Source organism: Balearica regulorum, chromosome 14 (genome assembly GCF_011004875.1).
Source record: "Balearica regulorum gibbericeps isolate bBalReg1 chromosome 14, bBalReg1.pri, whole genome shotgun sequence".
Taxonomy (NCBI): domain Eukaryota; kingdom Metazoa; phylum Chordata; class Aves; order Gruiformes; family Gruidae; genus Balearica; species Balearica regulorum.
Window position 1 is genome coordinate 21,476,605 of NC_046197.1, and position 104,473 is coordinate 21,581,077.

The window sequence follows — 104,473 nt, forward strand, 5'->3', positions numbered from 1 at the left end:
GGTGGAGCAGTAGATAAATCATTACACATTCCCTGTGGCATGGACTTGTTATCCTGCCCGCCAGAGATGCTTTTATTTCAGCCACTTTGTTGTTTTATTTTTGTGCAATAACTGCTGGATCCCCATCCTCATTGTAGGGGTGTGCAGCTCATCACCCAGGGACAGGAGTCGGGGTCCGGACAGCGAGCTGGCCTGTCTGCAGAGCCCTGGTGAGTGTTCTTACCTCTGGGCTGGGGGGTGAGGACGAGTGTCCCCTGGTCCAGCTCTGCAGTGAATCCAGCCTCTTTCTTCTTCTGCAGCCTGCGTGTTTGTTTTTCAGACAATTTGATTTGGTGCATTTGACTAAAATTCAGAGAGTTTTAGGGGAACCCAAGCTGTGTTTCAGCTTGTTGGTTCTTCTCCAAGTAATAAATGAATAGGGCTAAAATTGGATAATTACTCTGACTTCTGGCTGCCCTGGGACAAGGACTGCTGTCCCTAGGAGCCGCAGGAGTCTGAGCTTGCTCCAGGCAGTCAAGAATCAGAGAGGAAAAGCCAGTGCCCAAAGAATATGGACAAAGGAATGGGAAATGCGGTGTCTGCCTTTTTACGAGATCCTTTCAGATAGGAATGTGTCCGGACAGAGGAGGTGGCGTGCCCACTGGGACTCGGCCTTACAAAGAGCAGAGTAACCGGGGCTGTGCTCAGACGGGACCCTGCTTTACTCCAGGGTGTGAGCCGTCCCCCGAAAGGTAAGGAGGTTGGTGGTGATGAGAGTTAGGGAATTATTAGCTGGGCTGGAGGCAGAGTGCTCAGCACCCTGCAGGACTGACCCCTTCCTGAACAGGGTAACTGCTTGCTCTGAGACAGGGTACACCTGGGTAGGTGGGGGGGGGAGTTTCAGAGCCTGACCCAAAAGCAATAAAAATCGATGGTGTCACATGAGTTAGAAAGAAGGAATAAAGCCCAGCCTGACCGGCATCAGAGGGAGCAGCCCGGCAGCACACCTCGAAAAGGCAGAAGGGTTTCCGTTGCGGCAGGACGGTCGGGGAGGGGGGGGGGGGGGGCCGTCCGTCCTTCCTTCCTTCCTTCCTTCCCCCGCCCGTGGGGAATGTCACGGGCAGCGCAGCCCAAGCGCTGCCCCAGGAGCGGCCGGACCCGCCGTGCGCCGCGGCTGCTTCTGCAGTCGGGAGCCGCTGCCAGCTGGACCGGCGCTTCCCGCGGCCGCAGGGCAGAGCCGCCACCCGGGGGGGGGGCACCTTCCTCCGCGGGGCGTCCCCCGTGGGTGTGGCAGCGTCCCCACGCGTGTGCCTTCGCCCGCGCTGCCGCAGGCTCCTCCCGCGGCCGCCGAGGGGGGAACTCGCGTCTGAGGGGCGGCTGCCCTGGCCGGGACCCCGCGGGGCGGTCGGCGGCTGCTCGGCTGCTCCGGGCCCTCCGGCTCCTCTCCTCCTCCTCCTCCTCCTCCAGCTCCTCTCCTCCCGCCGCAGGTTGCTGCTGCCTGGGCCAGGCGGCTGCTCGGTCCCGCCCGCGGCCCCCTCCCCGCCTCTCCCCTCCCCGAGGTAGGTGCCTTCCTGGGGTGTGCTCTCCAGACCGGGCTCTGCCTCGGCCCCGTGGTGATCCGCTTCCCCCGCGGCTTGGGCGGGGGTTCGCTGGTGCTGGCGGCAGGGCGGGGTGCGCGGGGTTTGCAGCGGGAGCGCGTAGAAGGGTACGCGCTGCCGGGCTGGGAGGTCGCATGGCCACGCTGCCCGAGGAAGGCGAGAGCGGAAGGTGACACCGATGTACCTGCTCGTCCTTTCTGAACTTCCTTGCGGCTGCAGAGGAGTTCAGAATAATCTTTAGTTTCTCTGGGACAAAAGTGACAGGATCATGCCGTGTATTGCTGCGTTACTGCCCAGTTGCGGTCGTTCAGCACAGCAGCAGCAGCACCCCGCCCTTAAGCAGCACTTGGGCAATCGAGAGGTGGTAGGAGAAATTATTTGTGAACCCCTCCGAGTCAGTGGTCCTCTTCGAGGAAGCTCAGTAATCATCCGTCAGTGATAATTCTAACAAGGCAACGAGCTGCTTGCCTTTCACATAAACATCTAAGCCTTTCCTTAGTCCTGCTGAGTTCTTTTCCTCATTAGAGAGCACAGCCCGCTTGCGGTGCGAGCGTAAAGCCCTGGCAGCGGCACTCAAGTGGTTATTTTTGCTCTGCTTTGCTTTGGTTTTACATTTATGTGTTGAGGATAAAATAAGCTTGGTGACACGAAGGTGTGCTGCCTGGCTCTGGAGGTGGGAGCCGGGGCATTCCCACGCGGCTGCTCTCACGCCTGTAACAGTTCCGCCGTGGCCGCCAGACTGGGCGATGAGCCCCCGGGACCACTGATGAGTGGAGCCGCTGCCACGCTGCTCATGGAACGAGTGGTCTGACCCAGCACGGAGTTAACGTGAAAGAATTGGTGGTCTTGGACCAAAAGTAATGAATTTAATTGTTTTGTGACTTTGCAATGTGAAACAGGAAAATATGTATCATTACTGTGCCCTGGGTACACTTTATAAAGATACAAATCCTAGTAATTATTACTCAGAGTAGCTTAACTTCAAGGAATACCTGTGCTCCTTCCTCATAGCTTTTATGTAGTGACGTATTGTCAAAAATAAATTAAGCTACAGATTCCCATACAAGCAGCTGACCTTAGTTGACACCAATAACATCACTGTGATGTAGAAACATCAGTATGCGAACCTGATGTATGGCTGTTGCATCTGAAGATGTGTTTTTCCTCTGAAGAGTATGTTTGGGGGCTTGAGAAGAGGTGCTGGTGTGGCTTTGCTTCAGACTGAATGCTCGATCTGTTCCCTTCAGAGGCACCAGTAGGGATTGTAAATTGCTGCTTCCTTTGTTTTATTGTTGGATCTTGCTTCAGTTCTCTGAGAAATCAAGATTTTAGGGTTTTTAATAGTTTGCACTGCGGTTTTTTTGCCTTTCGAGAAATGCAAACTCCCCTGCTCTTTGCTGGGAACAGTGAGACCTACGTGAACAACAGCAGCAGCACGGGCGGGTTGCAGGTGAGATTGTAAAATGCCTTGGAGAGAGTGTGTGCTGGCTCTGATCTGTTCTGGATGCCTCCGGGGAGTGCTGGGAGACACTCTGGGGAGTGCTGGGGGACCTCAACGCCCGCTGACGCGGGGAGGATGAATACCATTGCAGTCAGCCATCATCGCTGGCAGCTGCTGCAGCTTGACCCACAGTTGGATTCCCAGGATTGTCATATTGGGGATGAGTTTTCCATCACTGCAGCCCAGTTCAGGAAGACACCCAAATATCGGGGTTGCTTTTAAACTTCAGGCAAGCTTTGGCACTTGCTTTAAGGTAATCGTCCTGACTCAGGGTGTGAGGTTAGAGCTGAGTTCCTGCCGAGTGGTGGAGGTGAAGTTACCTGGAGAGAAGGAGCTGAGTGTGCTGGTGTGGGGAACCCACCGCATCCCGTGGCAGTCCCAGTTCCCAAGACTGTCCCAGTAATTCTTTCTTCTCCAACTTTTTTTTATAATTTCTCCTTTCTGTGCTTCAATAATACGGTTTTGTTACTTTACATTAAAAAAGTGAAGCTATTCAGTAACTGTGTTTCCAGAGCATAGATCTGCGAAAAATGAGTAAGGCTGCATCGCGTCCTTAAACGTTCAATGAAAATGTGAATGCCCTGGAGAGCAGTCCAGGCTGGACAAAATCCAGATTGTGCTGCACTGTTACTCCTTCATTTTATTCTTTTAGGGTTTTGGACTTCCAACAAGAACTAAATTTGTATTTTACAGGGATGCCAGTATCAAAATAAGCATATAAAGGTGCCTTGCATGTAAATGCTTTAAAAATAAAACTGCTACTGTACCCATATAAGATCACTCGAGCTATCTTGAGTGTCACTAAACTATACAGAATCATATACACACACATGTTTGGAGGAGAATTGGAAAATTCTGTGTTGTCTGTTAATGAACTGACATGTCATTCTGCAGTGTAAGAGGAAAACCAGCAACGGCAGCCAGCACTGAACTGCAAATCAGAAGATTTTTCTTTTTTGTTCATAGTTCATATCCAAAAATTTGTTTGAAGAAACTGAATGATAACCACAACTTGATTTTACAATGAAATCTTTCCATTTAAAAAAAAAAGGATGATTTTCATCCCAAATGAAAGACTTCCGTAACAGCTTGAATCAAAAGGCTGACACTTTGAATTTATTCTTATATAGCTTTTACACTTTCATGTGACCGTAGTAGTCAAAAGTGCCTTTCCGGTTTTATCTAGCCAAGTCACTGTATCCATTGATTTTGGATATTGACCTCACTACAATTAGTTGTGCTTTATCATCTCTAAATCAGTCATAACATCATTGAAACTGCAAAATACAGTATGTTGGATGATACAGCAAACATGAGCCAGATCCTCACATCTTTTGATCTGTTTCTGCACTTCCCTTAGTGGGCAGCAGCCCTGGTCGAGGTTACAAGGCTATGACGTTACTGGGTTTCTCTAGTAAACTCCATTATAACGTGCTTCTTCCCAGACACTCAGTTTTGTCTCCAGAGCAGTGAACGTCCAGCTGCAAAATGCTTCTTAATTCTGAATGATGATGAATTTTTGCCTCCTGCCTTCTCCAGGATGCACCAGCAGAACATTGCCCAGGTCTGCCGGGAGTGACACAGTCCTGGAGGCACCGGCTTCGAGGGTGGAAACGTAACTGAGAGAAGCAGAGAGATCTGAGCCTGGGCTGAACGCACCATGGGAGCAAACACCTCCAGCAAGTCACCATCCCTGGATGAAAATGAAGATGGTAAGAACTGTTCCTAGTTGTTGTCTGGGAGTGCAGAGTCCACCAGAGCAGGGACCGTGACGCCAAGAGCCGTGGCCAGCTCCCGTGCTGGGGTTGCAAGTGCCCGGACGTCTTGGTTAAGCACAGGCACGTCGAGGTCTGCAGCAGCAGCAGCAGCGAGCCCTCGGTCTCCTGCAGAGCTGTGGTGTGCAGGTGTTCCTCTCACCTCCCCTCCCTGCGGCTGGGCATGGGGAGAACAACTGCTGGCAGAGGTTGGGTTTAGAGATGGCTCCGGGACACTGCCAGGTGCTTTGAAGGCAGGGAAGAAATGGTGCTGTTCTGGCTGCAGGGGAGGGTTGTTCTGGAGATCACAGCACAGGGAGGACTGATAGGAAGTGTGGTGGGAAGACAGCTTGAGTGATGCGTGTTCCCATCCCTGCTTTGGGCTCGGTGGGAGGGCAACTGAGAGAGTCCTGGTCAGCAGCAGCAGAGAAGGTTCCTGGTGACTGCCCAGCTGGGCAGCTCTGCCCGTGGTCACTGGGAGAGCAGCACAGGGGCTTGACCGGCTGGAAAAGGCTGAGAGCGGTACTGGAGGCCAGTGTCACTGTGCTGCCAAGATTACAGAGAGTCATTAAAAGATTGGTCCATAAATATATTTCCTGTTGCATGAGTCTGCTTGCTGACTGCCATATGGGCTTTCACTGGGATGTAATCATAAAATGCATATGTAGATAAATACAAATGCATAGAAATAAAAGTAAAATATACTAGAACCTAGATAACTCATAAACTGCTGTCCCAAAGATAAGAACCCCAATCAGGGAGGACATAATTCTGATTACTGGGGGCGTAAGGGGAAAAGGAGGGGACATTGGCCAAAACCTGGTCTTTCTCACCCAGCTCCTTGAGGAAAGAGGTCTCGAGGAGGAATGCGATTTCATTCTGGAAATGCAGCGATTATATCCCGAGTAGCCACAGGCTGTGGCTATCCCACCCTTTGGTCTCCGTGCACGGCTGCTGATGCACAGGACTGCTTGGGGAAGGGAAAAGTCATTCTGTGTGGCAGCGTGTCCCCCTCGCTGTCCTGAGCCACCCTGCTGTGATCTGGCCCAGACCTGCGCACCTCTGCATCCCGCAGAGAAGATTTTGCACTGTGGGGTCTGCATTCGATGCTGTCGCCCTCCAGGCTCAGAGAGAGCTGGTTCCATCCTCCCGCTCTGGCACTGCTGTGCCACGATGCCAGTGTTTGGCTAAATCGGCTGTTGTTCCCAAATTATTCATGCAACTGCTTGTGATTTTTTTTTTCTTTGTTTTTCAAATTTTTCCCCGGTTACTTTAATGCAAAAGAAATCCACGCTGTGAAATTTTCCTGGAGATCTTGTTCCTGTTGCATCTAAATGCTCAGTATCGGCATTTCTCATAAATGACTACTTGTGCTAGCAGAGGACGACTAATACTTTTCCCTGATCACCTTCCTTGGGGTGATACGTCCTGGCTGTGAGATTGACTGTAACAAATTGAATTTTTCTTGGGGTGGCTGGTCTCTCTGCTGAGTCTTTCTCTGGGTTCGACATGCTTCGTGCGGTACCAGCTCCTGTGACTGAGAAATAAATAATACCCCGAGCAATGCAGTGACCTGTGCAGGCTGACTGTCCTTGGGGCGGTAAATCTTCTTGGACAGGTGATTTCTTATGAGAGCCAGTCCTGTGCTAGGAAAGGGCTTGGTTTCAGCAAACAAAACCTGGCAGCGTGTGAAGCCCCTGTTAGCTCTGCGGCAAAGGGCACTGGGCTTTCCCAGTGTGAAGTGCTATGCCCCATGCTCGGTGCATTTGTGAGTCGTGCTGCAAGTCAAGGGGAAGGGCTGGTCCTGACCATCTTGAGCGGTTCAGTGTTGGTCTGTTGAGCCTCAGTGGGCTCAGGGGTCACCCCTGCACCCAGACACAGTGTCCAGACCGGTGCAATTGTGCTTTCATGGCCCTGCCCAAACTTAAAAACTGGTAGCACATTTTTTTCTCTAACTAGTCATATTTTAATATACTGGGAAGAGAGAAATTCAGCTGAAATGGGGATGTCCCCTATTAACTTTTCCATTATCTTGGCAAATTTGTGACCAGAGACTGTTTCACCTCGGATGTCACAATCTTGTCCTTATTCTAATTTCAATTAAAATTGAAATGGGTACAGCAGGAAGCAGCACAATGGCTCTTCTGCTCCGTGACACCGGCAGGTCGCTTCACTGGGCTGCGGCCGAGGAGAGCGCTCCCACCCTTGGCTGTGCCACAGAGCGGCTTTTCCTTTGGGGTCTGTGTAAATACCAGCAGCAGCAGCGTGGCCGGTTAAGGCACCCATTTCCTCACAGCCCAAATTGCACCTCTGGCAGTTGAGTGGTGCAGCTGCCGGTCGGGCAGTTGTCTGCCAGATGCCACTCGCTGGGAGCGTTGCTGGGACCCACTGCCGGGGGAGGAAACATCCCGGTCTAACGAGCTTTTTGCCATTGCACCCAAGAATTGGGTCTGCTTCTCAGAGAACCGTGCTGTAATGTTCAGTGATTTCTTTTCTCTCATTACCTCTCAATTTGCTTAAAAAAGACATCTTGAAGAATACTCAGACAGTTGCAATAAGGTGAAGCCTTTTGCAAAACAGGGTTGTTAGGGAGCTGACTCGAGGCTGAAAAGATCTGGATTTATATTGTGCCGTAGTTTTCTGAATAGCCATTGGCAAATTACTTCACCTCCCTGTGCCTCCGTCCTTCAGCAGTGGGCTCCTTCCCTTCTCCCACGGGTCGGCCGTTCGCTCCGTGGAGTGTGGGACATCTTCTGCCGCGCAGAGACAAGCTACTCGGAGCAGGGCGGCAGGGCTCCCGTCTCGCTCGGGCCCCTGTCGTCCTTTGACATGCACGCATAGTCATAACGCCTCTTGCATATTTTTCCAAATTGCTGTTGCTATAATTTGACTGTTTTCTGTGGCACAAAGATTTCTTTCTTTTTTTAAGATGGAGTTCTCAAAGGGGCTTTGTTTGCCTTCGGCTGAAGTGGGATGGCAGTGTTATTTTTCTCTCAGCATTTCCTCTGAGTAGGTGCGGTTGTGGATACTAAGCTAGTGAGATGAAAAGAAAATGTAATAATCAGACAGAAGGTTCAGTGCTGCAAGGTGATCTCAACTCCCTGAGTACTCAGGATGAGACCGTGCTAAAAGCCAGATTTTGTTTGTGCTGCTTCTGGGCAAAAGGGTGTGGAAAGCGTCCCGGAGGATGGCAGCCAGATACTCTCCCCGGCTGGCCAAATTTGGTGGAAGATGAAGCAGAAATAGACGTCCAGCGAGGACAACGGCTGGGTGAAATGGATGTACGTCATTCTGTGGCCCTTTGCCAGTGTCCCCTCTCGCCCACCGTCAGCTGTTCTGTCTTTACGTTGCCCCGGGACTGAGCAGAGCGTTAGACGTGTCTTTGTGCCTCTGCCTGGATCTGCGCTGGGTTCAGCTCCCCGATACAGGGGAACTTGCGTTATCATTCCTGATCTAGTGCTAGCACTTGTTTTCCTGAGGCTGCAGAGCAGAGAAGGGAGGGAGGGAATATAATGAAAACAGGGGAAATTACAGTGACGAAGGGAAGACGAGTCATATCAGACCGTGTGGTGGTGTGCTAGCTGTGCTGGGGTGGGCGACAGGGCTGGGAGGACCTGAGCCCCCCGAATCGTTGACTTCCCCGTCACAGATGGAGCCCGGGGGCTTTGGTGGGGTTGCCTTGTCTGTGATAAGGATGGGTTTTGTGGCTGGTTAGGTTCTGTGGTTTTTTTGTTGTTCCTTGAACCTGGGTTTAGAAACAACCCCTGCTTTCAAAATGGTATTTCATGCTTATGCTTCAGTTGCGTCTTTATAGCAATTGTATTATCTTCCTTGGCATCTCTTAAACGTAATTTGTCTGAGTTGGCATATCACATGAATTTTCTCCCTGAAGGGCAAATGCTTTGGCTTTTTCATTGTTTTAGGTGCCATCAGGCAGTGAAATGAGGCTTGTCAAATCTGTAGAGGTGGATTCAGGATGAAGAGCATGTGCTTGGTTCCTGATTTGGACACCACAAATTTCAGTACTCTTTGGAAGTGAGGCTCTGGACTGGCTTACTGTGAAAATCTGGGATGATAGGAAAGCTAAAACAGCGAGAGGTTAAAATGTGATTGTACCTAGTTTGAGAGTCTTAAGTAAAAAGTACACAATTTAGCTTTCTTACAGCCAGCTCAGTTACAGACCCGTGTTTAAAATGCTAATGAAAGCATCAATATAAAAAGACGAGGAGGTAGAGGGTGTTAACATGTTCATGAAAGCATTCCTATTAAAAGGCAATAGAGGGTGTTAACATGCAAAATCTGCCTGCCAGTTTTAACTCCTTGGGATTTGCAGCTGTTCCAGATGTTAATGTCTGGCTGGAGCCCTGCGTTTCGTGGTCTGCCCCCCCCTCGCAGAGCCCCGTGCGGGGTCTCAACGCCCGGGAGCTGAGACTCCCCACTCCCCGCCGTCGTGGGCCGTGTTGTACAGCGTGTCACTCCTGCAGCTCCCCTCTCCGTAGTGGGCACAGAGCACTTCTTTCCCCTCTCATTTTTCCCTGCGGGTGATAAGCATCTTCGCTCTCCCTTTTCACTCTGCAGGTATCCACTACCCTTCTCTCAGATGGTCTCACTGGTAAACAGATCTAGTTCAACTCAATTGCTATCAACTTGTATTTAGCTCTGATATTTGCAGCTGTTATTCCAGGTTTGAAAAAGGACTTCTGTGCCTAAAACCCAGTCTTTTTTCCAAGTGCTATAGCTGGAAACCATAAACTTTGCTTTGGTTAGATTGTGGCATCCTGCTTGAAAAGGTAATGGCAATGAAAAGGACAATTTTTTAATTTAGTGTGCCTGTTTTAAAAAATTATTCTGAGAATGGGTTAGTCCGTGGGTATTACACTCCTGGCCAGGAACGCAGTGGCTGTTTTCAGCCTGTTTTTTGGAGGAAGTTTGGGCAGGCTCAGCGGGCCGTATGGCTGAGGCAGTTTGACCTTCATGCATCATGTTTATGTTGAATGAAACCCTGTCTGCCTGGTTGATTTATTTGGAAAATACATGCAATTTGTTAAAAAGAAAAAAATCCACTAGCAAAGTGTGAGTACACTTCCCTATAGGTGTGTGGTGGCAAGGATCTAGTAAGTGTCTGTTGTGCTGTCCTTGTCTTAGCTTACAGGCAGGATGTGCACCGAGGAAAATGGGTTTATTTCTGATCGGCATCACGCGCAAGTCTGTAACGAGGAGGATTCGTCTGTTGCTGTGGCAGAGTGATTAACAACAGCTTCCTTGCTGGAAATCTCACCTGATAAAAAGCTTTGGGGACAAATGCTTCTTGGTTTCTGTGCCACCCAGTTCTGTTAATGAAGAAAGCAGCAGATGACAATTACGTTGAGACCTGCACTTTTCCAGACAACCTGTGGTTTCAGAAAGCACAGAGTGGGAAAGCTTTGCAGCTTGAACCCAAGTTGCTCACACCGCAGTGTTTCTGTGAAAACAAGACCTGGAGCTGACAGCACCTGTTGCTCCCCCAATGACCGGACACTTGGTGTGTGGGTCCAGCACTGGCTTTAGCGCCTGGCACAGCCAGAGCCCGAGTACGTCTGAGCTCCGTTGCAGTGAGAGCTGTCTGGGAAGATCTGAGCAGGCTACAGGGAATGGAGGGTGCCGCAGGGTGTGCAAGGCAGAGGTGGACGCAGTGTTGGCCGGTTCCATGGCCCTCGCGGGGGGACGTCACTCCCCACGCTGTCTGCCCGCAGCCCTGGCTCCAGCCGCGGTGTCCGGCCACTTCTGCTGGCAGGGAAACGAGGGGCACAAGGCAAATGAACTCTGTGATTTCAAGCCCATCGCATTGGTGGTATCTCTCCGTTCCAGGGGTCACACTAATTAAAGCTGATGAGTTATTATAAGTCTCTCAGAGGCCTTTTTCTGATGCCTTGAACGAGCCTTTCCATGCGGTTTGGTTCAGCCGCAGGGGCCGGTTAAGGAGCAGATCCCCGCACGTCACCTCTCCTTAGCTGACGGCTGCTGGGCTCGGCGCTGCTGCACCACTGTCTTGGGGAAGCGTGAGAACATTCAACTCGATAATCATTGCTATGGTACCTCATCCAGCAATCGGCAGCAGGGTTTAAACCCGGTACAGTTAATCTGTGTTTGCTGTATGGTAATTTGATTTGCTGCTTCTCTGATCTATTTATTGCCTGAGGTGAAACAGAGGCAGCTTCGTCCTGGCTGGTCAGAAACACTTGCTACGTAGGGTCCTTCAGATTAGCCTTTACAAAATGTTCTCCCTCGCTGTGCAGATGTCCCAGCCAGAGGCCAGAAGGGGAATTGAAATGCACGTTCACGTTCCTCCCCACTTCAATGCACGGTCTGCAAAGCTGTTGCTCTTCTGTCTCCCTCTGAGCAGAAATAGCCATTCTGGATGCTGAGGGGCAACGAAGCTTGTGCTCAGGGTTGCTGTGGTCACCTTGCACAGTTATCGAACAGTTGTCTAGAATACCACAACGATACGAAGATCCAGCTGCTCGTTTACATCTTCACGTGGTATAAACATTTGGACTAAACTTCTTTGCATTAGATTTCAGCAGGAATAAGATGAGACTTTCCTGTTCAACAGGCAGGGCAGAGTGAAAACATTCGCTTGGTGGTTCCTTGCCTGATCTGCCATTGACAAAGGCTGACCCAGGGAACTTGCCTTTGCAGCTGAGCTGGAAAGAAAAAGAGTCTGTTAAACACCAAGTTTTAAACAGCACCCAAATTTCCAAATGCAACAGAAAGTTGCTAGGGTATCCCTCGTTTTTCTCAGCTCGTATCTTAAGGAAAACAAAAAGAAGTAGAAATAACGTGCTACCATCAAATGGTTGCTCAGCCATTTAATGTTTGAATGTTTGCTCTTTCTTTCAGTCACCTTCGACCATTTTGAAATTTTGCGAGCTATTGGGAAGGGCAGCTTTGGAAAAGTAAGTATTTTGTGAATTAATCACCATTTGGGCAGCTGGAAATGTAACTGAGAAATGGGTGAATTGGAGGCTTACATGAGAGTAAAGAAATAAACCCCTGCATTGTCACTGAGCTTTGACCTGAGCTTGAACTCCTGGCAGTTGAGAAGGAATCACAGCCTGATTCCTCATCCGTTCCGTAGCCACAAATTATATTACAGGAGGTTAAAATGAGATACTGATAAATCAAATGAGCTGAATTTCATTATGTTTCTGGATAAGCATTTTCTAAGATTCCCCGGCGAAGCGATGCTGAACATCATGATGCATCTTAATAATGAACTACAGTCAACATGAAAGGCCTGGCAATTTTTTTTTTTTAAGGGGATATTTCTCTGTGAAACACAGTGTTTGTTATTAAGCATCAGGTCACAGTCATAGGTTCGTTTTATGCTGTTATGGAATTCCATGACAGAATTCCAGAAGGTCATTTGCCTCTTCACATAAAGGCACTCTCATGCCAGAAACGGGGGTGTCTTAGGTGCAGAGTGTGACAAAGATCTCTAGACAAAGAGATTTATTTGGTGGCAAAACAAAAAAGGTTGACTGAAACTTTGCAAATTCATCCCAAACTCACAAACTGTTGTGGAAACAAACCTGAAAAAACAGTCCGTTTTGTTTTGCAGTTTTACAAACTCTGACTGAAGCAATTTTCCTTTCTAGATTTGATGAAATATAACTGTACGAAGGGTTAAAATTCAAACCCCAATGCCCCTCAAACAAAGTCCAAGCTTCATGCTGAGCTGAATGAAACTTTTCAAGAAGAGGGAGACCAAGTGCTGCTCCCCTGTGTCTAACCCCTAATTCTGTGGTGGAAACAATTCTTCCAAACAGTAACTGGTGCGGGAGGGACGGACACAACCAAAATTAATGCTATTAAATAAAACGTTGACTCGTGCGAGATTCCCTATCTCCTATCTTTGTGGTGATAAATTCCTTCCCCTCACCTCCCCCCTGCAAAATTTATTTCTTTGGCTGGAAACTGGGTGAGGGATTTACTGGCGACGTCCAGCATTGCGGCGTCAGTGCGTGGAGCTGTGACTTGGCAATGTGGACTGTGCTAAAGCCACTGGAGAATGCTCGTGTGACTCTGTTTTACCTGCCTAAATTTGCTGACAAATCATCTCTGATTTATCCCTTGCTTTGCTCACTTAGGTCTGTGTTGTGCAAAAGAACGACACCAAGAAGATGTATGCCATGAAATACATGAATAAACAAAAGTGCGTGGAGCGTAATGAAGTGAGAAATGTTTTCAAGGAGCTGCAGATTATGCAGGGCCTGGAGCACCCCTTCTTAGTTAATTTATGGTAAGATATTGCTCCTTTGCTTACCGGCTAAGTCAGCATTGTCAGTTAGAGACATCTTTGAGACCAGACCGGTCCGCTTTCCTGCTGCAAGCCAGTGTCAGGAGCGGCTGGTGCGTTGCCATCCGCAGCATGACGGGCATCATGCCGCCCGCCGAGCCGGGCATGTGTGTCTCGCCGGCGCTGGGAGGGCTGTGCGAGGCACGGTCTGCAGGGTGAGTGGTGGGGATTGCCTGCGGGTGCTCTGGGGAACGCGTGTGCGAGGACCGGTCCAAGGCTCTTCGTTGGAGGTGGGGCTCCTTGTCCGTTCCATGGACCGGGGCTCTGGTTTCAGGGGAATCTTGTTTAATTAAGCAAGAAGTTAGTCCCCTTGACCCTCCAGACAAGCACAAGCTTCATGTGGAGTAATATTCTGGTTCATGGTGCTGCTCATCACATCCAGAAGCCGGTGTATTGGTAAGAAAAAAATCCATGAGCAAAAAAGCTCGTAGTTGATTGTTAGACTGTCTCAAAGGGACACTTGGTAAATAATTGCATCAAATGAGGTCACTTAAAGAGGAACGGCAGATAGCAGCTGCATCCCCTGTTGTGTTGAGCAAATGAGTTTATTAACAGGCTGCTGCCAGGAGAACCAGAGCCCGGTCCCGAGTGCCCCCAGTGCATAATGTACTGGCTGTGAGTCTGGGCAGGGCTGTGCCTGCCGGTTTAGGGCTCCTCTCTACACTGCTCCTGTGGTCAGTTCCCTTGGGTGCTTGGTGAAGACGAAATGTCCCTCTTGAAAGAGTTGAGTGTGAACCCCAAGGAGAACAGACAGCGTTTATCCAGAGCTCCAAGCTGGATTTCCACTGCTGTATTGAGTTACTGATTGCTCGGCCAGCTGGGACTCCGCAGCAAGTGAAGGGATCTTCTGAGATCCCTTGGAGGGATCTTGCGCTGGCTGGGGCAGCGGAGGCTTGACGGACGGTTGTCAGAGCACCAGCACAGGTGTGACACGGGTGATTCCCGGAGCTGCATCCCTCCATGGCCGAAGCGGCAGCTGTTTCAGTCACTGCCTGTGGCCAGCCTCTCCGGACGGTGTGCAGTGGGTGGCAGCGGTACCATCTTCCTCCTCACATGTCCTAAGTGGAAGCGTTTCATTAACTTGTAGCGGCTAACTGCTGAGCAAACGAACCTGCTGCACACTGAACGCTGCCCGGCAATTCAGGAAGCAAGCAGCGAACAAGTGTCGGTATGAGGTCCTCCCCGAAATAACAGTGCCTGGTCCACACCTCCTGGGCCCTTTCTGGTCTGTGCGGTCGGTCACTGCCACTCGCACCCCGTGATAAACCCTCCTGAGAGCTCTGCCCGCCTGCCAGACTCCTTCCATCTCCCTTCGCAACTGTTAGGGGGAGGAAGCTAGCAGTAATGGGTTTGGATGTGGCTTTGGTTTAGAAGTGGCTGATAGTAACAAATTTGACATAAAAACATTGAGTTCCTGTTCTTCTAGTGGGCCTGCTGGTAGCTGCTCGTACAAGCTGCACTGACGTGGTTATAGATCTGAAGCTAAATTATTGTCATCTCAATTGTTTTGAGAATATAGGTGGTAGGAGTTCAGTAGTAGCGAGAAATGGAGCACAGAAAGGTCATGAAATTATTATTTACCAAGTGAAAAAGTTCCAAGAAAGTATGAGTATTCCCAGAGGTACCATATGTCCCTTTTTAACCTGTCTTTTTTTTAATGTTGTCATCCCTGAACCGTGCTTATGCCATTTTAGGTACTCGTTCCAGGATGAAGAAGATATGTTTATGGTTGTAGACCTGCTGCTTGGAGGGGACCTGCGTTACCATCTCCAACAAAATGTGCGGTTCCAAGAAGGCACCGTGAAACTCTTCATCTGTGAGCTGGTGCTGGCCCTCGACTATCTGCAGAGCAGGCACATCATCCACAGGTCAGCTGGGGACCGCGGAGGTGGACTGATGCTCGTAGACCGCAGTTGGGGCAGACGTGTTCCTCTTTGACGTGAAAGGACAAATAGAAGCTTAAGAGCTAAACAAAATATTCTCCCACATACGTTTGGTCTTAGGTAAAACACTAGGCTTCTCAGAGAAAAGCATTTCACATACAACAGGGAGCATGTTATTTCTCCCTCCAGGATAGCTATGATACAACATATTTGATTTGTTTGCTGACCCTGCAAAAAGCTGTCTCTCATAGGTTTAATTAGCTGTAGGTCGTTAATATCCATCCCGGTCCAGGGAGGGTAGACGTCGACAATCAGAGTTCCCCTGCTGTCACACCCGAAGGTGTCTCCCATTTGTGCCCCTCTCTGTACCGCATGGAAAGACAAGGAGTGGGACCAAACGCACTTTTTTCTGTGTGAGGTTAAATCGCTTCCTAGAAGCGGTGAGAGTTTCTTTTTGGCCACCAAGATTTTTCATGGCCAGAGAAAAAATATTTGAGCTCTTCTCATTTGAAGGTCATTTGAAGACCTGCAAAATAACAGAGGAGGTAGAGCTTTTCCCTGGCTGGAGCTGGCTCTGGACGGACAGATGTGCCGTTGTTTTCTGCTGGCGTGCTGGGCAACGCAAACCTTGGGGGTCCAAGGGTTTCACTTCGTAGCTGCTAACAGGGGGTATGAACAGGGAGGGACTAGCAGAGGGTTGATACAGGCAGGGAGAAGATTATCTCACTTACAGATACCACTCCAAAGGAGCATTCCTGTGGGGTATAAAAATAAAGCATGGTACGAAATGTAAAATCAAAATGATCCTGGTTGTTAGTAAGGGAAGGAACATGCTGTTCAAGGGCTGGTGAAGATTAATGCTTGTTCACGTCTGTGGGGTTTGGCTGCCGGTTCTGAGATGTGAAAGCAGAAAGGCGGACGCTTGGCGTGCCCATAGCACGTCCTCCGCAGTTGTGGAGAGCCCCAGAGAGGTTTTGCTCTGCTTCGGTCGGAGCCAGACCTCCTTGGGGACAGTTCCCACGTTCTCAGGGGTCTCATCTTTTATGCTACTTGTTTTGTTTTATACCTGCATAGATTTCTACCCTGATGCACCTGATCTTGGCAGGCAGGCCATCCCAGCTGCCCCGTTCCGATCCAGCGGGCGCTGCTGTGGTGCGGGACACGAAGCCGGCGTGCGGTGATGGGGGCATTGCACTGGCCGCCTCCGCCCGGCACCTGCTCACCCGCACCAAATAATGGATGAGCATGAATTAAACATCATGAAATGCAGACTCGGCTGCCTCTGTCCTGGGCAGAGGGGTAAATCCTCACGCTGTTGGCTTGGCCTGAACAAACGGAGTGGGGCACAGGTGTAAGGGAAGAAATCCTTCTCTATTAGTAAAGTATTACAATTAGTAGCCATGTTATAGGACTAAGGGGCTAGAGGTTTTTCATGATTCGGTGCTGTAAGAACAAGTCAGCACGAGAAGGAGACTGTTCCTCATATCGATGAAAGACGTGATAGCCACGGGTGCGCGGGGTGCCCGGGGGCTGCGGTCCCTGTTCCGAGCCGTGTCCCTGCGGCTGCATAGCCGTCGGCATCGCCGAGGGGTGCGCTGGCATCCTGCTATGGCTGCGGTGTAAGGGCAGGCACGGAAGGACAGCCAAAGGGCAAAACTCCAGGGATTTCCCAGAGGGTTATTTGTAAATATAGGCGGGAGAAGCTAAAGTTTCGGCTGCGATGTGTGTTTCAAGCAGCTATGTGTATTTAAGGTGAATCGAGTACAACAAAAGGTGTATGGCAGCCTGTAAAATTTGCAAGTTGCTTAATTAACACTGTAATGCAAGTTGTTTAATTAGCACTAACCCAGTGGGACAGTATTAGATTGATAAAGTGACTCAGCTGAGTCAATTGCACTGCAACAACTGAGATTGGGAACGTCAGGAGACAGGCAAGCGATTGCTTATTTTCCCTGAACTGAGCTGGGCAGAGATGGCAAACACAGGCTGAGGGCTGGGATGATTTCCCACCCACTGTAGAAGAGCGGGAAATATTTGTTACTTTTTTCAGGCTAGGAAATGGTATAACCAGTTCCTAAAAAAATAAATATACAATTAATCAACAAACAAAATTAACCCTGTTCATTGTTTGCATCCTGGGAATGATCTGACTGTGCTGGTGTAATTCCATAGGCTGCATACCAGACTGAGTGAGATCAGAAAAGACCCCAGTGGAAATATTAAAAATAATATTTGGAAAAAAAAAAAAAAAGGATGAAAACTGGATGAGAAAAGAACCCCTGTCTTTATGGTTCCTTTCAAAACTTTGTAAATATTTTTGTATCAAGGGATTCAAAGAATCCATTTTTTTTCCAAGCTCTTTTTGCTGAAACATTTCCTTAAGTTTTTGCTTAAATTAGTGTTTTCTCAAAAATACCAAGTGTGGCATCACCATTTTTCACTATTAAATACCTTGGTGCTTCTGACCACCTGGACTGTTTGGCTCTAACCTGTGGCACAGTTTTTTGCTGAGCTTACAGGGAAAAAACCCACCCGCTTACCTGAAGCTGCCCCATTCTGTCTCGATAAGACGCCTGTCCCTGCTGTCACCTGCGTGATGGGGGATGGCACAAGGCAGGTCACTGCTGCTTATAACCCACTGGACGTAGTTTGGGTGAAAAGATGCCAGAGAACTGTAAGCTATTACATGATAATTAGATATATTGTCTTTTTGTGATTCCAGGTGGCTAGGTGAATTCAAACTTTATCTTAGTGATTGCATTTTTAAAGATAAAACCCTAAACCTGCTCGTTTCTCCACTTTGAGCCCCCGGGCCGGGTGGGAAGCATCGGGACGGTGCAGGGTTATTCCCGTGGGCCAGTCTCCTGGGGCACTAAGTGGCCAGGTGCCCGGCTCGGGCCGGTGTAATGAGCTCATTAAAACCAGGTAATGTCTTGTAAAGTCACTCGGGTGGATACAGCAGGCGTATCAGGTGTACGTCTTCTCCCTTCAACAGAAAGCGTTTCCCTACAGCATTGCTGTGGGTTTTATTTTGTTGTGGGTTTTTTTCCAGGAACAAAACCTGTGGGAAACCCATTTGTTTCTAGAACAAAGATGTTAAAATAATTTTCTTTTTACTGAGTAAATGGGGAACAGCTCTCAATATAGTACTGAAACAGATTAAGAAGTAAAAGGAGGAAAATAATAAAAAGAAGCTGTAATGTTGCAGATTAACTACCTCAGTGCTGCTAGTTCAAACTGCAGCAGCCTTCACAGCCATAGCCCCGTACCACCACTTCTGCTTTTGTCGTTTGATTAGTCATTCTCTTACACCTAAATCAAACCCTGCAGGAACATCAGAGCTGAAGAGCCCCAGCAGACACCTTCTCGGGCATGACGTCTCTGGACGCCTGTCCCTCCAGAGCCTGGGCTTCCCCAGAGCGTCTGCAGCCGTGTTTCCCGTCACTTTTCTAGGCTAATGGCTGTCTCCCCTTCTCTGCCTCTTTTCATAGAGACATCAAGCCTGACAACATTTTACTGGATGAGCGTGGTAAGTGCCAGTTGCTTTGTGGTGGTGTGTACGCATAAAAGCAGAGTCAGAAACAGGACATCCAAGTCGAAGTGTAGGTGCTTGCTCTCTTTGTGTTTTTGTCCTCATTTTGTGTTTTTTCTCCTCGTTTTGTGTTGCTTTATGTCCCTCAGTTCAGTTAGGAATGGGACCATCCCTTCCTGCTTTGGTTGCTGTCCTTTGCTTTTTGAGCGGCAGCGTCTTATACCTTCAGGGCGCTGGGCACCCTGTGATGCTGCGGTATTTCAGGGGGTGCCTTAGTGTTTGGTCAGCACCCCCCCAGCTGACTGACCCGACAGTGGCCCTAACAGACCTTACTTTAAGACCTTTTCGGCTCAAAACGTAATCATTTGCATGGAAATGCTCAGGTAATTGGAGGCTGTGTGTAATGTATGCTATTATGGTTGAACAGACAATCTTCATTCAGGTATTTTCTTTTTGCTTGAGCGTTAGACGTTGGGAGGCAGCTCTGAAGAGGAGTTGGGGCCGGGTATATTATAGATGTTGCTATCATATTTTCTTTAGTGTTTTTCTCAGGCAAAACTCTAGCTATATTCTTGCATTGCTCTCTAGACACATTTTTGTCTTGGCAAAAGCTTTCACAGTGAAGAGTTGTCTGATATTTATTAGGTTTTAACTCATTAGAAAAACACTTTGTCATTTTATATTTTTTTGAAAACTCATGTAACTGGCTTGTTGTGAGAAATCTTCATTAGCAACTGCAGCAAGGTGCTCGAAGAGAAGGAGTCAGTGCAGGGACAAGGCGTATCTGAATTCATCGTCTCTTCAGAGGCTGTAATAGAGATGCTGAAGCTCCCAAGGAATTGCCGTGGCTCGTGTGTGTGACTCGGGTTGCCTGGCAGCACCCGAGCCCAGGCTCTTCCCGTTTTGTGTATGACCTCTAATTTCAAAGTGCTAGCTAATTACTTATTTAGGAGCTGTCAGCAAAGCTGCTTCTGCCTCCAAGTGCAGTAGCGTCTCTCCTGCCTCACTTGGTGCTTGTCCTGCTGTCGCTCCGTGCACAGACGGACGCAGGGACCTGTCCTCCCTCCCGCCGGCGTCTGCCGATGCGACGTGACCCAGCTCGGCCATCCAGGGCCGGGCTCCCAGCCGGCGCTGTGCGGTGCGGGATGGGTTTGGTCAGTCCTCACCAGCGGACACAGTGACCTGAGACCACCTTCCAGGAACTGCCCTACCCCTGCGCCTCGTAGGACTGGGGTGACAGAGCCCCCCAGGAGGGAGCTGGGAGCTCTAGAGCCACGGAAATGTAGGTCAGCATTCCCCCACAGAGGGAAAAAACGGAGGGGAAAAAGCTCAGCTTGTCTCTGCAGTTGCTCAGCAGGATGTAACCTGCAAACTTCTATAATGATACTGCAATTTGGGTTGATTTTTGAGCCTATTCTCTGCTCGCTGTGATGTTTTAACTATCTGTTGCAGAGGTTGCAGAGTTATTTTCTGTGGGTGTACCCTTCACTTCAGTGTCCTTCCAACTACTACTTGTAGTATTTCTTTTCTTCACCCATGGCAGCAAAGCTGTGTCCTCTCATGCATACAGAAAGCTTGGTGCGCACACAGTTCAATTTTTTCCTGTCCCCAGAGAACTGTTACTGTAGCATGTTTATCTCTATTTAGCCGAGGAGGTTGTGCTTGTTTGTCAGTATCTCTTTCCCCGTGGAATGGAGCCTCAGCTCCCCATTCCCTCTCCCCTCCCTTCACCAGACTTTCACAGCTGTGATCACAAAATATATCCTATTTGCTAACATCAATTTTTTATAATCTTCTTGATTGAGACCAGTCCCCTGAGAGTAAGAAGCACCTGAAGACCTTCAGCAATCAGACTCCAGTCCTTCCTTTTAGACTCTTCTTGCCCCTGACTCTGCCCTGTGGCCCATCTTCCTTTCCAGCTGTGACTCCTCCACCCGTTGGTTTACATGCCGAAAGGCGCCCGTGTCGGTTACAAACCCCAGCACCCTTTTTGCTCGTGTTAATCGCTGACGAGGCTGCAGGAGCTGTCATGCACATCATCTGATTTTTGTGCGGGAGGCTGGTTCAGGTTTTCGATGGTACAGATGCCTCTCGTGATGCCACATGTTGAAATGTGGTGCCATGAACTTCACGCGCACCTCATGCGTTTGCCTCTGTCACCCTGGTTGGTGACATTCTGTATTACCATATCAATTTAATTTCTTAGCTGAAAGCGAGCCATAAATAAAGTGGAATATCTGGCAAATATCTTTCTGTGCAATAAATAAAGCAGTTGTTTGACATCAGAGATTTGGGTCAGGTCCCACAATGAAAAAATCCTCAGCAGCTGACCACCTTCAGCAGTCATTCCAAGCACAAAGTATTTCCTCCTTTAATGATAAGTCTATCATTTTGGCTCGATGACAGCACAGCTCACCTGGGAATAAAAGAATATAACAGATGGCAGTTTCCAGGAATTGTGACTAATTCATCAGGAATTTTTCACCAGGTCATTTGTCTAATAAAATTGAAGAAAAGCTCAGTTTGTATCTCCAGTAAAACTGAGAGGTTTTTTTGCAAAAGCCCTGTAACGGCTTTGCTCAGTATTTTTTCTTGTACCACTGCTGAAAGGTTCTCGAGGGCGGTGCTAAAGTGGGTGCGTTCATGCCGATTCAGGCACTGCACACGTAGCCCATTTGCTCTCTAATCTCGGATAAGAACATTATGACACAGTCTGTCTGAGAGCCTCCATACTCCACAGCTCCTAATGTCTCTAGTTTCATATTCTTTAAAATGCTATCTTGAATCTGCAGAAGCCTTTTTTTTTTTTTTTTTTTTGCACAAAAGATGCTCTAGAAAGGTGAAGGAATTGTGCAGTAACAGAGGTGCTGAATATAATAAGAAAATTCTTTGCCTTAATGCAGAACCAGAGGCTTGATCTGCAAGTGCCAATTTGAGGCAGAGAGGCAGGTTTTTGGGAAGGACGTGGTGCTCAGCGCACAGCTCTGCCTGTGCTGTTTCGAAAATGGCTGCAGTCAGAGATGCTGAGCAATCCAGAACACACAAGCCCTAAAGCCTGACCCCAAAGCCCAGCAGCAACACCCAGCGCCTTCCTCTCAGTTACCAGTAGCTGCCATGCCTGGTCGCCCCGTCCACCCCGTTCTGTAACACCGGCGCCGCTGTTCAGCCTCGTCGTACCGTCCGGAGCCTTCTTCCTCAGCCTCACTGGCTCGATCTGGTAATTTCCCAAGTGGGCTAGTTTATAGAACGTGTGCTTTATTTGAAGTGAATAATTTAAAAGATGCATCCAGAGAAAGGCACGTTTGTGCTTGGAATATCAAATTCTTAATAAGTCTTTATGATTCATATTTACAAAAACAGCTGCCCACAAAGTGGAATGAGAGCTAGAGATGAAAGAAAAAGCAATGCAAGGACGTAGAGGACGTATCCAGACAAGACAGTTGTACACCCTTCTTTTCTCTCAAGTACTCCCCAGTGATTCGATGCCCGTTCTTCACTGGGCAGACTGAAGGAGAGAGGGCCCAGCTGATTTCGTACAGCAGCGTAAGCAGTAAGGAGAGACACATGCTTTTGACAGACCAGTTGGGTACCGTGCAGGGGGCAAGCTCTGACACCTCGCTCACGTACCCCCAGCAGCGCCCACGGCTCACCAGAGCAACCTCAAGTTTTCCTTTCTTCCTGCAAACTCCAGCCTGACAAGCACCGCAGATTTGACAGGGAAACCTGCGTCCCGGTGGGGAGCCGGGGGGTGCAGGCTGGTCCCACTGCCCGGGGCTGTTAGCCGGACGCTGTCCCGCTGAGCTCTGCCTGCCCTGGCTGAGGTGCTCTGATGGTGGAACGTGAAATCGCTGAAAAGCTGGATGATAACTTCCTGCGGAGGGGCCGAAGGATTTATTCGTCCTCACCAGACGCTGAGATGTAGGTGGAAGTTAAGTGGTTGCGGCGTGATCCCAGGGCCTCCTGGATAAGCGTCATGCCTGCCCGGTCCGTGTGCCTGGCCGCGGTGTCGGGAGGCATACGGACCAGGGCTCGGTGCCAGGCAGGAGCCAGTGGTCCTTGTCCCTGAGAACTCACGGCCCAAGCGCTGAACGTGCCCGGGTTTGCATCAAGCGTGGCAGACCTGCTTCCCCCGGTTCTGACGGATGTCTGATCCGCTCCTAGCCGGTCCCTAGAGCAGCCGCACGCGTATGCCCAGCCATCCTCCCCAGCTGCAGGACACACAGTTTGGATGCCTGTGCTCCAGGGTGCATGTTGCATGTTGGCCACAGCTAATACGGGGTGCGGGCAAGAGGCTCCTGTGCTTCACACACTGCACGCGTCATTGAAGAGACACAGGCAGGAACATGGATGTGATACACTGTTTTTCGGATAAATCACAAATTCTACTTTTATTCCCCAGCTTTTCCCAGCTAGATCAGCTATTTGCAGCAGGCAAACTTGTATCACTGTTCTCATAACAGATATATAGACTATAGGCACAATTGTAAAGATTTACTTAAATGTTTCATAGCATCCAGACGAGACAACAGGAGTTCATTATCAAAGTATCAACTTTTAGACATAAAAAGGTGATTTTATTCTACTTTAACTCCTGAACTAAAGCAGCAGTGAATTTCTAGCTGTTGAAGCTAGTTACTGAGGGAAGTATTGTCATAGCATCTCCATCGGTAGAAAGCCACTTTGATTTGATCTCTGCGCTTAGAGAAAACAACAGCAATTCAGCCACCCTCTGTTATTGCAGAGGAGGGTGATGAGTCTGCAAAACACAACATACAAAACTTTTGATAATGAGCCCAGCTCTGTCAGGGATGAGCAAGTTCAGTGCCTGAGGAGAAGATGCGTGAGGTCAGGAAGAAAAGACTGCCTGCGTTTTATATGAAGAGTTAGGCTGAACTAACCCGCGAGTTTCAAAGAAATCCATTTCAGCGAAGCCAGCCTTGTATGGATCACCTGTACTGCTGTACATGACTGGTCTGCTCACTAATAGGAGTTCAGTGTATAAGGAATAATAAATTAAGTGCTTGCAAAAAAACCAGTGCAAGTAAAAGAGCAGGCAAGAGCATTTCCTTTCTCATCCCTGCAAATCACAGCTCTTATTTCCATTTGCAGGCAGCAGTTGTGCATATTGTAGCAGTGATAGCAGAAACCATTCCTGCCCCCCAAGGGGGTTTTCACAATGCTTTAATTTCTTGCGCAAGGCTCTTTTGCTTGCTGCCAAAGGTATTTTGTTCTATTCTAGAGACATCCTCTAAAGAGGAAAATGGAGAGAACGCTTAGTACCTGGGAACACCAAAGGGCAAGTAGCTAGAAAGCAAAAAGGATTTTTTTTTTCTATGAGAAAAGTTCGCTTCTCTTCCCCCCCCAAATTTAGGAAAACTCAAAACAATCATTATTAAATGACTTCTTGGAGAGCTCCATGTTTTTGTTCCCCAAAGGGTAAATAAGGGGATGTTTAATGTAACAAGATCTATGCAGCCTGCAAGCTGAAAATATTTTCTCAGTTCTCCCACCAGAATATTTTTTTTTTCCTAGAAACTCCTTTCCATAGAGTATTTAAGTTTCTGATTCAAAGTTGCTTCTCATGTGAAATTAAGGCAAATCAAGTTACACGTTAACCTCTGTCTTTCAGGACACGTGCACATCACCGATTTCAATATTGCCACAATGCTGACTAAAGAAATACAAGTCACCACCATTGCTGGCACAAAGCCGTATATGGGTAAGAACCAATGACAATTGTGTGTTCTGGAATTACTGTTTTATGGGCTTGATTTGACGGCTGTGGTGGGATACAGATGAAGTCCTTTCTGATGAGAGTTTGAGCTCTTTTCTTCCTGGTATGTAACCAAATTGAAATGAGGAACAACCTCCAGAGGTGCTGCAGGGGAGCGCGACGGGAGTCCCTCCCCGGTAACACCCTGATGCAGCTGGAAATGTGCGTCCCGTCTGTTGATTTCACACAAGAGACCAAAGCAAGTGTACCGCAAACACAGATTTTAGTGCCATTATGCCATACTGTACAGCATGTTTTTTATTATAAAGTAAGATAGTTGCACTCCTGAGATCCCAGAGCATTTCACAAGCAGCAGTGAAGCCACGTAGCAATGACGAAAAGCTCTTGCTACCCTTGAGAAGGAAAATGAAGCACAAAGGCTTGTATTTGGTCCCTCAGCACATTAGCACAAGCCTTACACTGCTGCATCAGTAAATCATAATTTGAATTTTTATATAAACTGGCTGCTTTAGAAACTAGCATTGCTCTGTGCTTAGGCCAAGTGAGCGGACTCCAGACTTGCTGTTTTCCTGGGCTGCAGCATCCGCTCAGCACCGTAGGGAAGAGCCCACATTCTGGTGTCAGGCTGACAGTCAAGAGCATGGCCGTGCCGATGCCAGATCTGCATTGGGAGGCGAGCGAGGCTTTAGCTCTGATCTCTACCGCTGAGGACGGCGTCCTGCCTTCACACAGCAGGACGGGAGGGCAATTGTAACTGGGGTCTGCAGAGCACGGCAGTGACAGATGTGCATCGCCCGTAGGACAGGGAGGCAGAGCTGGTGCCGAAGCGGCTGTCACAATTGCAAGATAAACGCTGAGCCTATCTTTCAGTCTTTCTGAAAACCCTTCCTGTTGTACCGGTAGCAGCAGATGTGGCACTTTCTGCCACCAAGTGAAAACCAGCCACACGCAGCCCTGGGAACGGAGGCGTACAGAGGGAAAGCCATGGCCAGGCTCTGGAGGGCTGTTGAGTCGGTTCCCCAGCGCTCAGCACATTTGCACGCTGACCTGCCGGTGGTGCACAGAGCACACAGTGTTGGTGCTATGGAAGTGTGGTACCAGCCTCCAGGTGCCCACAGAGCTGAGCAGCTGGGCTGGTTGCAATGGTTACATACCATCCCCTTCCTCTTTTTTCTTCAGTTCACAAAAAAAAAAGCAGGTTTTAGGAAGCTTTTTTATCTCCAGGCAATGGCATGGGACTAGTCCCTGGCAAGGAAATATGTCAGGCAGCTGTAGGAGTGATGGGAGGATGTACTCCTGGAGCAAAGTGGCTCTGGAGCAGGTGGATCACTCCACAGCAGCCTTGGGTCAGCTGGAGAAACAGTTTTAATGAGCAAATCAACACACACACAGAGAAGGAAGACACACAGTGATTGCTCCCTATGCAGACCTCATTTCCTACTACTCAAAAAAATTTGCTGCTCCCCCCCCCCATTTATAAGGGGAGTGCAAGAGGCTTACTTATGTTCATTTACTGTCCAAATCAGTGAAGCAGCTGAGTTTTCAGACAGCAAGAGACCCATCTGATACTTACCACACAAGCACAGTTAGTAAACATAAAGCAAAATAACATTGACATACCTGGGAGGAATTGGGGCCAGAGCACGCAGGTAACAAACCAGAGAGAAATATCCCAAGTTGATGCTAAAAGAACTCCTGTGCAAACATGACACAGAAAAGCCTTTCTAACCGTAAATTCAACTTTCTAAAGTAAAGCAAACCCACCCAAAAGCATTTCTATACAGCTAACACAACCCCTCCCACACAAAATACATACTTTCACATACAGTAGCACTGTCTCTCAGACCTAAATAACACAGCCTCCCTACAGCTGTTGCACAGCCAGATCCCTTAGGGCAATGCCCTGGGAATCTCCCTTTTATCAAGATGACCAAACTGACCTTTCACCTTTGCACCACCAGTGCAATCCTTTTTAAAAAAACAACAACAACATGCACAAAAAGCAAGCATTGCTCCCTGCTTTGGTTTTTTTCTTGCCTCCTAGTTGGCACATAAATCCTACAGTATTTTTTTTTCTTACTCTCAGAAGGGAAATCTGTTGGCTAAGAGCATTTCAGTCTGTGCCTCCACCCACTTCCCATTAGCCTGGTAACCTCCTCCTAAAAAGCTGTGGCTCTCAGGCTTTGTTCACTTAAAACTTGCTTTTCCGCGCTAAGGGTGCGGTTTTCACCATGTCTGCGTTTACGCTGCGTGTTAACATCTCCGAAGGGCTGTCTTCATTCCCGGTGTGAGGCTGTATTTAGGCTCTGCCAGATCCAAGTACTTTAAATATGAACAAAGGGATATGAGTGGGATGGGAACAGCTTTCCAGCGTGGAGATCTGCTGAGGGCAGAGGGGATTTCTGGGGGTGGTGAGGAGACACTCGGCCCAATTTTATGCCTAGATTCCATGAATTAGGGTTAGTCCTTATTCCAAAGCACATTTACTGTGGGATAACGGGCAAGTCCTGTAGCAGCAAAAGGAGTTTATTCTTTTTGGGCTTTGGGGGCAGAGGAGTACTGCGATCCACGTGGAGGGGGCCGGGGGGCTCTCGGGTGCCCCAGGAGCGGGACCGCGGCCATGCGGGAAGGGCTCTACCCAGGGCAGTCGGAGTTTTAGCGCTTTGTACAATGTGGGAAATTAATTGGGTCTGCTGAATCTCTTAGTGATTACAGGAGTTACGTGAAGCATTCTGTAATCCAAGTGAATTGGGTTGTGTTCCTCGAACATTAAACATTCCTGTTACAAAGGTGGAAGCACACCTGTTTCTCAAGGCCGTCCCATCATTTACGCACATTAATCAACTAAGTTTTGTAACACTCCATTGAAGTAGAAATTAGTGACAGTCCCATTTCATCGGTGGGGAGAGAGTAAGACACAGAGGAGCTGAAACGCTTGTTTGGGTTTTAACACAGCAGAAAATGTTTCATACGGTGCCAATTGCAGATGCAGTTAGTCAGCAGGGTCAAGGATGCAAGGCGTGTCTGTTCAAGGGCAGGCGAATATCTGGGCTAAGCCGGCGTGCTGGGAACCGGGTCAGGTCTGGCTCACGCCGAGATGGCGCTCGGTGCCGGGCAGGACGTGAGGTCGGCAGGTCCTGCCGTGCAGCTGCAGGGAGCAGCAGCAGCGGGCGGCTCAGCGCATCACAGCGCGGTTTGCACGCACGCTTGCTCTGCTCTCCACGCTGAGGCTCCTCGGTGCATCGCAAGGCTGAGACAGCAGCTGAGGAACCTGACAAAGACCAAAAGATGAATTGGTGCAGGGAAACCCGTGCGTTCTGATTCGTGTCCACCTCGGCGGTGTTGTGGTGAAGGACAAATCTACCAGCCGTATGCCATTGTTTTGAACAAAAAAAGCTGAAATTATCAAAGGGGTGGTAATGGGTAATATGCTAATTTGTGTCCTAGGCAGAACAGCAGGGATGCTCTCTTGTGGCTTCTGTGTTGCTGATTTCCACTCGAGACTGCAGCAAGGCAAACTTTCCTTTTTCTGTATTTCGCAGCACCTGAAATGTTTAACTCCACAAAACCCACCGGCTATTCCTTCGCTGTGGACTGGTGGTCCCTGGGAATCACTGCCTACGAGCTGCTCAGGACCCGGGTACTGTGCGCGCGGCTCCTGTCCCTGTCCGTCCATCTCTTTCCTTAAACGCTGTTGGAAAGGCTAATGCCATATAACAGGGATGAAAGGGCCGAGCCAAATTCCAGGCTTTAGGGGTTATTGCAGCATAGGAAGCAGAAAGCAGGGTTCTTGTGAGCACAGCCAAGAGCTCAAAGAGAAACCGTTGCGATACAGAATAGCACGTTGTGACAGTTCCCCACTGCGCCCAGGGGCCCCTGGGTTGGCGTAAGCTGGGCAAGACAAACCGAGCTGATTAACGAGTGACAGCTCCTGAAGTTTGGGCTGCAATATAATTTACTTTGAGCTCCCATCCTTCAAGGGAAAAAAGAAAACTTGAAAAAAAATAATCTTGTTGTAATAAGACTGAGCAGTTTGAGCAAAAGCAAACCGCAAGGTGTAAATTATTAATAAAGCACAATCCCTGCCTGTCACGTCAGTGTTCTGCTTCTAACTCAGGTAGGGTTGGGGGCCTTGTAGACAGACGATTAGATTAGTGTTTTGGAAGTGTTGTGTAAAAAAAGTGGGACAAAATTATTTAAATTACGTTCTTCTAAGCAAAAGGTTGTTTAAAATCTTGTGAGGCTAGGAAAATTCTTTCAGTACGAGCATGCAAAACACGTTTTTAAGAAACTCTATCATCAATCTTTGCAGAATGCTTAAAAATGTTTTGATGAATGTATTTTAAAGAACAGATTTTCAAATGAATTTGCATATCTCAAATTGTGAGTGATCCAGTTAGTACACATTAAGGAGACATGGTTGTCTGACCAATTGGGTAGCTGAAGCCACGTGCCGCCTGTAAACGTTAATATAAGGTTTGAGTTTTCCATTTGTAATGTTAAATGAATTGCGGGACTGTTCATCACCTTGACTTCTGACGTGGTGGCACTGTTTCCAGAGGTGGGAGTAGACATGAGTTAGGCGTTCAGGTGGCACGGCCGTGACAAGATGGTGGCGCCAGCGGGGGTTACCACGCGGGGGAAGTGAAGTGACCTTGAGGTCCATCTAGTGTCGGTAAACATTAAGCAATGCACCTGATGTGATCTCACAATTTATAGCTACTATTTTTTTAAATGTACTTTTAACACCTCACCTCCCTGAAATGCTATAAAAATCTGGGAATCAAAAATCTTTCGTAATGGAAACACTCCACCGTCATAAATTCTTTCTAAGTGAGGCAGTAGTGTTGCTGTAGCTGGGAGTTAAACGTGGAGGTGACTTTGCCCGCACGGTAACCCGGCTGTCCGTGGCACATCGCTTACATGGAGTTCCCCGGGTGCTGCGCGGGCGCCGGGGCAGCCTGGCTCCACTCCTGCCGGCGGCGTGCAGCCAAGCACTCCTCGGAGACGGCTCAGCCGCCCGCTTGCCGTGACACGACGGGTCATCCTGCAGCCTGATGTCCCACCCGGGGCTTGTAGCCCTTCCTCGGACATCATTTTTTTCAGCTGATTTGATGGGTGGGAGACATCCGGCTCGTTTTTACTTCTGTCGTCTCCAGCATGAGCGAAGAACTGAAACCAGCAACACGTTTCATGGGGAATATTGGGAATGCTCTAACCATAGCGCCATATCTGTAAAATCCTTTCAGATTTTGTATCTCTTTTAAGATACAAGTACTGAAAAAGCAAGCAAACACAAGTTGGCTAATGACTCTAACTTTTGGGGTTTGCCTCCAATCTGTCATGCTGTTTAAATAGCTCGTTATTATCGTCGTTGTTGCTGACATTATTATTTTGTTTATTTCAACCGAGCTACAATCACACAGGGAGGGACTTTCAACGGGAAGCCTGGGGAGTGTACCAAGAGACTTCATTTGAAGCTTCTTTGCTCTAAAAAGATTTCCCAAGGAGTCTGAAAAAACAGATAAATTAAAATGCTTTCCTTGTGGCGCTTTTCACAGAGGCCGTATCACATTCGCTCCAACAATTCCACAAATGAAATCGCTCACGTGTTCAAGACGGCCACGGTGATGTACCCTGCCGCTTGGTCCACAGACATGGTGTCGCTGATCAAGAAGGTGAGGGCAGCCGTGGGGCGGGCGGCTCAGGGCTGGGATGTACAGAACCTGCTCAAAGTAGCCGAGTCCTTCCATCGTGCTTTGCAGTAAATTGTGGGGATTCATTGCAAATTGTGCCCAGACACAGTGCTAGTGACCTTCAGATGGCACCGTGTGATAAATATCCAGCCTTTAACGTTGTAGCCACGCTAATGTAATAACCAGCTAGCGGTACTGCGTCCTGGACTGGTGGGGATGCAGGTTGTGCTGGGAAGCGCGGCTGCTGCTAATGCATCTCTTCTAAGGACACGTGCGGTCTTTGCTTCCAGAGTTTCTCCCATAACTTGGTCTCTCTGGAAGGACGTAACTCAGAAGTAGATATTAATATATGTGTCAATAAATTTGGCCAAAAAAATGCATAATTTTAAAAAACATGTTTCTCTGTAACGAAAAGATTTGCAAGAGGTGCTGATACTATTGAAATCCTTTGATGCAATGAGGTTTATGCACCACTGTAATTTTTTTTTAATAAAGCTGTTATCAAAATTGCTTCAAAATCATTACTGGAATCATTTTGAAGCTGAAGTCATGTTTGAAGTGAAGCCATGTCTTCAATAAATGAAGCTATTGCTTGACAGTGTCAGACACTGCTTGCATACGGCAGCAGCAAAGCTGAAATACCGAGCCCCACCTAACAGCACTAGCAAATTTTGGAAAGTATGTAAATAGTTTTCTAATTTTCAAAAAAGTGTAGGCAATAAAGTAGTACTTAATGTAGCTTTCATCTATTTTTTGTTCCAAATAGTATCTAGAAGTATTTTGTCATCTCTAATTAAATACTCTGAAACTTTTTACTGAAAATGAGACATCAATTCTTTGTTGAGATAGAATCATGGTGTATTTTCCAAGAAGAAAATTGCAGAATATCTCCATTTGCTTAAAAGTAAATGGAGCTAATATTTCATTAAGCCTAGCAGTAATATAGCAATATTTACTGCAGATGTCCTCTGTGCTGTTATGTCGGAAGTTTTTCCCTGGACCACAGCATGCCGCAAGCCATATAGGCTCCCTTGTGAATAAATAATGCAATGTCACAATTATTTAGATTTCCGAGTGCCCCTTTGCATCTGGTTTAACAGCCATATGTATTATATATGAGGCCAAATGTGGTTCTGCTCTGGCTCAAACATCTCCGGTGACTTTTTGTATTTATTAACATTCAAGGCAAGTTATCATTCATGGCAGAGCCGCATCGCTCGCGTTAGGGCTGGAGCAGAGAGCCCCGCAGAAGGAAGGGAGCTGCGGGGGATGCCTGTGCACCGCACGCTCTGCGCAGCCCTCGCTGCGCACACCCAGCCACAGCCTGTGCGAGCGGGGCTGGAGGGGGTCACCTCATCCACCCCTTTCCGGAGGGTGTTCCCGGCAGGTTTTCAGGGTGCATACTATCAGGAGTTTATGCAATGTTGAATCCTTGAACTTCAGAGACAAACCTCAATCATTTCCTTCCACCCAAGTAATTCTTACAGCAACGTTAAAAAAATACTGAAAATAAGCAGTGTGAATCCATTATTTCACACTGGAATTGTACTTACGAATATTCCAGTACTGAGTGAGAAAAGAGGGGATGTTTTACTGATACAGAAGTCTGACGGTCATTTCTCTGCCCCAGCTGTTACCTGGTGTAACTCTGCCACAGACACATCCGTATGTACCTGATCTCTGATTTCGCATCTCAGGGTCTCACTTTCTCACCTCTTCCATTTAACTCTCACTGCAGTTGCTTGAGCCAAATCCCGAGAAGCGTTTTTCTCAGCTGAAAGATATCCAGGACTTTCCGTATCTGTCAGATGTGAACTGGGATGCTGTTCTCCAGAAAAGGATAATGCCGGAATTCATTCCCACGGTAAGGCAATTTTAATTCAAAAGGTTCTCAGCGTGCCGAAGCATCACACACCGCAGCCTGCCCTGGCACCAGGTCATGGGACCTTGTTATGGATTTCCACGAGAGCACCAGATGTCCTAAGGGACAGGGGAAGGAGAGGCAGGGGCAAAATTTTCACTTTCCTGTGGGTGTAATAAAGAGTACTGGGGGATGACTGCAAAGTGTGGGTGCCCCAAAATCGGTCTGCTCTGTTTATAATATTCCCAGAATTTCTGGATGCAGAACTGGTGTCACACACTCGGGACTGTCTGTGGCATGCGAGATGAAATACGCTGACGGTGCCTGTGAGCCCTCCTGCGCTGAACCGCCTTTCTCAGCAGCCCGGCTTCGGACCAGTGCTTCAAATGCAAAAACCCAATGAACAGACACAGGCTCATTAGCAGCGTGGAGATCACCTGCCATTCTGTGATAATTGTTCCTTCCTGTAACAACTCTCCCTGACAAGCCCATTGTTCACAGTAAAATAACACATACAGTAGATTAGTGTTTCTGATCCTTTTTTAATTGGATTAAACCAGCACAGAAGTAACATAACCCTTACGGAAAATAATCCAAGGATTGTTATGTTACTCCGACTGTTTTTCAGCCAAACAAAAGTTGGGCTAAACTATGAATACTATGACTGTTTGTTAATTGTATGCATTTGTCCCCTCTGTTGGTGGTTTTCTGTGGTGGGCATATGCATTGCTTTAAAGCCAGTTTTGCAGGCTGCTGGGCTCCTCCTAGCAGAGGAACAGCCCAGCTGAGACACACCGTCCTCATCCATTGGGTCGAAGCAGCCAAAGGGCTGAGTGGAAGCAGTGAGCACTAAAAGAGAAAGTGCCACACCTTGACATTGTCTCCTGGCTGAGGGAACTGATAAAATATGTAAGAAGTACAGCAGGCACGCTGGCTCTGTGTGCAGTTGTAATTAGTTTATTTTTTACAAAATTCACCTCCCAGATGCAGTCCAATTTATGAGAGGCTCTTCAAGACAGGCTCTGGTCACTTAAGTCAACCTCTCTCTCCCCCCCAGAAAGGCAGACTGAACTGTGACCCAACCTTTGAACTGGAAGAAATGATCCTTGAATCCAAACCTCTTCACAAGAAAAAAAAGCGCTTGGCTAAGAAGGAGAAAGACACCAGCAAAAGCAATTCCTCCCAGGTGAGAGCAAGCAGGTACAAGCACGTGGTCAAGGAAGTTTCTCATTTTCCAAGAAAGTTGATCGCCATCTAGTAAGACCACAGCAAGCTGTTTAAACAGACCATTTTTTCCCTTGTGACCAATTTTATTCCCAAGACTCTTCCACATCCTCCCTTTGGTGGAAGGCAGCATGTATACACACCAGTTTTGTATGAGAGGGGAGTCTTAGTGCCATTCTCCGCTCTGCAGTGCTAAAGATGCTCTATACCTAAAGATATAGAGATATCTCCTTGAAATTGTCCTTGTAATGTCTCTCTGTGTCAACTGTGAATCTCTTTATTTTTCTATTCAAATGCGAAAGGCCTGCCATCTTCAAAAGCATCTGGAGATGCTCCAGAGGGACTTCATTGTTTTCAACAGAGAAAAGTAAGTACCGATACCGAGTACCGAGGCAGTATCAGGGACTCTGGCCTTTGCCTTGGGTTCCGGGCCATCTTGGCCAACACTGCCGACGAGGGGGTGTGAGCTTACTAATGGGGCAGCTGAGGAGAGCGGGTACTGGTGAATGCTGGTTCATCTGTCATCTGCCGGGGACTGACGTGGCATTTCTGCTCCAGAGGTGCAGGGCTGGGCCCACAGCCACAAACGGCATTAATTGTCCCACTCGTGCAGGCAGACCGTTGCTGCGGGGGTCGGTGCATCACGCCTGGGAACGGGATGCTCCCGGGCAGCTGCACCACTGCGTGGGCCTTGGCACTGCCTGGGCTCCCCCTCAGCTCGACCATCCCTTTCTCTCCCTAAGGGTGAGATGCCATCCCCACGACACCCAGGGCACCAGAACGCTGGCAAAAAGCAGCGGCACGTACAAGGACAACAAGCAGAACAACCACCTCTGAGAGCAGCACAGCGCCTGATGGAGCTTTCCTCGCGGGGCCAGTGCACACCCACGCACACACCTTCACGAAGCTGGGCCACCGGACTCGTCCACTGCTGCTGGGACACTGCCGACAGCCCAGGGCAGGGCGGCCGGGCGGGAGCTGGGACACCCACTGCCTCTGCCTTCCACCCCACAGCCAGTGGATCCTGGGCGTGGGGGGCGAGGCTGTGGGTGCTGCCTCCGCAATTTGCCACGCTCAGTTAGACTCTGATCCTATTATTTTGCCTTTCTTGGTGGCAGGAATGTGACCATGTGAAAATGGATGGGACACTCAGTATTCACGCTCTGGGCCTGGCTAGCAGCATCACAGCCCTTGGTGCTGCCTGCGCGGTGACTGCCAGCAGCAGAACCGAAGGGATGAGCGTGCATCGCTGGCAGAGATGTTTTCTCTAGTACCAGTCTTGGTGGTGGGTCCACGACAGCACTGTAGGTCCAGGCTCCATGGGGTCGGGACTCCCTCACAGGCTCACAGCTGGTTGCTGTGATGGAAGAGGCTGCTCTCAGCTGCAGGGTCTCCACCAGCGCACAGCGACAAAGGTGGCCTTTGCTTACAGATACCTCCTGCGAACGTCCTGTGAGTGTGGTCATGGAGGGCTGGAAGTGGCGATGATCTCCTTCCCTAGCTGGGAGAAGGCAGCAAAGGTTTCCTTCTCTCTCTCCATGCTGGGTCCTGTACCCGTTTCTCACAGAGTGGGGCTGGCTGGTGGGTGGTCAGGGCATGCAGACAGATGTGGAAATGAAGAGGTAACAACCAGGCACTGGTGAATAATCGGCATGCAGATGCTTTTCCAGGCCAGCCAGAAAAACCCATTCACCATCACATTGAACTGCTGCAACTCACTGAATCTGATGGAGTTTGTCTTCCAACATCAGAGGTAAATTTGAATGTGTATTTTAATCTAGCATTGAAATCACACTTGATTTAAGCAGCTACTGTTTGCAGCAACAGCTGTACTCCTGGTGCAGTCTTTGCCAAGACTGAGACTGGCCAAAGCATCTCTGTTATGATAATGCTGGGAATAACACTATTATTTAAATGCTTTTGCAGATCTAATGTTTCTTCTCCTTATTTGACATTTTTCCTATTCTCAGCAATATGAGTGCGTGATGAACCCATGTTTGCCTCCCGTTTGCCCAAAGGTGTTCTTTGTATCCCCTGTGCCTTCCCGTCTTTCTGGCTAAATCTTATCAACTCAAAAAAAAAAAAAAAAAAATCTGAATAAAACCAACAGCAAATGACAGGCTCCTTCCCAGATGACCAAAAAGTCAGTGTTACTTTTGAGGTCACTTGCATAGCAAGGCAGAATGGGCAGTTCCTCCTGCCTAGAGCCAACTCTTAGTTTAAATCTGCTTTTCCTCTGGTTGAAGACTTTCAGACACCCTCTGCCTATGGACCTGTGGATTCGATCTGTTACTGACACAGAAAAAAACCAGATTGTGTGCAGTAGACTTACCAGTGGTCTTCATAGCTGCTGCTGATAGACTGACACATGAATAATCCCTCTGTCATCAATCTGATGGTGGCTGGCTGGTTTGCTCTGGGAAATGTGTGGTTTATGCATGTGCACAGGCAAGTGGCCATCCCTGTGACTGCTCCGTTCCCCCCCGAGCATGCCTGAATCCAAGGCAGGGGATCGCCTGTCCCAGCAACCGATCAGCACGTCCTGTCTGCCAGTTCGCCTCTGCAGTGGCATGTAGCGGGCATCCCAGCACTGAGCAATTCGGTCGTTGATCGTGCCCAAAAATAAGCTTTAGTTAGGTGTCTTCCACTTTCTGGTCCCTCCTCCAATGATGGTGGTGGGGTGTCCCATCGCCGGCTGCTCCTTAGCTGGCATACGACCTCGCTGTATGAGAGGCTTACTGCCAGGGCGCAGCAGCCTCTCCTTCCCCTGCTCAGACCCGCTCATGAGCCGTCCTGCGGATTGTGTTAGATGGCTGGGGCTGGGGCTCCCCCCCGTGCTGGCAGCATCTCTTGGGGATGCAGCAGAGCACATCTGTGCTTCAGAAAGGCCGAGCAGGGCAGTTCAGCATGGTCACGATGGGTCTGCACAGGGTCCCGGCCAGGCCCCCTCCACCACCTCTGGGGGACAGATTCTCTGGGCAGTCTGGTTTGTGGTGGGCGATGCTGGGGGATCTCCTGCTCCGCTCCCTCTGTGCTGAGAGCGCTCTGGTGTTTGCTTCTGTGCCTGCACACTTCTGGCTCCGACCCCCATGGAGCAGTTTCTGCACTGCTTTCACTCATCTGGCTTCTTTTTTGCAGTGATTTCTCACAGGGATGTGAATAGCACCGAATGCCAGTTTAGGTCCCGTTACCTGTGTTAACACATAGGATACAGGGAGGATGCTGGCACAGCAATGCACGCGCCTCCCTGGACACAAAGGGGCCTGTTCTGACTCGCACTGCACATCCTCTTCCTGACATGGTGCCATGGCAGTACGTACCTTCACGGCTGTACAATAAAGATAAGCAGTCCCCCAGTTTGAGAGGACTATAGCCGTTTCTTTGCTGCCATCACATGAAGGGGCAGGGGTAAAGTGAAGCTGGTTCTGGGTGAAAGCTGCAGGGACTGAGGGCTGCAGCACTCGCTGTGCAGCATGCCGCGGTTTCCTCTGCACAGCTGGCAAGTGCCCTGCAGGCACGCAGATTGATGCTTTGCAGTTCCAGCGCCGCCTTCCACACGCTGTGCCTGGTAGGTTTTATTTTCTTAGGTCAGGCTCCCTGCAGCACAGGGCTGGGGAGAAGGGGGCAGCAGCATCACTGTACAGTGCTGTTGTGGGCACAACCAACTGAGACAGCACGACCATCTTCTGTCCAGGGAGCTGCAAAGCTGGCGTGGAATTTTAGTTCACCAGTAAGAGTGCTCAAAGGGGGTCATTGCAATGGGAAGGCCACCTTCTCCTGCTGAGTCACAGCACACTCAAATGAGTATCGCTGTTCCTGCTCTCCCCTTCCCCAGCCATCCCTGCTTTTTAGCAATAAGATGCTGGGTGGGGTAGGGGTCTCCATGTCTCTCTGCCTTCAGGCTTGTCATTCCCAGGGAGGCTAGCCAGAGCACCTGCAGCGTTCCCCATTGACCCTCTGTTCTTTGCCCAGTCCTACACCGGGTCTAGGGGGTCTGGGGCCAGGTGCGGTCAACAGGGACCATGCCAGCAGTTCTACCTGCCCCCCCATTCAGCACACAGCTACAATCACCTCGCTCTGGTGCGGGTAGTGGAGAGGTTCATACACCATAAATGTGTTTATCTGGAGCCCCAGACAAGGAAACTAGTCCTGCTCCTAGCTGTGGAAAAATCTATTGCTGCATAAATACCACTGTACTGACGACCAAAAAAACCCCAAACCTCAAGAACTTAAATGGTAAGAACGTTGCATCTTTAAAAATTTCCCAAAGACTTCTAAAACCATCTCTCCTTTCCCCTCTTCCTCTGTAAAGAGAAGCACAGTCTTGGCTTCATCGCTACCTGGCAACAGGGAAAAATCTTTAATTACTTAATTACTTCACAAAACTTCTAAGTATGAACAGCCTTCCCCACCCCTGGCACAACTATTCTGCCATGGCCCCTTAAGGACTGCTGCATGGACAACTTGTCCTTGTCTGAGTTGCAGGCATGTAAAAATAAATATTTCGAGGTCAAATACTTAAGGAAGAAAAAAAACCCCAAACGGTATTTATTTAGCACAGCCTAAATTGACACTTAATTTTTGTAATATTTAAAAAACAATCAATGAGGGGGTTTTGCATGCTTTGCAAGCTTTAGAAGGCTGTGACCCTCGGTTTGATAAACACTGCTTGACGGAAGGGGAGCATTTAACTCACAGGTGCCCACAGAAAACAGCTTCCAAGCCAGCCCCAGCTGGGAAGACCCAAACACCATGTCCCGCAGCACCGTGCAGAGCTGGTCTCTGTCACCACACAGATGACAGGCCCTCGCCAGGCATGAACAGGCCACGATGGCCAGGTCAGGCTGCAGCCAGGGACTGGACGGACAAACTGAACAGGCTTTTGCAAACACTTGCAACACAGTTTTGCCAATATCATGGCTTTTGCCTGAAAAGCTACACCAATACCCTGACACTACAGCAGTGAGCACCGCACAGTTTCCGTCTGACAGCCTGTCCCTGCACTGCAGCTCCCCCAGCTCAAAGCCCCTCCTGGAGCCCAGGTGCCCAGCTCACCCATGGGGCACAGCTCCGCACCACCCCAGCCCAGCAGCAGCAGCCTGAGGAAGAAAAAAGCCGACCAGCAACATGAATTGTTTGAAGGAACAACTTTTTTTTTTTAATAAAGTGTACAAAGTAGTAAAACTCCTTACACGAGGTGCTGTGACAGCTGTTACAGAGATGGTTTGGGTTCCCCAATGGGCCTCGTGGTGAAATGCCAACAAGCGCTGGGTGGAGATGAAGGACATGAACACGACACAGACCCACCTGCCCCTACCAGCTCCCGTGAACCTGCCCTCCCCGTCCCACACTGTGCCCCCGGCCGGCCCCGCCACTTCGCCTGCCTGGCCGGTTCACCCACGCCGGGTCGTTCCCGCTGTCCCACACCACGGCATCCCACACACGTTCAACACGAATAACACACTGAACTGAGCGACCTGTCTGAGCGGCATGCATACAGAAAGGAAGAGTAAAAACACAACCCGACCAAACCCACAACAACAACAACAAAATTTTAAGGCTATGCATAAAACAAAATGAAGCAATATCTTTAAAGCTAGGTAGCAAGTAGCATTTGTGAAACATAAGGCTTGAGGCTTATTGATTCTTCAGAACAGGTTTATTTGCTTTTCCTTCTTAAACACCAATGTACCATTTTTCTTCCTTCGCTTGAACAGGGGTTTTGTTTCCATCTCGGCAGGGACATTTAACTCAGGGAAGTTATGTTAGAGCGGCCTCCTGGGGGCGCAACGATGCGCTTGCTCGCTGAGCGAACACCTTCATCAATCTGGGTACCTGGGAGAGGACAAGATAGCACAAAGGGAAGGGGGAAAGTGAAGTTAACATTTTCTTAACAGGACTGAGCAGTCAGGCAGCTCTGGGTCTTGCCAAAGGGCCTCCCGAGGGGTCTACAGCAACCTGCTCCCTCTCCATCTCCAGTAACAAGCCCGAAGGCAGCAGTGGCTTGAATGTCTCTGTAGATGCTCCTCCATGAACAGACCCATGCAGCAAGAGCAGGGTCTGATGCTGCTCTGGCACCCGCGTGACCGCAGTCCTCCTTGCTTCTACTGCAAGGTGCAGCAGGGCGGAGGGCCAGCTCCAGCCATGTCCTTCAAGGGACACGCAGGGTCTCGCCCTGCCACGCTCCACTCTTGTGCCCAGCTTGCCCCAGGCCATCTCCCAGGTGCCCCCTGCCCCAGGCCAGGGGCTGGGACAGCTCTGCACTCTCCCAGCCCAGCCACCACGTGTGTTCACCTGACAGGCTGAATCCAGACTGATGGAGGTTCCTGACGGGGGGTGTCTGCCGTGTGGGGGACCCCCTGGTTGACCCCGCAGGGGTGCCCCCCTTTGGGGTGGTGGTCAGGTCAAACACGGGTCCGTCATACATGCCCCGGGGCACAGCATGCATCTCTGCCATCTGTCACCGGAGAGAAGAGGACAGTGACACTTCTCTGCCCCCGGGGAGCATCCTGCTATGGCAGAGCCACACTCCAGCGGTCCTTGGCTCCCCAGTCCCACTGCACAGGCAATTCACACTGCCAGCCCCGTGCCCCTCCATCCTGCATGCCCAAAACCTCCCTGTAGCATGAGGCCTGGCGCAGCCCCACCACCCACCTCCTCTGTGATGGCCTCCCTTCGCTTCTGCCCTGCAAAGTGTGCAGAGCCTGGTGCAATAGGCAATCCCTCAGCGCGGGTTTATGTCATGTAGATGGGGAAGGAGAAGGCCATTTTGACCAGTCTCCTTGTTTTTAACTCAGCGCTTCCATCCAGACTCCTGCTGCAGCAGGAGAGCAACAAGGGCAAGCATCACCCACTGTTGAGCCAGCCGAGCATCTGCCTCCAGTGGTGGCACACCATCAACACCAAGGTCAAAGCTCTCTACCCAAGGGTTAGCTATCCCAACTGTAGTTCAAAATACACCAGTTTGCAGCACTGTTTCCGCGGTCCAGTGAGAAGACCAGAGGAAAACCAATCAGTTATTAGGGAAAAGGGCAATTTGGGTTAACAGTGTTCCAACTCTATCTCCTGGCATCCCTGTCTCCTCACCTTCCTCCTGGCTTTGATGCGCTTGTAGACATAGTCAGGGAAAGGACTGCTGGGCAGGAAGCGTCCAGTCCCCTGGGTCACATGCAGGTTGCCATCCTCCAGCATGATCTTCCCCTGGCATATGACAACCAGCGGGGCCCCACGTAGCTCCATTCCTTCAAAGATGTTGTATTCAGCTGCCTGCAGCAACCAGGGGATGACAGTCAGGAGGGACATGAGCACTGCCTGCCTACTCAGGGCTGTCTAGCTCCCACACCTCACTGCTGCAGTCACCAGGGAGAGGATACCAGTAACAGCCTTGCGTCCCAGAGACCTCCTTTAGTTCACTAGTCCATCACACTACGAACCCATCAGAGTTCCCAGCATGAACCACGACCTGCTGCTTCACTGCTCGGTGTCAGCAAGGACTCCAACAACAGAGGAGGGCAGGACCTAGACTTGACGTAAGGCATGAACAAAGCATGCTGGCAAAGCCAGGAAAAACTTGTATGTGAGAGAACCCAGATAAGGAGAAATGTGTGTCCTTACACCTGTGTGGGCCAGGCTCAGGAGAAGAGCAACACAGGTGAGAAAAGCCCTGTGTGCAGAGCCCAGGGCTCAAACATCCCACCCCGCAGTCACAGCTGGCATCGCCTGCAGCCTGGACTCAGTCCCTCCACCTCAGAGCCAGCAGGGCAGGGCAGCGCCAAGCTCCCAGCAGCCAGGCAGCCTTTATACAGTGCTACTCGCACCCCACCCTCCAGCATTCCCACAGACGAGTAGAAGGCTTACAGATTGATGGGTTTTTGCCGTGACGATCTTCACTGCATCAGGATCCCATATAACCAGATCGCTGTCCGAGCCCACTGCTATTCTCCCTTTCCGTGGGTACAGGTTGAAGATTTTTGCAGCGTTAGTGCTCGTCACTGCCACAAACTGGTTTTCATCCATCTTTCCTGTGGCCTGATCAGACATGAAGAGAACTAAGTGCTCTTTTGGGGAAAGGGAGAGTAAGAGCCCCGGGAAGCACCAGGCTCACTCCCACACAGGCCACTGGCTGGCTGGGCCCAGACCGCTGTGGCTGATCTATTGGTGCCAGACAGACTGAAAACTGGGGGCACAGTCACAGCTCCTGGCTGTTCACCCTGAACCCAGGACAGCTGCCTTTCCTGCTCTGGCTTGTGTTGACTCTCAAGGCCAGAGAGGAGACGGGCAGCTGGGTCCCCAGCTCTGCAGCAGCAAGAACAGTGTCTAAGGTGCCCGCCAACCCTGCCCGCTCTGCCCTCTCCCTGGCGTGACACTTACCACTGCCTTGTCCCAGATGACAGACATTCGTTCCTCTATGCCATTGGTCCCTTCTGGGATGGCCGTGAAGTTGTCTTTTCCAATTGCTTTCTGTGCGGTGCTGAATGTACAGTGGGCACTTCCCGAAACCTGCAGGTCACCACTGCGGGGTGGTGGTAACAAAAGCCATTTTGCGGTCAGACAACAGCAAGGACACAAGGGACATGGATCTTCCCTGGGCATGGGCAGCCCCCTGCTCAGCTCTGTTTTACTCTGCACCCCTGTTTCTACAGCCCCTCAGCCTGAAGACTTCCACCTGACCTGGCCCCTGCGGCAGCTGCATCACCTGGGGGCACAGGGGCAGGAGAGCTCTGCCACGCCGTGCTGCCCACTTGGGGCATGGACAGCATCCTGCACACAAGAGGAGTCAACAGCTCAGCTCCTGGGAAGAACACCCTGGGGAACAGAGTGGCCTTTGTGTCAAGCCAAAAGATGTCCTTCCACACAAGACTCCAACATTTGCACTAACACAAAGGGAAAAGACATCTCAGGTCTGCTTGGGAAAGCAGTCTTTTTCTGCCACACGGGGAGGAAAAGGCCTCTCCACCCAAGGACTGTCCCCTCCAGCCGGCCCTTTCGTTGTGTACTGCCAGCTTGTGTACCCTGAGGGGCAGGCACAGACCTCCCCTGCCCCTTGGGAAGCTTGCTGTGGGCAGGCGTCACTCCTGTCTCTGGGAGAGGGGATGCGGGTGCAGCAGTGGGCTTATGGGGGGCTGAGCCTGTGGGCTGCCCGCTGCTCGCGCTGCCAACCTTCCGCAGTGAGCTGAGCACCTTAGCCCAGCTCCAGGGCTCTGGCCTGAGACGTTTCATCTGGCAGGAGCTCACCGAAGGCTCCTCTCAGCCCCACGTGGACACTTGCAGCATAAGCTGCAGCAGAAACAGCTGGCAGCGCAGACCGAGGTGGTGCGCTCGCAAGTGCAGGTTGGCCCAAGCTGCAGCCTCTGGCCCAAGCTACAGCATTTCCGCCAAATCACTGCTACAAAAGCAAATGCCCCCATGGCCACATGTAAATCTGACAGTGGGATGAAGAGAGCCAGGACTCCCCAGAAGCAGCTCTCTCCAGGAGACCCAGAAAACCTTCAATGCAGCGCTCTACAGTGACTGCTGCCCAACACTGTTATCCAGACTCTCTCTGCTCAGAAAGGGATACCAGTCAGATGAGATGCCCTGACCCATCCCCTTCCTGACAATGATGGCTGAGGACAGGAATGGGCAGAGCCAGCGAGCTGCTGACAGGCAGGGCAGGGTGAGGAGCTGCCCATGGCTCCCTGGAAGTCACCTAGCTGCTGCTGGGTCCTCAGGGAGCAGGGGACAGGCAGCAGTTGGAAAGGCATCGCTGCCGGGCAAAAGGAAGCAGACCAACACAGGCTGCTCCAAGCAGCCTGTGCGAAGCAAGTGGCCTCGAGCACTAGGCTCCCAGACCGGCTGCGCCTGAACCCAGGACGGCGCGGACACAACGGCTCTGCTCGGGTCTGCGAATCAGCCCTAATCCACTGGTAATCTCCATCTCCCTCTGGTAATTTCTGCCATATGTCTGACTGACTGTGCAGCCAGAGATCCAGGCTGATGACACAACATGCTTCCTAATCTCCACCAGATTTGTCCTGGTGGAAGAAAACAAGCCATCCAGCCCAGCTGGAGCCTCTCCTCCTGCTGAAGCCTCACAGAAAATGGCATGGGAAAGGTGTCAGGACAGACCCACTTCTTTGAGTTTGGGGTAAATCTGAAGTGGAAGGGAAGGATTAGAAAGCCAGTTCAGGAGCTGGGCTCACTTTTCTCTGCCAGTCCCTAACCTGCACCTATTTCATACATCCAGACCGAGCAGAGGCACATCTTGCTCATTGACCACAGCAAAATCCAGGGTGAGCTGCGTATTCAGGCCCCAAATGCACCAGCATCTCTCTTAGGCCAGCCATGGCATCTCCACCCTGACACAACCCAGGTTTATCCTAACATGCCCCTCTGCTGAGACTTCTTACTGACCAGTCATCCCTTGCACATCTAGTCAGAGATGTTTCCAGCATTACCTCAAAGGTCATTTCCATTTACAACCCCCTGAGTGTCAGCCGTCCCTGGCTAACACAGACCAGCCACCACACACAGTTCAGCGTGCAAACACAGGGTGAGAGGGGCGTGCAATTCACACGTGGCGCGTGGACAGGGCCAGCAATGAGCTCTGCGTCCCTAGCTGCTGCGCGTGCCTTGCCAGTGAGAGGATGGAGTATAACTGTGAAAGGTCAAAGCAAATTGCTGAAGTGCTTTTATTGTTTGCTCTCTATTTTCAACAAATCCCTTCCCCACCCCCTTGCCTTCAGGGTGAAAAAATGACCTACCATCCCTGTCAGATGTGTGCAAGCTGCCCTTAAAGGCCTCGTGCACTCTGCAGGCTGCACTACTGCTCACCTGTACAAGCAAGAGAAAACGTCTGCTTTGCATTCGACCGGTGGGCCCCCACCAGCTTGTGACACCTGTAACCCCTCCACCTTCTCCTGCACAATCACAACCCAGGCAGCCATTCCCCCGCCCCACACACACAGAAGGGCTTCTCCAGCTCGGTGAATCGTTTCGTTGACAAGTCTGTGTTAGCTGGTCCTCATTCCTCTGCCTTCTTCAGGGCATTTAAAATGGTTCATGACTACTCACTCTGGTATTTTTCTCATTACTGATGTTAAGCTTATGGTGCCTCCCCTGTCCTCTCTCCACTCTCAGGGATAAGCCACCACAGCTCTGAGTCAGAGCCATTTCATCAGTCAGCTCATTAATTACCTAGTGAAGTGGTTCAGGTTGGACTAATGTCTATGCTGCCCAGACACTCCCTAACCTCTTCCTTCCCTATCCAAGGCCAGAGTCTGCTTCTTCCCACTAGCGGCATCACCCAGGAGAGCCGTCACTCACCTGGCCAGGAGGGAGTTGATGTAGTCAGGGGTTGTTGGGTCTGGGCTCAGAGGTGGAGAGACCACAAATGCTGCAGCCTTGGCCCAGTTCTTGCTCCAGTAGTGTGTCCCGTCGGTCCCGAGACTGGCCGTGATCGGCTCACCAAACACCACATTGCCTGGAAAGAGACAGAAAGGACAGAGTTTTGGTGGAGCCTGGAGGCATTCTCTGTTCCACAGCACTACCAACAGCCTGCCGTACCCAGAGGACGCCCAGACCCATGTTGGGCTGTCCCGTGCTGCCTGCTTGAATCTCAGGTGCTGGGGCAGGCAGGAGAGACAGCAAAGCCCACATCGGTGTCAGGGGTGAGCCCTGCCCACCATCACTGTAGGGCCCTCCCGCTCAAGGGCACGGGTCCCGCTGGTGCAGCAAGCCTGGTGGGAGCACAGCGTGGGAAGGCATGGCCGCAGAGCTGTGTTCCCCAGAAGATACCACAGAGAATGAACAACACTGGCAACCTGGCCTCCTGCCTCGGCAGATGGCTGCTTCCCAACCCACCCTGCCCCGGCTGCCCTCCTGGGAAGCGAGGCCCCCGGTCCACTCCAGACCCTCCTGCAAGCACTGGTGCCCCTGAACTGTGGCAGGGGGCATTTCACCCTGCTGACTTTCAGCCCAAGAGTGACAGCCATGTCTCGGAGCTGACCAGCAGTCCCCGTGCCTGAGCTGGGATTGGTGCAGCTTGGCTAACTACAGGTACCCACCGGTCACCCAGTCCAGTCTGTGGACCAGCACCATCCTACAGTCCTGCTTGCAGAGGATCCCAGCTGCCCCCAGACTGCACATGTGCTGCTCTGCAAGCTGGCTGTGCGGCACAGAAGAAAGGTCCAGCAGGGCTGTTTCCAGATGGAAACCTGGGCTGGACATGGAACGCCATCTTTCAAATTGTAGAGAAGTACCTATGTGTGTGTGTGTGTGTGTGCACATGCACACACGTGTCTTTCCTGCTTTTCCTGCTAGCAGCAGGAGCAAGGGACATGAGCAGGCAGCTGCCACTCCAGGCACCCGGGGAAGAGCTGCCCACCAGCCTCCTCATTCAGTGGCTCTCGGGTTGGGGGCACACAGCTCACTGAACACAGCTGTGACATGTCCTGTGCATTTGGGGAGTCCCTGTGCTCCACCACCAGCAACAAATGGAGCCCCCCAGCCACCTGAAAAGGCACCCAGGCACCGCAGAGGGGCCACTACTTCAGAGGGAGGCCAGGGCCATGCACAGCAGCTCAAATCGCTTGCATGTGGATTGGACGAGTCTCCTCACAGAGCGCCCTTCACCACTGCAGACAAACTTTGGTGTTTAAAGCACTGCTCCTACCTGCGAGCCCATGTTGATGTTACCTAATGTGACAACGGGAGGTGGCTCCATGTGGCCTGGTGCAGTGTCCCTGTGCCCTTCACAAGTCAGGTAAATCCCTGCACTAACTGCTCCCCAGCAGAAGGGGAAGCACTGGACTGCTCTCAAGGCACAGTGATGGTCTTGGCAAAACAACCGTGAGGACACGGGGACCACCTGATCCAGCTGTCCAGGATCCCAGCCGCAACAGCAAGGCTGTGCACAGCAGCAGCTGCCACTCACCTTTTTTTCTGGCTTGTGAGATGAGGTCAGCAGCGCTTTTGCTCATCACTTTAGTCACGTAGAGAGGACAGTTGGTCTGGCTGGCAATAGTGATGGCCCGGAAGACAGCTTCTGCTTCCAGCTGGAAGAGAAAATGGCACACGGCTGCAGAGGAGCACGGGGTGGGCAGGGAAGGGCCCCAGCTCCTCTTGGCACACCACGGATTGCTACTGACACCCTGTGCCCTTGCTCTTACCCTGGACTCCCCAAGGGCAGGTTAATCATGGAGACCTGAGGGGGAAGCTTCAGGGGGAAGCCTGGGGCCCGGCCCCACCCGCAGGATACAGCCACATGATGCTTGGCAGGGGACCACTGTCTGGACCATGCTCGGGGGCCAGCGCAGAGCTGCATCTGCTGTTTTTTCCACTGCCTGGTTCCAACTCTCCCAACAGCCAGAGAAGCCCACGGACTGCTGCCTGTGCCTGACAGCACGGCTCACAGGCTGATGCCAGACAGCGAAAGGTCTGCCCCTTTCTGCTCCAGGCTCTCCTATGGCTGCGTTTGGTTTAACCAAACATCACCCTGCCTGTGGCTGGGGTGCAATGAGCTATGTGCTGGCAGGCTCTTCACATCAGGGTCTGGCTGTCCTGCCATGCAGCTGCTGCTTGTCTCAGCCTGCTGACACCGGACCAGTATTTCACTGTCCTGCTGTTAGCAGACGGTGGATTTCCATCACGAGATATCTTTGGACTATTACATCAGCCCGTGTTCAGCCTGAGCTCAACCCCTGAGTTTCTCCAAGTGTTTGCTCTACAGTTTGGCTTCAAGCTTCGGCATGAGAAAGTTCAAAACAGAAGCCTTAAAAAGACAATGTACCAATCAGCTAGCTCCCAGGGGAGGCCAGGACTGCCAGCTGCAGGGAATGCAGAACTGCCTGCGGGTCAGGCAGCTGGCCGTGCAAGCTTAGCTCTCCCAGCAGCGGGAGAAGCAGACCACTGCACCCAGACGCACATGCACCCGTACACCTCATACTTCTGCAGGCCTATTTGCTGCAAAATGAAAAGTTTCTCCCTTCTGCTTAAAGACTCTTTAAACAGAAATTTAAACAAAAAAAAAATCTTTATCAGCACACTTATGGACTTGAGTAGTTGATGGGGTGGAACATGTGGACAGGAGTGAACAGGGCCATCACTGAATGCCCTTCACAGCAGGTTACAATCTGGAGCAGCACTATCCTGCCCTACCAAATCACCACCATCACCTGATAGAAGAGCATGTCTTAAACCCCCACTGAGGTCCCTCTGGGACAGAGCAGACCCACAGAGCTATGGACCACCTTCCCAATGCTTTGCCATCAACCTGTAGGCTTTAGGGGCAGGTAGCAGGGTTATTTGTGCTCTACCTAATGTTTTTGCACGTAGAGGATGTTCTGGAAGAGAGACACTGTTTATTTTCAAAGGCAATGACATCTGGATTTGGCTGAACAAACAGTATCTAGAGCCTTCTTGCACTGTTCTCAGTTGCCTGACGCTTTAATGGCATCTCAAGATGAAACACTCAACAATGTTTTACTGACTTTGGATGAGAAGAACCGCAGTGCTGTCTTATGATAATAAGACAGTTCTCAAATCCTGGTACAACCACAGCATCCCATAATTGCGGGTTAGCTTGCCAACTAGTGGCAACGGGTCTAGAGCCATAAAAATAAATGGCAGTTTACACACAGAGGGACTCTGGTCTACTGTATTTGACATTGAGTCTCTTCCCTGTACAGGAAAATGCATTACAGTCTCATCCTTCAAAGACAATAAGCACTGTATTACACTAGGCTATATATGTTGTTACCAGCCATAATATAGTCAACTTCTTACACTTTCAGTTTAAGCCAACTGATTCTACTTCCAGCAGACCCTGAAGTACAAATCTGTCCCTGTGCTCCCCTGCTCAGCTTTGCTATTGCACCAAATTCCTATTGTTTTCCTCTTTTATGTGCTGCAAAGTTGAAAGCACCTCTCAGCAGGGAGCTATCTCAAGAAAACCTATCTAAAATTAGACTCAACTCAGATTAATGGACCAAACAGAAAAATACCCTGTGAGCTAAAATTAGAAGTAATCTAATTAGTGTCTTGACAATGATTGGTAATCAGGACATTCCCCCTCTCCTTCCCTCCCACTCCTTCCACCAATGGCTTTGTCCACCTGATTTTGAAACGCACTTTAGACTCTAAGTAGAGATTAAGCAGGAAGAGGCTGGAATCTGTCTGCACTCAGACAGACATGAACAGTGAATTTTCAGAGGAACTAAAACTTGCCATTTGATTCTTCTCAGGCCTCTTACACTCGTAGAGTCACCTATACAAGACAAATGCCCCCAAACCATCCTCAAATGTTGCTACAGCCATACAGATCTTTTTGTTGGTTGATTAATCTCTGGGAGTCTCAGAAGCCCTTGTCTCTGCTAGGAGATTTAATCAACACTGAAAAATGTTTGTCACAAACGCACACCTTGCTCTTTCCTGAGCTGATGATGAACAAGACAGTATTGCCTGTATAAACGGATACCCATAGATGTGCGCACGCGCACGCACACCACCCCCCGATGCTTCCCTGGCCCCACTACATACACTCAGCCCTACTGTGACTTGTGGGGAAAGTTCTTCAGTGCAGCAAGGCTGGTACTGTCCTTTGCATCTTACCTCCTCAGGTCTGCTCAGCACGTGGCCCTCAGGGCCAGTTATTCCCATCTCCAACATCCTGGTTTGTTCCTAGGACATCGAAAGGACAGAGGGACATTACAAGACTGTGAAACTATCAACCACACAGAAAAGCAGATCCCTCCTGTGTTGAGCCCATCCCTCAGGACTGCCACCACCCCTATGTCCTGTGGGACCACTGTGCATGGTGAGAGGCTGCTGCACCCTCGAGGGGTTTGAGAGAGAAAGAGGGAGGATGGGGAAATGGGAGTGCTTGGAGGGAGCACGGACACCGACTGAAACCTCTTTGATGAAACAAGCACAGCGTGGACAAAAAAAGGGTACAAAACTCCCCAGCTCCATGAACAACACTTGATGTGGCCCTCCCCGGCTTCCCTTCTGAAAAGCAAGTAGTCCGAGTAGAAACTATTGAGAAAATAATCATTGAAGTCAATAAAAATATCCTCCTCCCAAGGTTATTCCTGGTTCCCCAGTGCTGTTATTTAATCATTTGGATGTTAGCAAGTGCTAAATCCTGTGCTGTATCAACTTCTATAGAAGTTGGTGGTGTGGGGTGCTGGTTCCTGTATTAACATTATCCCAAGTATTTTGCTGTTATAAATGAGGACCATGGATAATTGTGCATGTGTGTGTGTACCACATGCGCCAACCTGCCTATCTCCTGTTTGTACCCTAGAAATTTCTCTTGTATTCCCTCGTTTCAAATGTCTCCCTCTGACAGAGGTCAAAGGAAACATGCGGGGGGACTTTATGCCCTGACCAAGGCACTCGGGGATCCTTCTGACCCTCACACCTTTATCCATGTGTTGTCACTGCCTGTGGCAATGCACGTTTGCTCCCACCCAACACCTGCCCTTGACTTGCAGAAACCACGGGCAGCTGCACAACAGGCAACAGTTCTCCGAGAGGTGTCGTGGGACGTGAAGTAGATGCACAGCAGCAGTAATAGTAGGCCTGTACGCATGCGGTTTTATGCACTTTTTCTTGTGTCCTGTAGAGTACTGAGTACATTATGAGCATTAAATAATGCCACCAATCTGCATCAGGACTGTGTAACTCCAGCCACGATAACAGATGTGTTCACAGCTGTTGCAAGAGTATATCAAAGGATAAGGCTGCACAGCAGGTAAGTGCTGCGTGTTACCTCCTCCGCCACCTCTGCCACAGTGAAAGTGCCAAGCAAAGACTTGACAATACTCTTCTCACGTCTTGCTCTTCACCCACCACAAAGCACTCTCCCACCACCTACAAGCACGTCAGAGTCTGAAGTCAGGAGCTCTGCTTACATCCTATTTCTGTTCAGACCATGCATCACATCTCTTCCCTGCAATCTCCTCTCCTATGTTGGCCAAACTCTGGAGAAACACACAGTTGCCAGGACCACTGAAATTAAAATGGACTGAAGTGGGGAATGGAGAGGACAAAACCTCTGCCGGCTTCCTGGGAACCACCACCAGCAGATGACCACAAGCATCACATCTCCATGCTAACAACACGCTGAGCCCCACACCAGCCTGTGATGTTTCAATCAGTCCTGACAGACGGAAGCAATTCCCAGGGCTGTGAAGTGCTAGCAACTAATAGGTTTTGGGTATTTTGTGGTTAGGCTGGTGCTGAAGTAGAGATAAACTCTAGCCGAGACACTTCCTCTGATCACTCTTTGTTTTCATGTGAAAGAGCCATCCAATTGTGCACATGCAGCTCTACAAAGTCCAAAGAAAAAATGATTCTTCTAGTCTGAGAGGACGTTCAAAGAACGACCTCTTAGTTCATAGTCCTTCAACTCCCAAGAATAAGAGAGACAGGAAAAAACAATCAGTTGCAGAGTGTAACTGAGCAATGTTTTCCTCTGTCTTAACGAAAATCAAAACGTTTGGACTTTCTCTCATCCAGCACCAATCACAACACAGCGGGCCAATACAGCCTATCCACTTGAACACCAAACCACATCTCTCATAACATTTCCTGTGCAAATCCAGCTCCATTAGCCGGCTGCTGGCTTACAGCAGGGAGAAAATTCCTCTCTTGCTGCAGCACTTTTCAATACACTTTAACTCTCTTAGCTGATTATGTGCAAGGCAAAGGTCTCTGCCTCTCCACACTGAAAAAGACCTGCAGTTGGAGTGAACATACCGTACTTGCTGGCCCACTCTCTTCCATTTAGATAATCACTAACTCGCTATTTCAGATCACTTATGCACCTTATATTCACAGCAGAAAACCTTGGCAAATTTGATAATGCTGCTGAGCAGCAGAGAGGTCACCTTTCAAAAGATGTCCATGCAGCTTTAGAGTCATTTTGTTAATGCTCCACCCCAAACCTGCCTGAGATGGATTTTCAGTCCCTGTATACCAGAAGAGAAGTTAGTTACCTGGGCAATTATATCCCCATTTTCAGCATGAACTTGAGCTATGGCACCCAGCTCTGCCAAGCAGCTGAATATCTCGTACAGCTAAAAGAGAGACAAGAAGAAATGATTACCAAGCAGACAGACTGCCTTGGCCTGTGCACGGACTCGGCATCCCACACAGTCCTTCAGCCGAAGGCCCTGGCAGCAGCAGGGCTTGGTGTGTGTGTGCTGGGACCAGCTGTGGCTGTGCCGAAGGCTGCGGCCGCCGGCGGATGCTCTCCACCGGCAGCACAGGAGCCTGGCTGGCCCATGCAGAGGAGAGGAGCGGCAAGGCCCGGCCAAGGGCAGCGGGGGGGACGGCAGCCATGGTGGGCACAGGGAGGCCGGGCTGCGCCCAGCATGGCTGCTGTCCCCCCGCTGCCCCTCGTATTGACACAACCAAAGCAGCAAAGGGGGTCTCACCTCGGTGTTCGACATCTGGTACAAATCCTTGTAGGCCATGTACACCATGAAGGAGTTAACTCCTACGGGCAGAGGAGAGAGGGGTGAGCTGGGGGCTCTCCCTCCCCGAGGGTCCTGGTCAGGCTGCCTGCCCTGGGCTGCCTTCCCCGCCAGCTCATCCGCACGGCACAACTCCGGCTCGTGGCCATGCAGGATCCCAGCTGGCACCCGACAGGACAGATGACAGCACGGTCACCAGGACCACCCCGCGGCAAGGGGACGCGGCTCGCCGAGGCAGTGGGGAGCAAACCTTTCTCTTGGACCATGGTGTGCAGCTCCTGCCGGACGCGGTCGCTCCAGCGGGGGATGTCCACGTGCAGTGCGTAGTCGCAGCAGGCCTTCCCGTCAGCCCACTCCCGCCACCGCTCCAACGCCTCCACCAGGCTGGACTCGGGGTCCGGCACCACGTGGTCCACTGCAGAGGCACAGCGGGGGTGAGGGGTGGGCAAGGGTCCCTGCCCGGGCCACCCCACCGCGGCCCTGCACACTGCTGGGCATCTCCACGATCCCAGGCTCCTCTCCTCGGCAGCTTCAGGGCAGCTCTGAAGAGGTTCCCATCACCTCCAGGATGAGCCTGGGCTCCTCCAAGTGCATTTATTGTCAGGGAAGCACACAGAGCCTTTGCTTAATGGCCTTTGGCACGGGACCAGGGGCTTTTACAGGCTGCTGCTGAGAAATCAGCTGAAAGCTGAAGGGCCTTGTGCCTCCTCACCCCCCTTCCACCCCATTAACACATAGCCTCCTCCCACGCTGCAATACTAATGCACCTTTTATTGCCCACCATGTAATCCTCATGCCCCACCACAGCGCATTTCACACAATTTATTTTTTTGGCCCACGGGACAAGGAGAACTGGTTGGGGGAGGGCAAGAAACCCAGCCCTTTACTGGAAGGATCAACAGTTGCTCCTGCATCCCAAGAAACCCTGCAGTACACTCAGCTGTGACCACTGCACAGCAGCGAAACCTGGACCTCAAACCAGTGCACAACCGTGGCCTTCCCCAGGGAAGGACCTCCGAACTCCCTTTCCATTTTTGTTAGCACTGTTTATTTCCGAGCAGTGCAGGATGCCAGGACATTACTCTGTTCCTCTGCTCAGAATCATCTGAGCATCATGCTGCCCTATTTTTATCTAACAGGGAAAAAAAGTTATGCCATTGTTCCTTTTTGAGGGTCCCAGGGGCACCAGTGGCTGCAGACAATGAAGAACTGCAGAACACGGGCTCTGCAAGGGGTCCTGTGCAAATCTCCTGTCCAACCACCTCATTGTTATTAAGGATCCCAAAGATTCATCCCAATCCTCACTCTCCAGACTGCATTAACAGAGATCACTGGAAAGAAGAGCACACCGTCATGGACCTTTAAAACATAGAAGACTGAGAAAAGCAAAGACAAAAAGAAATAACTGGGCAATGTTCCAAGAGTGCGGGGTGCTGTCATGTACAGGACCTGCCTGCTGCACTCACTGATCATGGTGGTGCCACCAGCCAGGGCCGCTTTCGTTCCTTGGAAGAAATCATCCACAGCTGTCATCCCCTTGTATGGCATCTGCAGGCGAGTGTGGACATCAATTCCTCCAGGGATCACCATCTTCCCATTGGCTTCTATGGTTTTGACCCCTCCAGGGACAATCAGATTGTCTCCAATCTGCCTGATGAGATCATACCAAGATGGTGAGCCACCCACAAATGAAAACCAGCCACAACATAATCAATGAACAGTTCGGCTAGGGAGCAACCAGGTCAACTCTGCTGACAGCAGAAATGCCCCACTGCTTCCCACTCCCACACCTGGGCTTGCAGGAGCCAGCAGAGTGAAACCACCTCACTGCAGCAAAATGCAGGATTGTCCAGCTCACGTAAACCTATGATTTGCATGGTCCAGGGGTGGCTGCCATCTGTCCGATTGCTCTAGTGGTGTCTATGATGGCATCTGCTGTCTGGGGCAGGCACTGGGTTGGGGTAGCTGGGGAGTATGGTCTGATGGGCACGCAAATCTCTGCAGTGTATGCTGAGAAGATGCCTAGGACACTTCATACCACCCAGACTCGCAAGTCAGGCTCCTGCAAGCGTTTCCAGCGTAGCAGTCCTACCTGTTCACCGAGGGTGCACGCTCACAAAACCCGACATCAGCCCTGCTTCCAGTAAGCTGCACCCCTAATCTCTCCTCTCCCCCGTCCTTCTGCCCACCTTAAGTAAGGCTGAAGTCTGAGGCTTACAGAGAAAGATGATTTCCCAGCGTAATGCCACAGCTGCTAGGCCAGCTCAGGGTTCGTCAGGGACTTGTAATGCTGCTCACAGCACAAAGTCCTGGGGGTAAAGGGAAGCCTCCCTCCAGGGAGCTGGGGAGGAGCTCACAAAGTGCATGGCATGGCTGGCTGCAGCCCGGCCGGCCTCGTGGCACAGCCTGGAAGCACCGGGCTCACTCTTCCCCAGGAGCGCAGACAGTCCTGTCCTCCCCTCCCCAGGACCTCTCCTTCACTCCTGAAGGACATCTTTGCTATCAGCAGGGCCATGCTGTAGTGAAGGCAGCTAAAATCCCAAGTACCTAAAAATATCTTCTGAAAACAGGAAACCTACAAAGTTCCAGTATGCATCTACTCATAACCTATAATACCACTTCAGTCCTCTGGAGTTTGGGCTGTTCTAGCACACAACATTCTCCTCCCTAGCTATACCCAGCCCTCCTGCAGGCCAGGTCACCTGAACCTTAGGACTCCCTTCACTCAGCCCCCCGCCCCCTCAATCCCTTTATCTGTCCATATGCAGCACTCAGCCTTCAAATCTCCTCTTTCAGAAATCCTATTTTCACCAAGCCTTCCTCAGTCTTCCCTGATAAATCAAGATAAAAGACAAGTTTGTTTTAGTGGAAAACTTCTGATGTCCTTGGCACACTGGGAAGTAAATGCGGAGCAAATTCCATTTTTGCACTTCATTCAATCTTAGTGACTTTGCAGGGTTTTTTTCCTTAGAATAACAAAAGTTCTGTGGACAGAACTGCTTGCTCCAGTGTCCTCGCAGCAATAAACCAGCAGCTCTTTCCACCATTTTTATTGAGATGAATCTATCACCAAAGGAATTAAACTGCTCACTGTATTCTTCCCAGAGTTCACTTGCAAGAGCATTTCACTTCCAAGGCAATGAAATTCTGTGACCTCCAGGCTGCAGACAAGGCTAAGTGATTTGCCCAAGGATACCCAGAAAGTCTGCGCCATAGCAAGACCTGAAGCTGGCTCTGATCCCTGCCTGGGTACAAGTACTAGCCAATCACAAATGCTCTTTCCATGAGCTAAAAACAGCCTCATAAAAATACAGTTCCACTTCTTGAAGTATTTCTCTGCTGCTGGATTTTTAAAATATACCATCCTGGGAAAGATGGATATTTTCCTCTTACCATAGAGCAACCAATGCCTTTTCAAGTTCCTCTGCTATGAACTATCACAGTTCTTTCACTTCACCCAGCTTGGAGCTGGTGCCAATGCGATGCATTTGCCACGTTTGAACTGCAGCCTTTAAACAATGGAGTTTTTACAGCACCTCTGAAACACATACAAAAAAGCTGGGGAGATCCAGAGGTTTGCCCGCAATTCCTGAAAATCCCAAGGATGCAGATGACCTGCAGCACAGCACTGTCCTTGTTAATGCTAACAAATGGGATCTTGTGTAGGGTCATTCATGCTAATATTGTTAACACAGGGCAAAACAGGAGTCAAAGATAAATCTTGTTGCTGGTGCAATCAGATACAGCTTTGCTGTACAATGGACGCTGTGTCACGAAGTCACCAGCCCAACTGCAATTCAGTGACTGGAGTTACTATGTAAACACGTCAGGCAATCACATATGTGTTCACACACACTGCAGAGAGCTGAGCCTCTAACCGGAGCAGACTATCAAGTTTTACTGGCTGGCAAGTTGGGAACAGACTACATGCACAAAAAGCCAATAACCATCCAACCTGAAGCTGATTTAAGGGGAGATGGAGACAATACGCTACAGAAGTCCCATACTTACTTTATGAGGCCATCCTCCATGTAAATGTCAGCATAGAATGACTGGTCATCGTTGACTATTCTCCCTCCTTTAATAAGGAGACGATCACTCTGTGAAGGGAAGAAGACAGCAGTTGTCAGCAGCAGGCAACACACGCGCTTCTCAGCGGCCAGTACAGAGCCTGCTGGGTGCTCTGCAACCGCATCACACACCTCACCCCAACAGCCGATACTGCAGAGAGGTCACATCTGTACCAACACTTGAAACAACAGGACAAGAGCAAGGGCTGAAAAAAATCATACTCGTAGGGCTGTTTCTGAATGGAACAGGTGCTACCAGAAACACCACTGAGGCAGAATGACTACAAAGGAGAGGCACTGGGGACACAGGAAATATGCTTCCATAAAATATACAGGCAGAAGTCAAAAGCTTCCTACACCAGGTCATTATGCACATAAATCTGCAGGCAGCACAAGCCACACACCAGTATTTACAGCAAGTTTGTTACTAAGGGCATACCCTTAAATCTTACCTAAATACCACGTGAAATACGTTGCATTAGAGAAGACCATTTACATCTCTCACATCTGCTACCACCTTGCAAAGACCACCAACAGGACAGGCAGCCCTGAAGATGATGCATCTGCTATTGGAATCTGTCCCTCCCCTACAATGCTCAGGGTAGTCCTCCTGAGGTGTTTCACAACATCACAGGTCTATGCAAAACCCAGGAGCCAGTGAACTGCATTCCTGTCTCATCATTTACCACCTCCTCTGTTCTCTTTTACTGACAAAAGTGGCCAGCAGCTTTCTCCGAAGGAGCACAGCCTGACAATGGAGGAGCACCTGGACCAGAACTGCTCTTATGCTCTTCCCGTATTCATGCTTTTGGACCTGGGCAACCCAGCATACACTGATGGGAGAGAACGAACACTGTCCTGTGGGGAACAGTCCCTGTCCTGAGGAACTGGGAAGGGTGAGGTCCTGCTCTTCTACCTCCACCTGCACAAGTCCGAACACCAGCTGCAGGCAGTACAGGGGCAAACAGCCCGATCTCACACACAGCTACCATGTATTTGGTGGCATAAGCTGATTGTGCCGTTCCAGAGAATATGCAGTCTTCCTCACTGTTTAAAATGCCTCCAACAACCCTTCAGCTCTCCAGCTCCCCTTACTTTCCTCTCTGCTCCCCACCCCAGTGCCCACAGCCCAGGTTTTGGCATGTGAGTACACCCCTCTTCCACAGCCCCAGCCTGGACCATGGCTGACCGGAGCCTTCAGCAGGGCTGACACGCCAGGCTCACCCTGTGAAGCTCTTGCACAATTTATTCTTCTACAAGGAACTGGGTTTGTTCTTCATCCGTTGCCCCTGGGGTGATTTCTGGAAGTATCACCACAGTGGTGGTAATTTGCAGCTTCCTCCCTGGCAACACAAGGATGTGAGAGAATCCCCCCGTGTCCCTGCGGCTTGCAGCAGCCAAAGCTCTGAGATCGGTGTGCGTTTTTACAGCAATCTCATCCACACACAGTCGAGACAAAGAAACTGGGTGGGGAAAGGATCAGAATGCGCGGCGCTCTCAATGCCGGCTGCTGCTCAGCGCTGGTGCAGGGGGAAGAGCCACGGTCTCCCCTCGCTTCCCCGTGCAAGGGCCATCCCACGGCTGTACTGATGACCAGCAACCCGAGTCCCAGCAACAGGGATTTTCTTTCCCTGCTCAGCACAGCTTACTGCCGATCAGGAGCCTTGCCTCCCACTAGGAAAAGCGCACGGCCGAATTGTTCCCCTGTTCCTGTCCCACCCCCTGTCCTCCCCAACAAGCAGACCCAGGGTCTGCTCCCCTTCTCCCCTGACCTAAGCTAACACATCAGTGCACAGATCTGGCAGAACTTTGCTGTCTAAGGGGGTGTCTGGAAGCAAGGGCATGTTGCTGGTCACAGACCTCTGCACGTAGCTCCTTTAAACAGCTAGCTTTAACAGATCGCAAACAGCACACGAAGATATGGGCGTGGACTAGCGATTTGTGGGTCCATTACCACCTCTCACTTGCAGCTCTTTACCTCAGCTACAGCCGAGGCAGGAGGACAGCCGGGTGTGTGTTGACCCAGGAGTCCCAGGTCCTCGGGCCAGCTCTCAGCCTGTGCTGCATCTCTCCCCATGAGCACACGCCAGGCGATGCTTGGCTTTGGGGCTGAGGACCCCAAGCACAAACAGAAGCTGTTGATGAGCCACTGATCTTCCTCCTGCCCCCGCACAGGGCACTTGTCCTTCCTTTTGTGTCTATCCAATTGTCGTCTCACTAACAATACTGTAATTTCAAATTCAGAAACCCCTAAAAGAGCAAAATGTAACGACAGCCAGTTGCTTATACCCTGTCAGTCACAGGGGTCAAGCAGCTGAGCCGTGGCTCCCGTGGATGCAAATGATGAGTATTTAAGTAAGATTACAAGAAATGTAGATAGAAACTACCAAGCAACAGTATCAGGTGTCAGCTATGGGAGAATCAGGGCCACAGTTAGAAACACAGGGAAGAAGATTCTCATTTTATATTTCGGTCAACTGTACATAGAGTTCTTCCCACATAACCATGCCCTGGCAGATGCTCCTTGGCTATACCTAGCCTGCATGATGAGAAAAAAAAAGAGTCTACCTGCCCAGATCCAATAACACAACTGACCCTCTGGGTTTTTTTGTCTTGTCTATTCCCTTTAAACCTCCCCAACTTGCTTTCCCAAAGGCCCTGGAGTTCATTCTCACTACAGCGCAGGAGCGCCAGCAAATACTGATGCTGGCCTGCCTCTCCCTGTGCATCAGCCAAGAGAAAGCAAAGAGAGACAGGCACAGGCAGCATGGGGGATAGGAGACTGCAGCGCTTGACAATTACTGAATAAACTGTTAATATGAACTCAGAAAATATGCCTGCCTGCAAACACAAATGGTCATTCTGCAGCAGATGTGAAGGGCTGCTCAGTGCAAACTCTGTTAGTACACAAATAAAATCGTAAGGTCCATAATGGCTGGAGCACGAACAAGGCGTTTATTCAGGGGACCGCCCGCCCCAGCCTGGCTGCCAGACACCCCCCGAGCCCACAGGAGAGAGAAGGGCTGCATCGGCACCTACCCACCAATGACAAGGAAAAAACATAATAAAGTAAAAAGTAAAACCCAAATAACACCACAGCTACAGGCTCTGGCATCGTTCAGGAGTGCACCCAGATGTTAAGAGGCAGGGGAAGAAGAAAGGAAGAGAATGAAGCAGTTACGAGGGAACAAGTCTGATTAATAGACAGGCTTCTGCAGCACATGCTGCCAGAGCAGCCTCAGATTACAATAAATGCACTGTTTCCCCTGCCAGAGCTCATCTGTGCGTCTCCACACCCACCACATCTCCCCGCCAGCCAGTGTCAGGCTGTGTCATCAGCCATTGTTAGCAGATGGAAAAACCCTCCTGCACCAGGAGCCGCGGAGGCATCGCAGGGAGCACCTTTCCTCCCAGCCTGGCAGAAGCGCTGCGGGACCGGGCGAGCAAGCCCAGGGCCCGAACCCCATCCATCTCTGCTGCCCAGCTCAGCCCCTGGCTGCACACGGTGAGTGGGGGCCAGCCTCCGTGCAAAGGGCCCGGCACGCCGAAGCGGCAGCGTGAGTGAAAGGTGCCATGCAGACCGTGGCTGCACGCAGCTCTACCTGACCGCCAGCACGGACCTGCTGGGCTTGCTGGCCTGATCTCCACCACTGACTGTGTCTCAACAAGTCTCCACATCGCCAGCAAGAGCCCATTTGTCGGTGGTGTGGTACCTTCCATGAGCATCCATTTCTGCAGGCACAGGTGCTGTCCCACATGGCCGAGCCTGGAAGCATCTTTCCAGCACAGCTCTGCCAAAACCCGGCTGCATCATCACCAGACCCCAACACCCTTGCTGGGAAGCCCTTTTGCTGAACACTCCCTGTCTCTCAGCGTTTGGGATCAAGCTTTCAAAACCATTACCCATTCCCTCATTCCACACTCTGCTCCTGATGCTCTTACACATCATCTGGTCATGTGAGATCCCAAAATATCAGGGGGTCTCTTAACATTTCTCGGAGTGATGCTGCAGAAGGAAAGGGAGGCAGCAGCTTCCAGAAGGCTGCTGAATCCAGCCAAGAATAATGCTCACCTTGTTTACAAAGCACAAGGGCATAATTAGGGTAGTGTGGAAGCAGGTGTATGGCTTTACTGCTCTTGCCCTTGTAAAAGAGGAGATACTAATTGCAATGGTGTTTCATCAGTAGCTGGATGTCTCCTCCTCACTAATGTACCACACAACAGCATGGAAAAACCCCTGGCTGGAACCACAGGGACAGACAGCCAGCCGCCAGATACACTCAGTGACTCCCCATGGTCTGTGGGCATGGTAAGAAATGCCATACTGATAGCTGCCAGTTTACCAAAATCTGTCTAGTCAGTAACTGAGGCTTTTCTCCCCACTCGCACCTGATACAACATACTAGCCATCCCCACACAGACCTCACTGTTTTAGAGGTGCCAGAGACATCACCAAGATCGTGCTCGTGGGCTGTGACAGGGTGGTTGAACAGGACAGGCATGGCTCACACCAAGAAAAAATACGGGAACTCCAGTCTGCCTGGGATAGGAAAGGTTTTTGTGACCAAAGCACAAAGACTGGGCAGTTTTGATTCAGCCAACAGCTCTGTTAACAGTTATTTTGTGAAACCTGGGCAAGGCACTTCACCACTTTAGCCTTCCACCTCTCTTTCTGCAGGGACAGGAAAACATACTGTGTACAGCAGGAGGGGAAGTATTTTGCTTATACCTCCAAACAACCAAAGAGAAGGAACTAGTAAGTCTCTCAACGGACACACAAGGTTTGAAATTACTATTCTCCTGAGGTGGGCATCCCAGCACCAGCACACATCTGGAAAGTAATAGTGTTTACTGGTCTCTGATGCACTGTACACAACCTAAGGCACAGTGAAGAGCAACACTTCCATACCAAGCTGATGAAGCAAAGACTGAGAAAGCCAAAAGACTCAGTTATCCTCCCCTCCCCATGTTTTCTCCAGATTGCAACCAACAGATATGCCCACACTACCCAATCTTCCAATGGGTACAGTCTTGCCTGTTATATGTTGCTTTTGACCAGGCTTTTCCAATTCAGATTGGGAATAATACCCACAGCAATTTATCTTGCACAAATGCATGCACTCCTCACTCATGTTCCTGGTGTCTCCACTAGAATGGCTGTCCTAGAAAAGACCAGAAATTGCTGCAAACAGATACAACAGGCAACCATGTTTTTTCAGATTATATTGTCAGAAACTAACTACAAATTCCGACTGCAGCATTGTTGAGTGCGAGAGGAACCAGGAGGGAGTGTTTGTGCATCTCCAGAATCACACTAGACAGTTCAAACAATAGCTGTCAGGAAGTAAAAATTCTCAATTCTCAAAAATTTCCAATACATCCTTCACAAAAGCCAAACCTGCCTATTCCTTGACAGAAGCGAGGAAGGCGCTGCTCCCTTCATTTGTGGGCTCAGTCACCGCTTCAATGCTGTTAGCTTTGCGATCTATAGGTGAGTTACCTACCAGCACAAGGTGGCTCCTATAATCCTCTGTACACTCTCATATTCCAGACCTCCCCCCAGCTGTGACACTTTAGATGCTTTAAAGGTCTCTGAGTTATCTTATATCCTCATGGCACGACACAGTCCCCAAAATCTCTCTACTAACAAGCGCAGCTAAGCTGACAATCTGCCATCCCCAGAAGCTGCTGTGTATCCTGACAGGCGAGAACAGATTCTGGGGCAGAAATCTAGGAAGGAGGAATAAACAATAAAAACAATGCCCAGGGGGACACAATCAGCAGAAAGGGACAGAAGAGGCTTTGTTCTAGGACACCGTAGCTGAGATCTTCTTTCTGTCATGCCATTAAAACAGAGAAGACCACCCAACACCTGACTTCACTTCATTGCTTCCCTCAGGCCTCAAAGCGTGGGTTCAGGACATAGGGGTCATTTGACCATAATTCCAGAGCAATCTCCGCCACCCCAACCAGGACACAATAATGCTGCAGACAGGACAAGTGAGTCCTGGAGGGTCATCGCCAAGCTGCAGAAGTCAGAGGAGAGAGCTACCTGTAACGTCAGCTACGGAGACACCACTCGCCCGCAGCATTGTCACCCTCGGCAGGCTGAGGAAAGGATTTAATAGGGAGAAACAAAGCAATTTGTGAGATTTGGTTACCACTGAGGTGAGAAAGCTCCTGCTGGATCGCAGAGGAGCAGGAACAAGCCCTATGTATCAGAAAGGCGTATCATAACGGCCCTTGTAGAAAAAGCCCCAGAGAATGGGAGAAATCCCACCTGAAGCAGTAATGTCACCATGGTGGTCTAAGGATACAGAAAAGGCAAGATGTGTAAAGCAGTAATATTGCTTATTAAAGCAACTGAGTCTGGGCTGACAAAGGAATTTCTCTTCACAGTGGTTAATGATCTTTGCGTTTCTTTGGGAGTATTTTGTTCACATCTGTCCATTAAAAAGAATAATGAAGCTCAAGTGCTTTGTTTTTCCTTTTTCTTCAAGGGGCCAAAGCTGTCCTCGGGAGGAGAAACAAGAGCTGTATGAAGCCAGCGAAAAGCCATCAAGAAGATGAAAGACCTGAACGCTTTCCGAGAAGAAAGCCCCACGCAGCCTGCTCTAGAGAGGGCCCGGGGAAAGCAGCTGCACCCGGCAGAGGAAGGCACAAGCTGGATCGGAGCGCGAAAGCCCTGGAGGGAGGTCAGCACAGAGTGGGGTCCCTGCACCTTCAAAGGAAACATGTCAGCCAGCCTTTCTTCTTGCGGAGAGGTGGCACGACCGTGCCGTGCTGGCGGTAGGTGTGGTCCCTGCGATACTGCGCCAGCGACCGGGACCGCTGCACCTGATGCGGCAAGGCAGGAGAACGGCTCGGCATGCGGCGGGTGGCACCCCAGAACGTCCCCGGGCCAGCCGAGGCACTCGCTGGACCGCACCCCCCGCCCGCGGCGGCTCCTGCCCGCTGCCCGCCCGCTCCTCGCCCCGGCCGCGCTCCGGGACAGCGGGGACCCGCGCCGGAGCCGCGCTCCTGGCCCCGCCGAGCACCGGGAACGGCCGCCCCGCGGCGCGGGCAGGAGGGACGGCAGCGGGACCCTGCTCCCCGCCCGGCACCCCCCGGCCCCGCTCGGAGGGAAGCCCGCCCGCGCGATGGGCTTGTCGGGGCCGGTCTGCGCCCGGGCGGGTCACCGCGCCCGCCCGGCGAGGCGGCTCTGCGGGAGGCTGCCGGGCTGCTCCAGGCGGGGACGCGAGCAATGCCCGGGGAGCGGGTGCTGCCGGGCACCGGCCGCCGCAGAGGCTCCGCCGGGGGCTGAGCACACCGGGGCGCGGCTCTGCCCAGCCCGGATTCACCGGCGGGGCCGGGACACCTGCGCGGGCGGCGGCCCGGGCCCCGGCTCTTTGTCTGCGCGCCGCCGCCCCGGTCCGGTCCGCAGCGCCGGACACCTGCACCGCGCTCCCCGCCCGCCCCGCGGGGCGCTCGGCAGCGGACCCCGCACAGCCCGGCCCCGCCCGCGGCACCCACCGTGATGCGCGGGATGTTCTTCTTGCCCTGGTACGACATGGCGCCGCCCGCCCGGCCCGACCCGCCGCCGCCGCCGCCGCCTGCGCTGCCCTCCGCGCCGGCTCCGCACAAAGGCGAGCCCGAGCCCGCGCCCGCCGTGCCAGCCGCCACCGGAGACGGCCGCCCGCCCCGCCCACAACGCCGCCCGCCGCCGCCAGGGGGCGCCCCGCCACCGCTCCCAGCGCGCCGGGTACCGGGTACCGGGTATGGGGCTCCGGGTACCGCTCCCACTGCACCGGGTACCGGGTACGGGGTATGAGGATCCGGGTGCCGCTCCCAATGCACCGGGTACCGAGTATCGGGCTCCAGGTACCGCTCCCAGTGCCCCGGCTACCGGGTATGGGGCTCCGGGTGCTGCTCCCAGTGCCCCGGGTACCGAGTATCAGGCTCCGGGTACCGTTCCCAATGCACTGGGTATCGGGTACCGGGCTCTGGGTACTGCTCCCAGTGCCCTGGGTATCGGGTACTGGGCTCCGGGTGCCGCTCGCAATGCACCAAGTATCGGGTACTGGGGTCCAGGCTCGGGTGCCGCTCCCAGTGCCTCAGGTATTGAGAACCGGGCTCCAGGTGCCGCTCCCAATGCACTGGGCACTACTCCTTGTGCACAACTCCCCATGCACTGAGCAGGGCACTGCACCAGGTGCTGCACACCCAACATCGCCCACCACACAGCTGGCCCATGTGGGGCCAGGTCTGCACCTGGGTCCAGCCCAGAGAGAGGGCAACCGGGGGAGCAGGCCACAAACAGGGCTCTTTGCAAGCTGTATGTAATAATGGCAAGTAAAAATGGAAGAGATTTCTAAAAGAATGGATTATTTGGTACTGCTGGAGTGCATTTGGATCACCTTAAACTTTCTTTCACAAGCACAAGAATTGGAAACATTTAAAAAATAGTAAAATGCACTATGCATCTGACTCCAGGAATCTTGTCTCCTATGTAAACACTAAAAGTGTTGGCAGCAGTTAGGACTTCTGTATTTCCTCAGCTATGATCTTGGTAGGAAGGTTTAAACCGTGGAATTGGTTACAAGTACTCGGTGTGTGCTGAGACAGCCAATGCTGGGCATGGGACCCCCGCCGACAGCGCGCCAGGGCTGGGCCAGCTGAAGCCGTACTATGATGGGAAGAACTTGTCTGCCCTCTCCTGTCTGACACCATCCATGATGCTGCCAGCAGGTCCGCTGCGCTGCAGAGCCATGGCTGAGCCTGAGTCTCACTTTCTCTCCCAGGCCAGCTGCGACTCCTCACGTGCAGAGCTCTGAATACCATCAAGGAGATCTTCCTACAGATTCTGCTGCCAGGCAGCAGCTAATGGTGTGTCCTCCGTTAGCCAAATCTTACAGCCACGCCGGGCACAGGCATTGCTGTAAATCCAATTTCTACTTCCTGCTCGAAAAACAAGCTGTCTGACCCGGATGATCAACACCCAACCCTCCCTTCAGTTTGCTTTCTGAACTCAACCTAACTATGGTTTGCAATGGCTGCAGGGGCCCGAAGAGCCCTCTGCTCACCAGCGTGTGCACAAGCAAAGCAATCTTCGTAGCACAACCCCTGACACTGCAGCCAACTTTGACTGCTACCAAGCTCTGGAGAAGCGGGTGATCGCAGCGTGGACTGTCTGGAGCGCATACTCTGATGCCAGGGTTCAGTGGAGGGTCACACTCAATAGTGTTAATTATATGTTCTCCTTGCCGAAGGGTTTAAGTACACAGATTGGTATGGCAGCCCTCCCTTACCATAACCTTTGATGTCTCCACTGGCTCAGTAACCCAGCCCAACGCTTTTATTACTGAGTTTGTTATTCTGTGTGTGCTTCCACTGAAGCTCTTAGAAAGTTTTACTGGATACATATTTATTCTAAACCCAAAAAGTTTTCACCAGCTTAAAGTGAAAGTCAGCAGCTTCTCAATAACTTACTTATTACTGCCAGGACTACGAGGATATCTGCAAAATTGCGTGGGCTGCTTGGCCCAGCTAGACCGCTGCCTCCTGCCTCTCCCTTCCTGCAGCTCCCGTGCTGCTGCCTGTGAGCTGGTGCACCCCAGCAGCTGGCAGGAGATGGGTTGAAAGCCTTCCCCTTCCCCGGTGGATCCATAGGCAGGGACGTGTCTGCAAATGCCAGGAAAGGAACGAGGGAGCAGGGCTGTGCTGGAGCTTCTGTGGCCGAGGAGGGTGTGGGGAGGAGATGAGGTACCAGACCGTACTGTTCTTGCCACAATGCTGTGATGCTTCAAGACCAGGTCCTTGTCTCTACTGACATTAGACTGGGGCTGGGACATGAGAAAGACCCTCAACTCCTATCACCAAACCTCCTGAAACTTCACTCACTCATTTTTCCAGAAAATTTAAGAGTATCCCTGTGCTGGGTGGTACCATGTTATTTTGTCAGCAGTAGCAGTTAATTAGTTAATAATAGATAAATGACTTTGCAGACAGATGCTGCTGACTTGAGCACTTGGACAGTTTCAAGAGCTGAGCTTGCATCAGCCCCCTTGGATGCTGGCCAACCACAGTGACTTCAGACCCTTCTTTTGAAGAGACATGCTTTCCTCCTGGTTGCTATGTGACACTCGCACAAATACACAGTAAAACATGCTGCCCTGGGCCCAAAACATTCAAAATGGAAAAAGATACTTTTTTTTCCATAGGACCTCCGCCAGGTGCAGTCAGCACGGTGTTACGCGCATGCTTCGAAACATCCTCCACAAGAAGCATGGTCAATTTGAAAGTTACTTAAAAATGGCAATACTCTTACAGCTCATAACCTCCTCAGAAACACCTACAGGGATAACATGGGTCTAGATGCTTGTGATAGCTTGTGATAGCCACGATGGGTGACAGGAAGCATGGTGAGGAACACCAGCGGTGTGAAGACAGAGTAGAAGGCACGTGCTGCTGCAAGGACTTTGTCACCAAAGCAAACCCAGCTCTGACTGTGGTTGTCAAAGCTCAGCAGCCACGCTCAGCACCTGTCTGTAAAGACCAGGATGCTGCTGACCCAGCTCTAGCACAAAGGCTGAAAGCATATCCCACCAGCCCTACATGTCTGTTATCAACAGCTCTTACAGACAGGCCCAGCCAAGGTACAGTGAATATAAACAGGCATGGAATAATCAGGGCTCAATGGTCATGATGTTCAGCAGACCTGTCAGGACAGCCCATCTGCATGCATGCAGTCTCCTCCTCCTCATATGTATTCTTTGCATAAAACCATCCCTTCTCTCCTAGCAGATGAGAGCCCCCATCAGGGGCTGAGCTACCTTGGGGCACAGTGAATCCAAGGGACAGAAACACCACAGATGGTGCACCCTCACCAGATGGAACCTCTGGCAGGACACAGAGTCTCAAGAGGTTGGTCACACCAACCCCAGCACACCAGGAACTTCCACCACAAAAACTTCAGAGAAGCTTTTCTTGTGCTCGTGCGTGCTGTCCCTGAGGAAGGGGTTTGTTGACCCAGAGCTGCGCCTCTCCCTCCACACTCTTTGTCCCCTTCCCATTGAGATCCATGTGGTCACCCTTACTTCTGTGGAGAGTCCAGCTCCAAGTGACAACTGCTCACAAGCAATTTACAATCACGCTATTCAGTGCTGTTGGCTCCAGCTCTCCAGTTGAAATCTCTGATGTTCAACTTGAGAGACAAAGCTGGACAAAACTGGGAAGAAAGCCCACTGGCTCTTAATGAGACCCACAACTACACTGGCTTTTGCACCACTCCCACCATCCACACCATCTCCCAGAAGCAACACGGAGCTCTGCATCCCTTCAAACTCCCACTCTGGAGCACACACGAACGGGAAGGAGTCTGAAACTCAGCTGCTCATGCTGGACGCAAGTGAGGTCTGCCAGGAGGCAGCAGGAGACACACACTGTACAAGGCAGGTGGCGGGCAGTGACACAAGTTTTTCCACAATGGAGCAACTCTGCTTAAGTTTTCTCCTGGCTAGGATATACATCAGGGCTTTGGCAGTGGAAACAAGGAGAGAAAGCAGCAGATGTATGGCCTGAAACAAACTAAATGAAACTTCTATGTCAGCATTTAATGTTTTCAAGGAACCATTACATTAAAAGTAGTATGCGTTTCTGCCATTCCAGCTGGATTATCACATCATTTCAATCACCTGTCCAAACTGACATTAGGGTGGATACTTGTTCAAGCCAGAATTTATTTGCAGCCTTATTAAGGACTAGCAGTCAGAGCAATTTCAGGACCATTCCTTTCTTTCTCCTTTGGACTAAGGCACCAGGCAATACCATCCACAAAATCCTCATCTGAGACAATGCTTCATGGAATGTAACAAAGGCTCTGGAAACACAGAAGTCCCCAGAAGGGATTGCCCTTGACCGTCAGGAGCCCACAGTGACTCCAGCATGCCCACAGCAAATCCTGAGACAGTGTCCCTATCAGAAATACCCATTTCTACCCTGTGGCTTGGGGACACCTTGAGGCTTGTGGACTACCCTACACTGCCTGTGGGAGGCAATTAAGAACAGGCCTAACACCAGGGTGCATTAGTCTACTGTACGAGACTCCTAACCTCCACCTATGCTGAAGTGCAACAGTGGCCAGAGAGGGAGAGGAAGGTGGGAGGGGGCAGTTGGTGATGTTGACATGGCATTCATCACAGGCTTTTGCTACCAGTTGCGGCCCAGAGGCCCAGCTCAACAGTTTGGGGCCCCTCAGTACAAGAAGGACATTGAGGTGCTGGAGCATGTCTGGAGAAGGGCAACGAAGCTGGTCAAGGGAATGGAGCATAACTCTGATGAGGAGCAGCTGAGGGAACTGGGGTTGTTTAGTCTGGAGAAAAGGAGGCTGAGGGGAGACCTTACTGCTCTGTATACCTCAAAGGAGGTTGTAGTGAGGTGGGTTTTGGTCTCTTCTCCCAAGTAATTAGCGAAAGAACAAGAGGAAATGGTCTCAAGTTGCATCAGGGGAGGTTTAGATTAGATATTAGGAAAAATTTCTTCACCGAAAGAGTGGTCAGGCATTGGAACAGGCTGCCCAGAGAGGTGGTGGAGTCACCGTCCCTGGAGGTGTTCAAAAAACATGTAGACATGGCACTTCGGGACATGGTTTAGTAGACATGTTGGTGTTGGGTCGACGGTTGGACTTGATTATACTAGAGGGCTTTTCCAACCTTAAATATTCTAGGATTCTAGGCTTTGTGCATGACTACATCCCTCATTTCTCTGGAGCAAGCCATCTCTGGATAGCCAGTGTTTGGTGGCACAATGAAGACTCGGCTCCAGAAAGCGCACCCTGCGCCTGCCTGCTCCAAGCCTGCTGCAAGCAGGGGATTCAAGACCACCACCCCACTACTTCTTCCCCCAGGGACATCTGCCTGCAGGCAGGGTCACTCCCACAGACTGTGAGCAACTCCCTCACAGATCACCCACCACATTTCAGCTGGAAAAGCCAGCCAGAACTCAAGTGTACGTGGCAGCAAAAATTGAATCTGAAAATGGCCTCAGGGGCTCAAGGGCTTAAAACGTGAGTGCAGAGGTAGGGTCCAAATTAAAGCGGCATTTTGGTAAAGCAGCAGAAGTAGCAGAACATACAACCAGGCTTGCAGGAAAAAATGAGGGGTGCCCTGAGAGACATTTCATTCCCAGTCAGAACTGTTCTGCCCTCGTCCAGCCCCTTGCCTGGCAGAGATGCCCAGTGCCAGCAGCACAGGGCCAGTGACGGGTGCTCCTGCCACAGGATGTCACCAGGGCATAGGGCCAGACCCTCTGGGACCCACGGCTGGTGCAGCTGCCGGAGGGTGCTGCCACCTTCCCTGTCCCTCCCTGCAGCCCATCTCCCCGCGCCAGCACCTCCAGCCCCGCGGCCTGTCCACGGACACAGACACCCAGCCTGGACAGAATCCTCCCAGCAACGCCAAGACAAGGAGGCTCCTGGCCAAGTGGGTGGCGATCCAGGGCGCCAAAGAAACACTCAAAAATAGTTCTTCAGTCCTCAGCCACGAGCAGAAGCCCTGCTGCAGGCTGCTGTGCTGTCACGGCAAAGAGGCCCACAAAAGAATGAAGTCCAGGTACATCGAGCCCATGCTGCATCCCCTGCAGGAGGTCTGATACCCCCGGCCAGCAGACACAGGGAGCACACGGGTACCCCTTCTCTAACTGGCAAAAGCCTGGCTAACAAGAGCTCCCCTCTCCACAGGCATCTCTAAAACTGAAGGTACCCGGCTGGGGTTGGCTCCCGCCAGCAGCCTGGCTCAGCTCACTGGAAGCACCATCTATTTCACATCCCAGAGAAAACCAGATGCTGTAAACCACAGACCCAAACCCCACCCACGAACAGATCCAGAGTCGTGCCACGTGCCGGATAAGTGCAGCTGCGACAGTGACACAGCTCTTCTCCCACATGGGATCAGAGCATGTGCTGCATCCGACGACAGTAGCTCAGTCCCTTCTGCCTCTCTCCCCACTCCCTCATACATCAGTCTCTGACATGATGGGAAGGTTTAAGCCAAACTTAGGTCACTCCTTACTTCTTTAATGTACATGCTGAGAAATAGGATTTTTATTAGGTTCAGCTATTTCACCATGATGTGAAAGGTACAACCTGTTGTTTCCTTTCTCCACTGACACAGAACTTCTGTGAAGCTTTTTTGTGCAATTTGAACTCTACCTCATCCTAGCAAAAACACAGGCATTGTGACCCACTCTGTGTGACACAGGACAGCCTGCAGACAGCTCTCCGGGGACGACTGCCGTAGCACTAGCTACCCAAGCAATCCAGGCACACCAGCTACCCACGCCACTGGACCATGGCTGGGACAGGGTCTTGGCAGGTGCCCAAGCACAGAGCAAGGATCTTGGGTCACTGCTGTGATGAACAGACATCCCTGACCGTCCACGACAGGCACAGGGATGCCTTAAAGCTGTCCCTGGAGCGCTACCACAGAGTCCTGTGATAGTCACAGGCACCAGCAAAGCAGGATGCTATTAGCAATCACAGCTGCTGCAAACAAAGAGAACACAGCATGCCTGGCTGCTTTGTCATCTCATGATCTTTAATCCAATGTTAGTGGTCTTGAGGCCTGACCCATGGCAGAATGGCTGGAGATGCACGCTTTCACAGCACAAGCCGACAATCCTGTTCTTTAGGACACATCCCGCAGCCTCCCCAGCAACGCCTGCAGCCACACCAGCACCCGGGATGGTGCAGCGAGCTGTCTGGATGTCTGGATGTCCCACTGCCTGTTGCAATGGGGGAAATGGCACACAGCACCAACCCGCTGGAGACACCTGCTCCCACCGCGGGCAGCTGCCTCCCTCCCTCCCTCCTTCCTGTTGCACCAGGGCCAGAGGAGACCACCCAGCCCAAAAGGTCATCCCGGTGAAAAGCTAATGCCAAGCCTGGAGGGAGATGGCTTCCACTTTACACTTAGCCCCCTCCATGGGATCAGCTTTGGCTACACAACAGCACCTGGATTTCCACTGAAATGACCCAATTCCCTCAGAGCATGGACAGGCCAGCCCGTGACTGTGAAATACAGGCACTCATCTTGTCCTCTTTGACTTGCAGAGCAAGGACTAGAAAGGTCTGACCTCTCTGCTCAGCATCACTTCTTTTCCCCCCTCAGCTGAACAGAAACACCCATTACCAGATCCAAAGCCACGTGTTGTAAAATGGAGCTCGGCTGTTCCCAGCAGAGCAATGGGAAAGATGCTGCTGGATACGACCCGCAGCTGAGAGCCAGCCAGCTAAACAAGCCAAGGTCCACCTATATTTTCCAGCTTCTCAGCCCTGTCTCCAGGAAGGCTGCCGGCATGTTTGTTTTTTGTTTCTTCCTCCCATTTCCTCCAGCCATCCATAGCAACTGCTCCCCGGCAGAAAAATCAATGTTCTCCGCCTTCCACCTCTGCACAGAGGTGACGATGGAAGGGATCTGTGTAGGGAAAGCTTTCGTCTGAAGTAAAGTGACAGAGCAAATGCAGCCCTAGCAGTTCTCTACTGTGGTTCTCCTTGGGATTAGGGCTGACTGTCAGCGATCAGCTTTGCACTCACCCAGGCATCTCTGGAGAGTAGGCCACACATATGAAATTACTTTTCTGGATCCTATCACAAAACCTCCTTGTTTTGATGCCTTTTGCAATGGCATCTGCATTTTACAGTCTTTAGATCTGTCTGCTCACACTTTTCAGAGCTGAATCTCTTTTTCTCATTCCCAGCTCATGTCTCTGAGTCCTCAAGACCACGTTGGGATTGTTCCTCCCTAGCTGGCATTCACAACATCACTGTCACTCGCTCACGCGCTGTACCTCTCCTCCCAGATCACTAGTGACACTGGAGAAGAGTTGCTTCTAACACAGATGCATACAGCTTCCCACTAAACAATTCATACACCCTCCCTTTATGCCCCATACAATTTTCCTATGGAGCTGTATCCACCTACTCAATCTGCAAGCTCACGCTCCAGTGATGGCAGCCCAGCTGAGAGGGCATGCACAAGGCCAGGCCACTTCCAAGGGCCCTCCCTTCACACACAAGAGCTCAGCTTCTTCCAGGATGCTTTGATCCACGTGTCTGGTGTGGAGGGTGCCGGCAGCCAGCCACCAGCCCAACTGCTGTGGGACTTCGGCTGCCCGGGTGGGACCGCGAGCAAAACCTTTCTGCAAAAGCAAAGCAGCGTGAGGGGCCCCCGGGCACCCTGCTCACCCACCCCAGGAGAGGCCACCGCCAGGCGTGCGGCGCAAGAAGAGCAGAGCAGCATAGCAGCTGACTGACACATAAAAACTGCTGAGCTACAACCCCGGGACTCCGCTGAGCCCTCCTGGAAGACCTGTGTCTTGGCAGCTGCCTGTCTGCCAGCAAGACACCATTCATTAGGAAACGAAAGCCCCCAAAAGCCTAGTCCACCTTGCCCTGGCACATATCAGAGACAAACACTCCTCCCACCCGGTGGACAGGCAGCGCTGGGGTCGTTCTGGCCTGTTGGAGGTACCGACATCATAGATAAAAAAGAAAAGGAAAAGATTATTTTGGATGGAGTCAACTATTTTGCTGCGGCCAAACCACAATGTTTCACTTCAATTTAAACCTACTGAAGTTTGCATTTGACACTTTCAACTATGCTCATAAAAAATGCTTAGAGGAGTTTCCAGCACAACAAAGCCTCTTCCAAGTGAGAAAGCACTGAGTCTTGCCTTGCAAATCTCAAAATGTTAAGCTACTTCTCAGAATTTTTCATTGTTTTCCTTTCTTTCCTAAATGGGCATCTCAAAAGTCACACAAATTTGTGAGAACAAGAAATGTCCATGTGGCTCATGTAGTTTGGTTCCCAAAGTATGTTTGTTGATTGAATGCTACCTGCCAGGAGGCTCCCGCCAACACCTCCGCAACACCTCTGTCAGGGTCACAGACCCCTGGGAATCAGCCCTTCGTTTCTGCACCTCGCCCTGAAGCCGGCAGCTTGGCACGGACAGAGGCCCCTCGTGCCCTGCTGGGCTTCATCGGCCGGAACCTCTTCAGAGGAGAGAAGCTGCTGCCTCACTGATGCCACGTCCTGCTGCGGGTGTTTTTCTGGTGGCATCCCCCACCAGAGCACTGAGCAAGCCCACTGCTGGTCTGTGGTCAAGGGAGAAGCAATCTCAGCTACTCTGGAAGCTATTCATGAAAACATGAACACGTCACCCAGAATAATAGCAGCATCCTTCCGAAGCCCCAGCAGCGCGAGCTTGCGTGCCGTCACGCTGCCTTACGGATGTGGTGGCCAGGTACCCCCAGATACCACCGGTGCCAGCTCCCTGCTCCGACTGCACCACCCACAACGCCGGGGCCAGCTGGCTTGCAAAGCCTTGACCACCCAGAGCTGAGAATGAGGACAGAAGGAAGCCAGAGACTGTTGCCACAAGGTAGTGCGGTAAGTCAAACTATTTTCACGTTAGGGTGATGTTTTTGGTAAAACAAAAACTCTTTGCAGCAAGTAGGAACTATTGAATTTGAATCCCTAATTTCTTTAGAAAACTGTCCCTAGCACATAACTCCCATGAGATTTAGTATCTGTGTCTTCTTACACGGGAGTGGTTTAGCAAACTTTGCAGTTTTGCTTAACTGCTGGCAATAATCCGTATCCCGGCATGAACAGCCAAAGAACTGACCTCTTATTGTTGTACTTCAGGCATAAGATTTCTTAAAAAACACAAACAAAAATGTGCAGGTTTTTTTTCAATAAAGATCAGAGAATTTACCATCAAACTCCATGAATTATAATACAGGTGTCACTGTTGTATTTGCATTGTGGGAACTACTTCAGTAGCCTAGGTTTGTTTCTATTGTTTGTAGAAATACCAGAAATAATGTAACTCCAAATCCTTCTCTTAAAAAAGAACAAAAAACCAACAAACCATAAAACCAAAACAAAAACCTGAGCTCTCTGACAAATGGGGCGATACTGAGGTTATGAAGGAATGCTATCAAAGTGCTTTATGATCCTTTCCATAAATGCAAGATTTTAAACTGTGCTAAAAGGCGGTGCACAACTGCAACGTTTAGATCATGCTAAGTTCACTGGTAAGGAAAAGACTGCTGTTGGCTTGGTGTTTCTGCTATAAATTACCGGCAATGGAAACAAAAAAGCTGAAGGCTGAAGTCATAGCACATTTTACAAGTGTCAGAAAAAGAAAAAAACTAAGAACTGAGTTCGTTCGAGCTTCCTTCTCCATTTGAGGCAGCCCTGCGCGTCTTTCCAGGATTTATCACAAACTGAATCCAAGTGGTGTCAACAAGTGGACACGACGAGGCACGTGTGACACCGGCTGCCTCCAGGAGAAAGCCAAGGGCTGGCTCCAGCGGGTGTTCTGGAGGGGACGGACCCCTGTAGTTTCTCTGCCCTGCACTTTCCCTCACACTCCTGGCTCCTGCAAAGGGTGGGAGCCGCCTCCTTCTCCTCCTCCTCCTCCTCCCCGGCCGCCAGGCTGATGGAGCTGCCCCAGCCTGCGGTGAAGCTGCAATCCCGTGTTTGTGGGACCACGGCCAGTTGCCTTGGAAATGACGACTTCACTGCAGAACCATGCAGCAGGATGGGACGAAACGTCTGGGGGTGAGAGCAATGAGCCGAGTGCTCCTGCCCGTGTTACTGAACAGGAGGATGAAAAAGCAGGGTCTCTGCACGGCTGAGCAGCAAGGATGTACATGGAGGAGGCTACTACAGACTTCTGGTTACCTTCTTCCCAGGCACGGAGCACAGAGGCGTCCCTTTGCCGTGTAAAGCTCCTTCCCAGCTCCTCAAAGTAAGTGGTGCAGCTCTCCAGTATCTATTCATACGTTACTAGCCCTCCGTGAACATCCTTACCACAGGAATTCAGAGGGTGTTGTCTGCGACCTACGGAGAAGCTCTCTTTGACTTCACTGTAGTAAAATAAGTGTTGTAATACACTCTGGTTAGACAAAAGGCATGGCGACTCTCGAGGAAATCTGCAGGAAACTTCACAATGGTAGAGTCGACATAGGCTATTACTGATGGAAACCTGCACTGAGTTAAATCGCCCTTGTTAAATAAGGTCTCTGCGAATAGTCTAGATCAGAGCAGAATCTGGTCCCCCAACACTGTTCCTCCAAATCCTAAGTGTTCTGCAACAACCACCCTTGCTGTAGCAGACCCTTATACCGGGGAAAGCAGGCTCTGGCTTTTAGCAAAGAGCACCTGAAAGACACATCTCTTGTTTGGGCAAGTCCTGCACCGGGACTGGGCACCAGGATGTGGCTGAGTCCAGAAAGCCCACCTGCCCGCACAGGCAGGCAGCTGCCTCCGTAGCCAGGGCCTCCTCTAGCCCCGTCACCCCTGGCCCCCTGCCCCAACGACCTGTCACTCTCCCTGTCCCTGCATCAACCGGCAGAGCTCAAATTCCACTGATGAAGCAAAGGTGCGGCACCTAACTGCTCTTAGCCATATCCCTCCCTGTAGTGTAACTATGGCTTCACCGTGCCCAAATCCACAGCTCAGTTTTTACCCTTCCAATAGACTCTCTGATAAAGCAAAGGGAGGTTGAAACATCTACCTGGACCTGTATTACACTGACAGGTTGTATGACATCACACGTTATCACTGGGCAGTTACGCAATGCAGTTGTCTTCCTGCAGAAATGCTGGAGCTTTCATTGTAATTAACGCCATTACGAAAATAAAAAAACGTGTGTTAGTTTGTTGTACTTCCAAGAAACTGTTCACTGCAAAAATTAGCAGATGTAACTCCATCTGCTGCCCTGTGCACCGGCAAGCCTCTTACTCTCAGCTTTCCTACTAAGTTGCTCGGTCAAGGGTGGATAACTTAACCTCTCTCTGTTTCTTAATCTGTGAAATTATTCAAAGGAGTTCAATTTGCCTTCACAAAAGGGCCTTTATGTGGTCTGAATCTGCAGAGTTCAACACAAGCAAACTCTGTGGCTGTGCAGGCACACAGCATGGCTCAGTATGCACGACGGGCATTTCCCATCCAGACTGCCACACCCTGGGACGCTCCTAAACTTGAAAGGTATAGTACCAAATCATATGATTCCTTCCAGCCGTGTACACACAAGAACACTTATATATGAAGCTTCCCACCTTCTTAGGCAAGACGTGCAGATAAAAAGGGTTTGGCTGCTGATGCTTATCAGATACAAGGCCTCAGGAAGAAATCTGGGAATAGAAATCATCACAAAGAGAGGAGCTGTTGAAGGAAAACCTCAGCTACGAAACTCCAGAGATAAGGGTCTACATAAGACCTTAAAAGGGAATGAGACTGTTTCAAATTTTTGGTACGGCTAACAAAGAGAAGCTCATAGCAAAGCCTGCAGACAAGCTGTCGTGAGTTTCTGTTTCTTTTCCAACAAGCAGCAGCATAAAGTTGTTAATGCAGTGGTCAGTTCTGCAGCTGCTACTCAAACCACATGGACAAGGTTGGTACTGACAGGAATAATGTTAATTTTGTTCCCAACTCTGTAAAACGGCCTGTAAAGGAGCAAAGCTCAAGAACAGGAACCAAATAGCGTACGGATAAGAAACCAAAAAGCAGAGGCTGAAGAAATAAAAGTGCAATGAAGAAACCTGAAAGCAATCTGCTCCCTAGCTAGCAGTTTGTACAGAAGACAGCAGACATTAAGGACAGCCTGATGCTTTTCCCCAAAACCAAAACAGGCCAAGTCATTGCACTTCAGAGCTTCTGCTCCCATGGGGCTCCAGCTGGTGAGGTCTGTCCTCCAGATCACAAACGTTTGCAGTTTATCAAGGTTTGCACTCCAGACACAAGCCGAGGTTTCTGCAGAACTGTGAGACAACCACAGGCTGGCTACAGACTAAGGCTGTCTTAGTCTGTAGCTTCAGGCTAAGCTACAGACTCGCTATTTACTTCAGTGACTTTTGCTTCCATTTTTTTAAATGGGTTTTATTAATTTGCACTGTTCACCCTTGAAAACCAGTGCCCTTAAGGTGACTATTTATTATAAAGCTCAGCCCCCAAATTAACTCATTGACCAACAGACCAGCTAGTGGACTTACTTGCCTCATATGTAAATGAGCAACAAGCTCACTGAAATCCCAGCTGAGGAATTTATTCAACACTATTAACTTAACCGTTTTCCTGCCAAACTCACACTGGTATAAATGGGACCAGAACCAAAAGAGCAAGTAATCTCAACCTCTGGCAGAAGGATCTACACTGCAGAGCTGGATTAATCTGATTATTACCCGAGTTTGGCCTAAGTTGAGAAACTCTGTGCCCGACAATACCTTCAGTGATGCCACTTCCAGATCAATGTGATGTCCCTCACTTCTGACACTACTTCTGATTTGTGTTTGGAGTAGCAACTCCAAATCCCCCCCCTTTTTTTTTGGGGGGGGGGGGCGGGAGGGAGGAGGCAGGTATTCTTTCATACAAGTATAAAAAGAGCAACTGCCATAAACGGAGTCCGCCACTCAGGCTCACCTTTACCACTCCCGCTAAGGCGGTGAGGACCCCTTGGGAGAAGCGCCGACATCCCGCTGCGCTGGCAGCATCCCCGCACACCGGAGGAAGACAGCAAAGCCTTCCTTCCCGGAGCAGACGCAGGAAGGACGCGGCGGACAGCCGGCGCGGAGAAGCCCACCGCCGGCACCGCACGGCAGCCCGCTCCGCCCGCGGCTCCTCCGGGACCCGCCACGGGGGCGAGCGGCGGCCGAACCCCCGCCCGCGGGCAGCGCCCCGCCGCACCCCCCCCCGCCCCGCCGGGGGCCGCCAGCAGCAGCGCCCCGAGTCCCGCACGGGCCCCGGCACCAGCCCCGCCGCGCCGGCCCGGTCCCTACCCTGTCGTCCGCGGGGGCCAGGTCCTGGAGCCGCTCCCCGTCGGAGGCGGCGCGGAGCTCGCCGGCGTCCGAGTCGGGGCCGGGGGCCGAGCCGGGCTCGGGGCTGGGGCCGGGGCCGGGACCGGGCTCGGGGCGGGCGGGCGGCGGGGCGCGGCGCTGCCCGACGCGCAGCGCGCCGAAGTCCAGGGTCTTGCTCTCGAAGGCGCCCTCGACGCTGCAGAAGAGCCCGCCGCGCTTCTGCCGGGGCGTCGCCGCCGCGCCCGGCCGCGCCAGGTACACCGGCAGCTCCTCGCCGCCGCGCCGCCCGCCCGCCGCCATGCCCGCCGCGCCGCCGGGACGGGACGGGACCGGACGGGGCCGCGGGCGGCTCCGCGCGGGGCGGAGCTGGCGGGGGCTCCGGGGCGGGGCTGGGCGGCGGGGCGGGCTCGGCGGTGCCGGCAGCCGGGCGGGAGCGGGCTCGCTCGCTCACCGGCGTCGCTTGCGGGAGCGGCGCGGAGCCGGGCGCTCGGGCGACGGCGGGCGCTCCGCAGCAGCGCGGCCGGTCGCGTTCAGCTGCCGGCGCGGGGAGAGCGCTCCCGCCGCCGGTCTGGCGGAGCCCGGGCCCGGCGCGCCCGCCGGTAGTGGCGGGAGGGGGCGCGCTGGGGGCGGCGCTCGGCGCCGGCTGGGACAGCCACGTGCACGGCGGGCCCCCGACGGCGGGCGGGCCCCCAGCCGCCGCCTCCCCGCCCGGCCCCTGAGGCCGGCTGCTCCGCGTCCCCCGGGGCTGGCGCGCTGCCGCGGTGCCGCCGTCGGCTCCGAGATGCCACCGGCTGCGTTCCCGGGACGCGTCTCCAGCCTCTCGGGGATGGAGAGCGGGGACTCGACAGGGAAACACGGAGAGCGCCTCGCTGCCGCCTTTGCCGGTCGCCTTCACCGGTGCTGGCGCTCAGCAAACGGGCTTGTCCGCAAACGCACCGGCAGCAGGCGCGGCAGGCTCGAGAGGTTTTGCCCTTGCCGGTAGCTGAGCGCTGCCTGCAAACAGCCGTTCGCTCACGGGCGCAAGGCTGTACGTCGTTCCGCTTGGGCCGCAGTCCCTGGATGGGTGCTTTGGTCAGGCAGACGGTACAGCTGCACACAAGCAATGTCGGCTGCACAAAGGCTTAACTTCACACACACATGCACACGTGTTCCTGTCACGCTAACGCAGCCAGACACAACTGCACAAGCAAGCTCCGTGTCTTGGCTAATTTGAGGTGTCGCTTTGAGAACTCCATTGCAACTTCATTTTAAAAGTATAGGAAGTCTGACGGACAGAGGGACAGCCAAGGCTGAGTCTTAAATATGCTAACAGCTATGTAGCTGAGTAGCAGCCTGTGAAATCTATCATGCAGCACTGAAGTTTTGACTTGAAATTCGTTTCCCAAGTGCTCATTTCTTTATATAGAACAAGCGTACATAGTACCTGGGCTCAACATCCTGTCAAGTAATTTCTCACACCGTGTACTTGTGTTATGAGATGTCAGTTATGCTTTTTCCAACCTTTTTTGTGAAAACAAAGCAGTGCCATTGTCTCTGCCAGTCCTCTGAGGACTGGTGGTTCTCACTTACAGAAAAATTCGCATGGAGCCTGACCCGTCATGGAGAACAATGACCTTGTGGTTATGCCTGGAGAGGGAGTCTGTGGGCACTGGCTGACAGGCTTCCAGTTCTGACGGAGGAAACGGTTTGGGATTGTTTCCTTCCTTTTGCACTCTGGAAAGCAGTCTGCTTTTGTGACTGGACTTGTACCAGTGTCATTAAACTCCACCTAAGTGGAACAATCTACAGGGCCTTGAATTTTTGACCAGTCATTCAGGTCTGAAGGGTTAGGAGATGAGAGGATGCACTAAATGTAAACAAAACGTGTCAGCAAACTGGGACGAGTTACTTCAACAGCATTGTAAAACACTGGTCAGTGTCTACCCTTGCTTTCTCTAAAGCAACACCAGAGAGGGTTAAATTTGGTTGTTCTCACAATCTTACATGAACATCAATATGCAGCTGCCCCAGCTTCGTGGCTTCACAGAATTTACCACCACAGGCATCGTGCCTGCGCCGGAGCCCCGCTGGTTGCGCCGCCAGGGACGTGCGCTGGGAGAACAGCCCAGCGCTGCTGCCCGCGTGATGCTCACTGTCACCTTTCAGGTGCAGGGGCAGCAGCAGTGCTGGCAGCTAAGGAAGCATACCTTCAAACAGCCAGACTGAGGGGGTTTTGTAGTTTCTTCTGCTACTGCTCTCCTGGCAAACGCCCCCCCTCTGTAACCGGATGCTTAGCAGCGAGACCACCAGTACTGTCCAAACAAATGCACACAAAGCGGCTGCCCACCAGGTCTTTACCTTCCTTAGCCTGAATGAATTTGTCCTCCTCCCACTGCAAGTTGGATTCACTGAGCAGAAGCTGAAAACCATCTCAGCCAGCTTCTGCCCCTAACGAGGGGGAAAATTTACACATCTGCTGATTTCAGAGCCAGTGGCCAGAATACTTTAGACAGTGAGCAGAGCCCCTGCCTTCTAGTTGCCAAGTAAAGCACTTGAGGAAGTGAGCCCTTCTCGGGACAAAAAGCATGCTCCTGAGCCCCAGACTGCCCCATGGCTTTGTGCACTGACCACAGTGAAGTTAGAGTGAACCCCTTGTTTTGGTTGGGACCTTTCCATACTGTTGTGTAGCTTTATGGGGAATTAAAATTCCTTGGAATGCAGCCTGGCTTTTGTCTGGTTCTGCAAATGTGCAAAAGTTTCGGTATTGTACTTTAATAGCAATATTTATTCAAATCCCGATTCTAATGTTTATCTTTCCTAGTGTTTTGCTGCATGAATGGTTGCACTGAAGTTATCTGCACCAGTAAAGGAATATGGGGGCTTTTCTAAGAAGTGAAGGCTTTAAAAAGCTGACCTTTAATGGAAATTATTTAGTGTACAAAAGACAATATTTTATTTCTCAAATTGCCATTCGCTTTTAAGATTCTTTTTGTTGGGTGTCGTGAGGCCTCTAGTTCAAGAACACCATGAAAATTGAAGTTTGGGTTCAGTGTGTGTTCACTGCAATAGCCTTGCTTTTGAGCCCAGCAGAATGCATTATTTATATTTCTCTGTGTGTATGTCTTAGATCAGGTTTGAAGCTTTTAATTATGCAATGACAAAATGTCTGTCCCTGTAATTAAGCACATTTTCTTTAAATCACATGTTTATATGCTAGTTGACAAAAATGCTTTTGAGACAGTCATCAGTGGTGCATCTTCAAATTCTGCTGGCAAACCAGATCTCCTCTCGCTTGTCTGTGCAAAGTAGATGAGAGATACGGATCAGGGAGGGGATCCCACAGAAGGGTTGTCGTCCCAGCCTGAGCCCAGGGAGGACGGAGATGGCAGGCATTTGAACTCACGTACTCGGGTGCTGCCAAGGGACCTGCCAGAACCAACACGTCAGCCCTGCAGAGCGTTTCCTCAGCTCGAGGACTGCATTTGTGTCTTGACCCCGGTACCTGTCAAGTGCCCGTCCCTCGTGGCTCAGGAGTCTGAGCTGAGCCTGCCAGATGGGCACTGCTGGTCATATCTTGAAAGACAAGAAATAGGCCAGTATTCTGATTTAGGGAACAGCATTTATTTTATGGGAAATAAGTGGCAAGCTTCTGATTTACGTCTGACTAGACTGTGCCTTTCTAGTTGAGTAAGAACTTTTATTAAGTAGCACTCAGAAATGGAAATCAGTCATGTTACAGGGTGAACTGCAGTAGTTATGAATGGGGGGAGTGGTGCACCCTGCTTGGAAATGGTCTTTAGGCAAATCCCTTTCTGCAAAAGGATTAGTTAATAAGATGGGACATAATCACCCTGTCTGGGGTGGGCGTTCTCTTATTCTGAGCACTCAGCCTCTGGGTTGGTTTCCTTTGTTGTTCTCATCCTCAGCTGCTGGAGCACCAGCTGGGTTTCCCCGTTAGTCTCTGTGCAGAGGAATCACGGGCTCCAAATGACGACCGCCCAATCCGCCGAGTAACCAGTGAGAGGCACAACGTGCGGTATAACTTTCACAAGCATTTTCTCTGTGAGGCTGCCCACTTACTAAGTGCTGTGTTTTAAATGTTTGAAGGGGAATTTAAATTGCCAGCTGAATCATTCAAACAGCAAAGGTATTGACAGAGAAGTCATATGAGGTCATCTTGCCTGCCGCTGCCAAGGCACTGTTGTTCTCTGCTGGGTATTTTATGATGATTTTTTTGCTAATTCATTTTCCACTTGTCAGGCCGGCGGGCAGTTTCTTAATTGGATAAATTCTGCATCCTCTGTTGGCAAACTTCTGTGCTGGTTCCCGGTTCCCAGATGCTCTACACAACATCATTCTGTCTATAAGAAAACCAGAAAAGGATTAAAAAAAAGTGAAGTATGTCCCAAATTGTGGCTTCTCGTTCACATAATGTTGCCTGCGCCAGTGGAAGTTGCTCACTACACCAGGAGGTTAAGATCTTGTGTTTCCCTTGTCTCAGTAACAAGGTGAAATCCACTGGCCCTCACTTTTGTTTTAGACTGCTAGCGAAGCAGAATCACAGTGCTAAATACTACAGCTGGATTTTATCAAGCAATGGATAATTTCAGGATCAATAGTAAATATATGGAGTTCTTTAGTCAGGTGATTTTCATGGGCATCTATCAGTTACCAGAAATCAAATAGCATGTTTCAAAGCATGAGCTAGTAAACGACCAAAAGGAAGCACCTCCCTCTGCGTACGATACGATAGTGACTTACACGGTGGAGGCGCGTGCGTGTTTGTGAGACAGCAGAGACCAGTGCGGCGGCAGATGCGTGAGAACGTTGAGGGGGTGGGAGGGAAGTGTCTGGGGCTCCGTAGCTGTGGCCACAGTGCTCATTAGACTCAGAGAATGTCGTGTTATTTGAAGGAAACAGGCTGCTGACATTAGGTGAGATTTGACCCCCTCCTTCACCAACGCTCACAAGCTCAAGTGAAGGAGAGCTCTGTCCTGAGTGAGGACATTTCCTTCCTTGATGTCAAATCAATACAAAATGGTTTTACACTGGTTTTCCCGTGGGCCTGGAGGCAGCAGATCTTTAATTGCGCATGAAAGGGACATAATGACAGCATAACTTTGTTAGCATGATAAATGCATGTCTGGTTTCATAGCTCATTTGCTTCTAAGGTCTGTAGGTTCAGCTGGAGAAACACTGAGAAGCAGCAGGGCAGGGGCAGTGGAAGTTAACACTGATTTCTTCATCCCCATCTGTTTCCTACAGGATTTGATAAAACTGCAGCCTTTTATTACATGCATGATAAGTAGCAATGATGAAATTAGTTGGAGGTATCTTGTTTCGTGCAAAGTTAGAGCTGCCTTCTTTTACTCTGCAGTCCTGATTTACCAGGGTGTCCTGTTTTAGGAGACTGCCAGATAAACAGGATTGTTTTGCTGATTCATTCTTGCAGCAGTGTCAGGACAGCCTCCAGCACTGCGTTTCACGTGCCTCAGGAAAAGTCAGGCTAAGGACAAACACAGAAGAAATAGTCAAAGAGCCAAACTTGACAAGAAAATCTGCTTGTCCTACTTACATCCAGAGGCAGAGGTCAGAGACCGGTTCTCTCATTCCCCAAGAAATGGCCCATTCATGAAGGGCAGGCGACTGATGAGCCCGCTGTCTCCGTTGGCCAGGGAAGGCCAGTGGCTGATGCTTCCGTCACCATGCTCCAGTTTCTAAACTTTCGGAATTGGAATGTCGGTGGGTTGGAATGTCGGAATAGAGCTTTGTGATTCTCCGAGCTGATCTGCCCGTCAAGGGGTTCTCCATCTCAACTCCGTGTATCTTTCAGAAAACCACCTGGTCTTGATTTACACTTTTAGTACATGACAGGCACAGTAAGGGCCTAGACCAGAATCATACCCTCGCTGTTAAAAACAAGCATCCCATATCTCCTCTAAATGTACTCAACTTCAGGTTCCAGCAATAGACCTCTCATACACATCCATCCTTGAGCTTCAGGGGCCTCCTGTACCAAGTGTCTGCACCCCCATATCGGCACTTGCGGACTGTGATCGAGTTCTGCGTAACCTTCTCTTTGACGCGACAATTGTATTGTTGTCCCTGAGAATAAACTACAAGGCACGTTTTCCAGGCCTTTTGCTATGATTGCGGCTGGAGAGGTGGCAGTTTTGTCATCCACTGGAAACGCAGGCAGCTAGCAGCATGGCAATAATATAGCAATGTTAAATACATCCGTATGTATTCCCAGTTGATAGTTCTACTTACACATCCAAGAACTAGCATTAGTTGTCTTTGCCACAAAGTCATGCTGGGAGCTGATGTTCAGCTGATTTAAAATCAGTTTTCCAGAGCAGAGTTTCCAGTGCCATAGGTCTGTCGTTATTCCTAGACGTACGAGTTCATGCGTGACCTTGTGAACATGCCATTTGGTGTGACTGGGCCCGGCTTTCCACGGTACGGCTGACGCGCTGCCCTGCCTACCTGGATGTGCCGTACTGGATGGGAGAAGTTAACGGATGAGACACACCTTGTGTTATCATAAACTAGCAAAAGATGGGAACAGGATGGTTGTCTAATGCAGAAACAATGTTGGGAGTAAAAAATACCCCTTTATATCAGATACTGGGGAGAGGTTTCACCAGAGGCAGAGGCGTCACCTGACGGACTGCTGTACTGCAGGGTGGTGTCTTTCGTGAAATCCTTTACCAAAGTCAAACCACTGCAGAGTTAGAAAGAAAAAACATTTCACTCTGTCAAAAGCCTGTTCAGCATTGCATGTCAAAGCCACAAGGATGTGGGTTCATAGCATGTTAATTTCTATTGCCAAATGCTGTTGTATTGTTGGAGAGTGTAACTTCCAACAACGCATACAGACTGACTTCGGTGAGCTGCCAGTCTGTCATGCTAACAGAGATCACAACGCTGATGAGCGGTTGGAAGTTATAATCTTCTGTGCTGGGTTATTCCAAGAATGTTTCTGACATGGAGTAATGCTTTTTGCTCCCAGAGTTGTTTAGTGCTGAGCAGAATCTATGGGAAATTCTAACATTTCAACATGTTGGGTTTTCTTTCCTCCTGAAATGAGCTGATAGTCAAAATGCTAACAAATTTAGTCAAAATTTGCTAACAAATAATAACTGTGGAGCAGGAGTTCTGAAAATTTCCCTGTGGGGAATCCAGCCTCTCGTTCCTTCTCCCTCTCCTTGTCCCTCCTCCTCAATGCCCAAGGACTCTAGTGGTGCTGCAAGCATCACAATCAGATGCAAACTGAGTCACTCAGTCATAAAGTTGTCGGGAGACAAAAGGTGCCAGAGATAAAGCTCTCACAAGGCAACAGAAGTAATGTTTTTTAAGAGGTTCAGAAGAACAGATTTGGCATTAGTATGAAACCCCAAATGTTCCAACCTGGGTAGAGTCTAACATAGCTAGCTGGACCCACTCGAACTAACACGGAGGAACACCTGGTGACCCAGGAGGTTCTGCACATCAGGTAAGCTCCAGCCACCTTGCCTGAAGATGGAGGTAGTTCAAGACCAGCACAGAGATGCAACTCCAGACTTCCAGGAACTACCAAGTAAATGTGTAGCCATCTTCTGTAGATTGCAAGTCAGTGGGACCACAGTTTGGGGAAGGGTGAGACTGTAGCCACTGTAAGAGCTATCTGGCTTGGTGTGCAGAGAACCATTAGGGCTTGGATGAGATGGATTTACATAAGAAAACACCCATTTTGGCTCAGTTTGAAGCCCAAAATATTCTGCCAGACTTGTGCCAGATTCACTTAAAGAGCAGTCAGCCCAATTACTCTGAGTTCATGTTCTGCCTCTCAAAATGAGTCTCTTTCTGCCTGTTCTGTTCATTCCCTGCTTCCTGGATGACATCATCCAGCATCTTCTCCCAAGCTGTGAAGCCTGGCTTGGCCATTCTCACTCAAGAACTCCGCCTTTGGCCTTTGCTGTGACAGCAAATGCTGACTTGCTTTCGAATGTCAGTCTGCTGTTGTGACTCCCTCTCATTCCAGCCCGTCCCAGGGATCACCGGCCTCTCCTCTCTGTGCCTGCTTTTATTCCTGGACAGGACTTTGAGGACTAAGCTGAGATTTCCTTGTTTCCATGGTGTTGCACTTGACCTAATCAACCTTGCAGACCTAAAGTGGTCTTGCCTTCAACCTCCCCGCCAATAGCTTCAGGAGCATACACTGATGCTCTATAGCAAAAACAGGTGGTGTATCTAGAGATAATTAGTGATTACATGCCAGTGATTACATGCCTATAATCAGTAATTAGATGTCAACAGAGTAGAATTATAGTGGGTTTAAAGGTACTATGTTTGTTCGTTGGGTTGTTTGTTTATATGGTTTCTTGTGACTGTGAGGAAGCAAGCGGTGAAATACATTTTGGCCAGGCCAGTGAAGTAGGCAGGGCTGCCATTTGTGCACGTTTTCTGTCATGGCCCTCTAAACTCTGGTATAACCCATGACATAAGCATCTTAGCTGCGTATTTACTGCAGGAGCCAGGCTGTGACTGAAAGATCCCAGTCTGATTGCCTGTAGGTCCATTTGCTATCACTTTGGAGGCAAACCATATTCTCTAAACTGGAGTGACTAATGTCTTGCAGGAACTAGAACCTGTGCTTGCCGTGGCCAGGTCTACTTAATTTTCACTGATTCAGATGAAAAATAGCTGGGCTGGGAAAGGGTTGTTCTCTAATGATGTGTAAAGCTAGACTGTGTTAACTCGGTTCATGGTCCTTATTGTGCCAAGAGAGACGAGTCCACTGCTTGCTGTCTAGCAGCAGTCCTGGCTTGGTGTTAGCCACAGGTGAGTGACTAGCAATAGGTAAGCAAAGCGTTACTATCTGAGAGAAAAAAGAATTTACTCTAGCACTGCTTTAGGACTCTGCTTTTCCCTGGCGAGTCATGAACTTCCTAGGATAAACTGTATTTGGAGACATAAATGACTGGCCAGCAATGCACAGAGCATATGAGGAGGCAGTCTTAACAGGCGTCTCATTCCGGCGTGATCAGCAGCTGAGAACCAGCCACCGACGAGCGGAGTGACGGCCGACTTCTCCCTCCCACGCTGCAGAAGGAACTCGTGTCACCAGGGAAGTCCCCATAAGGGTGAGGACGGGGATCTCTCGGGCAGCGTGGCCATGCACAGGGAGTGCCCCAGGCAGCAGCCTGGAGAGCGTCACTTGCTGTGCCTGGGACGTGGCAAGGCAGACTGAGAGCTGAAAGCTCTGTCCTGTCACAGTAGATTAGCTGAAGAGAACTTAATGTGCTGAGGTGATGGATACTGAGCAAGGGCAGAGCTACAAAGGTCAGAACGCTGCTAGTCCAAAAGAGAGTCTGCAACTATTTCTGTTTCTTTCCAAGCCACACCAGGGAGCCGTGTGCTAACTGCTAAAGTTTTGTCTTCCATCTGTTTGAAAGCAGGGGCGGGGGGAGGAATCACAAGAGAGAGATTTATCCTTGTTGGCCAGAGGATGAACCTAAGTCCTGGCTGAAATCTCTGTTGAAGGGAAACGCTGCAGGAGAGAGGCATCTCAATGAAAAGATAAGTTTTGTAGATTTTATTTAAACTAAAACAATGTCTTTTGAAGTTTTATGCATCAAGGACAACAGAAAAAAGCCCCAAATGCACAGCTCCTTGTTAGATCCTCAAACATCAGACATGTCTTCTGATCAGCTGAAGATCCTTTAGAAGTTTTCCAAAGCATGTTTTTCCAGGTAAGCAGACACCTCTCAGGATTAATAACAAGCTATGTTTGCTTTCAGCTTTAATGTGCTTATGTAATTCTAACCAGGTCAAGTAATGGCCAAAACACATTATGAAAATAATTTGCGTTCATTTAATTAGCAGAGTTCATCTGACGGTGGCAAAGTTTCAGGAGACCAGTAAGTGCCACAGGTACAGACAGGAGTCAGTGAGAGCAACACAGAAAAACCTTGCCAGAGTCGTCTTCCCCTGTATGCGCAGCTCCTGCTCACCTGCTGCTCTCCAGTCTCGGCATAGGGCTCCCAAGGACGCTGTGGTGTGACACGTGAGCCGTCAATGCTGTAGTCGGTTCTTGGATTAGAGAATCTCTTACTGTTTTGTGGTTTGGTTTGCTTCACTTTGGTTTTCCACACCAGTGTATATTACATGCTTGTGCTGCGCAGACAGCACCAAGGCAAAGATGCGAAGGGACTGTGGTCTTGGGGTCTCGTGCTGCGGAGGGGTGGTGGCTTGCAGCCGGGCACTGCAGCCTTCATTTTGTAGCTGGTAGGCACAGGGATGTCAGCGCAGCGTGACAGATACGTCCGAGATAGCTGTCTTCCTTCACAGGCACTTGGCCAGTGATCTGGGTTGTCTAATGGACGTGCTGTCTGCCTTGCAGTCTGACACATGCAGCGAAGTGCCAGGTCTAATCTGATCAGACTGTGCCACCATTCCTCTCCCATCACCGTTGCAAAATGGGTTGCTGACAAGACTCACATCAGCCAGTTGTCTGTTTTCCTTGTGGCAGGGCCAAGATGAAAGGGGATACTGACATTTCTCATAGGGACTGACTTGCAAAGGTCATTTGGACTAAAATTTACCCATCCAAATTTTATTTCCATTTCTACTTACTACTGCTTGCTGTCAAAACTATCCAGAATAATGATGGTTTCACCTTGTTGTGTTCCACCTGGCTAGGAAAGTTGGTTCTATCATATTATTATTTTAACATTGCTGGTGTAAGTCTGGATTAACTGTGATGTAGCTCTGTGGAGATACATTTGTGCAAAACAGGAGCAGAACGAGCAGAATCAGGCTTGCTATATTTTACCACAAAGCTACATGGTGTTGGCAAATGAAAGATACCTGTCTCCATCAGCCAAGCAACTAAGCCTCTGAGATGCTGTAGGAACAGACAGGCGAGAAATTAATGAGCTCAAGACACTTCGGGAAACTCCTTGATGTTTATACCATGCATTGCTGGGCAAAAAAATGGGCAAGTTTCATTGAGTATAAAGAGCAGGGGAAGTAGGGCAGTAAAGACAAGAGTCTTTCAGTAGATCCAGCTCCAGCAAGCAACGCCTCCAGCTTATCTAGTTGTATCAGAAATTGTGCTCCATCTGTATTCACTGTCCCACCAAACTTCCCTTTGAAATCACTGCCAAATTATCCCACCATAAAGGACTGGCGGGCTATCCCTTCAACACATGTTAAAATAGATAAAAATAGATAATGTCCATCTATGTCCTTGCTAAGTATGTCCTAGGGAAAAGCGAGCACAGCTTATGGGCTCTCCTGTTCAGGCAATAGCAGAAAAAGGTTTCTGTACTACTGAAATCCATCATCCAAACACATCCTGCTCTTCACTCCTTTGCAAGCAGTCTTGGAATGGGTTGTTTCCTAAACTCATTTTCAGCTGCTTACGTGAAACCCAAGACTCTGTCAGAAGGCCAGACCCATGCTCAGCCACATCAAATACACCTGGAGGAAGTCACCTGAAAAAGGAGGATGTCATCCAGAGTAAATCCTGCCACATTAAGGTCGGTGTCGGGTCCATGATGCACACAGAAGGTGCGGGAGAAGAGCAGGTTGTGCTGGTTTCAAACTACCCGGTGGACTCCTGTTTCCCGGGGAAATCCTCATCTTACCAAAGGTAAGCTTTCCGGCTGGACTGTGACGTCATGGGTGCTAAGGGTCTGGTCCACTGGGCTGTAAATGAAGGTCTCTGCAGGGAACCTCAAAACAAGTGGGATGTTCATGCAGCGTTATGCTCCTAGGATCAAATGTTGAAGTTCTTAGTAACTTTTGCTTTAGGGACCAAAAAAGGAGGCAATATACTGTTTCCCAAAATGCTTTAATGTTTGCTGTTTTCTACTTGATGTATCATTCTTTTCTTTCTTTGTGACGGCAATAGGCACTTCAGTATCAAACTGCCCCTGAGTGGTTGCACATCCAAAGTTAAGTCTGTGACCCCATGTCAGAGGCTGAAAGTGGAAGCCACACATATTTCCTACTCATTTCAGGATGCTGTTATGTCTCTGGGCCTGTTTCTGCATTGTTTTCCTCTGCAAAAGGGAGGGTAAAGTGTAAAGGACGCTCCATTCCACCCTCGGCCCGTGTATCAGTGCCGGCTGAAAGCGTGAGACAATAAAAATCTCGCCACCGAATCTCTAACAGTTTTGGAAGAATAGTTTAGAGGGGTAGGGATTATCTGGCTTTATGGGATTACTGTGTTGCACAGACACTAAGTTAACTGTTTTGTCTTTATAATATGTGTTCATATCCACCTTTGCTCAGGCTGAACAGGCTTTTCCTAACTTCTGGCTTGGTTCTTTCATCTCAGCTGCTTTTACCTCTAAACCAACGACTTGTGAGCGCCATGCCATGGGCAGACTGCAGTGAAAGGAATTAAACTGACTCATCACACCACAGGCTCGTTCCTGTTAGTAGGGAATTGCGTACCACAAAATACCATTGTGCTGAGTGTCACCACTCTATGAATTTTACTAAGTATGAAAAAATAAAGAGCAAAGAGAGAGAGACTGATGAACAGATAAAGAGCCAGATGCTTTCTCGCTGGAGAGGCTGGGACCCAGGGTCCAAATTGCAGCATTTTGATGCAGGCCCTTTATAGATCACGGGCGAGTTAAGACTGTCAGCGGCTGTGAACTTTCAAAACACGGTGAGGTGTTTTGGACTGGAAAATTGTAAAAGGCAGCATATTAGTCATTTCCCTAGGAAACCATATGAATGTTGTATGTGTTCATGATAAACTTTGAATGTCTGAGTTTGAAATTAATCTGCACCCCAGATGTGCTAATGCCTTAACTGCAATATAGCTTTCCCGCATCCCATAAAACATTCAGTACTTTAAGAATTTCAGGCCCATAACTGCCAAACGAACCACTCTCAGTCTGTGAAGCTAAAATCCTTTTCCCTATATTTGCCCCGTTACTACAGATTTCTCTTGGCAGAAAATGGATGGTTACTTTTGCTGTGTGGCCCTTCTGCTCAACTGTGTTTGCCTTTTACTGTTCCACATTTCTGACGGATACATCGTGATACGGAAGCGAGGACCTGTGTGTGTCACACACAAGTATGTGCAGGTGGTCAAACAGTTTTATGTGCAGTATCCATGGTATGTTCTTACAGGTTTAGACTAAGTGAATGTCCATCATTAGAGTATTCAAATCCTTCATTCACTGCCTAGGCTAGCTGATAAAAATCCAAGTAACGGATACCATGGGTACCTCTGAAAGTTTCTGTGCTGAGAATGTAAAAACAGAGGCTTGTCTTTCCTGCCAAGCTGGAATGCTTGAATTCTTTTCACAGCCTCTATCAGTTAAGCAACTGCAACTGTACTGGCTGGTTTACCTGGGGCTTAAAGAAGGCTCTTTGGGGAACTTGGTCACTTTAAAAGTTCCCTGTTTCATTTACAAAGGAATCCAAACTGCTGTATGTTGTTTCCTTTTTCTTATAGTACTTGGTGGATATTGCTATTCTTATCTTTTTCATTCTCTTCATTTTCTGAAGTTACAGGGAAATCATAACACCAAATGCTTTCTAGCTATGTCTAAAAACAACAATCTTGTTTGAGAGCGTGTGTTGGTTCTGGATGAAGAGATTTACACGAGGTGCTTTCCGAGCATCACTTCTGGAACTCATAAATAGCTCAGGGGCACTTGAACTCCAGCTCACAAAGCTGCCCACTGCTTTTCTCTGGCTTGTCTCATAAACACGTAATATGTGTGCCTTAACCTTTTAAGGACTGTGTACTTTTTCTGTGCTTTCCTTTGTTTGAAACAGCAATTTATTTACTTAGATTTGCACAGTAATAGTTTCTAACTCATTAGCATTTTTCTTTTGAGGATTTCCACAATGATGAGGAAAGGCCCAGAGAGGTCCCGATTTTCTCTGCAGAGCTTTAACAAGGAGGGCAGCTATGGCAGAGCCAGGAAAGGGGAGAGCTGGGGATGGTGTCAGTGTCAGCAAGGTGTACTGCAACTGAGGAAACAGGTTGCTGCTTCTCATTCTGTGAAAATGTTTCACATGTTCTACACTGATGGTTTATGCTATTTATGTAGTTTAGAACGTTTCCATGTTTTGGAGTTAAAGATAGTATCGCAGCTTGCAAACTCAGGACCTAGGAGATAATTACAGCCAGTGCTGCTTGTCAGAATGACCATGCAGAATTTGTTCGGGTTTCATTCATAAAAATCTTTTTTTTAGGTATCTATCTAATGAAAATGGACTGATTTTCCTGTGTGCTGAGTACTTCCAAAATCTGCCATTTGCCCTCCTCCTTTTTCAGCGTATGCTCTTTATTAATCCTAAAAAAAATCCAGTTGTATTCTCTTCATGCCTGGACAGGAGTTCAGATCCCTAACTTGGAAACTACTGTCAAAAAATGTTGTCTTTTGCCAGTGAAGTTTCTGGAAGGGCAGTGAATTCCCCACAGAGGGGGAAAGGCAGTGCTTTCAGACCTCCTCTATCTGTCTCCAGGAAGAGAAGGTTATTATGTTTCCCCTGGACCATGCAAAGCAGAAAAATAATCTTGTTTTGTGTCAGGTTAAGGTTACTGAACTTTCTGGGATGGCTGAAAACATACAAAGAATGTACAAACAAAAGACTTTCAGTTCCAGGAACTTTTCCATTCAAATCTCTGAATGCACATAAACTAATTAGGGCTATTATAAAGAAATAAAAATTAATGACCCGCTATTACCTGATCCTTACTGCATTTATATCACAGTTTGTTCATAAAGGAAATAGTCCGCTCAAGACCTGAGCCTTTACGGCACCTGGGAGCCAGCCGCCGGTGAAGACAGATGTGTAGCTCAGCCAAGGAGACGCTCTCACCTCTGTGCACAGTTTCAGCAGAGCCTGAATCAAGACCACAGCAAGAAAGCACACCAAGAGTTCCTGCAGTGTCTTTCACAGTGGAGAGCAGCACCTTCCCCTCCAGGAGGTACCGATGGGGGCCTTGGCCAGTTTGGGGTGTAGTTGCTGGATACTGAGTTGAAGCATTTCAGAACAACATTAGGTCATGCAAAGGATTGCACGTCCTCCGAGCAAGGCAACTTTCTCCGCAGCAGATGTCTTTTGTGGGTGGGTACCAGGCTGCGCGTTTGCAGTTTAAAGGCATTCTAGAGCAGTTAGGTCATCACTGTGTGGCTGCCTGCAGGAAAGAAACTGGTGTCTGCCGTGGTCATGAACTCCCTCCCGCTTTTGCTGGCTGATCCAAGTGTCATCCATACAGCAGACCACGGCTAATGTACTTACAGTGCAAAAAAGCAGAGAGCAGGCAGAGCGCCAGGTACCACTGGCATAAGACACGCTCTGACCCATTTGTTGGTGAGACTGCTAACTTTCACTGATGTTTGCATTTCTTCTGAATGGAGAAGGCTTTTCTTTAGCTGCTTTTACTACTCACTGTGTCACATTTCTTTATTATACGAATTGAGCTATATTATTCAGGCAATTTTTAGGAAACGAATTCCAGAACAATTTTCAGTGACTTTCACTTTCCAAACCAATGTCATATTTCTAGCATTTCAGTCATTTTACAATTGCTAAAGCCAAGCATGGGTGAGTTTTGTCTTTCACACCGTTGGCGGTCAGGCTTTGCATTTCTGCTGTAATTTTAATTAAAAAGAGTTTGGTCTGATTTTTGTCAAAGTAGCTCAAGATTTCTTTGGGTCTCGTGGTCATATTTTAAAATGGATATGGGAGGTGAGTATATTTTTCCCATTCCATTATTGGTCTAAATTTGTAAAATCACAGCTTTCCTGTCACATTTTTCGCACCGAAATACTAAAATGATAGACACGGGCACTTCCCATCCAGGCCTTCACCCCCTGGCTTCAGGGGTCTGCAACATGCCGCCGCAGGGTCCAGGCAGGAATACTTCACTGTCAGCCTTCTGCCCCCCTTCCCTGGACTCTTAGGCTAGGCTGCTATCTCTGTTACACCGCTGTAAATGGGGAGCAACAACACTCATTGAAGCTGTTCCTGCTGGTTTAAGCATGATTGAAACAGTCTTTTTGGTGACCTGTTTTGCACGCTTGCTGAAACAACAGTGAAGTACTCAGCTGACATGAGAAGTTCAGCTTCAGACAAGCCTAGGGAGAGGTTAATCACCAGATAATATTCTTGTTCGGGGAAATACTCCAGCGTGAGCTGTTGGTAAGGGTTTCTGCTGGTCCAGTTATGCCCTACTTGAGTTTATGCTGAAGATTTTCCTTACTCTGCTCACTGTCTGTCTGTCTGTCTCACCGTTCCTGCCTTCTCTTCCCCTCCTCAATCTTGCTCTTTCTGGCACCTGAAGACTCGGTGCGAGGATGGCTTGAATTGTCCCATCCGCAACCAGAAGAAGCCCTCGTGCTTTGCAGAGAGGCCTGGGAAGGGAGGAGTGCCCGGCAGGAACAAGCCCGTTCTCGAGGGTTTGCAAGGCTGTTTGTGTTGCTGTAGCAATGGTGAAACGCTAACCAGGGAGCAGGGAACAGGCAGCTGTGTCTCTGGACTTAATGATTTCATGTAGGACATCAAACAAGAATGCAGTAACTCAGCAACTCTGCTTTAGGAGTCTAAAGGAAACCAGATGAAGCTATGCAGTTTTTTTTCAATATCCAGATTCTTTCTGCAAGTCACCTTGTTTTATAAGTATTCATTCTCCTCGAGTCCTCTGAGGATCAGAATCTAATAAGTGCATATTTGTGTGATTTTTAGTTTCGGCTTGGCATGAGAGCTCTGGACGCTCTTCATTCACAGAACAAACGCTGTCTTATGAGCCGAATGAGATTCACTTATTAAGATTCAGCTTTTAACCCAGCTTGCCAAGGTTCTTCCCAGTAGCTACGGCATGCAATAATCTTCACACATTTATTCAGTGGCATAGTGGCACACACACCTCGAATACCATAGAGATCCTGATCTCATGACTGCTGGCTTTCACTTCAGCAGACTGTGGGTCCTGCCTGGCCGTCAGTGTTTGTGAGCTGGGGAGTGAGCAGCCTCAGAGTGCGCGTATGAACGGGGTTCGCCTCTGCAGGCACCCGGGAACACGGGATTGGCACAGATTGCTGGCACGGTGGCAGGAGGCCTGGCATGCACAAGAGTGACTGGCTTCCTAGCAGTGCAGAGCTCATATGGGCAATTAGGCTCATTGTTAAAGTCAGCATTTTTGTCTGGAGGCTCCGAAAACCTATTTGATGACTGCGTCTTGCCAGATCCTGGGTTTTTGTTGTTAATCTCTGCAATTGCCTTACATTTACTGCTGTAAACATAATTGCCTTACATTTACTTCTGTGGGTAAAAGATGTCCCCAAGGCATGAGTATAGATGGTGTACTGGCGTATAAAGAATTTCCTGCTCCTGCCAGGCTCTTTGGGCTCAAATATGGGTGTTTTTCCTGTGTCTGAGGCAGCTGGGAAATTCAGACAATATACAGCATTAGGGTCCAGGCTATGGTTGGTGTTCAGTTTAGCAATGGCTGTGGAGCTCAGTTAATTTCTGCATTTTACTAGATAGATTGGTATAGGATAAGGCCAGAAGTAAACAAATGAGGTTTTGTTAATTTGGGTACGATGGGAAGCAGGGTGGGTGATTGCGTCTTGGTTAGGACTCTGGACTTAAAGCACTGCGGGTTCTAGATAGGCCCTCCGGTTTCAGCTATGCTGAAGCTGTTTTCTCTCCCAACCATTATCATGTAGCTAAATCTGGAAATAACAAATGTCACAGGGACAGGCTGACAGCTTGGATTAGGATTGTTCTTAGGGTTAGGGATCTGGAATAAAAGAGTTGATGACCTTAGCTTATAGATGCCAATGACAATAGGGTCATCTGCTTGGCTGCCGATTGCTTTAGTTCTTGTGTCCCGGGGTTCAAAGATATCGGCTAAGTGCAGTGCTAGAGTTAGTATCAGGGTTCAGTTTTGTGGGATCTATAGGTCTCAGCATATGACTACTTGTATGACTGACTAGGACAGAATTAGGCACAAAGTAGCAGGAATAATGAGTTTTCATCTGCTTCAAGGCCAGGACCCAGTAAGATAGGACCATTCTGGGATTAGTATTATGGTTAATGTAGAGATTCACGTTTGGAGGTGCTGAAGAACTGACTTTGTAATTGGTTCTTACAGGCTCCCCTGTTTATTTTGAGAAATGTGTAACTGACTGACTGATGGGTTGTCCTCGAGGGAACGCCTGTCGCTGAGGAGCCTGCTGGGGTGCAGATGTGGTCCGTGTCTTTTGGGCACACATGCCAGCCTCTTCTGCACCTTTTCCAGCACTGCTATCCTCTTTTCAAGATCTGCAGCAGACCAGAACTCCGTGCAGCATTCAAAGACACAAATGAGCAATTGGTACAGTTACATTTTCCAGTCTCTGTTCCTTCCCTAGTTATCCCTAACATGGCATTCGGTTGTTGAGCACTGATCTGCAAGATCCCTCCCTTGGCTGGTAGTGCCTCTCAGAAATGGTAAGTGTCCGTCTATAATTAGGGAGTCTGTAATCCATAGATTAGTGGCTCCATGCTCTAAAGTCTCCATCTGTTGTACACACTGAAATCATTATATCTCTAGTCTCAGTCCTGTTCCAGGCTTCTAAAATGGTTTTCACAGGATTTTCTTTGTTGTGCAAAGCAGCTTGTTCAGGGCTGTCACTTGGTGGCCAGGCACTGAAGCAGACATTGCACAATGGCATCTTGTCAGTGTGGCACAAACTGTGGGATGCTCCTCTGTCCGAGCAGGAACGGGGCTTTGGAATTTATTTTTCTGCTACGTTCAGAGACTTGGCCCCCCTCGACACAGAGCAGATGGCATGTTGCCAGTTATTGGGGCTTTTACTATGTTTAGACAATCTCCCAAACAATGGAAAACTACTGCCATCCAAATGGGCTGCAGAGACAACACAGAAACCTTTTAACGTGCAGTCATGCTTCCTTTTACACAAGCCACGAGTGCTGGCCATGCCTGCCCCTGGCAGATGCGCAGTCTCTAACACGGCTCAGTTCTTTTGCAGGAAAATAACGGAAGATTGGCGAGGAGGGCTGTAAACATGCTCAAGGGACTTGCAGCTGGGCTTAGGAAAACACATACATCCACCTCCACCTCCGTGCTCACCCCCTCCTCTGGCCGAGCGGTCAGATCCTGCACCTTCCCCCCGGCCCCGGCCCCGCCCGCAGCACCGCTGCTCCCGTCCCCCCGGCCCCGGCCCCGCCCGCAGCACCGCTGCTCCCGTCCCCCCGGCCCCGGCCCCGCCCGCAGCACCGCTGCGCCCACTCGAAGCCCCGTCGCGGGGCGCGCCACGAGCTCAGGGCTGGTGGGGGCGGAGCCTCGGCAGGAGGGGGCGGGCCCACGGCCGGCGGGGCGGAGCCTCGCGGGAGGAGGTGGGCTCAGATTGAGCGTCGTGGGAGGAGGCGGGCTGGGGCGGAGCCTCGCCGGGAGGGGGCGGGCCGGCGGGGGCAGGGTCTCCCCCAGCCCCGCCCACCTGCTCCTGCCTGGCGGGGCCCCGCAGCCCGGCGCCATTTGCGGCCCGTCCTGCGCTGGGGGCGCGGAGCGGTCCCGCCGGGCCGTGAAGTCGGGGTTTCTGAGATCGCGGGCCCGGCTCATCCTTCCGCCGGAACTCCCCGCCCCGGGGCGCAGGTAATAGCGCGGGCGCGGCCGCAGGTGGCTCCGGATTTGCGGCACTGCTGCCGGCCCCCGCCACGCTGCCCGAGGGGGGCGGACATCTCCCGCCCGCTCCCGGCGCAGCAGCGGCCGGCGCCAGGGCACCGCGAGGGCGGGGCCGCACCCGCCTGGCCTGGAGGTGGTAACCTAGTGACGTCATTACCGCTGGTCGCGTAATCACGCCCGGGCACGCCCTATGGTTCTGATCGCCCGCTTCTCTCCCGCCACAGCCGGCGCAGCGGCAAGGTCCGACGGCTGCGGGCGGCCCCTCGCCTTCGTCCGCGGTTCCGTGCCTGTTCCTGCGCCCGGTGCCGGCTCGCACGCCTCCACTCACCAAGGCCCTGCGTGGTGATAAAAGTCTGCACCAAGCGGACGTGCGTCAGGGGCAGCCCGAAGAGCTGCAGCCTGATTCTGGCTGCTCCGTTCGAGGGCGCGTCCTGCGTGGGGGCGGGCTGAGGTGCCGTCACGTACCGGGGACGCGCTCACGCGAGGCTCGCCCTCTCTTCACCATAGCGTGGATAGTCCGGGACTTGTCCCATCCTTTCTGTTGTCTTTTAGCGGGAGGTGCCTTGCTGCTGTCCTGGAGAAGCGCCCAGACAGTTCTGGACCCAAAATCTGGTGTCAGAGTTCTTGTTATTGTCATAAAAACATGATCTCTTGGATGGCCATGCTTCCCTACATGCACAGGAGCTGGGAAAATCAGACGTAACAAATGTCGACACCAAGACTTACCGCTCTGAGTTGTATCAGTGCAGGATGCCGGTTTCGTTGCACCGTGTCGTGGTTCAGCCCCAGCCGGCAGCTGAGCACCATGTGGCCGCTTGCTCCTCCCGCATTGCCCCCCCCCCCCATGGGATGGGGAGGGGAATTGAAAGGAGAAGGTAAAACTGGTGGGTTGGGATAAGGACAGTTCAGTGGGGCAGCAAAGGAAGAGGAAAATAACCACAACAGTACTTAGAATATACAAGGTGGGTGATACACAATGTGATTTGCTCACCACCTGGAACCCAATGCCCAGCCCTTCCCTGAGCAGCGACTCCCCTCTCCCCGGCCAGACCCCTTTATACACTGAGCATGATGTCATATGGTATGGAATCTTTGGCTAGTTTGGGTCAGCTGTCCTGGTTTTGTCCCCTCCTAACTTCTTGTAAAAAGTAACTGTATGCCGACCGAAAATCAGGACACACCGTATCTTCATTCCTTCAGCAAAGTACTCCTGATTTACATCAGCAGACATTCAGGCTCAGAGCTTACACAGTAGCTTTCCTATACTCTAACTGATCTGGGTCCAATAAGCAGCACCCTCCCTGAAATAGATTTCTAATTTTATTACAATTTTTAAAAGACTAAATGAATCTCCTGGTCTGATAGCTGGGTAGCTGCACAGCCAATAGCTGTATTGCACTTCATTTGGTAGAGGGGATATTTCGTACTGGCACACGAGCGGCACTCCACTGCCTTATCTGGGAAGGATCTGCAAAGTTTTTATGAGCCAGTCATGCTGCTTCTGTCACATAACAGCAGGAGGCTGCTGACAGCCATGTAGGGGGAAATTCGGATTGCAGAATTTCTGCAGCATCCATGGCCAGCTAGCACACTGCTGGTATTTTAAATGAAAAAGTCCAGTGAAGGAAGGCAGTCCTTCTCAGGCAGGGTGCAATGCTCATGTAGAATCTGTGGAAATTTTGGGGTACAGAGCTACTTTTCTAGCCCTCCAATACCACATTTGTTCCACTAATGGGTTTAAACTGTGAGCTCAAGGGGCCAACTGAAAAGCTTACAAATGAATTAATTTTCTATATAGGTTCAATCATTAACCTATACACAATTGTAAGGATTGTAGATAGAGATAGTGGCAGTGATACTGATCTTTGTTGTATGCGTTAGGAACAGCAAAGACAGATTAACCATATCCAGGCAACTAGTTGGAACCCATCTACTCTCATTGACATCGGCATGACTGTGAGTGGATGAAACTGTTCCACTTTTGCACGAGCAGTACAACATCGAATACAGCCCATTTTTTCGCAGATGCATCACGGTTCGTTTCAGTAATGAAATTCCAGGCACAGGAGAGTCTGCAGAGAAGTGATTGCTAGAGGGATGCTTACACCATGGACAAACAGCATTTCTCTGACTTTCAGTTCCACGACTCAGTACCCCCTTGGCAGACTCTCCAGGATCTTACTTCACTAGCTAGAGCAGTGCGCAATGGAACAGTACAGCCAGGAAACTTTCTGTAATTTCTAACAAATCACAGCTAGTTTGCATGCATTCTTTCTTCTGTCACCTTTGCCCTGTAGCTAAAAAGTCCCTTTCTCTGTCAGTGTTTATCTACCTTGATATATTTACAGTATAGACCCATGCTTCACCATGTTGGTTTCACTAGTCAAAATGAGCTAAGCTTATTCCAGAGGTCCTGTAGTGCACATCTATTTTATACGCATGTCTATTCCCTTCAATTCCAAATTGGTGCATTTTAATATTAAATGCTCTTTCCATTTTTTCTACCCAAAGGAAATGAGACTGCTTGGCTCAAGTTCTTTGCTTCATTCATTATTTGAAGACTATTGTGCAAGGGGGTTGGAGATAAACACTTGAACTCTATAATAGTAGAGATCTAAATCTAGATCCAAATTTTTGTGTCTTGGACCCATTTAATGTGTATCAGTCAAAGAGCTGCAGTGGATCTTGGGAAATGTAATTAACTTTTTTTTTTAAAATAAAGAATGTATTCACATACTGGGCTATTGTGTGGCAATAAAATATTGTTTAGCTTAGATTTGTTGGGGATATGAGTGTAAAAAGATGGTATAGGTGTAAATACTTGGCTACGACTTTGCTCTTTCAAAATGTGCTTTCCATTTCCTCTCTGAGACTTAACTTGGCAATTTGCTTCCAATAGATCTCTTTTGTAGTGCACGCAGCTTCCAAGAGCTGTGCTGCCTTTTGCCTCTGGGATTATGGGCTTCCTGAGCTGGGCTGCGTAATATTATGTCTCTCTGACAACAAATCCAATAAAAGCACTCCCGTTCACTGCAGCCCCAATTCCGATCATGAAGATGCTTCAAAATTAAAACCTCAGTAGACATGGGACAAGTCCAGTCTGTTCCCCGGAACAAGAGAAGCCTGTGAAAATCCAGGAGCGTGCTGCACACAGGAGTTATCCTTAAACTTTCTCCCAGGAATTCCTGCTCCTGGTGCGTGCTGGCACGGCAGTACCGTGACCAGGTGCCGGAATAGCTTCGCCCCAGCAGTTCAGCTCCTTTATGTGGCATCAACACTTGCAAAAAGAGGCAGCGAGGTGAAGTCCCCACATGCTGCAAAGGCAAGAAGCTGGTCTTCAGAACCGGGATGTCTATAGGAGACTCTGTAACAGCAGCTTTTATTCTCTTTCATGTACAGGAGTCATACTGTAATCAATATAACCATTTAAAGTTCATGCTAAGCTGAGAAATTGCACACATTTGTTGGGGGAGAGGGGCGGGGGGTGCGGAATTTCCAAAGAGTCTAAAGACTTTCAAAGAGCATGACCTGAAATGTAAAAACATATGTATTTAGTGCTTGGGAATCGTAGTGGAAAATACTATCAGCACCTGACGATGGCGAAGCCTGGCAAAAAAAAGTTAGACACGCTCCCATTCTCCATCCCTGCTGGTGGTGGTTTGGGTTTCTTTTTTACTTCGATGAGCTTCTACGAAGTGTTTCCAAAGCGGCATGCCTGTCTTTTACGGAAACCGGCCTTTCAGCTCCGTTTGTGCCAGCCTGCACCCATCTTCCCGCAGGTTTCTGTGCCGGTAACAGCCGAGGGTTCCGCGCAGCGCGGCACGCCTCCCGCCAGCTGCCGCCCGAGCGCCCCGGGGCGCGCCCACCCGGCTGGGCGCAGCGGCGCCGGCCCCGCGGCAGCAGCCCGAGCTCCGAGGGACGGCCCCGGCCGTGTCACACGCACCCCGCTCCCGGCCGCCCCCCCCCCCGCCCCGGCCCGGTGCGCGCAGGGCTGAGGCGAGGGCGGGGGCTCCGCCCGAGGGACGGCTGGTGCGGCACGTGACCAGCGGGCGGCGCCCCCATCCCCGGCGGCGGCAGAGGGCGGCGCTGCTCCCTGGCGGCCGGAGCGCGGAGCCCGCGGCGGTGGGGCCCCGGCACGGCCCTGCGCTGCCACGCCCGGCTGGGGGGCGTCCGGCCCGGAACCGGCGTCGTCCTTCCCGCGCGGGAAACGCGTTTGCCGTTGCGGCTCTCCAGCTGCCCCAGCCTCGGTGGGCGCAGGCGGCTCCAGCTGCGGTCGCGGCCTTCTGCGTAAAGGCGCCGAGCTCGTCACCGTGTAGCCGTGGTGGTGAGCGCGGGGACGGAAATGCGGGAGCAGGATTTGCCCGGTGCGGGGAGCTGAACCCGAGCCCCCGCGCGCCCGGGGAAGGCGGCAGCCGGCTCGGGGAAGCGGGACCTGCGGGCGAGTTACCGCTGTCACGGCGCTGAACCGGCCGAGCCGCAGGACCGCAGCGCAGGGCCCGAGGGGCAGCAGGGATGGTTGCGGGCTTTTACCCTCCTAATTTATAATGCAGGCACTGCGCACTCATACGTGGAGTACAGCATTTTTTAAAACGATGCGTAAGCCCGCATTGCAAACAGTTGCTCCTGGCAGAGCTTGTGCAGCTTCTCCGCAGCAAACGGTTAACTGAGCCTGGTCCTGATCCTTGCTTTACAGGGAGAGATGCGTAGAGGTACGTACTGGCACTGAAGAGCAGTGGGAGACTGGGAATACACTGAGAGAGATTTTGAGGGCTTTTTTTTTTTCCCCACACTGGGGCAAGAGTCTAATAAGTGTCTGCCATACACTCTTCTCCCCTAACTCTAGCAAAAAGAAGGCAGGTTTGTTTTTTTTTTCCTTTTTTTGCTGCACAGGTCTAGCAGAAAGCAAATAAATTAAAACTTGGCCTTTCCCCTTATCAACTAATTACTTCAGGATGTCCACTAAAGCTTTTAAATAGATTTAAAGTTCCAGATTGTGCTATGTTATGGCCCAACCAGTCTTCCTCTCCATGGGTCGCAAGCACATCAGAGGGAGAGAGCAGTCAAGGAAGATGTGTCTCTTGCTCAGCGTTAACAGGATTCCTCTGAACAGATTCCAGACGGATACTGAATATCTCAGTGAATGTAAAATGAGATTTTTTTTTTAAAAAATGCTGCTGTTTTATTTTTTATACAAACTAAAACACCAGAGGTCATTGAATCCTATATTAAATACATAAATTAAAAAATAACCATTCATAAAACTTTACATACAATAAGGATTCTCTTCTACACGTTAATACATATAGTACAGATACATGTCCAGTGTTTATCAAAGGGTCATTCTGCCAAGTCATTTACAATTCTGTTCTGGAATAGACACCAAAAAAATTGGGAACAAAAAGTGTATATATAAAAACACACAGGTGCTGATGTGAGGGAGGGCAGGGGAAAGAAAAAAACCCTTTGAATCACCAGCAACTGTGTGGCTGTTTATTGAACCTTGCCCTAGTGAGGAGGAGAGCCTGGCCTATTCAGTCCCCATGGAATGCCATGGAAGGGAAAGCTTTGGGGGTCAGAGGATGTCTCCCACTGAGATGAGGGCAGTGAGTTGGAAAATGAAGCACATCTGCCAAAAAAGTCTACACGGTCCTCCAGGCACATCAACAAGAGAGGATGGAGCTGTGAGCCAGGCTGATAATACTGCAAGAAGCCCTATTTCCTGCTGCAAATTGCCTAAATTAATCTCACCTAACTGGGCCTTCATCTGAAGTGCTTAAATTGAAAGAATAGTCTTCAAAATCTCCTGACTTGGTCAGTGAAGAAAGAGCAGCAAGTCAGGTTTTGGTCAAGCTGACTTGCATGATGTTACGTGGCTCATCTACTGCTTTGATGGCGTGGATAGCCTGGAGTGCTGGTGCTCCTGCTACAGCCTAGGATGGATGGATCGGAGGAATCCAGGGCTACGTTTGCTGTCCTTAAATGCTGCAATAAATTGATCTTTATTTTGCTGGTTGGTTTTGGGGAGGGGAGGTTGGCTGCAGTGACAGGGAGGATTTCTGGTAGGATTCTCAATACTTTGCCTCAATGCACATCAGGAACAGCAGAAAGCCATGGATAAACAGCTTCAGGACAGAGAGGGAGGAGACCCCAGAAAAACAGATGCAAACCCCAGTTGCCCATGAGATGTCAAACTAAGCCATGAGGAGTGTACCGGTTGTGGCAGCTAAACAAGTCTAGGTTCAGTTCCCCATACCTAGACTGGAAGTATACTTTCATAAGCTATAGCAACGATTTACTATATACAATAGGGGATAGATATATGCATATATGTATATATATGTACATATACATATATACTATATATAGACACGTGTGTATATATATACACACACACACAAACATGAAACTCATTTTGATCTAGCTGACAGCAGAAAGTTTGTATTACTCGTATCAGCAAGTGTGTTTTAGGCATGGCTTATCTTAGGCTGCAAGGACAGCAAAGCAGCTGTTTGTCCAGCTCTCTGGAGGGAATACAGCAATCTTTTAACAGCTTGCAGACCAAGATAAGCTGTGGATTGTTTACCACCCCTCACCCCACCCCGAGCCCTTGGAAATGGAGCACCTGCGTGTATATATATATCTAAGAAAGGGAGGGGAAATTAGGTGAAAAAGAGAAATGAAATAAGATGTGCACAGCACGGCCTAGACGGCCTAAATGATGAAGCCTGCCACAAGACCAGTCAGGTATATTCTGAAACTAGGTATTTCTGTATGTGCCATGAACCTTCCCTATGATTGCCCGAAACCAACATTTCTAATTCTCTTTTTTTTTTTTAACCAAGGCAGAGGTGGAAGCTATTGCACCATCACAGAAAACAGGTGCTAGTCATTCTTCTGCAAGAAGAGTTCAATGTTTTAATTGCTGGCCCTACTGCTAGGGAAAGAGTTTCCAGCCTGTATTTACTTGCAGGACACTGCAGCCAAGTGGTATGAAATGAACTGGTGCTGCAACAGGGGAAAAGAGTGAGAGAGGGAAGAGGGAATGACCAGAGAGGAACCCCCCCCTTTTTGCAGCTAACAAGATGTTGTAAAGTTGCTTAGTCATCTGAAGGTGTCACAGGTGTGGGACAAGACTCTCAAAGGGCCTGACTCCAGAACTTCAGGACTGAATTGCTAGCAGCACTCTTGGAAAGCACATGTAGGTTTGAGCCATCCATATCCATGGGTTCTTCTGTGAGGGGGAAAAGAATTTGAACAAAGAGCATGCAACGTACCTGTATTCATTTAACATATCTGCCTACAAGCCTGTTTTTTAAAAATAATGAACCAACAAACATACAGCTGGTGCGGAATTCAGTAATTCTCTTGACT

The 104,473-nt window shown here is 50.3% G+C and overlaps 2 protein-coding genes across 4 annotated transcripts; one reads left to right on the plus strand and one right to left on the minus strand.

The window, feature by feature from the left end:
- Positions 1–1,274: 1,274 nt before the first annotated feature.
- Positions 1,275–35,148, plus strand: STK32A (serine/threonine kinase 32A). Of its 2 annotated transcripts, XM_075766207.1 has the most exons (13): positions 1,275–1,538; positions 4,618–4,790; positions 11,712–11,767; positions 12,962–13,113; positions 14,865–15,038; positions 18,545–18,582; positions 24,215–24,304; positions 27,862–27,959; positions 29,881–29,997; positions 31,754–31,879; positions 32,934–33,062; positions 33,403–33,467; positions 33,844–35,148. In XM_075766207.1, the coding sequence occupies exons 2-13, from the start codon at positions 4,739–4,741 to the stop codon at positions 33,935–33,937; spliced, it is 1,191 nt and encodes a 396-aa protein (XP_075622322.1). In that variant the 5' UTR covers positions 1,275–1,538; positions 4,618–4,738; the 3' UTR covers positions 33,938–35,148. The 2 variants fall into 2 exon arrangements, with proteins under 2 accessions (XP_075622322.1, XP_075622323.1); XM_075766208.1 differs by lacking the exons at positions 33,403–33,467; positions 33,844–35,148 and having other exon boundaries at positions 32,126–33,042.
- Positions 35,149–38,232: 3,084 nt separating this feature from the next.
- Positions 38,233–78,009, minus strand: DPYSL3 (dihydropyrimidinase like 3). Of its 2 annotated transcripts, none has more exons than XM_075766446.1 (14): positions 77,449–78,009; positions 55,570–55,658; positions 53,025–53,209; positions 51,809–51,973; positions 51,520–51,581; positions 51,079–51,159; positions 48,689–48,757; positions 46,014–46,134; positions 44,405–44,561; positions 41,471–41,612; positions 40,958–41,128; positions 40,187–40,366; positions 39,395–39,557; positions 38,233–38,935 (listed from the first exon to the last, which is right to left on the minus strand). In XM_075766446.1, exons 1-14 carry the CDS (start codon positions 77,764–77,766, stop codon positions 38,847–38,849), a joined length of 1,992 nt encoding a protein of 663 aa, XP_075622561.1. In that variant the 5' UTR covers positions 77,767–78,009; the 3' UTR covers positions 38,233–38,846. The 2 variants fall into 2 exon arrangements, with proteins under 2 accessions (XP_075622561.1, XP_075622564.1); XM_075766449.1 differs by lacking the exon at positions 77,449–78,009 and adding an exon at positions 63,141–63,295.
- Positions 78,010–104,473: the final 26,464 nt, after the last annotated feature.

Bases quoted from the DNA above. Each gene is read 5' to 3' on its own strand.
- STK32A (XM_075766207.1), top strand. From the start codon at position 4,739: ATGGGAGCAAACACCTCCAGCAAGTCACCATCCCTGGATGAAAATGAA. The intron at 13,114-14,864 runs GTAAGATATTGC...ATGCCATTTTAG, and splicing joins CCCTTCTTAGTTAATTTATG to GTACTCGTTCCAGGATGAAG. The intron at 24,305-27,861 runs GTAAGAACCAAT...TGTATTTCGCAG, and splicing joins TGGCACAAAGCCGTATATGG to CACCTGAAATGTTTAACTCC.
- DPYSL3 (XM_075766446.1), bottom strand. From the start codon at position 77,766: ATGGCGGCGGGCGGGCGGCGCGGCGGCGAGGAGCTGCCGGTGTACCTG. The intron at 53,210-55,569 runs GTAAGTATGGGA...TGATCTCATCAG, and splicing joins ATGGAGGATGGCCTCATAAA to GCAGATTGGAGACAATCTGA. The intron at 51,582-51,808 runs GTTTGCTCCCCA...CTCTGCCCGTAG, and splicing joins CACCATGGTCCAAGAGAAAG to GAGTTAACTCCTTCATGGTG.